The following is a 144179-nucleotide window of genomic DNA, read 5'->3' on the forward strand; positions in this document are numbered from 1 at the left end:
TGCACCTTCAGGGAAAACTGAAGCTAAAAACCAAGTTCAGGTTCTTGTTTTAAGGATAACAGAAGTGTAAAGCTTGCAAAATGTGTATTCCCAACTTATTTCCCATTCAAAGGCAGAGGTCTGATGGGAAAGAACAGGATCATTACACCTGGAATTGGTGACATTTTGGTGGATTAACCTCAGTTAATGACAGTGCATTATCATTTTACATATAATTGTATTCAGTTGAATTAATTTTAAATATTTTTGGACATGTATGTATTTTTCCTTTATGTCTTTATTTTTATACATGAATTTTAAAAATATTATACATATTTAAGGTGTACAAGATGATGTTTTGATGTATGTACACATAGTAAAATGGTGAGCATAATCAAGCAAAGTAACATCACTATCACTTTACATAGTTACTTTCTTTGTTGCAAGAACACTTAAAGTTGATTCCTTAGCAAATTTTCAATACACAATACAATATTATTAACTGAAGTCCTCATGTTGGAGATTACATCTGTAGATTTATTCATTCTACATACCTGTAAGTTTTTACCTGTTATTAGAAAAGGTGTCTTGATCTAGATCTCAAGACAAGATTTTTGGATCTCATGCAGGAAATAATTCAACGTGAGTTGTAGAGTGCAATGAAAAGAAAATAGTTTAAAAGAAATAGTTTATTGAAAACTACTCCATTACAGAGTAGGGCATCCTCAGAAAGGAAGCAGAGGAATGCACCATCATTGTTTTAAATTTTTCTTATATCAGGGTCTTGTCTATGTAAAGACTAAATTAAGCTGTACCTATGTGAGGGTGGGCTGAGAGCGTGACAAAATTATTGTTCTATTGATTGAAGGAAAACCATCTTTGACATTTTACTATGTAAGCATTAAAGCATAACTATAATTATTTTGAAAGCATATATTGTTAAGGGTATTGGGATATCTTGACTTTCTGTTGTTGTAAGAGTTTGTCCTTGCAGGCATTACCAAGCTGCTTCCTTAGCTGTAAACATTTTAGAACCTTGGGTTGTGGCTGGCAAGGAATGTAGCTTGCTAGTTTTAAGATGGAGTTGATTTTAAAATGGTGTCACCCTGACTTTTCTAGGCTCCTACTTCCCTAATGAACCTTGTGACTTTTGTCTCCTCATCCTCCTTAACCCTGGCATCCCTTGCTCCTGGTAACCACCATTCTACTCTCTGTTTACATGTATTTAAATATTTTAGCCTTGACATATACGTGAAATCATACAGCATTTGTCTTTTGTATCTGGCTTAATTCATTCAGCATAATGTCTTCCAGGTTCATGTACATAGTAGACAATGTCTGTCAGGATTTCCTTCTTTTTTATGGCTGAAGAGCATTCCATTGTACGAATATAACAAAGTTTCTTTATCATTTCTTCATTGATAAATACTTAGGTTGATTCCATATCTTAGATGTTGTGAATAGTTCTGCCATAAACGTAAAAGTGCAGATAGCTCTCTGACATACTGATTGCATTTTATTTGGATATATACCTGGTAGTGGAACTGCTGGATCACAGAGTAGTTTTATTTTTTGTTTTTTGAGGAATCTCCATTTAGCTTTTCAATAATGGCTGTAATAATTTACATTCCCACTAGCAATGAACACGGGTTCTGTTTTCTCCACATTCTTCCCAACACTTGTTATCTCTTGTCTATTTGAATATATTCATTCTAACAGGCATAAAGTGATACATTATTGTGGTTTTGATTGGCATTTTCCTGATGATGAGTAATGTTTAACACTTTTACTTATACCCATTGGCTATTTTTATGTCTTTTTGAAAAAAAAATTTATTCAGGTACTTCGCCCTTTTAAATCTCAGGTGATTTGTTATTTTGCCATTGAGTTTTGTGAGTTCATTACATATTTTGTATATCAACTCCTTATGAAGTATATAGTTGGCAAAATTTAAACCCAGTTCATAGGCTGCCTTTTCATTTTGTTGATTATTTCCTTTTCTGTGCAGAAACATGTTAGTATGATGTAGTACTACTTGCTAATTTTAGCTTTTGTTGCCAGGTATTTTGGTGTCATATACTATATATACACACACAAGGCCAATATCAAGGAGCTTATCCCCTATGTTTTCTTCTAGGAGTTGAATGATTTCAGATCTTAAGTTTCTATTTTTAAGCTATTTTGAGTTGATTATTTGTATGGTGTAAAATACAGACCGAGTTTCATTCTTATCCTTTTGGATTCCCAGTTTTCCCAACATTATTTATTGAAGAGACTGTCTTTTACCCATTATGTGTTTTGGCAAACTTACCAAAGGTTAATTGACTATAAATGTGTGAATTTATTTCTGAGCTCTCTATTATATTCCATTGGTCCATATGTTTGTTTTTATGACAGTACCATACTGTTTTGATTACTGTACTTTGGTAATATATTTTGAAATCAGAAAGTGTGATCTTCCAGCTATGGTTTTTTTCTTTTTGTTTATTTTTGCTCCATACTGCTTTGGCTATTTAGTCTTTTGTTGTTCTATATAAATTTTAGGATTATTTCTTTTTATTTCAGTGAAACTGCCATTAACATTTTGATACAGATTGTGTTGGTTCTGTATATCACTTAGGGTAGTATGAATTTGTGTTTTGAGTAATATTTGTCTATAGCTTTGGTGGATTTTTTTTTCTTTTAATAGTTTTATCCCTTTGTTGTGTTAGAATTATGCTGAACTCATAGAAAGAATTGAGAAGCACTCCCTCATCTTCATTTTGTGAAAGAGTTTCTATGCAATTAATATTATAGCTTCCTTAAGGATTTGATAGAATTGACTACTGAAACCATCAGAACTTGCAGTTTTCATTATTGGAAATTTCTTCCTATAAACTCAATTTCTGTCATAGATATGGGACCCTTACTTATATTGATAATGTGGCATATAATATAGTATATCATATAATATAGCATTATATGATAAATTACACCTTCCCTAGGGTAAATGTTTTGTGTGAAATTGTAAGAATGTGTACTCTGATGTTTTTAAATGAAGTGATCTATAGACATCAATTTGGTCAAGCTGGTTAATAGCATTTTACAAGTTTTCTGAATTATAACTGATTTTATATTTATTTGTTCAATCAACTATTAAGAGAAAATTATTTTAAAATGTTTCATGTATTTATAGATTTTTCCAATTCTGCTTAGAGTTCTAACAGTTTTTGCTTCATACATTTTGAAGTTGCATAAACATTTAGCATTGTATGTACTCTTCAAAAATTTAAACTTTTATCGTTATACAATTATCCTCTTTATCCCTGCTAATATAGTTTGCTTTATTTTGTCTAAGAGTATACTGCTATCTCAGCTTTTTGACGTATAAAAAGGTTTGCATGATATACTTTTCTCAATTTTTACATGTATTTTTTTGGTATCTACATATTAAAAGTGGATTCATGCAGACACTATGTAGTTCTTTTATCTAACCCAGCAATTCTTGCCTTCTAATTGGCTTGTATAAACAATTCATATTTAACATTATTATCAATATAATTGAATTTATGTTTCCCTTCTTACTACCTTTTTTCTGCTTGTCCTGTTTGTGTTTTGTTCAATTGGACCTCTTTTCTCTCCTCTTTTAAATTAATTGATTATTTTTGTTTGCTTACCTATGATTATGTATTTTCTTAAAATAGCTGCTTACACTAGTCACAATAGCAAACTCAGGGAATCAACCTAAATACCCAACAATAACAGATTAAATAAAGATAATGTGGGACATATACACCATGGAATACCATGCAGCCTTAAAAAATGAATAAGATCATGTCTTCTGCTGGAACATAGATGGAGCTCGAGTCTGTCATTCTTAGCAAACACAGAAATAGAATACCAAATATATCATGTTCTCACTTATAAGTGAGATCTAAATGATGATAACTCGAGAACACAAAGGGAACAAGAGACATGGGGGCTGCTTGAGAATGAGGGCTATAGGAGAGAGAGGAACAGAAAAGATAACTATTGGGCACTGGGCTTAATACCTGGGTGATGAAATAATCTGTACAATGATCCCCTGTGACATGAGTTTACCTATGTAACAAACCTTCACATGTAGTCCTGAAATAAAAGTTTAAATAAATAAATAAAAATAAAGTAAAATAGGAGCTGCTTTTGGGTTTATATTGTTCATTTTTAATTTGTCACATTCTTCCTCAGTTTATATTATTCTGCTTCCTGTATACTATAAAAGCTTTGTTATAACATACTTTTATTTTTTCTCCCTTTTCCTTTCATTATTGTCCTTTGTATTACTTTTTACACATAGTTTACTTTTACGTTACTATAGTTCCCATTATCTATATTTTTATTTATTAGAGACAAGGTCTTGGTCTGTTGCCCAGGCTGGAGTATAGTGGTGCAATAATGGCTCACAATAGCCTCAAACTCCTGGGCTCAAGCAATCCTCCAAACACAGCTTCCCAAGTAGTGGAACTACAGGCATGCACCACTGCACTTGAGTAATTTATTATCTTTTGCAGAGACAGGGTTTCACTATGCTGCCCAGGCTGGTCTCAAACTGTTGGCTTCAGGTGCCTTGGCCTGGCAAAGTACTGGGATTACAGATGAACCACTGCAACCAGCACACTATATGTATTAATTATTTTTACCTTTAACAATTATCTTGTAAAGAGATTTAAATTATAATAAAATGTATTTTTATATTTTCTCATACTATTTTTTAGTGCTTTTCATTATTTTGTATAGTTCTAGAATTTAACCTTTTACCGTTTTCTTTCTGCCTTAACAGCATCCTATTTTGGGGGAGTTTATATCTGCTGGTAATAGAATGTTTCAGCTGTTTAAATGCTGAAAATATCTGTATTTCACTTTTGACTTGGAAAAGTATTTTTCCTGGGTAATATACTCTAGGTTACAATTTTGTTTTTCATCCGTTTTTAAAGATGTTCCTTTACTATTTTCTGTTTTTGTTTCTGCTAAAAGTCTACTCCCATCCTAATCTGTATGTCTCTGTACATAATGAGCTTCTATTCTTTTAGAATATTTTTATGATGATATCTTTATCACTCATTTCTAAATGTTTGATTTTAGTGTAACTTTATGTTTTATTCTTGCTTCCTGGCCTCAGGATTCAGTTCACTGACCTTGTTACATCTGTGCATGTATAGCTTTCATAACTTTGTATGCATTTTATCAAGTAGTTTTTAAATTTCTTTATTCTATGCTACCTACCATCCTTTGGGCACTCCAATTTTAAGGATATCAGACCAATTGAAATTGTTCTGCAGATCACTGTTGATCCCTTAATGTTTAAAAATTATTCTGACATTTTATTTGATATAATATCTTTTGTTATTTCTTCAAACTGACTATTTATTCTGCAACATCTAATCTGCCATCGATCTCATCCAGTGGCATTTTTTATCTATGATATTGTAATATGTGTGTGTGTATATATATGTGTGTGTATATATATATGTGTGTGTATAGATATATGTGTGTGTGTGTGTATATATATGTGTGTGTATATATATATGTGTGTGTGTATATATATATGTGTGTGTATATATGTGTGTGTGTATATATATATATCACAAATATATGTATGTCCCAGTATTGACTCTATTAACTTATTCAATAGTTCCTCTAGCTTTTTGGATTTATAAAGTATAATTTTAACTATAATTTTAATGTCTTCATGTCTTTATCTACCAGTTGTGTCATCTGTGCAATTTTTCAGTAAGTTTTGATTGATTTTTTTCTTCTCCTTCTTGTGAATCATCTTTTCTTATTTAGTATATCTGGTAATTTTTGGTTGGTTGTTAGAAAATGTAAATTTTATATTGTCAGTTCCTTAATGTATTTAAATTATAATAGATCTCATTGGGCTTCATTCTTGGAAATACTTAAGCTACATGAAAATAGCTTTATGCTTTCAGGTCATGCTTTTAAACTTTGCTGGTCAGGATCAGAGAAGACTTTTGTCTGAGGATAATTTTTTATCCACTATTGAGAAAAAAACATTCTGCATATTCTACTCAATGCCTCTTTAATTGAGAGGTTTTTTTCACTCTGGTAAGTGGATCTATGACCAATTTCCCACCAACTATTTAACAAGAAAGATATAACAATAAAACGAGAAACAAAACCAGACAAGCAACACAAACTTACTATTAATTCAAATATTGTGATTTACAGAGAGCAAACAACTACTTCAGAATGTTCAAGAATATATAGAGAAAAGATATAAAAGTGAATAAACTATAGAGATTTTCAATAGGAAATTGCAATAAAAATGAATGGATTAAATGCACATTATAGCAATTAGAAAGATATCTTAAATTAAGAACTCAAAGATGAGTTTAATCAAGATATTAGATCAAGCGGAGCACTGGTTTAGTGAATTGGAAACAAAATCAATAACCAAAATGAAGAACATATATTACCAATTAAGAACATAAAATACATGAAATAGCATAAGAAACAGATAAAACAATTAGTTGAAGGCATAAATAAGATAAATGAAGTACCCAAAGTAGAATAGAGAACAAATGGGGAAAAAGCAATATTTAAAGTGATAATGCCTAAGGATTTTCCCAAACTAACAATATTAACTAAAAAAATTAAGAACCACTACAAAGCTTAAGTAGTAAAAAATTTAAAAATCCACCTGAATATATGTAATAGTAAAACTTTAATTTCTCCCATAGGAAAACACATACAAATATAACACATAGATTAATTTTGAACAGTAAAGTTAAATATAAACCAAATAAATCAGTAATGCATTAAATTTATTTTGACTAAATACTTTAAATAAAATACTTAAACTGCCAGAGAGGGTAAATAATGAAAAAAATCTGTAAAATTATTCTGTATACTGCTTTTAAGAGACTCGTTTTCTAAAGACTACAGAAAGTAGAAAAAAGATAAAAATTAAATAATATGCAATTATTAACCGTACAATTATTAAGAAAAGAAATCTGGTGTAATATCAATCAAAATAGATGTTAATTGAAGAAAAGCTGTGTTTATGATAAAGCGTATAGTTTTCAAAAGATATGTGAGAAGAAATATTAAAAATCACAATCAGTAATCTTATTCTCAAAAAAAAGAAAGATAGCAGTAAATTAAACCCATAAAGTAGAAAGAAATTATTATAAAACTGAAATAATCAAAATTGAAAATAATCTCTAACATATAAAATCACAAATTTTAAAAGGTAATTATTTGACAAGATTAATAAAAGTGAACAGCTCCTAGCAAAATGAACAATTAAAAATTGTAAAATACATCTTACCAATATTAATAATAAAAAGTTCACACCACCAAAAATATTTTTATTTACAACATTTTATAAATTCATTTAGCAAATTAAATAGACAAATTTTTAGACGTTTTTCTTTTTTTTATAACTTTTATTTTAGGTACATGTGCAGATTTGTTATATAGGTGTTATGTTATGTGTGTTTGTTGTACAAATTTTTTAATCATTCAAGTACTAAACCTAGTATCCAATAGTTGTTTTTTCTGCTTCTTTTCCTCCTACCCTCCACCCTCAGGTAGGCCTCGGTGTCAGTTTTACCCCTGTTTGTGTCTATGTGTTTTCATCATTTAGCTACCACTTATAAGTGAGAACATGCTATATGTTATTTTCTGTTCCTGCATTAGTTTGCTAAGGAAAATGGCCTCCAGCTCCATCTGTGTTCCCTTGAAGGACATGATCTTATTCTTTTTTATGGCTGCATAGTATTCCATGGTATGTATGTGATGCATTATCTTTATCCAGTCTACCATTAATGGACATTTATGTTGATTTCATGTCTTTGCTACTGTGAATACTGCTGCAGTGAATATACACGTGCATGTGTCTTTGTGATAGAACAATTTATATTCCTTTGGTATATACCCAGTAATTGCATTGCTAGGTCAAATAGTAATTCTGTTTTTAGCTCTTTGAGAAGTCTCCATAATGCTTTCCACAATTGTTGAAGTAATTTACACTCCCACAAACTGTGTAAGTGTCCCCTTTTATTTTAAACCTTATCACCATCTTTTTTTTTTTTTTTAACTTTTAGTAATAACCATTTTTACTGGTGTGAGATGACATCCCATTGTTGTTTTGATGTGTATTTCTCTGTCCTTTGCTGGCTTTTTAATGGGGTTGTTTTGTTCTTGTAAATTTGTTTAACTTCCTTGCAGATGTTGGATACTAGAGCTTTGTCAGATGCATAGTTTACAAATATTTCTCATTTTCTCCCATTCTGTGGATTGTCTGTTCATTCTATTGATAGTACTTTTGATATGCAGAAGCTCTTTAGTTTAATTAGATCCCATTTGCCAATTTTTACTTCTGTTGCAACTGCTTTTAGTGTCATCCTCGTGAAATATTGGCCCTTTCTTATGTCCCGAATAATATTGCCTAGGTTGTCAATATGGATTAGTTGTGTTCCCACTCAAACCTCATCTTGAGTTGCAATCCCCATAGTTCCCACCTGTCATGGGAGGAATCCAGTGGGAGGTAATTGAATCATAAGGACAGTTTCCCCCATGCTGTTCTCATGATAGTAAGTTCTCTTAAGATCTGATGGTTTTCTAAACATCTGGCATTTGCTCTGCTGAAACTTCTCTCTCCTGTCACCATGTGAAGAAGAACATGTTTGCTTCACTTTCTACCATGATGGAAAGTTTCCTGAGGCTTCCGTAGCTATGCAGAACTGTGAGTCAATTAAACTTCTTTCCTTTGTAAATTACCCAGTCTCAGGCAGTTCTTTATAGCAGCCTGAGAATGGACTAACATGGTAAATTGGTACTGCAGAGAGTGAGATGCTGGTATAAAGAGAACCAAAAATGTGGAAATGAGTTTGGAACTGGGTAGCAGGCACAAGGTGGAACAGTTTGGAGTGCTCACAAGAACACAGGAAGATTTGGGAAAGTTTGGAACTCTCTGGATACTCGTTAAATGGATTTGACCAAAATGCTGATAGTGATATGGACAATTAAGTCCAGGTTGAGGTGGTCGCAGATGGAGATGAGGAACTACTTGGGAACTGGAGTAAAAGTCACTCACTATGCAAAACAACCGGTGGTGTTTTTCCCTGGCCTAGAGATCTGCAGAACTTTGAACTTGAGAGAGATGATTTAGGGTATCTGGTGAAAAACATTTCTAAGTGTCAAAGCATTCAAGAGGAATCAGAGCATAAAAATTTGAAAAGTTTGCAGGCTGACAATGTAATAGAAAAAGAAAAACTCATTTTCTGGGGAAGAATTCAAGCCCACTGCAGAAATTTGCATACGTAACAAGTTGCTGAATGTAATCACCAAGACAATGAGGAAAATGTCTCCAGGGCATGCCAGAGATCTTCACAGCAGCCCCCCCCTCCACCCCTCATCTAAGGTCTGGAGGCCTAAGAGGGAATGATGGTTTCATGGTCCAGGCCCAGGGCCCCCCTGCTCTATGCAGTCTCAGGACATGGCACCCTGTCTCCCAGCCACTCTAGCCAGGGCTAAAAAGGGCTAAGGTACAGCTCATGCCTTAACTTCAGAGGGTGCAAGCCTCACGCCTTGGTAGCTTCCACATGGTGTTGGTCCTGCAAGTGCACAGAAGATAAGAATTGAGGTTTGGGAACCTCTGCCTAGATTTCACAGGATGTATGGAAATGCCTGGACATACAGGTAGAATTCTGCTGCAGGGAGGGAGCCCTAATGGAAAACATCAGCTAGGGCAGTATGGGAGGAAATGTGGAGTTGGATCCCCGCCACAGAGTCTCCACTGGGGCACTAGCTAGCAGACATGTAAGAAGAGGGCCATTGTCCTCCACACACCGGAATAGTAGATCCACCAACAACTTGAATCTTGCACCTGGAAAAACCACACTCAGCACCAGCCTGTGAAAGCAGCTGGGAGGGAGGCTGTACCCTGCAAAGCCATAGGGTCAAAGCTCATCAAAGCCAGGGGAGCCCACTGCTTGTTTCAGCATAACCTGTATGTGAGACATGGAGTTAAAGGAGACCATTTTAGAACTTTAAGATTCTCTCTCCTGCGGCCTTGTGAAGAAGGACATGTTTGCTTCCCCTTCAACCATGATTTTAAGTTTTCTGAGGTCTTCCTAACCACATGGATCTGTGGGTCAATTAAACTTCTTTTCTTTATAAGTTACTCAATCTTGGGCAATTTTCTATATCAGTGTCAGAAGGGACTAATACAGTTGTCTTCTAGGGATTTTATAGTTTTGGTTTTACATTTAAGTCTCTATTAGTCTTGAGTTGATTTTTCTATATGGTTCAAGGAAGGGGTCCAGTTTAAATCTTCTGCATATGGATAGCCAGTTATCCCAGCACCATTTATTGAGTAGATAATCCTTTGCGCATTGCTTGTTTTTGTCCACTTTTAAGAAGATCATATAGTTGTAGGTGTGTGGCCTTGTTTCTGGACTCTTTGTTCTGTTCCTTTGGTCTATGTGTTTGTTTTTATGCCAATAGCATGCTGTTTTGGTTACTGCATCCTGGTAATATAGGTTGAATTCAGGTAGCATGTTGCCTCCAGCTTTGTTTTCTTTTTGTTTTTGTTTGTTTGTTTGTTTGTTTTTTGCTTAACATTGCTTTTGTTATTTTTGCACTATTTTGATTTTATATGAATTTTTTAAAAGATTTTCTATTTCTGTGACAAATATCATTGGTTATTTGATGGGAGTAGTATTGATTCTGTAAATTGCTTTTTGCTGTGTGGCCATTTTAATAATATTGATTCTTCTGACAAGCGTGGAGGTTTTTTCATTTGTGTCATCTTGGATTTCTTTTTATTTTATTTTATTTTATTCTAATTCCGGGATACATGTGCAGGATGTGCAGGTTTGTTACATAGGTAAACACATACCGTGATGGTTTGTTTCAATTGTCAACCCATCACCTAGGTATTGAGCACAGCATGCATTAGCTATTTTTCCTGATGCTCTCCCACCCTGCCCTTCTCTTACAGGCCCCAGTGTGTGTGGTTTCCCTTCCTGTGTCCATGTGTGTTCATTGTTCAGTTCCCACTTATAAGTGAGAACATGTAGTGTTTGATTTTCTGTTCCTGTGCTAGTTTGCTGAGGATAATAGCTTTTAGCTGCATCCATGTCTCTGCAAAGGACGTGATCTCATTTCTTTTTTATGATTTCATGGTATTCCATGGTGTATATGTAACATACTTTCTTTATCTAGTCTGTCATTAATGGACATTTGGGTAGATCCATGTCTTTGCTATTGTGAATAGTGCTGCAATAAGCATACCTGTGCATGTATCTTTGTAATAGAATAATTTATATTCCTTTGGGTATATACCCAGTAATGAGATTTCTGGGTCAAATGGTATTTCCAGTTCTAGATATTTATGGAATAGCCACACTGTCTTCCACAATGGTCAAATTTATTTACATTCCTGCCAACATTGTGAAAGTATTCCTACTTCTCCACAGTCTCACCAGCATCTGTTGTTTCTTGACTTTTTAATAATCACTATTCTGACTGGCATGAGATGGTAACTCATTGTGGTTTGATTTGTATTTCTCTAATGATCAATGATATTGAGCTGTTTTTCACGTTTGTTGGCCACGTGTATGTCTTCTTTTGCCAAGTGTCTGTTTATGTCCTTTAACCACTTTTTAATGGGGTCTTTTGTTTTGTAAATTTACTTAAGCTTCTTGTAGATTCTGAATATTAGATCTTTGTCACATGGATAGATTGGAATATTTTTCTCTTATTTTGTATGTTTTATGTTCACTCCAATGACAGTTTCTTTTCCTATGCAGAAGCTCTTTAGTTTAACTAGATATGATTTGTCAATTTTTGCTTTGTTGCAATTGCTTTTGGTGTTCTCATCATGAAAGCTTTGCCCATACCTATGTCCTAAATGGTATTACCTAGATTTTCTTCTGATTTTTTTGTAGTTTTGGGTTTTACATTTAAGTATTTAATCTATCTCAAGTTAATTTGTGTATGAGGTGTAAGGAAGGGGTCCAGTTTCACTTTTCTGCATATGGCTAGCCAGTTCTCTTAACAACAATTACTAAATATGGAGTCTGCTCCCCATTGCTTGTTTTCATCAGGTTTGTCGAAAATCAGATGTTTGTAGGTGTGTGGTTTTATTTCTGAGTTATCTATTCTGTTCCATTGGTCTATGTGTCTGTTCTTGTACCTGCATCATGCTATTTTGGTTACCATAGCCTTGTAGTATAATTTGAAGTTGGGTAGCATGATACCTCCTGGATTGTTCTTTTTGCTTGGATTAAATTGGTTTTTGGGCTCTTTTTGGTTCCAAATGAATTTTAAAAGTTTTTTTAATTCTAATTCTGTGAAGAATGTCAATGGTAGTTTAATGGAAACAGCATTGAAACTACAAATTGCTTTGGGCAGTATGACCATTTTCATAATATTAATTCTTTCCATCCATGAGCATGGAAAACTTTTTCATCTGTCTGTGTCCTCTCTGATTTCCTTGAGCGGTGGTATGTAGTTCTCCTTGAAGAGGATACTTTATTCCTAGGTACTTTATTCCTTTGTGGCAATTGTGAATGGGATTTTATTTATGATTTGGCTTTCTGCTTGCCTGTTGTTAGTGTATAGTAATGCTGGTAACTTCTACACATTGATTTTGTCTCCTGAGACTTTGGTGAAGATGCTTATAAGCTTAAGAAACTTTTGGACTGAGCTGATGGGATTTTTCTAGATATAGGATCATGTCATCTGCAAATAAAGATAATATGACCTCTTTTTCTATTTGAATTCACTTTATTCATTTTCTTTTCTTAATGACACAACCAGAACTTCCAATATGGTGTTGAATAAGAGTGGTGAGAAGGGGCATCCTTGTCTTGTGCCAGTTTTAAAGGGGGAATGCTTCCAGCTTTTGCCCATTCAGTATGATACTGGCTGTGGGTTTGTCATAAATGGTTCTTATTATTTGGAGGTATGTTCCTTCAATATCTAGTTTATTGAGAGTTTATAACATGAAGGGATGTTGAATTTTATCAAAGGCCTTTTCTGTGTCTACTGAGATAATCATGTGTTTTTTGTCTTTAGTTCTGTTTATTTGATGAATTATGTTTATTGAATTGTGTACATTGAACCAGCCTTGCATCCCAGGGATTAAGCCAACTTGATCATGGCGGGTAAGCTTTTTGATGTGCTGCTTTGTATTTGGTTTGCCAGTATGTTATTGAGAATTTTTGCGTAGATATTTATCAGGGATATTGGCCTGAAGTTCTCTTTTTTTTGTTTTATCTCTGTCAGGTTTGGATATCAGGATGATGCTGGACTCATAAAATTATTTACAGAGGTGTCCCTCCTTTTCAAGTATTTGGAATAGTTTCAGAAAAATGGTACCAACTCCTCATTGTACTTCTTGTAGAATTCAGCTGTAAATCCATCATGCCCTCAGCTTTTATTGGTTGGTAGGCTGTTTATTACTGCCACAGTTTCAGAACTTGTTATTGATCTATTCATGGATTCAGTTTCTTCCTGGTTCAGTCTTGGAAGGCTGTATGTGTCCAGGAATGTATCATTTTTTTCTAGATTTTCTAGTTTATGTACATAGAGGTATTTATAGTATTCTCTGATGGTTGTTTGCATTTCTGTGGTGTCAGTGGTGGTATTCCACTTATCATTTCTGATGGAGTCTTCTCTCTTTTCTTCTTTATTAGTCTTGTTAGCAGTCTATCTTTTTATTGATTTAAAAAAAATCGCTCCTGGATTTATTTATTTTTTGAAGGGTGCGTGTGTGTGTATGTGTGTCTATCTCCTTCAGTGCCACTCTGAGCTTGGTGATTTTTTTTTTCTTCTGCTGGCTCTGGGGTTTGTTTGCTCTTGGTTCTCTAGTTTTTTTAGTTTTGATGATGGATATCAATTTGAGATCTTTCTGGCTTTTAATGTGGGCATTTAGTACTATAAATTTCTCTCTTAACACTGCTTTAGCTGTATCCCAGAGATTCTAGTATGTTTGCTCTTTGTTCTAATTAGTTCCAAAAAATGTCTTGATTTCTGCCTTAATTTTATTATTAGACCAGAGCTTATTTAGAAGTAGGTTGTTCAATTTCTATGCAGTTGTATGGTTTTGAGGGAGCTTCTTATTCTTGAGTTCTAATTTGATTGTGCTGTGGTCTGAGAGACTATTTTGTGAGTTAAGTTCCTTTGCATTTGCTGAGGAGCGTTTTACTTCCAATTCTATGATCAGTTTTAGAGTAAGTGCCATGTGGCACCAACAAAAATGTACATTCTGTTGTTTTGAGGTGAAGAGTTCTGTAGATATCTGTCAGGTTCACTTGATCCAGAGCTGAGTTCAAGTCCTGAATATCTTTATTAATTTTCTGTCTTGATAATCTAATATTGACAATGGGATATTAACGTCTCCCACTGTTATTGTATGGGGGTCTAAGTCTTGTTGTAGGTCTTTAGGAACTTGTTTATAAATCTGGGTGCTCCAGTATTGGGTGCATATATATTTGAGAAAGTTAGCTCTTGTTGTTGAATTGAACCCCTTTACCACTATGTAATGCCTTTCTTTGTCTTTTTTGACCTTTGTTGGTTAAAAGTCTATTTTATCAGAAACTAGGATTGCAATCCCTGATTTTTTCTGCTTTCAATTTGCTTGGTGAATTTGCCTTAATCCCTTTATTTTGAGCCTGTGTGTGTCCTTGCACATGAGATGTGTCTCATGAATACAACCCACTGATGGGTCTCATCTTTTTGTCAACCTTGCCATTCTGTGTCTTTTAATACAGGAATTTAACCCATTTACATTTAAGGTTAGTATTGTTATGTGTGAATTTAAGCCTGTCAACATGTTTCTGGCTCATTAATTTTACAGACTTCTTTATGTTCTTGCTTCATAGTGTTGTTGGTCTGTGTACTTAAGTGTGTTTTTGTAGTGGCTGGTAATGGGTTTTCCTATCCATATTTAGTGCTTCCTTTGGGAGCTCTTGCAAGGCAAATCTGATGGTGACAAAATCCCTCAGCATTTGCTTGTCTAAAAAAAAATTATTTCTCCTTTGCTTATGAAGCTTAGTTTGGCTGGATATGAAATTCTGGGTTGAAAATTCCTTTTTTTTTAAGAATGTTGAATATTGGCCCCCAATCTCTTCTTGCTTGTAGGTTTTCCACTGAGAGATCTGCTGTTACTCTGATGGGATTCCCTTTGTAGGTGACCTGGCCTTTTTTTCTGACTGTCTTTAACATCTGTTTCTTCATTTTGGTCTTAAAGAATCTGGTGATTATGTATCTTGGGGTTTATCTTCTTGTGGAGTATCTTATTGGGGTTCTCTGGATTTCCTGGATATGAATGTTGGCTTGTTTTCCTAGGCTGGGAAAGTTCTCCTGGATGCTATACTGAAGTGTGTTTTCCAACTTGGTTCCATTCTCCCGGTCTCTTTCAGGAGCTCCAAGAAGTCATCAGTTCAGTCTTTTCACATAGTCCCATAGTTCTTAGAGGTTTTACTCATTCCTTTTTATCATTTTTTTTCTTTCTAATATTGTCTTCCTGCCTTATTTTAGCAAGATAGTGTTCAAGCTCTTATAATCTTTCTTCCATGTGGTTGATTCAACTGTTGATACTTGTGTTGGCATCATGAAGTTCTCATGCTGTGTTTTTAAGCTCCATCAGATCATTTATGTTCCTCTCTAAACAGGTTATTCTAGTTAACAGCTCTTGTAGTCTTTTACCATGATTCTTACCTTCTCTGCATTGGGTTAGAACTCATCCTTTAGCTCGGTGAATTTCATTATTACCACACTTTCTGAAGTCTACTTCTGTCAGCTCATCTATTTCAGCTTCAGCTCAGTTCTGTGCCCTTGCTGGAGAGGTATTGCAGTCATTTGAAGGAGAAGAGGCATTCTGACTTTTTGAAATTTTAGCATTTTTGTTGGTTTTTTCTTCCTCTTCATGGATTTATCTACGTTTGATCTTTGATGCTGTTGACCTTCAGGTGAGGTTTCTGTGTGGTCTATATTTTTACGTTGCTGTTGCTTCTCTCTGTTTGTTTGTTTTTCTTTTAACAGTCATGCCTCTCTTCTGCAGGTCAGCTGCAGTTCACTGGGAGTTCTCTCCAGACCCTGTTCACCAGGTATCACTAGTGGAGGCTGCAGAACAGCATAGATTGTTTAGATTGTTGCCTGCTCCTTCTTCTGGAGTATGCAAAAACTCCTGCAGCTCCGTGTTTGCCTGAAGAGTCACCAAGCCTAGCAGTTGTCATGGGTCTGCACAGCTTTGTGCTGGAAACCTGAGACCCCGGTATTGTGGGAACACGAGTGAATCTCGTGATTCACAAATTGCAAAAATCCGTGGAAAAACCGTAGTTCTATGGACAAGTAGCACAGTCCCTCACTGCTTCCCTTGGCTGGGGAAGGGAAGTCCCTTTGCTCTGTGCAGCTCCTGGGCAAACTACTGCCCCACCCTGCTTTTCCTTGCCCTCGTGTTTCACCAACTGCCTAGTCAGTCTCAATGGGAGAATCTGGGTACCTGAGTAGAAAATGCAGAATTCACTCACTGTTTTTTTGTATTTCAGTGGAAGCTGGAGACTAGAGCTTTCTTTACTTGGCAGTCTTGGCCCCTCATTCATCTCTGATTTTTTTTTTTTTTTTTTTTTTAGCAGTGTTTGGTAATTCTCTTTGTAAAGATTTTTCACCTCCATGATTGACTATATTCCTAGGTATTTTATTGTTTTTGTGGCAATCGTGAATGAGTGTGCACTCCTGATTTTGCTCTCGGCTTGACTGTTGGTGGTGTATAGAAATGCTAGTGATTTTTGTACATTACTTTTATATCCTGAAACTTTGAAAGATGTCAAAAGCTTTTCCCCCGCAATCAAGTAGGCTTCATCCCTGGGTTGCAGGATTGGCTCAATACATGCAAATCAATAAATGTGATTCATCATATAGACAGAACTAAAGAAAACCATGTGATCATCTCAATAAATGCACAAAAATCTTTTGATAAAATTCGACATTCTCTTGTGTTAAAAATTGTCAACAAACTAGGTGTTGAGGAGACATACCTAAAAATACTAAAGTATTGAGGAGACGTACCTCAAAAGAAAGTTAGATGTTGAGGAGGCATACCTCAAAATTGAAGTTGTTTATCCGCTTAAGGAGTTTTGGGGTTGATACTACAGAGTTTTCCAGATAAAGAACCATGTCATCTGCAAACATAAATAGTTTGGCTTTTTATCTCACCATTTGGATGTCTTTCATTTCTTTCTCAGGTCTGATTGCCCTGGCCAGAACTTTCAATACTATGTTGAATAGGAGCTATGAGAGAGCATTCTTGTCTTGTGCCAGTTCAGTATAATGTTAGTTACGGGTTTGTTATAGATGGCTCTCATTATTTTGAGATATGTCTCCTCTACACCTAGTTTGTTGACATTTTTTAACATAAGGAAATGTTGAATTTTATCAAAAGACTTTTGTGCATATATTGAGAATATCACATGGTTGTTGTATTTATTTCTGTTTATGTGGGGAATCACATTTATTGATTTGCATCTGTTGAACCAACCTTGCAACCCAAGGATGAAGCCTGCTTGATTGTGGTGGAAAACTTTTTGACATGCTCCTGTATTTGATTTGCTAGTATTTTGTTGAAGATATTTGCATCAATGTTCATCAAGGATACTGACCTGAAGTTTTTGTTATTGTGTTGTTGTGTCTTTCAGGTTTTGGAATCAGGATAATGCTGACCTCATGGAACGAGTTGGGTAGGGATCCGTCTGCCTTAATTTTTTTGGAATAGCATCCGTAGAAATGGTACCAGCTCCTCTGTGTAAATCTGGTATGATTCAGCTGTGAATCTTTAGGTTCCAGGGTTTCTGTTTAGTACTGATTCAATTTCAGTGCTTGTTATTCGTCTGTTTAGGGATTCAATTTCTTCCTTCTTCAGTCTTGGGAGGGTGTACGTTTCTGGAAATTTATCCATTTTTTTTCTAAGTTTTCTAGTTTGTGTGCATACAGATGTTTATAATAGTCTCTGATAGTTATTTATATTTCTATGGGGTCAATGATAACATCCCATTTGTTGTTTCTGATTGTGTGTTTTTGGGTCTTCTCTTGTTTTTGCTCTAGCTAGTGGTCTATCTGTTTTATTAATTTTTTAAAAAAATCAGCTCCTGGCTTTGTTGATCTTTTGAATGTTTTTTCATGTCTCAATCTCTTTCAGTTCAGCTCTGATTTTTGTTATTTCTTGTCTTTTGCGAGCTTTGAGGTTGGTTTACTATTGCTTCTCTAGTTCGTTTTGTTGTGATGTTAGGTAGTTAATTTGAGATCTTTCTAACTTTTTGATGTGGGTATTCAGTGGTATGAATTTCCCTCTTAGCATTGCCTTAGCTGTGACCCGGAAATTCTGGTATGTTATATGTCTATTCTCATTCATTTCAAATAACTGTTTGATTCCTGCCTCAATTTCATCATTTACCCAAAAGTCATTCAGAAGCAACTTATTTAATTTCTATGTTATAATATGATTTTGAGCTATTTTCTTACTCTTGAATTCTACTTTTATAGAGAATGGTTGCTTTGATTTCAGTTTTACATTTGCTGAGGATATTTTTATGTCCAATCGTGTAGTCAATTTAGAGCATGGTAGATGTGGCAATGACAAGAATGTATAATTTTATTGTTTGGGCTGAAGAGTTCAGCAGATGTCTATCAGTTCCAATTGGACCAATGTTGAGTTGAGGTCCTAAATATCTTTGTTAATTTTCTGCCTTGATGATCCGTCCAATAGTGTTAGTGGGTTGTTGAAGTTTCCCATTGTTATTGTGTGGGAGTCAGAGTCTCTTTGAAGGTCTGTAAGAAGTTGATTTATTGTAATCCCAGCACTTTGGGAGGCCGAGGCGGCTGGATCACGAGGTCAGGAGATCGAGACCCTCCTGGCTAACACGGTGAAACCCCGTCTCTACTAAAAATACAAAAAAAAAAAAAAAAAAAGAAGTTGATTTATGAATCTGAGTGATCCTGGGTTGAGTGTGTTTGTTTGTGTATTTTATATATATATGAATGATAGTTAGTTATCCTTGTTAAATTAAAGCCTTTGCCATTATGTAATGTTCTTCTTTGTCTTTTTTTAATATTTGTTGCTTTAGAGTCTGTTTTGTCTGAAATTAGGATTGTAACTTCCGCTTTTTTCCTGTTTTTCATTTCTTGGCAGATTTTCCTCCATCCCTGCATCTTGAGCTTGTATGTGTCATTGCATGTGAGATGGGTCTCTTGAAGGCAGCATAACAATGAGTCTTGGTTCCTTATCTAGCTTGTTATTTTGTGCCTTTTTATTGGGGCATTTAGTCTGTTTATATTCAAGGGTAGTATTGATATGTGTGATTTGAACATTCTGTCATCCTGATTTTAGCTGGTTATTATGAAGATTTGTTTGTGTGGTCGCTTTATGGTATTTTTTTTTCTTTTTTTTATTATTATTATACTTTAAGTTCTAGGGTACATGTGCACAATGTGCAGGTTTGTTACATATGTATACATGTGTCATGTTGGTGTGCTGTACCCATTAACTCGTCGTTTATATTAGGTATATCTCCTAATACTATTCCTGCCCCCTCCCCACGATAGGCCCCGTTGTGTGATGTTCCCCTTCCTGTGTCCAAGTGATCTCATTGTTCAATTCCCACCTATGAATGAGAACATGCAGTGTTTGGTTTTCTATTCTTGTGATAGTTTGCTGAGAATGATGGTTTCCAGCTGCATCCATGTCCCTAAAAAGGACATGAACTCATCCTTTTTTATGGCTGCATAGTATTCCATGGTGTATATGTGCCACATTTTCTTAATCCAGTCTGTCACTGATGGACATTTGGGTTGATTCCAAGTCTTTGCTACTGTGAATAGCGCTGCAATAAACATACGTGCGCATGTGTCTTTATAACAGCATGATTTATAATCCTTTGGGTATATACCCAGTAATGGGATGGCTGGGTCAAATGGTATTTCTAGTTCTAGATCCTTGAGGAATCACCACACTGTTTTCCATAATGGTTGAACCAGTTTACAGTCCCACCAACAGTGTAAAAGTGTTCCTATTTCTCCACATCCTCTCCAGCACCTGTTGTTTCCTGACTTTTTAATGATTGCCATTCTAACTGGTGTGAGATGGTATCTCATTGTGGTTTTGATTTGCATTTCTCTGATGGCAAGTGATTATGAGCATATTTCATGTGTCTGTTGTCTGTATGAATGTCTTCTTTTGAAAAGAGTCTGTTCATATCCTTTGCCCATTTTTTTATGGGGTTTTGAGCTGCGATGGGCTCCACTCAGTTCAAGCTTCCCAGGGCAGCTTTGTTTAACTACTTAAGCCTCAGCAATGGTGGCACCCCTCCCCCAGCCTGGATGCCGCCTTGCATTTATATCTCAGACTGCTGTGCTAGCAATGAGGGAGGCTCCGTGGGCGTGGGATCCCCTGGGCCAGGTGTGGGATATATTCTCCTGGTGTGCCGTTTGCTAAGACCCTTGGTAAAGTGCAGTATTAGGGTGGAAGTTACCCAATTTTCCAGGTGTTGTGTGTCTCAGTTTCCCTTGGCTAGTAAAAAGAATTCCCTTCCCCCTTGTGCTTCCTGGGTGAGGCGATGCCTCGCCCTGCTTCAGCTCTCACTGATTGGGCTACACCCTCTGACCAGCACCGACTGTCTGACAGGCCCCAGTGAGATGAACCCACTACCTCAGTTGAAGATGCAGAAATCACCTGTCTTCTGTGTCACTCACGCTGGGAGCTGGAGGCTGGAGCTGTTCCTATTCGGCCGTCTTGGGCGCTGCCCCACTTTATGGTATTACTGATGTGTGTATCAAGTTTGATTTGTATAGTGGCTGGTAACAGTGTTTCCTTTTCATATTTAGTGTTTCTTTCAGGATCTTTTGTAAGAAATGTCTAGTGGCAACAAATTTCTTCAGCATTTGCTTGTCTGAAAATGATCATATGTTTCCTTCACTTATGACACTCCTGCACCAAATTGCCCCAGCTCAAGTTCTGCTGCTAATGCTTCTCTTAACAGTTCTCGCTACCAACTCAAGTGTACATGAGGGTCATGAAGTCTCTGCTGTCAGGATGCCAGATACCCATGGCAAGAGCAGGTTGCTCTTTGCCTCTTCAACTCAGCCGTCAACAGGAGTCACTGGGGACCAGGAATGAGTCCTGCATAGCAGCCCCATGCAGTGTTCTCAGCTTCCTCCTGCTTCAGCTCAGCATCTGTGTCTTCCCTCCGTCTGTTCTCAATGCCTCCTCTCTGAAGATCTGCCAGGAGTGCACCAGTCTTCCTAATGTCCCAGTTCCTCAGTAGGAGATTTTCCTCCTGGCTGCACCTAGTTGGCCATTGATACGGTTTGGCTGTGTCTTTACCCAAATCTCATCTTGAATGTAACTCCCACAATCCCCACATGTCATGGGAGGAATCCGGTGGGAGGTAATTGAATCATGGGGGCAGGTCTTGCACGTGCTGTTCTTGTGATAGTGAATAAGTCTCATGAGATCTGATGGTTTTAAAAATGGGAGTTTCCCTGCACAAGCTCTCTCTCTTTGCTTGCCGTCATTTGCATAAGATGTGACTTGCTTCTCCTTGCCTTCCGCCATGATTGTGAGCCTCTTCAGCCATGTGTAACTTCATTAAACCTTTTTCTTCTTAGTCTTGGGTATATTTTCATCAGCAGTATGAAAATGGACTAATACAACCGTCTTGGAGCCACACTTTTTTATTTTTTATTTTTTTTGAGATGGAGTCTCTCCCTGTCACCCAGGCTGGAGTGCAGTGGCATGATCTCAGCTCACTGCAACCTCTGCCTCCCAGGTTCATGCCATTCTCCTGCCTCAGCCTCCCAAGTAGCTGGGATTACAGGCATATGCCACCACCCCCAGCTAATTTTTGTATTTTTAGTAGAGACAGGGTTTCGCCATGTTGGCAAGGCTGGTCTTGCACTTCTGACCTCAGGTGATCCACACTCCTTGGCCTCCAAAAATGCTGGGATTACAGGCATGAGCCACTATACCCAGCCCAAGCCACACTTTTTGATAAACCAAATTTACCAAGAAAATTGCCACAATAATTTAAATACAAGAATATTTCTATAGCAATTTAAGAAATAAAAACTATTTTTAAAAATATTCTTGCAATAAAACTATAGGCCTAGATACCTTAACTGGGGCATTCTTTCAAACATGTTAGGAAAATGTATGTTCACCTATAAACAAACATACAATAAAAGGTGGTGTAGTTTAGGAAACGAGAGGAGAGAAAATAAAATTCTTTAAAAAATTGATTATTTAAATAAAAGCAGAAAATAAGAATCAGAGGAAAAGCAGAAGGGGAAAATGGAAAAGGTGAATGTAGCCTCTAAACCAAACATGTAAATGGATTAAGAACTTGTAATTAAAAGGTGAAGATTATTACACTGGGAATAAAAGACTTTAATCACAGATATTTACTTAAGATGCCCTCTAAATTTAAATACACAATAAGTTAGAGGAAGCATGTCTTAGTCCATTTGTGATGACATAACAAAATACCTGAGACAAAGTACGTTATAAATAATTGACTTTTATTTCTCACAGTCTTGAGGGGTGGAAAGTCCAATATCAAGGTTTAGAATCAGGACTGCTGTCTTTGCTTCAAGAAAGGTGCCTTAAATATTGTGTCCTCACACTATGAAAGAGACAGAATGTACAAAAAAGGGGACCTAGTCACTTTGCTCCAGCCCTTTTATATGGTCGCTAATCCCACTTACAGGCCCCACTTAATATGATCACAATCGTGATTAAAGTTCAACATATGAATGTTAGAGGACTTACTCAGTTCATAGAAAAGCATATGGCAAAATACATTCCATGAAAAGAGGAAGCATAAAAAGGTAATATAGTTACTAAGTAGACATCAAAACAAAAAGTATTATAATAGTTAAAGGAATGATTTATAATGATCATATAATGTATTAGATAATAGAAATAATTAGAAAATGAGGATGACAAAAAATCTATGCATTTAAAGGAAGAGTTTCAAAATAAATGGAATGTAAACTTACAGAACTAAATGGATAAATGGGCAACTAAATAATCATACACTGATATTTTAATAACCATCCATTAGCAACAGAAAAAGTAGGCAAAATTAGTGAATACACAGGCGGTCTGAACAATACCATCAATCAACACGACCCAATTGACATCATTAAGTCCCATTCTCACAATTGCAAAATATGCATTCTTTTCAAATGTATGTAGGATAGACCATATGCTAAGCATACAACAAATCTCAATAACCTTTCAAAGATTGTAATTTAAGAGTTTTCTCTGACTAGGGTAAGCTTAAATTAGAAATCAGTAACAATAAGGTACCCAGATATGTGCCAAATATTAATTGTGTAACACACTTCTAAATATCCCATGGGTCAATAAGAAATCACGAGAAAAACTCATATTTTAAACAAAAATGTTGGTGGGGTAAAGTTAAAGCAGTGCTTAGAGAGAAGTTTATAGTTTTAATTGCCTTTGTAAGAAAATTTTAAAAAATGCTTAAAATCAGTTTTCTAAGTTTTTACCTAGGAAAGCTAGAAAAGCAGGGCAAATTAAACCCAAAGTAAGCAGAAAGCAAGGAATAGTAATTATACCATCAAAGAAACGGAGAACAAACAAGAAACAAACCTTGACAAACTCCTGTGGGCTCTTTTAAACTATTAAAAATCAATAACCTCCTGGCTAGGTTAATTGATTAATAAATAGAAAAAACACAAATTATAAATATCAGAAATGATATTACTACAAATGTCACAGATATTAATAAATGATAGTAAGAGCATATTGTAAAAAAATAAAATGTGTTCTAGAAGTTTGATGGCTTTAATGAAATGGACATATTCCTTGAAAAATACAACTTATCAAAACTCAGGAAGAAATACATCAGAATAGCTCATATCTAGTAAATAAATTGAATTTGTGAATTTGTAATAAAAACATTTTACACACACACACATAGACTACAGGCTTCGTGATTTCTTTTTTGAACTCCATTAAGTATTTAAGAGAGAAATAATACTGGCCTTGCAGAAATAAATGTCCTGCTTTTTGCCAGAGCTGGAGAGAACTGATTGCATAGAACTGGTGAAAGGATATGGGTTCCTAATTGCTTATTCAGATTTCAGCTTTTCCTGTTTTCATCACCTGTGATCACCTCTGCTACTTTTGAGATATTTAACAACCAGGATTCAAGCCCTTAGTGAGGACTTATGTTTCATGTTCCCCACCCTCAAAGGCACTTAAATTTCTGTGTTGCACTCTCTACTAGTACAGATAACAATTTAGTTAAGTATAGAAGTCTTACATAAGTTAATACATTTTATTTAAGAAATTATTCATCTCATATTCTTTCTGTTCTGTCAGTCATCAAAATACCTTCATCTCTTTATAATTTGCATTTTTCGTGACAGTGTTAAATGTGATGTTTACTCTCTCCACTGAGTCTATGACTGCAACTATTTTCATTTTTGCATCTGTATTAATTCTATTTTAGTCTGTTATTTTTGTAAAGTTTTAGGTTTCTTTAATGTATTATGTATCTTAAATATTGTTTTTCTTATACATTTACAAATTGCTATAATATATCAGGATCTTGGAGTGAGTAATCTCCTATTTTATGAGATCTGCTGATACATATTTACGTCAGATTGTTTCTTAGTGTACTGGGTAACTATTATTTTATCTCAGTTCTTCATCACTGGAACTCTTCTTGTGAGAATCCAGTAATGAACAGGTTGTAGGCGCCTCTCTGGAAAGGGTCTCACTTTTGCATCTACCAAGCATTACGAGTTTGTCATAGGTGCAAAACTTTTTTGTAACATTAATAAATGGGCATGGATGTTTACCAACCCTTTTTGGAGTGAATAGTGGTGCAAATTGCAGTTAGGAACCTGTACCTTTTGTGTTTCTCTAGTTTGTAAAAGTTATATTCTGTTAAATGTTTACTGATACATCAATTGCAACACATATATGTTAGGTTGTTGCAATTATGTTTGCAATTATTTTTGCAACAACCTAATAATATCATTACTATTATTGACATCAGTAATTATTCAGATACTGTTAAGTTGTCATTACTCTTGGTAGAAGATTCAGTTGAAGACATAGTCTGTTTCCTAAATAGAACACATATACACTTAACCATATTCACCCATCATTCACACACACACACATACATGCATGCTATAGGTGCCACAATTTCTTAATACCTAAGAAATTATTTCAAATTGAGGATATACCTGAATCACTGAAAAGTAATCAAGATTTAATTATTTGTGACAATAATTAAATTGTCTGAAACCTAGCTATGAGAGACAATGTGTAAACTCTGAGATTAATATGTCTGCTGTCTGCCATTAGACTGTGTTGTTTAATTACTTTTTGAATGAAGATGGATTTATCTTTCACCTACCTAGAGCCCCTATTATCCATTTCATGCACTTTTACATGTTGTTTATGGAGACAGAATTAGACTATGTCTTCATTACCTGGCACATATAAAAATAGAAAGTAAATTTATCTTCAAAATAACTTTTCGTTTACTTTTTGAAGTTTGAGCACAGACACAAGTGACACACTTTATTAACAAGTAACGACAATGTTACTGATTTTCAAAATTGTTCGGAATAAAACATGCAGATTAAAGAGACTTTGTTTTCTTACAATCGAATGTGCTTCTTAATCCCTAACACTACCCAATTCTACCGCCTCTCTCAGGACATCACCCAAACTCTAGAGTACAAATGCAAAGCAATGATGGAATCCTTCCTCAGTTCCAGCCTAGCTGGTGCAGGAGCCCAGGGTCTTGCTCAAGACTCTTCTTTCTGTGACCTCTTAATGTCCTTCACTGAGAAATTAGGATTATGAGGCCATGTGTGTATGTATAGAATTATACAAATTTTACCGAATGTAAAACTTTTTATAAGCTCAGGAAGTCTTGTTAGCATTGGAGGAAGGTGAACTAAAGAAGTCATTAAGACTGGCCATGAATCAGAAATAACAAGTAGTAAGGCAAGAGGACAGAAAGTGAAAAATGTAATTTGGTAATAAATGATGATGAAGCTTGAGAATCCTGAACCTCATTGTTGGAGGAAAAGAAAATACAATGAAGCTGACTCCTCAAGCAGTCAAGTTTCCTAATGGAAACAGCTTATTTGAGACGTCACAAAATTGGTAACCATAAAATTAGTCCTGTCCATCAAAATTAATCAGTTTTATGGAGATATGTACTAATGACTCAATGTTTCTACTCACTGGAGGAGAGACTGGCAAGAATCTGAAATAATGTTCTAAATAATTCTCAAATTGCTGAATTATTTTTCTAATAAGTTCAGTAATTATTGCACATACTTCATATTTTACCTTCACTTAAACCGGTTCTACTCCAAGTATGACATGGGGGAAGATACTGCAGAACATTAGTCATTAATGTGCTATGATTTATGGCACGTGGTGTTTAATATCCCTATCATTACTAATAACATTCTTTTATTTCATTTTTATACTCCCATGGAATATAAATGGAATCCTAATGGAATTGGTTCATACAGCTATTTCCAAATTCAGAAATATATTTTCTCAAATATTAACTCTCTTTAGTTCTATATATTTTATATCTTCAATGTAAAAAAATAACTGAAAGAAAATATTTTTATAGAACTGCCTTTAGTTTAATATCTTTGAAATAACTCTGTTATACACATACTATATTTCCACTTACGAATACTATAAATCCAAATATTAATTTCTGTATGGGTAAAATAGTTCTAGACTGTCACCATATATAAAACTGAATAAGGATTTCTGGATTACAAATGTATACAGAAAAATACATACATGATATTTTGAGGAAGTTGATTTTAACATACACTCTTATTGGCAGTGAATTAAGGACTGTTTATGTTCTCAGACCCTAAGCAGCTTCTAGTAGAAGGATGGGACTTTGGCACTGAGGGAGGTAGACCTCATTTGCAGTCCATCTTCTATGGTGACTCCTGAGATACACAATATTTCTTTCAGTTTCTGATTATCAGTTCACAGATCCCACTCGCGAACCCTTCCTCCTTCTCAATGTGAAGGCTTCCTTAGGTCTGAAATTCTTCCAACATTTGCTTGTGCTCTTTGCCTCAAGGCGTCATCCAGTTTCCCTGTGCAACTGTGTATTTGTCCCAAGAATAACAGTGATTGACAGAACACCAAAATTTCTGTGCAAGAAAAAAAAAATAGTAAAATTTCTTTTAGTGCAATTAAAGGATGCCAAAATCCACAACTGAGCTTAAGATAGCAGAATACATAGTGGTGGACTCCCATGGGTGTACATGCCTCCTGAAGACAGCTTCTGATGGAAGTGAGAGTGCCATTGAGGGAGGATAGTACCGTCTAGGTGTCTCTTCATCCCTAGCCTGGACTGGCTCTTCTGGTGCCTCCAGCTTTCTCACCAGGCGTGATGGTTAATATTAAGTGTCAAGTTGATTGGATTGAAGGATGCAAAGTCTTGTTTCTGGGCATGTCTGTGAGGGTGCTAGAGGAGATTAACATCTGAGTCAGTGGACGGGGAGAGGCAGAACCACCCTTAACCTGGGTGGTCACCATCCCCTCTGCTGCCAGCACAGCCAGAAAAAGCAGGCAGCGGGAATGAGCAGACTTGCTGAGTCTTCCAGCCTTCATCTTTCTCCTTTGCTGGATGCTTCCTGCCTTCAAACATCAGACTCCAAGTTCTTTGGCTTTTGGACTCCTGGACTTACAGTAGTGGTTTCCCAGGGGCTCTAGGGCCTTTGGCTACAGACTGAAAGCTCCACTGTCAACTTCTTTACTTTTAAGGTTTGGAGACTGGAACAGATCCACTACTGGCTTCCTTGCTCCTCAACTTGTAGACAGCCTATCTGGGACTTCACCTTGTGATCCTGTGAGTCAATTCTCCTTAATCAACTCCTTTTCATATATATATTTTATATATATAACATGTATATATACTATTAGTTCTGTCCCTCTAGAGAACCCTGACTAGTACAGATTTTGGTACCAGGAGCGGTTCTAGAGGAACAGAATTTTCATTAGTTGTAGTTGGGGTTTCTAGATTTGGCTACTTAATCTTATTAGACCCCAATACGCTAAGGACTCTACTTCTAATAGTATGGGAAACACTGATAGTCCTTGGCATGAACCATTTAGAGAGTTATGCAAAGTAGATGAATTTGATACTCCTGACTCACCACTCTTGAGAGGCAAAAAGGATAGTGACTCTATACATAATACCTTTGACCATATGTTGAGGATCAAGAAGTATAATGAAGTTGGTTGGTTGCTCCTATGTTTACTGGACAAAGTGATGAAAGAAAATCATGAGCCTAAGGATTCTAACTTCTGGTTCCAGAAGCACACACGGAACCTCAAATTTTTAAAGTTGTCCTGAGTGAGAGTCTTATCTCTTTAGACAACAGGCTGAAATTGTGGCAAATCAGACACAAGCTCTTATCATTCAAGTGGCTGACCTGCAATGAAAGGTGCATGCTCAGCCACTCCAGGTGTCTACTGTTAAAGTAAGAGCATTGACTGAAAAAGAATGGGACGCCCTGAAACTTGGAATGGGGATGTGTGGGAGGACCCTGATGAAGCTGGGGACACTGAGCTTGTAAATTCTGATGAGCCTTTTTCCTAGAGGAAACAGCCTCCCCACCCTCAATGACTGCAATATCCCCTCCCCCACCCACATTGCCATCAGCCTTTCCACCTTTGTCTGAGTTTATTAACCATGCACTGCCTGAGGCAACAGTGATGGCCTCCCCCGAGGCAGTTGCCAGACAGGAAAATACTGATTACCCTCAAGACCCAACCCCAAAACCCCTGTTTGCTTCTAGACCTATAACTAGACTCAAGTCCTGACAGACTCCTGGAAGTGAGGTTTAGAGTGTGACCCACAAGCAGGTGTGCTACACTCCAAAATAACTGCTTGAGTTTTCTAATTTATATAAACTGAAATCTGGAGAATAGGCTTGGGAATGGATATTAAGGGTGTGGGATAATGGTGGAAGGAACATAAAGTTGGGTCAGGCTAAATTTATTGATATGGACCCACTAAGCAGGGATTCTGCATTTAATGTTGCAGCTCAGGGAGTTAAAGAGGTTCTAATAGTTTCTTTGCTTGGTTAGCTGAAACGTGAATCAAAAGATTTCCCAACTGTGAGTGAACTGGAAATGCCTGATTTCCCGTGGTTTAATGTAGAGGAAGGGCTCCAAAGGCTTAGGGAGACTGGAATGCCAGAGTGGATTAGTCACTTTAGACCTATTCATCCCAACTGGGAGTGTCGAGAAGACATAACTTTCACCAAAACCTTGTGAAACAGATGTGTGAGAGGAACACCTACATCCTTGAAGAACTTTGTGATTGCTCTTTTCTGTGTGCCAGGTCTTACAGTGGGATCCACAGTTGTTCAATTAGAAAACTTATATGCAATGGGAATAATTGGATCCTGAGGTGGCCAAGTGGAGGCACTGAACCATCCAAAGCAGGATGGGCATAGTTACTGTAATGGACAGCAGAGGCAAACCAGCAATCAGAATAGCCTGACTCATGTAGAGTTCTGGCATTGGCTAATTAATCATAGTGTTTCTACAAGTGAAATTGATAGAAAGCCTACTGCATTCTTACTTAATTTGTATAAGCAGAAAACTTCCAGGTTGAGTGGACAAAAGGCTAATTTTAACTATAAAAATAGATAATTACATCCCCTTAATCAATTTCCAGACTTAAGCCAGTTTATAGACGCAGAAGCCCTTGAATGAAGGAGAGGCTGGGTCCCTTTGAGGAAGGACCTTATTACTGACAATGTATACTGTTAATCTTTCTCCTATCCTTCCCCAAGGATACCTCCAGCCTTTTATCAGGGAAACTGTGAATTGGGGAAAAGGAAATCATCAGACCTTTCAAGGATTACTGGACACTGGCTCTGAGCTGACATTAATTCCTGGGGACCTAAAAGGTCACTGTGATCCTCCAGTTAAAGTAGGGGTTTGTGGAGTTTTAGCTCAGGTTCAACTTGCAGTGGGTCCAGTGGGTCCCTGGACTCATCCTGTGGTCATTTCCCCAGGGCCAGGATGCATAATTAGCATCACCACATTTGCTTCCTGACTGGCAGGGTGAGGGCTGTTATGGTGGGAAAGGCCAAATGGAAGCCATGAGAGCTACCTCTACCTAGAAAAACAGTAGATCAAGAACAATATTACATCCTGCATGGATTGTGGAGATTAGTGCCACCATCAAGGACTTGAAAGATATAGTGGAGGTGATTCTCAACACATCCCCTTTCAACTGTCCTATCTGGCCTGTGAGGAAGAGAGATGGATCTTGGAGAATGACAGTGGGTTATCTTTCCTAAGCTTAACCAAGTGGTGACTCCAGTTGCAGGTGCTATGCCAGATGTGGTTTCATTGCTTGAACAAATTAACACATCTCCTGGTACATGGTATGCAGCCATTGATTTGGCAAATGCCTTTTTCTTCATTCCTGTCCATAAGGCCCACCAGAAGCAATTTGCTTTCAGCTAGCAAGGCCAGCAATATACCTTCACTGTCCTACCTCAGGGGTATATCAACTCTCTGGCTTTATGCCATATTTATGTCTTGTTTGCAGAGATCTTGATCACTTTTCCCTTCCACAAATGTCACACTGGTTTATTACATTGATGACATTATGCTGGTTGGACCCAGTGAGCAAGAAGTATCAAACACACTGGACTTACTGGTAAGATGTTTGTGTGCCGTGGTATGGAAAATAAATCTGACTGAAATTCAGGGAACTTTCACTTCAGTGAAATTTCTAGGGGTTCAGTGGTGTGAGGACTGTCGAGATATTCCTTCTAAGATGAAGGATAAGATGCGCATTTGGATTATGGAGGCAACACATTCCTCATTTGGGTGTGTTATTCCAGTCCATTTATTGAGTGACCTCAAAGACTGCCAAATTTGAGTGGGGTCCAGAACAAAAGAAGGCTCTGCAAAAGGTCCAGGCTGCTGTGCAAGCTGCTCTGCCACTTGGGCCATATGACCCAGCATATCCAATGATACTTGAAGTGTCAGTGGCAGATAAGAATGCTGTTTGGAGCCTTTTTCAGGCCCACATAGTTAAATCACAGCAGTGGCCTCTAGGATTTTGGAGCAAGGCCCTGCCATCTTCTGCAGATAACTGCTCTCTTTTTGAGAGACAGCTCTTGATTTATTAGTGAACTTTGGTAGAAATGGAATGTTTGACGATGGGTCATCACGTCACCATGCAACCTGAACTGCCTGTCATGAACTGAGTGCTTTCTGACCTATCTAGCCATAAAGTGGGGTGTGGACAGCGGCATTCCATCATCAAATGGAAGTTGTATATACGTGAATAGGCTCAAGCAGGTCCAAAGGCACAAAGAAGTTACATGAGGAAGTGGCTCAAATGCCCGTGGTCTCCACTCCTGCCACCATGCCTTCTCTCCGCCAGCCTGCACTGACTGCCTCATGGGGAGTTCCCCATGATCAGTTAACAGAGTAAGAGAAGACTAGGGCCTGGTTTACAGATCGTTCTGCATGATATGCAGGCACCAGCCAAAAGTGGACAGCTACAGCACTATAGCCTGTTTCTAGAATATCTCTGAAGGATAGTGTTGACAAGAAATCTCCCCAGTGGGCAGAATTTTGATCAGTGCACCTGGTTGTGCATTTTAGATGGAAGAAGAAATGGCCAAGTGTATGATTATATACTGATTCATGGGCTGTAGCCAATGGTTTGACTGGATGGACAAGGACTTGGAAGAAGCATGATTGGAAAATCAGTGACTTTATTAGTCAGTTCCCATACTGCTAATAAAGACATATCTGAGATGGGTAATTTTTAAAGGAAAGAGGTTTAATTGACACACAGTTCAGTATGGTTGGGGAGGCCTTGGAAATTTGATGAAATCAATCAATTATGGTGAAAGGGGAAGCAAACACATCCTTCTTCACATGACGATAGCAAAGAGAAGAATGAGAGGCAAGTAAAGAAGGAAACCCCTTTCTAAAACTATCAGATCTTGTGAGAATGTACTCATTATCACAAGAATAGGAATAGCATGGGGGAACTGCCCCATGATTAATTACCTCCCACCTGGTCCCTCCCATAGCATGTGGGGATTATGGGAGCTACAATTCAAGATGAGATTTGGCTGGGGATACAGGTAAACTATATCAGTGGCAAAGAAATTTGGACAAGAGGTATGTGGATGTGAGTCTTCGTGACTCACATCTCTGAGTGGTCAAAAATTGAATATATTTGATATAGTTTGACTGTGTTACCACCCAGATCTTGAATTGGAGCTCCCATAACTCCCACGTGTCATGGGAGAAACCCAGTGAGAGGTAATTGAATCATGGGGGCAGGTCTTTACTCTGCTGTTCTTATGATAGTGAATAAGTTTCATGAGATCTAATGGTTTTATAAAGGGGGGTTCACCTGCACATGTTATCTTGCCTGCCACCATGTAAGACATGACTTTACTCCTCATTTGCCTTCAGCCATGACTTGAGACCTCCCGAGACATGTGGAACTGGGAGTCAATTGAACCTCTTCTCTTTAGACATTACCCAGTCTCAGCTGGAGAACAGATTAATACAGTAAATTGGTAAGAAGAGTGGGATGCTGTTTTAAAGATTCCCCAAAATCTGAAAGTGACTTTGCAACTGGGTAACAGGCAGAGATTGAAACAGTTTGGAGGGCTCAGAAGAAGACAGAAAGACATGGAAAGGTTTGGAATTTCCTAGAGACTCATTGGCTTTGACCAAAATGCTGACAGCGATATGAACAATGAAATCCAGGCTGTGGTGCTCTCAAATGAAGGTGAAGAACTTGTTGGGAACTGGAAAAAAAGTCACTTTTGCTATGCAAAAAGACTAGTGGCATTTTGATTCCACCCTAGAGGTTTGCGGAAATTTGTGGTGTGAGGGCTGTCGAGATATTCTTCTAAGATGAAGGAGTAATTTAGATGAAGGAGATGATTTAGGTAATCTGGAAGAAGACATTTCTAAGTGGCAAAGCATTCATGAGGAAGTAGAGTATAAAAGTTTGGAAAATGTGCGGCCTGACAATGTGATGGATAACAAAAACTCTTATTTTCAAGCAGGCTGCAGAAATTTGCAGAAGTAATGAGGAGCTGAATGTTAATCACCAAGGCAATGGGGAAAATGTCTCCAGGGCATATCAGAAACTTTCACAAAAGCCCCTCCCATCATAGGCCTGGAGGCCTTGGGGACCTCCCTTGTTGGCCAGGCCCAGGGACTCCCCTGCTCTATTCTTCCTTGGGACATGGTACCCCATTTCCCAGCTCCAGCCATGACTAAAAAGGGCCAACATACACCTTAGGCTGTTGCTACAGAGGGTGTAAGCCCCAAGTCTTGGTGACTTACATGTGATGTTGGCCCTGTGGGTGCACAGAAGTCAAGAACTGGGGTTTGGAAACCTCCACCTAGATTTTAAAAGATATATGGAAACATCTGAATGTCCAGGCAAAGGTGTGCTACAGGGCACAACCCTCATGGAGAACCTCTGCTAGGGCAGTGCAGAAGGGAAATGTGGAGTGCAAACACCCACACAGAGTCCCCACTGGAACACTGCCTAGTGGAATGGTGAGAATAGGGCCACCATCCTCCAGACCCCAGAATAGTCAATCCATCTACAGCTTGCACAATGCACCCTGAAAAGCCACAGACACTCAACACCAGTCCATGAAAGCAGCCAGGAGTTGGGCTGCACCTTGCAAAGTCACAGGGGTGGATCTTCTCAAGACCATGTGAACCCACCTCTGGCATCAGCATGACCTGGAGGTGAGACGTGGAGTCAAAGGAGATCATTTTGGAACTTTGAGATTAATTGCCCCACTAGATTTTGTACTTGCATGGGTCTGTAGCCCCTTCGTTTTGGCCAGTTTCCCCCACTTGGAATGGATGTATTTACCCAATGCCTGTGCCCCCATTGTATCTAGGAAGTGACCAACTTGCTTTTGATTTTGCAGGCTCATAGGTAGAAGGGGCTTGCCTTGTCTCAGATGAGGCCCTGGACTATGGACTTTTGAGCTAATGCTGAAATGAGTTAAAGCTCTGGGGGACTGTTGGGAAGGCATGATTGGTTTTCAAATGTGAGGTCATGAGACTTGGGAGAGGCAGGTGAGGAATAATATGGTTTGGCTGTGTTCCCACCCAAATCTCTCCTTGAATTGTAGCTCCCATAATTCTCATGTGTTGTGGGAGACCCAGTGGGAGGTAATTGAATCATGGGGACTAGTCTTTCCCCTGCTGTTCTCGTAAGTCTCATGAGGTGTGATGGTTTTATAAAGGGGAGTTCCCCTGCACACACTGTGTTGCCTGCGGCCATGTCAGATGTAACTTTGTTCCTCATTTGCCTTCAGCCACGATTATGAGGTCAGTCCTGGGTATATCTTTATTATCAGTGTTAGAATAGACTAATACAATATTTGTATCTCATGTGAATGCTCACTAAAGGGTGACCTCAGTGGAGAAGGATTTTCATAATCAGGTGCATACGATGACTCATTCTGTGGACACCATTCAGCCTCTTTTTCCAGCCACTCCTGTCATTCCCCCATGGGCCCATGAACCAAGTAGCCATGGTGGCAGGGATGAAAGTTTCCACATGGGCTCAGTGACATAGTCTTCCATTCATCAAGTTTGACCTGACTACTTGTTGAGTAGTCAGGTCTACTACTCACCACTGTTGAGTGCTCAATTTGCAAGTGACAGAGACCAACACTGAGCCCTCAATACAGCATTATTCCTTGAAATAATCAGCTACTTGGTGGTAGGTTGATTATATTGGACCACTTCCATCATGGAAAAGAGAGAAGTTTGTCCTCACCAGAATAGACACTTACTGTGTATATTGGTTTGCCTATTCTCCATGCAATGCTTTTGCCCAAGCCTACCATCCATGGACTTATGGAATGCCTTATCCAGCAATCATGGTATTCCACACAACATTGTCTCTGACAAAGGCATTCACTTTATGACCAAAGATGTGTGGCAGTGGGCTCATGCTCAAGGAATTCACTGGTCTTACCGCATTTCCCATCACCCTGAAACAGTTGGATCGATAGAACAGTGGAGTGGCCTTGTGAAGTCACAATTAAAATGCCAACTAGGTGACAGTACTTTGCAGAGCTGGGGCAAAGTTTTCCAGAAGGCTGTGTATGCCCTGACTCAGCGTTCAGTATACGGTACTGTTTCCCCCATAGCCAAGATTCATTGGTCCAGGAATCAAGGGGTAGAAGTAGAAGTGGCACCACTCACCATTACCCTTATTGACCCCCTAGAAAAATTTTTGCTTCCTGTTCCTGTGACCTTATGTTCTGCTGGACTAAAGGTCTTAGTTTCAGAGGGAGGAATACTGCCACCAGGAGACACAACAATAATTTCATGAAACTGGAAATTAAGATTGCCACCTGGCCACTTTGTGCTCTTCCTACCTCTAAGTCAACAGGCTGAAAAAGGAGTTACAGTGTTGGCTCAGGTGACATGGACTATCAAGATGAAATCAGTCTACTACTCCACATTGGAGGTAAGGAAGAGGGTGCATGGAATATAGGAGATCTCTTTGGGCGTCTCTTAATATTACCATGCCCTGTGATTAAGATCAATGGGAAACTACAACAGTCTAATCTTGGCAGAACTACAAATGGCCCAGACCCTTCAGGATCATCCCATCAGATAAAAAACCACATCCAGCTGAAGGATGTTTGCTGAAGACAAAGGGAATGCAGAATGGGTAGTAGAAAAAGGTAGTCATCAATAACAGCTACAATCATGTGACCAGTTGCAGCAACAAGGACTGTAATTGTCATGAGTATTTCCTCCTTTGTTAAATATATGTTTGTGCATGTATACACAACACATGTATACACTAGTACTAAGAAAATGTGTTCATTTTATTTTATTTTATTTTCCTTTATTATGTGACATAAGATTTATTGACTCTGGCCGGGTGCGGTGGCTCACGCCTGTAATCCCAGCACTTTGGGAGACCAAGACAGGCGGATCACGAGGTCAGGAGATCGAGACCATCCTGGTTAACACGGTGAAACCCCATCTCTACTAAAGATACAAAAAAATCAGCTGGGCCTGGCAACGTGCTCCTGTGGTCCCAGCTGTTGGGGAGGCTGAGGCAGGAGAATGGCGTAAACCTGGGAGGCAGAGCTTGCAGTGAGCCGAGACTGCGCCGCTGCACTCCAGCCTGGGTGACAGAGCGATTCCATCTCAAAAAGAAAAAAAGATTTATTGACTCTGCATCATAATTTAAGTGTTGTTATCTTTATGTAATACCATTTAGGGTAAGGATTAGTACACTTCCGGTTGTATAAAGAATGGCTGTTTTTATGTGAGGCATAATTATGACCTTGTTTTCCTTATTTGAAAATTATGTGTTATTTCAGGAGATATGTATAGGTTCAAATTAACAAGGGGTAGACTTGTGATGGTTAATATTGAGTGTCAATTGGATTGAAGGATGCAAAGTATTGTTTCTAAGTGTTTCTGTGAGGGTGTTGCCAAAGGAGATTAACATCTTAGTCAGTGGGCTAGGAGAGGCAGACCTACCCTTAATCTGGGTGGGCACCATTCCTTCAAATGCCAGTGTGGCCAGAAAAAGCAGGCAGAAGGAGGTGAAATTTGCAGACTTGCTGAGTCTTCTGGACTTCATCTTTCTCCTGTGCTGGATGCTTCCTGCCTTCGAACATCAGACTCCCAAGTTCTTTGGCTTTTGGACTCTTGGATTTACAGTAGTGGTTTCTAGGGACTCTAGGGCCTTCGGCCACAGACTGAAGGATGCACTGTCTGCTTTTGAGGTTTAGGGACTGGCTTCCTTGCTCCTCAACTTTCAGACGGCCTATCGTGGGACTTTACTTGTGATTATGTGAGTCAATTCTCCTTAATAAACTCGCTTTCATACATACATATACCCTATTAGTTCTGTTCCTCTAGAGAACCCTAATACAACAGGTATTGGGAATAACTAGTTTTCTAATGAGAGTATACTGCCAGATGAGACAGACGAATTCCTGGGGACAGCAGGGCTAGTACTCGTGCCCACTTAAAACATATTTTGGCAGTCCCCCTGCAAATGGTTACTCTTCTTAATTACTACCTACAGAGAAAGCTCATTTCATCTATGGACCATTCTCTTTTGAAATTGTTTTTATTTCTTTATTTGTAATTTCTCTGGGTGAATAGGTGTATATATTTATGGGATACATGGCTTGCTTTGATACAGGCATATGATGGATAATAATCACATCAGGCATTTATCATTTCTTTGTATTACGAACATTCTAATTATACACTTTTAGTTACTGTTAAATGAACATTAAATTATCATTGACTGTAATTACCATGTACAATGAATAAGATCAAATACTAGATCTTATTCACTCTATATACATCTACAGTCAGATGTAGTATTTGATAGCATGACAGGGTGATTACAGATAACACCTGTAATCCTGTATATGCCTGAAACCTATCTCCATATAACTTTACTACATAGAGCCTGGAACCGGGGCTAGTGAGTATGTACAATTTTACAACACTCCACTTATGATTCTCATAGGTACACAGGTTTCAGAACCATTGATTATAGAACAGTGGTTCTTAACTCTGTCTGCCCACTGAAATTACTTGAGGAATTTTTTTTTTTTTTTAAATAATGGCAACTGGCCACGTGCCAAAAAAATTCTGATTTAATTGACTTGTGATATGATCAGGCCATCTGGATTTTTAAAAATTCCCCAGGCAATTTCAATGTTCAGCTAATGTGGTAAAAACATTGTTCTAGAAGAATAGATGAACACTTTGCCCTTTAGCCTACTGCCTACATACATATACATATATATATATATATTTGGCCAGAGTATTGCTCTTGTTGCCCAGGCTGGAGTGCAGTGGCATGATCTCGGCTCACTGCAACTTCTGCCTTCTTGGTTCAAGAGATTCTCCTGCCTCAGCCTCTGGAGTAGCGGGGATTACAGGTGTGCCCACCATGCCTGGCTAATTTTGTATTTGTAGTAGAGACAGGGTTTCACCATGTTGGCCAGGCTGGTCTTGAACTCCTGACCTCAGGTGATCTGCCCACCTCAGCCTTCCAAAGTGCTGGGATTACAGGCATAAGCCACAGTGCCCGGCCATTTTTTTTTCCAATTGAGGTTTCATTCATTATTTTTCTATCATCATATTTGATCAAGTACCAGATCAAGTGTGCTGGGATTCAAGATAGAAAATTGGGTGCTAATCAAGGATAATAATAAAATTATAATAACCATCTATCTTAATTAACAATGCTGGTATGTAGGCATGATCCACCCCTTAGGTATAAAAAGATACTACAACTTAGAGATTTAATGATTTCCTTAATCATGAGGTAAAGATCTAATTGTTGCCAGATAGAGCTTTCTCCAAAGTTTATGCTTCTTAGAATACACTGCTCAGATTTGGAAGAAGGGAGATAGAAGTTACAATGAGGATGGATTAAAACTTTGGTTTTGAGTGTATGCATTACCCAAGGCTCAAGGTCTCTCATTTGAATTCTCCTCCTGCAAGGCTTGGAGTAGGATTGCTTTTTTCCTGCCTCTCAAGCTGACCATGACCCTGTTATTTGCTTTAGTAAATGGAATAGACTTTAAGTGGCACAAAGTTCTCCTGGCCAGAATACAATTTGCCATATTGATTACCATCCAAAGCCCCCAGAGGTCTTCTAGATTGTTGGTTTTCCAGCCTACATCCATGACTGAAGATACTGTGAATCAGAAACCCCAGCAAACCCACAGTGAGCATATAGCATGAGAGGGGAATTAAACGTGGTTGTTACTGTAGCATAACTTAAATATCCTCACAATTTCATAGATAGAAGAATATCCTCTTTTAGGTTAGAAGAATATACTCCCATTGATGAGCGTCTTTTGTTTATAACCATTGCAACCATGAGTAATCCACCCAACTGATTTTGCCTTCGACTTCACTTATCTACCTTCTTCACAATCATAAGAGTTCTTATTGAATATGTTTCTGAGATCCAGATTTATAATTTCTACAGCTTTCCCTTGTTCAGTGATCCACTGCTACTTTCAGAGAATGAGATACATTTAAGTTGTTTACACGAACTTATATTAAGGTCTTCGATAAGTGACTGAGCTATATGAGAGGCTTCCAAACACCAGCTCTTGAAAACATCCACAGATGGCACTATTATATTATATATTTTACAAATATATAATATAAATATATATTTATATTTAAATATAAAAAATATATATTATACATATTTACATTATATAAATTACCCCAGGAATTTAATGATCTACCTATTTCTAACCTTTTTCCCTAGTAAATTTGTTTAAATAGATGAAGGTTGTATGTACTTGGGGCTCGTTATGTTTCCTAAGCTCTAATGAATGTTTAATGTAAACCAGATTTGGACTACTGACTTAGGTAAGTGGTTCTTAATTATGTTGGAATATCAAAATAAATTATTTAGCTTTTCAAGCTACATAGGACTGGCATATCTGTGAAGGCTCTTATATACCAGGTGGTATAATAGAATGTTGAGGTGAAGTTTGGAAAGGGGATAAAGAAAGGCCATTTGTAAAAGTTTCTCAGGTAACTCTGAAATTATCCCTTGTTCATTACGGGCAAAGATGATGTGCACTCACAAACTGTCAGTTTAATGGGGCAATTATATTGAAATAAGTCTTCAGCTATAAACAAGAAAAGCCTCATTGCTTGATTAAAAGAAAAATATTTATTTTACATCATTTTGTAGCTTAAACAATTTCAAGAGGGTCATGGAACCAAGCTTGAATACTACCTAATGAGGAACAGTGTAGTTGTCAGAAATGATCAAATACAGAGTGGAGCTGCGCTAGTCAAAACACCCCCCACCACTGCCTCTGGGTATGTATGATGCTAGGGGATATGTAAATATTCTACCATAGCTGATACAAAAAGTGAAAAGTCTCTGCCACAGATCTAGTTTCACTGTGAGTGGCACCAACCCAAGCACATAGCAGAATTCATAGAATTTAGATGCAGCAGATTCTAAGAAATGTGGCTGCTGCTCTGTAATCATTATGGCACAGCAATGAAGGCTGAGATATGGCTGGAGAAAGCATTATTTGATCTGGTTTTCAGTATCAGTTCCATCAACCTAGGTCATGGAATCTTGTACTAGACTGAAATCAAACAGAGCACCTTTATCATGCCTTATCTACATTAAAGGGCTTGTCATTTGCCTTTATTTGGGTTTTCAGTATGGTTTCTAAATCTCCAAGGTGCCTTAAGATCTCAGTTTCTAAAGTCTAAAGTCTCATATTCCTTGGCTCATCAAATAATCTCTACAATTAAGGAAGCTTGCATTCACGTTGCAGAAAAAATAAAAAAGAAAGCTATGGTCTTTGTTCTTTCATGATAGGAACATTGGCACATGCTTATTTTTGTTTTGTTTTGATGTATTTTGGTTTGGGATGTTTTCCAGTGTTTTAAATAATTTATTTGTTTAGGGAAGTTTTAGGTTCATAGAAAAATTTAGAGGAAGGTGCAGAGATACCCCATATAGCCCCTGCCTCACACATGCATAGCCCTCTCCACCATCAATATCCCTTGTTACAATGGAACATTGGTTACAACTGACCAGCCTACACTGACACACCATTATCACCTAAAGTCCATAGCTTACCTTAGGGTTCACTCTTGATATTGTACATTTTACATGTTTGGACAAATACATAATGGCATGCATCCTCCATTATAACTTCATACAGGGTAGTTTCACTGACTTAAAACCCTCTGTGTTCTCCCTATTCATCCCTGACTTCCTGCAACACCCTGGCAACAACTGATCTTTTTACAGCCTTCCATAGTTTTGCCTTTTTGCTTGTCTTGTTTTTAAGTGTACACTCACTTATATAAGTCAAATTATATGTATGTATACTGCACATGACTTAGAGCATCAAGCAGAGTCCTAGCAGTTTTTCAGAATTATTATCTCTGAAATTTCACTTTATTTTTATCTGAACTACATGATAGACTTCTCATAGTAGAAGAATGGGTTCTGATGCTTAAGAGTGTCATTGCATTAATAGACTTATGTGTCTTTTTGGGTCAAAATCAACCTACAGCTGAACGAGTCAATACCTTGGTCATCTCAAAGGTCAATTTCAGTAAGTCTTGGATAACCATAGATGAGAGCAAAAATGGTCTTCCTACACAGAATGAAGTAAATACATAGCCACATTAATGTAAACAGAGCCACTGCTTTTTAGTTCTGGTCCAGTGGACATGGTGGCAGGATGACACGACTGAAGGGAGAGGTGTTTTCATGATGATGAACATTCCCTGAAACTATAAAGATCACAGTTGGTTCCAGGGGGTTCCTTTGGTCAATTTGTAATAACTGGCAGCAGAGTCATATTCCTCAAAGGAATGAATGACCCACTGCCCATTTATCAAGGAGACTAATTTGGTTATGAGGAAGAGGTTGAGTCATCTAGAAGGTGTCTCTCATTTGCATTCCAGGAACCTTACCTGTGAAGAACACTTCTCACTTTGCTATCATTTTCCGAATCATTTGATTTATTTTAGTGACTGATTTATTATGCAGAAATTCAAACAGATGTCACTTAGAGATCAGTTAATGTGTCCATGGCAGCCACTTCCTATAGTAAGCAATAATTTTGCATAAGAATTTACAAATAAAGTAGAAAAGATAAATAAGTTAAGGCTATTACATTGGTGGGTGAGGCACAGAAGGAAGTTTCTGTAAAATCACCCTCTCTTTTGATTAAAACCTAAGTGTCTGGGAAAGCAAGATTTGAAGAGCTTAAATGTAGAGGTCTAAATTTAGGAACCTTTATTGGGAGGGCTGCTTTGCCCTCCTAAAGCCTCCTTTTGGATTTGAATGAATCTAAGGAAGTTAACATTCTCAGAATGAAGGGAAAATTACAGAGCATTCAATCTCCCTTCCTTTTCAGGGGCATCATGTTATTCTCACTTGAATGGCACACTAAGCTGGACTGCAATTAGAGAGGCTTCACCAGCTGAGCCCTTTTGGAATGCATGTGCTGTGTGCACTTCCCTCCATCCTCATTCTGGTACCTTCTGGCTGCAGTTTGATATTTAACCCATCAGCAGGATGACAAGCATGGAATGCAGCCTGACCTCTTAAATGACAGAAAATTGCAAAAGATGATACTTATGGTAATTGGGGACACAGAAAAGGTCTGATGTAATGATCTAAAAACAAAAGGAGATAGAGGCAAGGGCAGGAAGATATTGCCAGACAGAGAGAGAGACAGCTATTTGTAGCAACATCTTGTGGGGAGATGTGTGGGTGTGAGGCAGCTGACGCAGTGTGTATGAATGAAAGGTGATTGATTGATGCCAATTGTTTGCATGATTTTTATTATCTTGACATTATTGATAACACACAATGTCCCTGATACTTAATGAACTATTCTTTTGCTTTCTTCAAGTTCATCTCATTGTCAGTATTTAATAACATATGAACTTGACATGCTGCAGAAGATGAGGTGATGTCATAATTGCCTTAGTTGATAAAATGGAACATAAATGGCAAAAGTAAAATTTTAAACATGAAGTTTTTATTTCTTCTTAATTTAAATTTTAATTGGAAACAGTAATTGGAAACAGTTAGCTTTTATTTACTGCAAAAACGTAATAATTTTTGCCAGCGATTAATGTATCCCTTTAATGTCAAGGATGATTCTCTTCCTGTAAGAAAAAATACAGAAAATATTAAATATTGGCTCTAGTAGGGTTGAGATTCTATTTGCTATGTTATTTGAAGTGCTTCTATATACCCATTCTACTCCTAGACATTTAAGTAAACTTCAAGTGTCCATGCTAATTGCATTTGTCAAGTCTTCCTTAAAAAGCAAGTCTGAGACTATTTTCAAGGTTTCAAATTAAGGATGGCTAAATTTTTCTTTGAAAGTTGAGGTATTCTGGCCAGGCACAGTAGCTCATGCCTGTAATCCCACCACTTTTGGAGGCTGTGGTGGGTGGATCACTTGAGGTCAGGAGTTCGTGACCAGCCTGCCAAACATGGTGAAACCCCATCTCTACCAAAAATACAAAAATTAGCTGGGCATTCCTGTAGTCCTAGTTACTCAGGAGGCTGAGGCAGGAGAATGGCTTGAACCCAGGAGGCAGAGCTTGCAGTGAGCAGAGATTCCGCCACTGCATTCTAGCCTAGGCAACAAAGCGAGACTTCATCTCAAAAAAAAAAAAAAAAAAAAAAAAAAGACAGTCAAGGTATTCCCATGTTTCATCTTTGTGCTGCAAGTATGTCCTTGCTGTGTTCTTATGAATCATTGCATATAAATCAGACCTGGATTTTGCAGTACAAATATTAAGTTATCGTGTGCTCTTCTTTCATGGAAGGAGACTGAGTTTGAGAGGCTCACTCTGAGATTTTGAAATATTAGGATCCTTGTTCATGAACATGTACTTAGAATACAAGGATTTCCTAACCTAGTTGGTGTCCACTACTGCCCTAAGCCAGGATCTGATGAACAAAAAGCAATGTTGCATCAGAGCTGCATTGCTGGTGGGTGGATGGTGAGCCCCTTTGGATTCTGAATGTTGTGCCTATGCTGACCTCAGGTGCCTCCCCACTCTTAAACTGAAGGTGCACATACCTAGAATACTGACCTTCCCTCTGTCATTAGGACAACAGGATCAGAGCATGTTAAGGTTAGAGGTCACCAAGTCACCCTGTTATTCCAGATGAGGGGACTGCAGCCTAATGAGGAAGAGTGATTAACCAGGTCACATAGCAACCATGAGTTGTGAACAGGCCTTTAAGTGCTTCAGCTGTATCTCTCTCCTCAAAGTTATGTTCCTTCTAAAATTTATCCTGAACCCAGGAAGCAGAGGTTGCAGTGAGTCAAGATCATGCCACCACACTCCACCCTGGGCAACAAAGTGAGATTCCAACTCAAAAAAAAAAAGAAAGAAAAGAAAAGAAACAAGAAAACTTATGGTCTACTTAACATATGTTTGCCTGGCTTGTGCTATGGTTTAAATATTTGTCCCTTATGGAACACATGTTAAAATAAAAGGCTTAATCTATTTCTGTACAAATGGATTAATGGGTTATTATGAAAGTGGAAGTGGAAATGCTGACTTCATAAGAAGAGGAAGAGACCTGAGCTAGCACACTTGGCCCCCTCACCATGGGATGCCCCATGCCACCTTTGGACTCTGCAGAGAGTCCCACCAGTAAGTAGATCCTCACCAGAGGTGACCACTCAACCTTGGACATCTCGCCCTCTATAAATGTAAAAAAAAAAATCCCTTTTTTAGGTAAATTACCCATTTTCAGATATTCTGTTATAAGCAACAGGAAACGGACTAAGACAGAAAATTGGCACCAAGAAGTGGAACTCTGCTGAGAATGAATACCTGAAAATGTTCAAGCAGCTTTGGAACTGGGTAATGGGCAGAGGCTGGAGGAATTTGGAGGAGCAGGCTAGAAAAATCCTAGACTCTGCTGAGGGCTTAGAAGACTAGGGAAAGCTTGAAATTTCTTAGAGATCAGTGAAGTGGTCATGACCAGAGTACTGATAAAATTATAGACAGTAAAGAACATTCCGACAAGGTTTCAGATGGAACTGTGGAACAAGGTATTGGAACCTGGGATTAAGGCCACCTTTACTATAAATGGGAAAGTAACTTGGCTGAACTGCTGCGTCCATACCCCAGCACTTTATGGAGGGCTGAACTTGAGAGTGATTACATTATCTTGTGGAATAAGTATCTAAGTAGCAAAGCATTCAGGCTACTGCATAGCTACTTTTAATTACTCGCATTAAGGTTTTTTTTTGTTTTTTTGTGCAAAGTCTCTCTCTGTCTTTCAAGCTAGAGTACAGTGGTGCAATCATGACTCACTGGCATCTTGACCTCTTGGGCTCAAGCAATCCTCCCACCTCAGCCTCCCAAGTAACTAGGACCACAGGCAAGTGCCACCATGCCAGGCGAACTTTTAAGTGTTTTGTCCAGACCGGGTTTCCCTATGTTGTTCAGGCTGGTCTTAAACTCCTGGGCTCAAGGGACTCTCCTGCCTTGGCCTCCCAAAATGCTCGGGTTAGAGGCATGAGCCACTGTGCCTGGACTGCATTAAGCTTTTAGAGGGAAAAATGACTTAAACATGAAATTTGTAATCAAAAGGAAAGTAAAGTGAAAAGATTTGGAAAACTCTCAGCCTGCCCCTGTACCCTGTACAGAGTGACAAAAACATGTTAGGAAGAGAAAATCTAGTGTTTGTGGCCCAGCAACCTTTTGCAAAGATTTGTACCTAGAGAGTGGATGACCAAAAGAATGGAAGAAAGACCTGGACACATTTCTGAGATCACTAAGGCAGCCCCTCCCATCACAGGCCCAGAGGCCTAGGAGGGCAGGATAGTTTTGCGGGACAGACCTGGTGTGCCCTCCACGGGTTTGCTGCCCAGGTCCCCCATGGGTCTCTGTTCCCTGCATTTCAGCACAGCACTCCTTGGCTATCCCAGCTAAGACTCTAGTGGCCCGAGGTGTGGCTCAACCTTGCCGCTCCCAAAGGTGTAAGCCATAAAACTTGGAGGCATCCACGTGGTGTGAATTCTGCAGGGCCACTAAATGCAACAGCTAGGGAGGCATGACAGCCTCCATCCATATTTCAAAGGACGTTGCTGAAAGTCTAGGGGCCCAGGCAGAGACTTACTGCAAGGGTGACGTCACTTCAGAGAGCCTTTATTAGAGCGTTGCTGAATGGAAACGTGGGACTGTATCTGCTACAGAGTCCTCGCCCGAGTAATACCTAATGGAGCAGTGGGAGAGGGGCCACCACCAGGAGCCCAGTACTGTGGAATCACTAGCATCATGCAGCGCCCACCTGGGAAAGCTTTAAACACTGGACTCCAAACCATACAGGCAGCTACTGGGCTTTCTCTAGCAAAGCCCTAGGGCAGGACTTCCTGAGGACTCAGGGGCCAATCCCTTGCCTCGGTGTGTCCAAGAAGTAAAGCGTTGAGTCAAACTAGATTATTCTTCAGCCTTGAAAGTAGGGCGCGGTGGCTCAAGCCTGTAATCCCAGCACTTTGGGAGGCCAAGACGGGCGGATCACGAGGTCAGGAGATCGAGACCATCCTGGCTAACATGGTGAAACCCCGTCTCTACTAAAAAAATACAAAAAAAACTAGCTGGGCGAGGTGGCGGGTGCCTGTAATCCCAGCTACTCGGGAGGCTGAGGCAGGAGAATGGCGTAAACCCGGGAGGCGGAGCTTGCAGTGAGCTGAGATCCCGCCACTGCACTCCAGCCTGGGCGACAGAGCGAGACTCCGTCTCAAAAAAAAAAAAAAAAAAAAAAAAAAAAGAAAGTAGATAGCGTGTATTGATTTTGCAGGCTCACAGATGAGACTCTGGATATTGAACTTTTGAGTTGGTGGTGGACTGTGTTAAGACTTTGGGGCTATGGGGATAAAATGAATGTATTTGTATGTTAGAAGGACATCAGTTCGGGAGGCCAAGGGCAGAAGGCTATGGTATGAATATCTCATCTAAACTGTGGTGAAATGTTATCCCCAGTGTGGCCATATTAAGAGGTGGAACTCTGAAGAGATGACTGGACAAATTTCTCATGAATGGGGATTAATGGATTAATAAATTAATGGATCATCACGGGGTGGGGCTGGTGGCTTTATAAGAAGTGGGAGAGACATATGAGCCCCATGCTCAGCCCCCTTGCCATGTCACACCCTGTAGTGCCTCAGGATACCACAGAAAGTTCTCCCCAGCAGCAAGGCCCTCAGCAAATGCAGCTTCTTGACCTTGGATGTCTTAGACTTTATAACTGTAGGAAACAAAAGGATTTATAAATTATCCAGTTTCAGATATCCTGTTAAGAGCAGCAGAAAATGGACCAAGACAGCATGAGGAGGGGAGCTTCTGGAAATGCTTTTTTTTTTTGGAAGAAACATTGATTTGAGAAAAAATATAACCTTCTCATTTAGCACATTTTTATATATGGAGATACTAGTAAAGAAAACAAGAGATATGTGTGTGCAGGGGAAGTTTAATTTAAAAAGACATAAAACATTGCTATTTCAAATGATCCATTCATGTGTTCACTTGAGTTCAAATTGGGTGATTATCTGTAGAACTTTAAAGGAAACCAACCTTCTTTATTTTCTCCAGTTTGTAAAAAGCAGGCAAAAGCTCATGAACATAAGAATTCATCAACACTTTTGCATAACAAAGTATTTTGTTCTGTTTTCTGAGTGTAGGGGCTTCCAGAGTATAAAACACATACAGAAATGACTCATTTAACAAGGAGAAAAATAAAAAAGAAAAAGATCCTTCAGTGTACTAAAAAGCAGGACTTTCCTGTGTCTTGTAATCTGTCAACAGGAATAAGCCATCAGCAAAGCAGACACAGACATTCTCCTCTCCCCTTGCTTAAGTCTTCTGCTGCATGGCTTTTCCTTAGTGCAAGGCACCTGCGTGACTTGCAGTGGAGCCAGAAAGGTAATTTATGGAAGTAGCCCCATGACTTCACTCACATAGTGGCTGACCTACTGCAAGAGCTACGTAAAAGAGCTGCTACTGTTGCTATTATTGTTGTTCACAATTAAGAGTAGACATCGATTTCGATGACAAAAAATGAGTTGAAATAGGCAAACATTATTAAACATTTTTCATAATGGTCTAAATGCATTGTGATAAGAAATACATATTTAATCCTTGTCCCTGGTTCCTGAAACAATTTCCTTAGTGATGAGGGTGAGAGGAGCATCTTTTATTTTTCACAACAAGCCCCTTTCAGTTATACCTGAGTTTATGCCAGTGAGGTGAGACTGGTGGGCCACTGGATGCTTCAGGATGGGGTCTGGTTGCCAGAGGCAACAAGCCCATGATCAGAGAAGTGGAAATTTTAGCCCCACTGTAGACCTCCAGAGAGGTAAGCAGGGTTGGAGATTGAGTTCAGTCATCAATGGTCGGTGACTTAATTAGTCATGCCTTTATGATGAAGGCTCTATAAAAATCCCTAAACAATGAGATTAAAGAGCTTCCAAGTTGTTGAATATGTTGGGTACTGGGAGGGTAGAACATCTGAAACAGGCAGGGAAGGTCCATGCTCCACCCTACCCAGCTATATTCTTTCCTATGCATCCTTGCCATCTGGCTGTTGCTGAGTTGTATCCTTTATAATAAACTAATAAATGTAAGTACCTTGTTTTCATGAGTTCTATGAAGTGTTCTAGCAGATTATTGAAACTGAAAAAGGGGCTGTGGGATCCCTGGCTTCATAGCCCATTGACCAGAAATAGGGGTGATCCAGGTTGGAGTCTGAAGTGAAGCCAATCTTGTGGAACTAAACTTAAGCTCTTAATCCTGTGGGGTCTGCACTAATTCTGAGCAGTGAGTGGTTTTTATGTTGTTGTTGTTGTTGAATTGAGTCGTAGGAGAATTGAATTGAGTTATAGGATAATTGGTTGGTGTGAGAAATTGAAGCTGGAAAATTTGTTGATGTGAGGACAAACCCACACATTTAGTGTCAGAAGCATTAATAGTTACAACAGTTCAGAGCCACACCATAAGTAAAAATCTCATAAAAAGTGTTTGAAACATTTTGTAAACCCTCATGTCTTGATTTTATAAATAGAGAAAAACTGTAAGCCTGTTATGAAATTTAAATTGAATAAATACATTAGCCCGTTCTCACACTGATATAAAGAACTACCTGAGACTGGGTAATGTATGAAGAAAAGAGGTTTAATTGACTTACGGTTCTGCAGGCTGTACAGGAAGCATGGCTGGGATGCCTCAGGAAACTTACAATCATGGCGGAAGGTGAAGGTGAGGCAGGCACATCTTACCATGACAGAGGAAAGAGAGAGAAGGGGGAAGTGCCACACACTTTGAAACAATCAAATCTCATGAGAACTTATTCACTACCATGAGAGCAGCAAGGGGAAAATCTGTCCCCATGATCCAATCAACTCCCACCAGTCCCCTCCTCTAATTCGACATGAGATTTGCGCAGGGACACAAATTCAAACCCTATCAGTAAGTCTATGAATGTATTTTTCTAAAATTATATTATAAAACTCAATGAGTTTTGTTCTATGTAATTTTCTGGGATATTTATTTCATTTTTTATAGCCTCAATCTCTTTTTCTCTATTACTCTGTCTCTGCTTCTGTCTCTATCTCTGTCTCTATTTCTCTCATTCTCTCTGTTCCTCTCCAACATGAAATGAGAAATTACTATGCATTAGTGATTCTTCATGAAACAGAGTCTATGGTAATAAATTCAAATCCTTTAAAGAGGCTCATAGGTATAACGATTAATAAGGAAACAACATATCTCCAATAGAATATAATTAAAACAAACCAAACAGATATTATCCCTACTCCTCTGAGGGAAAATAGAAGGCTTTCCTATATGGGAAGCAGGTTAATATTTGAGATGCACCTTGAAGAATAAATGGCCTTTTTACAGTGTTAACATTTTAACATGAACCAATAATAGAAGTGAGAAAGCGCTCAGGAAAACAGTGAGTTGTTTGGTCTTCTTTGGACTTGGATTCATGAAGGCACATTTACTGTGGTAGCACAGGAAAATATAAGCTGCAATTGGTGAGGCAGTTTGACACCATATTGTGGAAGCTTTTTAGTTCTCTAAGGAATGGCAACTACTGTATACTTTCAGAAAAGATTAATCTGCCTGAGACTTAAGAAGTCATGCTTTCAGTGGCAGAATGAGGGATGAAAATATAAAAGTTCAAGAAAAGAAAAGAAAATGAGGAGGTATTAATCCACATAATTAATGAAGAGAACCCAAAGCAAAGATAGCACAGGGGAGAGAGAGTGTGGAGAAGGAAAATGCAAGCAATGGTTTAGAAAAGTAATTTATTATTCATTGATTTACCTACAAATATCCAAGCTAATTATTGAAGAAAAAGTGCAACCCCCTCATTGTAAAAAGAAGCTAAAATTATACAGACAGAAAGCATGGACATAAACAGGATATTTCTCTATTGCAAGTCACTTATTGTAGCAAGTGTTGGGAATAGGAGGAGGTATTGACAATTACGTAAGGCTTGATTTGAAGGATTAAGTAGGCCATGCTGAATAATTTAAATTTATTCTGAGGTTTATAAGAGATGTAAATGGGTTCTAAGCATGAGACAGCTTTATCATATTCGTGTTCCGGTATGATTACTCTGGGAGCAGCATGGGAGTTAAATTTGAAGTGGTGATGGTATACTTACTGTTTTTTAATAGATATGTTGTTGCTATTTTGACCAGTCTAGTCTTGAAATTCTGACCTCAAGATTTCCTCCTGCCTCAGCCTCCCAAAGTGCTGGGATTACAGGCATGAGCTACCATGCCCAGTGGCATACTTATACTTGGTGTTTATTTTATCCTGGAGGATAACAAAAAAAGAGAATATGTCAGCCTGTATAGAGTGATTTTGTAAAAACATATCATCATAATTGTAATATATCCTTTGAAAAGCAGTCAACCTTGTCCTTCTAAATAGTTCAGGTTTAAATATTGAATCCATTTTGGTAAAAAATATATATATATATATATATATATTATTTTAAACTTGTTCATTATAACCTGGACATAAAAAAATATTTTTTCTAAGTATTGCAAGATATTGTTTTCCTAAGCGAATTTTAAAAACTTGCGTTCGTTACTACTGTGCAGGCTTCCCACTCAGCATAAGTAAAATGTCAATGAAAACGAAACCCCATACATGACATAACTACCCTAGAAGGCGAGAAAACAATAACAAGCAGGACTTTCTCTGATGGACACATCTTTCTTTATTACATTCAGCAGTTTTCACTTTTTAAAAACGCCTTTAAAAATGTGTTGAGTGCTCAGTAGTATAGAACCATCGAGGTTAGTTTGTAAGAGGGAATTTGACAATCTGTTCCTCTATCGTTGATTTGTTTGACTATAATGTATACATTCTTTTAATTTTTGACAATAAGAAAAAGCAAAAATATTTTCAGGTTAACCAGCAATCCTAAAATAACATTAAAAAATAAAAAAAGTTAATGGAATATATACAATATTTCTTTTTACCCTTCTCATGAATTTCTCTTATACCCCAGCCTCTGTTCTCATACTAATTTCCATTACACAATTGACAATTTTTACATGGATCTTGATGAGTTAGTCACACAGGCAAAATCCAAAATAGGACAATACTGTATCTGAAATCTATTACTTTTCAAAAAGTAGTTCTGCTAATAAAATACACTGATTTTATTCCATAAGAAATAAAAAGGTTGTCATTGTATAGACATAAATGAAAAGAGGCAAGCCACACAGATGTAGGTAAGTGATCATATCTGGAGTGTTCATCTCCACCAGCTTACCATCTCTAACATTAATTATGCTTATTATCAACATGATCAGACTGCAAATATAGGGGTTATTATTTTTAAGCAAGTGTTTTTTCTCCCCACATCTAGATGTTGCATTTAACATTAAGAAATTTAACTGATGGCTAAATTTGAGGATAAAGAAAAAGTAAACAATAGCCCATATTTATCTTTGTCTACTAAATCCAGTTGCTAAAAGAATCAGGTACTTTAGGAATAGGTTAGCATAGAAGTAGAAATAAAGTTGCCTTGACAAACGAGTTTATGAAGGAAGTAAATTCAGGAGCTCATCTGAACCTTAGCTCTGTAAATCACACAGACGAAAAGCTGTGAGACTGCCTTTCGAAACACTACCAATGATATGAGTGGGCTAAGCAAAAGAAACTGGACTCCAGATGCTGCATAAGTCAATGACTTTGCCAAGATTTTGGTCAGAAGCAGACAGCTGGCAATTTAATATGAATTAAGTGCAGTTTGCCTGATAAAATTTGAATATTAATGTTAGCATTTGCAGTAAAAAGCAAATAATGAAAACAAAAGGTTTATTATAACTAAATGAATGTAATATATTTTCCATCCAAACTTATGTACTGGAAGAAGCAAATGGATTGGCAAAAGGACCCAAAATATACGAATCTTAATAAATTGTCTCAAACATGTATTACATTTTTTTAACTGTTCTAACTTCCATTTGGATTAATTATGTATAGACTAAATATTTTAGCTCTTATAATAGAAGTTCTTGCTGGATGTTTTGAAGGCAACAAAAATGGAGTCCAAAGATTTTGCATCAGCTCTGCCAAATGTTAGATGTTTAATTTGGAGCAATTTGTTATTTATTTATGTTTTTGCCATATTCCTCTCATCTGTGTAATGGAAATCTGTAAGATATGTTTGAGAAATCACCATGGAGATAAATATCTCTCTTAATAGAGGCAAATTTGTTTAGCTAGAAGAAGTGATTTACTGACTTTGGTGAAAATGCTAATTTTGTTTGTGGACTCAAGCAACTTCTAATGTTCTAAGATTCTCAATCCAAGAACAGTTAAAGTAAATCCCCACCCCAAACACACACACACCTTGACAAAGTAAAAGGTCCACTAAAAGAGAAAACTTCACTTCCCTAAAAGAACATTCAGTGTACCGCTTTATAATTTTGATTCCCCCACATACAACCAGCATAATTACTTCAAAGGCCACATTCATTGTAGTTATAAAACGTTTTTTGGAAAGGATTCCCTGTTTAATAATTGGTGTTGGGAAAACTGGTTAGCCATATGCAGAAAGCTGAAACTGGATCCCTTCCTTACACCTTATACAAAAATTAACTCGAGATAGATTAAAGACTTAAACCTAAGACCCTCGAGGAAAGCATAAAAACCCTCGAAGAAAACTACCAAAAGCCATGGCAACAAAAGCCAAAATTGACAATGGGTTCTAATTAAACTAAAGAGCTTCTGCACAGCAAAAGAAACTATCAGCAGAGTGAACTGGCAACCTATAGAATGGGAGAAAATGTTTGCAATATCTCCATCTGACAAAAAGCTAATATCCAGAATCTACAAACATATGAAAAACAGCTCATCATCACTGGTCATTAGATGAATGCAAATCAAAACCACAATGAGATACCATCTCACACCAGTTAGAATGACGATCATTTAAAAGTCAGGAAACAACAGCTACTGGAGAGGATGTGGAGAAATAGGAACGCTTTTACACTGTTGGTGGGACTGTAAATTAGTTCAACCACTGTGGAAGACAGTGTGGAAATTCCTTAAGGATCTAGAACTAGAAATACCATTTGACCCAGCAATCCCATTACTGGGTATATACCCAAAGGATTTTAAATCTATAAAGACACATGCTCACGTATTTATTGGAGCACTGTTCACAGTAGCAAAGACTTGGAACCAATCCAAATGCCCATCAGTGATAGACTGGATAAAGAAAATGTGGCACATATACATCATGGTATACTGTGCAGCCGTAAAAAGGAATGAGTTCATGTCCTTTGCAGGGACATGGATTAAGTTGGAAACCATCATTCTCAGCAAACTAACACAGGAACAGAAAACCAAACACTGCATGTTCTCACTCATATGTGGGATTTAAAGAATGAGAACACATTGACACAAGGGGGTGGGGTCATCACCACACCGGGGCCTGTTGAGAGGTTGGGGGCTGGGGGAAGAATAGCACTAGGAGAAATACCTAATGTTGATGACGGGTTGATGGGTGCAGCAAAGCACCATGGCACATGTATAACTATGTAACAAACCTGCACATTCTGCCCATGTACCCCAGAACTTGAAGTATAATAATAAAAAGAATGAAAGGAAGATGAGAAGCAGGCAAATGAAAAAAAAAAAAATGAAAAAAAAGAGAAATTTGCCATTAGGTAGCGAGGTGCTATGGTCTCTGAAAGGCAGAAAACAAATGTAGCAAGCCACAGAATTCTGAATGTGCTGATCACAGAGGGTTCCAAGGCTGCAATTCAGGAAAAAGAAGCCCAAGCAGAGCCCAGGAAAACTTCTAAACTGAGGAAATAGAGTCGAGATTCCAGAGAGCCCAAGATGGCTGAAGTTAGCAGGACAGAGGGTTAGATAGAACGGAGCTGCAAAGTAAGACAACTTAGATATCTTAAAAATGGTCAAGTGGCACTCTTCAGCTGAGTACCAATCAGCTCTTGGATGTGAGTTAGCAACCCAAGGGTAGAGAAAGTACCACTTGAACTAGAATGCTCTCAGAAACATCCAAGGAAATGGAAATAATTCCTGATCACCAATCACAATGGAAAATATAATTCAAAATTCCAGTAAAGTAATAATTCAAGTAAAGTATTTAGCAGGGCCCTACCTTAGTAATTGACCAAAACGGACTCTCTTAGCCCCTCTTAACAATGACTAAATGATAAATTAGCTACAATATCAATTATAGGGCAATTGTTTTAATTTTTATTGAAAATAAAACTTAAAAGAATTAGACTCTTCTTAAACTTTTTTTTAATTTAAGAGAAAAAAAGCACAAAACACAATCTCTGACTTCTAATAAAAATGTACTACTCAGGAAAAGAAGCAGGGGAAAAAAAATGAAGGAATCAGAACTGTCTCAGAAATGATCTAGATGGTAGAATTAGTACACTGCGACACAAAAGCAGTTAATCATAGCTGCACTTAATATATTTAAAAATCTAGAAGAAAGTTTAAATACATTTGATAAACATATAGAAGATATGGAAAAACTCAAATCAAAATTCTAGAGACAAAAACAATGCATTGCATCAAATATTCCCTAGGCAGGATGAATGACAGATTTTATGTTGGAGAAAAGACTAGTAAACTTGACAGCATACCAATAAAAACTATATCAATTGAAACACAGAAAAAAAGGAAGAAAAGGAGAAAGAAAGCAGAGAAGGAAAGAGAGACAAACAAACAAAAAACACTGAAAACAATTGAGCAAGCACCAGTGAGAAATGGGATGATTTTAAGCAGCTCAATATATCTGTAACTGGAGATCTAAAGGAAAGTAAACAAGGGGAATTGAAAATACTTAAAGAAATAATGGCTCAAAAATTGTCCAATTTTAAATAAAATTATAAATCTAGAAATCCAAGAAGCTAAAGCAAACAACAAAATCTAAAACACAAGAAACATAAAGAAAACTAAACTAAAGAAGCTCATAATAATAAGAAAAATCTTAAAATCCAAAAGACAAAAAGACATCACACGAAACAAAGGAATGATGAAACATGTTTCTCATCAGTAAGGCAACATTTTTAAAATAATGAAAAAAATACTTTAAACATAGACGTTTATATCTAATAATAATCTCCTCAAAAATATAGGTTTAAGATGGGTAGGATTTCTAGAACATGGTGTGAAGAGGTTGGTGGATCCACTCCCCACAAGACATGAACATTTAACTGGCATTGCTTTAAAATTATTTATTTAACGTCTCTGGGCTTAAGATTTAAAGATAGAAATAGGGTGAACATAAAAGGAAAAATACAACAGATGAACAAAAAAATAAATTTTAAAACAAAACGAAACAGAAAAAGCTACTAGAATAAAGGGGGAGTTTATACTGATAAAAGAGGTAATCCATTAGGATTATTAAACAATTATAAACATGTATGTGCCTAACAACAGAGCTCCAAAATACATAACAGCAAAAACTGGTACAACTGGAAGGATAAATTTAAAACCCAATGAATAATATAGTTAGAACATTATGAAGTAATTATATCTTAGAAATCTCAAGTTGCATTATAAAATAATTTTTAATAAAAGAAAATAACACATCAATACTTAATAAATGCAGTTAAACCAATGCTTAGAAGGAAATCTATAGATGTATGTAACTTGCCAAATAAGAAGGGGCATGTCAAATTAATAATATAACAATAAACCTCTGGGAAACAAAAATACAAATCAAGCAAATGAGAATAAGTAATAAAAATCTGAGAGAAAACTACTTATGAGACAACCAAGGCATAGGATATACGAGATAGAGTCCAAAGCAACTATTTTAAAAATGTTCAAAGAACTAAAGGAAACTGCACTATACCACAAAAAACTAAAGGAAGCTACAATGAGAATGTTTTATTAATTATAGAGCATCAATAAAGTACAGAAACCATACAAAATAATCAAATGAAAATTATGAAGTTAAAAATTACAGTAAAAATGAAAAAAAAAAGTTTACTAGTGGAGCTCAAGGGTCCATTTGAAATGGCAAAAGAAAAATCAGCAAATTTAAAGTTTGATTGATTATGCAATTCAAAAAATAGAGAAAAAAGAATGAATAAAAGAACAAAGCCTCAGAGAAATGAGATGCCATTCAGCATAGCAACAAACATATGGTGAGAGTACTAGAATGAATGGAAAGAGAGAAATTATAAGAAATAAATGTTTGAGAAAATAATGTTAAAAACATCTCAATTTTGATGAAAAAAATTAACCCACACATTCAACAAACTCAATGAACAGGAGAATAATAAAAATACTGAAAGATAAAGATACAAATTTGGAAATAGAAGACAAAAATTATTGGTCAGTACAACAGTTACTAAGCATGTACAAAGCCCCTCAAATTAAGTGTTTATTTCTCATTAGATATATTGGATCAGAAGACTATGGGCTGACATAGTCATGCCAAAGGACAAAAAATTTTCAGCAAGAGTATTATATCCAGCAAAGCTAATGTCAAAAACAAAACTAAAATTAGGGCATTCCACATTCAACAAAATCTGAGAGAATGTACTCTTAGTAGATATAACTTGTAAGAAATACTGAAGGATGTTCTTGAGACTGGAAGCAAGCGATACTGGATGCTAACTAAAACCTGCACAACGTAAGAAAGAGCACTCGTAAAGGTGACTATGAATTAATAAAGTAAAAATGGACATTTATTCTATGAACTAATTTTTTAAAGAATTACATTAATATGTATATAATATTTCTAAGATTAAAATATATAGAAATGCCATCTATTTACCAGTCATAGCACAAAGTAGATGGCTGGGAGCAAAGATGCATGAAGCAAAGAAAAGGTACCAGATGGTAAATCAAATTCACAAGTATAAACAAGGAGAAAAAGAAAGTATAGGTAAGAAATTTAACACAATAAAACTATAGAAATATAGTTGCTCTCTTACTTTTGATGCCACTTGTAGTAGATGTAACATTATACAGTATAGTTTAAAGCTAAAAAAGTGATCCAGCTCCATGTGTTATACAGGAGAAAACATTAGACTCAGAGATACAAACAAGTTAAAAGTAAAAACATGAAAAAAAAGTTATATTATGAAGATGGCAAACATGAAAATGTGGAAGTAACTACATTAATACCAAAATAAACTAAAACAAAAAATATTACTAGAGATGAAATTATGCATTTACAGTGATGAAAGATACAAAGAAAGAGAAAGGCATAATAATTGTAAACATATACGCACCTAAAAACACACCCCAAAATACATGAAGAAAAAACTGAAAGCATTAAAAGAAAAAATAGACAGTTGAGCAATAATGTTTAGAGTCTTCACTACCTCACTTTCGATAATAGATAGAATAACTAGACAGAGGGATCAACAAGGTAATTGAAGATATGGAAAACATCATAAAATCACTAGACCTAAATGACATCTACAGAACACTTTATATAAATGCAGAATACACATTTTTCTCAGGTGCAGATCACACATATACTGGACCATAAAGCAAGTCTCAGTAAGTATAACTGGAATGAAACCACAGAAAGTATTTTTTTTTTTTCAAGCCAAAGGTAGTGAAATTAGAAATTAATAGCAAAATAAATTTGGAAAATTCAGAAATACATGAAAATGAAACCGTCCACTCAAAATATTCAATGGGTCAGAAAAGAAATCAAAGGAAAAACCAAATATACATTTAAATAAATGAAAATTAAGATACAACACACAAAAGCCTTATAAAATGCAGCTAAGTCAGCACTTAGAGAAAGATTTATAACTGTAGACTCGTATATTAAAAAGGAAAAGAAAACATTTCAAATATGTAACCAAACCTTTCAGCACAAGACACTGGAAAAAAGAAGAGCAAACTAATCCTCAAAACATAAAATGAAGAAAATTTTAAATATCAGGGTAGATATTAGTTATATAAACACTATAGAGAAACAAAACCAAATGGTTCTTTCAAATGATTAATAAAGTGAATGATCATTTAGCTAGACTGATCAAGCAAAAAGAGAGGTGTAAAGTTACTAATATTAGAAATGAATAAAAGAGGGACTATTAATGCCAATCACAGAAACAAAAATAACACTAGAAAGGAATACTGCTATCGACAATTATATCCCAAATTCAATGCCTTAGTCGAAATGGACCAATTCCCAGAAAGACACAAACTGTCCAAATTGACTCAATTAATACATCATCTGAATACACATATAAGAAGAAGAAGAAGAAAAATGATTTTGTTAGTAATCATTAAACTACTCATGAAAACCCAGGACAGAAGTCTTCACTAGTGAATTTTACCAAACACTTAATGAAAAAGTAATACAAAGTTTTCACAAAAACTTTATAAAAATAGAAAAGGAAGAAACACTTTCTTTTTTCATTTTTTGAGACAGAGTCTGTCTCTGCCGCCCAGGCTGGAGTGCAATGGCACGATCACAGCTCACTGCAACCTTCGCCTCCCCGGTTCAAGTGATTCTCCTGCCTTAGCCTCCCTAGTAGTTGAGATTACAGGCGTACACTACCACGCCCCACTAATTTTTGTATTTTTACTAGAGACAAGTTTCACGTGTTGGTCAGGCTGGTCTCAAACTCCTGACCTCGTGATCTACCCGCCTCAGCCTCCCAAAGTGCTGGGATTACAAGTGTGAGCCACCGCACCTGGCAGGAAGAAACGCTTTCAAAGTTATTTTATAATACTGATGCAGTAATCAAATAGACTTCACAAGAAAGTAAATTACAAATAAAAATCCTCAACAAGATAATATAAGCTGAATCTAGAAACATAATTATTGCATGCCATGAGACACTGAGATCTAGCCCAATAATGCAAAGTTGATTTAATATCCAAAAATCAGTTAATATATTGAAATCAATGTTAATTAAAATCATATCAATAGACAAAAACCCAAAAGCCTTCTCTAATGTTAATAAAAGTAGAAAAGGCAATTGCAAAACTCCATGCCCTTTTCATGATAAAAACATTCAGTAAACTTGGAATAAAATAATTTTCTCAACCTGACAAAAGCTATTTATGAAATACCCACATTAAAAGAAAATATCATACTTATTTGTGAAAGAATGAAATATTTTTTCTAAGATCAGGAGCAAAATTACAATATTGCTTTTGCCACTTCTCTTCAGCATTGTACTGCAAGTTCTAGCAAGGGCAATTAGACAAACAAGTGAAGTGAAAGACAGTTTGAATAGAAGGAAAAATGTAAATCTTTCTCCATGTGTGATGGCATCATATTGTATACATCCACTTAACAAACTTTTCAAGTTAATGAGTGAGTTCACTAAAATTTCAGTATAAAATATCAATATATAAAAATCTAGGTGTGGTTGCTTGTTTCTGTAGTCCCAGGTAAAAGGATCACTTGAGCCCAGGAGTTCAAGATAAGCTCAGGCAACATACCAAAATCCCATCTCAATCTAAAATATAGTCCCACAAGCACAAGAATCAATTATATTTCTATCCACCTTGAATGAACAATCTGAAAATTATATTACAAAACTAATTCTATTTACAATAGCATAAAAGAATAAAACAGGAACAAATTAGCTAAAGACTACTACAAAATTTACAAAATATTATTGAAAAAATTAAAGATCTAAATAACTGGCAAGGAATCCTGTGTTTACGGATTAGAAGACTTACTATTGATCTCACATGGCAGTACTCCTCAGAATTAGCTACAGATTAACTGAAAACCTGTAAAATCCCAGCTGTTTTTCTTGTAGAAATACAGAACATAATATAAAATTTATGTGGAAAGTAAGGCATCAGAACAGACAAAACAATCCTGAAAAAGAAAGGCTTAGTTGGAGGAAACACATTTCCCAGTTTTAAACTCATTACAGAGCCACAATAATCAATAAAGTGTGGAACTTGCATAAGAATAGACACACACACACCAACATGGCACAAGTATACATATGTAACAAACCTGCACGTTATGCACATGTACCCTAGAACTTAAAGTATAATAATAATAAAAAAAAGAATACATACATAGATCCATGAAACAGTACCGATAGTACAGAAATAAACCACTAACATTTACGTTCATTTGAATTTTGACAAGAGTCCTAAGAAAAGTCAATAGGTAAAGAGTTATTTCAAAAACTGGTACTGGGACAGCTAGGTATCCACCTGCAAAAGAATAATGTTAAACTCAACTTACGTCCTATAGAAAATGAATACATAATAGCTGAAATAAATATTTGTGAGAACTAAACTGATAATGGTTTGTCTGTGTCCTCACTCAACTTTCACCTTGAATTGTAATAATCTCCATGTGTCAAGGGTGGCGCCAGGTGGAGATAATTCAATCATGGGGATGGTTTCTCCCATACTGTTCTTGTGGTAGTGAATAAGTCTCACAAGATCTGATGGTTGGTTTGTTTGTTTTGTTTTTGGGACAGAGTTTTGCTCTGTCACACAGGCTGGAGTGCAGTGGCATGATCTCGGCTCACTGCAACCTCTGCTTCCTGTGTTCAAGTGATTCTCCTGCCTCAGCTTCCCGAGTAGCTGGGATTACAGGTGCATGCCACCACAGCTGGCTACTTTTTGTATTTTTAGTAGAGATGGGATTTCACCATGTCAACCAGGCTGGTGGCACACTCCTGACCTCAGGTGACCCACCCACTTCCGTCTCAAAGGGATGGGATTACAGGCATGAGCCACCACACCTGACTGAGAGCTGATGGTTTTAAAAATGGGAGTTCTCCCGGACAAGCTCTCTCTCTCTTGCCTGCTGCCATGTAAGATGTGACTGTGCTCCTCCTTTGCCTCCTGCCATGATAGTGAGGCTTCCCCAGACATGTAGAACTGCGAGTCAGTTAAACTTCTTTTCTTTATAAATTACCCAGTCTCAGGTATGTCTTTATTAGCAGCCTCAGAAGAGACTGGTACAGTAAATCTATAAAACTCTTACAGGAAAAGAGTAGAAAAAACAGCTTTGTAACCTGGAGATAAGCAAAGGAAACCTTTGTACATCAAAACATAATCAACAAAGGAACATAAAAGAAACGTTGGACTTTATCAAAATTATAAAGAAATAATTTTTTGTTTCAAAAGACACCATAAAGTTAACAAAAAACCCAAAGAACAGAAAAAAAATTTGCATATCATATATCTGAAATCGGATTTGGATGTACATATAAAAAGTACTTATAATTCAATAATAAAAGGACAAATAGCCTAATTTAAAAATTGGCAAAGGATCTGAATAGAAGATCCCCAGAAGATATATATATATACATATACATATGGCCAATAAATGAATGAAATTTTGCTCAAAAGGCATCGATTACTAGGGAAATGTAAATAAAAAATCTAAGAGACCACTTCACACTCACCAAGTTGCTTATAATAAACCAAAAGAGAGATAATAGCAAGTGCTTCAAAATATGTGAATAAATTGGAACACGTAAACTATTGGTGGGAATGTAAAATGGTATTGATGCTTTGGAATACAGTTTTGAGTTCCTCTGAATGTTTAACATAGACTTGCCATGTGATCCCAATGTTTCATTCTTAGGAATATACCTAAGCTATATGAAAACATATGTTTACAGAAAAACTTGTGAACCAATTTTCATAGTGCTATAATTTTTGCTAGCCAAAAAGCATGAATGAGACAAATGTCCATCAACTGATAAAGTGTTTTATGTGTATGTAATGGAATAATACTTGGCATTAAACAGGATGAAGCACTGATGAGATACAGAATATACAAACTTATGCTAAATAAACTAAGGCAGTCCCAAAACACATATTGTATATTTCCTTTTATAATAAATTTCCAGAACAGGTAAATATTTTCCTCAGGATGGGGATGAGGACTAGAAAATGAGAATTGACAGCTATTGCTTGGGGGACAATCTTCCCTCCCTCCCTCCTTCCCTCCCTCCCTCCCTCCCTTCCTTCCTTCTTCTTCCTTTCTCTTTCCTTTCCTTCCTTCCTTCCTTCCTTCCTTCCTCCCTCCCTTCCTCCCTCCCTCCCTCTCTCCCTCCCTTCCTTCTTTCTCTCTCTCTTTGTTTTTTCTCTTTATTTCTTCTTTCGTTCCTTCTTTTTTTTTTTTTCCAGACAGTGTCTCATTTTGTCACCTAGGCCACAATGCCACCAGTGGCATGATGTTGGCTCCCTGCAACCTCTGCCTCTCGGGCTCAAGCAATTCTCCTGCCTCAGCCTCCTGATTAGCTGAGACTACAGGTGCATGACATCATGCCCAGCTAAGTTTTGTATTTTTAGTAGAGACGGGGTTTCACCATGTTGGTCAGGCTGGTCTCGAACTCCTGGCCTCAAGCGTTCCACCTGCCTTGGGCTCCCAAAGTTCTGGGATTACAGGCGTGAGCCACCTGGCCTGGCCAATATTTTTGGAAATTAGATTCCCTTATAGGATAATAAATTTGTGTTTCAAATCCACATGTGGTTTTGAAGGTAACCAGAAAATCAACCAACCAATATTTCTACCTCCCTAAGTAGAGTTAAGCTATGGGTGCTTGAGTAGACAAGCAACAAAGTTTCAAATTCTCTTGAGTGTGTCACTAGTCATTCTTCTGATGCTGCCATTTTGTTGTACAGGGACAGTCCTGAGACATGGCTGAGTCAGGTTTATCCTGGAACAAGGAAGGACTACCTTATATGGACATGATGATTCTACTTGCATGGTAGAACTTAATGCATAAACAATTCCTGAAGTAAATTCAGCTCAAAGTGAAGTTATTACTTAAAGGTTATCCCACCACTTCCTGTTCACATGCATATTTTGTGCAATGCTCTTTATTTTCAAAGGAGAGTAATAAGCAATGTTTGCTTATGAGTAATGGGAAAAAATTTTGATGACACCTGATACATTTACAATAAACCAACATAGTGTGTGTTCACTTAAGCCAGATACTTGCAAAGTTTCTCTGGTGGCATTAGAGAGGCTGTCACAGACCTATTGCAGAGCTGGTAACCTGAGGTGAAGCTGCTGAACTTTCATACCTTTTTGTAATTCACGTAAAATCGGACTCAGCTGTGCCTCATTTATTTATATATACAAATATGTAATTTATATATATTTACATATAACATATATAACTATATATACAAATACATATAATTTGTATATTAATATATATGTACACACACACACATATATTTGACTCAGTCCAACTAGAAACCTTTTTCAAGTTAAAAGAACATGTATTTTTTAAAAAATCATGTCTGTACATCCTTGAGAAAATATTTTGCACAAATTAAATCCTCCCCTTCTTTCATTTTCTTTTAAGCCAGGCAACACTGGATTCGTTGTTTTCTGTGTGTATGTGTGTGTTTTAATGACCTCATAAGACAGGTCAAATGGTATGAGGGACCAATTCTCTAATTTTACTGAGGGAGAAATGTGCTAAAACAATTTAATTGCCAAGCGGAGAAAAATGGTCTAATTATATTTAATTACTAAAATATCATAAGATAGACCCCATAACTTGAAGAAATGTGGACAGGTAATTTTTCCTCTTAACAGTAGATGAAAGAAAATAGGTTATTGAATGGTGAATTATAGATTTTAATACTTATAAATATTCAATTTTGGGAGAGCTAGGTCTATATATTAAACCCTCTCTTTTAACTTCCTACTCTAGGCAGTTTTGGTGGTGGCAATTGTCAAGGAGAATAATTATCAAGGCAGCAGGCTGACATGATCACTCTATAATCTCTTTTTTTTTTTTTTTTTTTTAAAGAGCCAGACTGACTCTGGAGTGCAGTGGGAGTGCAGTGGCCTTCTCATAGCTCTCTGCAGCCTGAAACCCCTGGGCTCAAGAGTTCCTCCCACCTCAGCTTCCCCAGTAGCTGGGACTACAGGCATGAGCCACACACTCCATGATCTTGGTGTGCAGGGATGCAGCTCCATTCAGTAATACTCACAGCCTGAACTACAGACGCAAAATAATTCCACACGGCCTTGTTTTGTTTTGTTTTCTACTTATGCCCTCACCAGTCAAAGGAAGGGCAATTATATGCGAAGTCTAGATGACCTCAAAACAAAGGCTAAATATAGCCCATTACCCATGACTGAAGGAGTATCCCAGGTACATTCTCTCATTGTCATAGCCCCAGTGAAACACTACAGTAGTTCTTGTCTTTACTCTTCCTATCTCAAGTGTCTTGCTGACTCTGAAGTTCCACAAGATAAATAAAATATATATATATACAATTCTATAAATAAATTCCACTTCATTTTTGTGAATAAAATATAGTTTATGAGATAGTCCCGTATAATACTGGATGTACAGAACAACATTTCAGATACAGTCCCCATACATATAACTTAACCAAATAAATTATCTGTATTTTAGGTATATGTTGTCCATAAAAATCAAGTCAATTGCCCAAAATTTTACTTAAAAAACTTTTTAAACAGATTACTGATTAAACAGAAAAATTATAGCTTTTTTTCTTAAGTGAATTATTTAGATATTGGCCCAACTTGCCATTTCAGATAATAAAATATGTAAGAAATAATCACTAAACTGTGAACCAAAGACATTGGTATTAATTTCAGTTCTGTTAGCAAGGGACTTTTTCTCTCTGGACTTCAGATCCTTAACTCAAAAATAAAGCAATAACAATAATAATAACTTAACATATGGGTCAAACACTGTTCTAGGGACTTTCGATCATCTTATTTAACATTGGCAACTTCTCTATGAGATAAGGTTATTACTGTACATTTTATACAGGAAACTGAGGCTTGCATATGTGTAGAAATTTCTCCATTCTTCATAGTAGTGAGCAGCATAGACAGGCTTCATGCCAGCGTCCATGATCTTACTCATTACACTGTAAACAGATTAATACAATTCCATCTACCCTCAGGGAACCCAGAGACTTGTAGAAATGACATCTTATGGTGGCACTTAAGAGACTGTGGTAAATGGTGCAGGAAGAGGATGACATTTTGGGAGAAGTCCCCTCAGTTATTCTGCATTCGTGATGCATCCTGCTCCATACGCTCAGACCAGCTTTCTCAAGCACTCAGACCTGGGTCTTGTCTTCCTTTCTGTGAACTCTGTGAGCCGAAAGGAAGTAAGTGGATGAGAAGAGGCAGAAGCAAAGAACACCTGTCAGCAAACACTGCTAATTCTATTCTCTCATAACGAGAAGTTACCAAGAAATCTCATTTTTACATAATGTGGTGAATCCTCGCTCTACCTGTTAATTTGATACACTAAATTCATGGTAAAGCAATATCACTGGATCCCCAGTGGTTGATGCAATAGTGTGTAAGATGACACTGGAGAATGAAGCAGTGATTTAATGGAAGCCATATTATTACAAAGTTTATAACGGATATTCAGATAGTTTAAAGAATGCAAGGAGGCCAATGCAGGTGGATCACGAGGTCAGGCGTTCGAGGCCTTGCCAACATAGTGAAACCCCCTCTCTAATAAAAAAATACAAAACATTAGCTGGGCGTTATGGCAGGCACCTCTTATCCCAGCTACTCGACAGGCTGTGGTAGGAGAATCGGTTGACCTGGGAGGCGGAGGTTGCAGTGAGCCTAGATCCAGCCCGGGAGACAGTGCAAGACCCAGTCTCAAAAAAAAAAAAAAAAAAAAAAAAAAAAAAAAAAAAAAAAAAAAAATGCAAGTCATTTCAAAACTGAGGTTTCAGCTTTGCTTGGTCACATGCTAGTGGCATTATCATAGGAAAGTACGTCTGAGCATCAGTTTCCTCCTCTGTAAAATGAGAATAATGATGCCTACATATAGCCTTGTTTGGATTATGTGACTTCATGAAAGCGTAGTTTCCATTACAGTGTATGAACCAGATATTTTGCTCATAGTAGTTTTATTCTATTTCATTGTCCTACAATTTGCATGAATTTGCTAATTTCCTTTGGAGAGCAGGGTTGAAGCATAAGTAATGAGATCCATCATTACAAAGAGAGGTATAAATAATAGGCAGTGAGGTGAAAGCCATGGGCTTTGATGGCTGATGGGCCTCCAGTGGAATATCTGAGTCATGCCTCTTATTTGCTACAAGGTCCCTAATTCACTGTAACAAATTCTGTGAGTCTTTGTAAGTGTATTATTGTTGTCAGAGAAGTATTTTTATAGGAATTCAAAATTATGAATTTGAATGACCTAAGAGTGTTGAAGTAGGTCCTCAGCAAATGATAGTGTGGAAGGAATATATCCCAGACCCCCAGAATCACTAAGCTGAAGGGAAAACTCAAGCCGGGGAACTGCTTACAGCAAATCTGCTTCCCATTTTATTCAGTCATCCCTCTGCACACTGAGATAAATGCATATTTGATTGCCTCCTTTGCAAAGCCTCATCAGCAACTCAAAAGAATGCAACCCTTTGTCTCTCACCTACCTGTGACCTGGAAGCCCCCTCCCTGCTTCAAGTTGCCCTGCTTTTCCTTTGAGTTGTCCCCGCTTTCTGGACCCAACCAATGTTCATTTTACGTATGTTGATTGATTTTTCATATCTCCCTAAAATGTATAAAACCAAGCAAGCTGTGCTCTGACCACCTTGGGCACATGTTGTCAGGACTTCCTGAGGCTGTGTCACGGGCACGCATCCTCAGCCTGGGCAAAATTAACTTTCTAATTTAACTGAGACTGGTCTCAAATTTTGGGAGTTCACAATGGTTATTTTTATTATATATAAACAATTTAGAAAATAGGAGAATTATTGTAGGCTGAGAAAGACAGAAATAGATTTTGCCAGAAGCAAGACTTAATCTAAGCCATGAGGATTTTAAGCATTTTGGTACAGTTCAGGTAGAAATGGTTATATTAGTGTTTCCTAGTGGAATGGAGCCAATGGGAGATATGATGGATGGATGGATGGATGGATGGATGGATGGATGGATGGATGGATGGATAGATAGATAGATAGATAGATAGATAGATAGATAGATAGATAGATAGATATAGTGGCAGTAGTAGCTCATGCTAGAGGCTAAGAAGTCCCAAGAACTGAGTTTGCAAACTGGAGGCCTGAGAGAATCAGTGGTGTCATTCCAGTCCAAGTTTGAAGACCTGGTATTTGGGAGAACCAATGATGTAAATTTCATTCGAAAAGCCAGCAGGCAGAAGACCCAAGAAGAACCAGTTCTTCAGTTTAAGTACAAAGGCCAGAGAGGACTAATGTTCCAGATCAAGGCAGTCAAGCAGAAAGTGATCCCTCCTATTCAGGCTTTCTGTTCTGTTTAGGTCTTCAGTTGACTGGATGAGGCCTCCCTACATTAGAGAGGCCAAATCATTGTATGCAGCCTGCAAATTTAAGTGTTAATCTCACTCCAGGATACCTTCACAGACACACTCAGAATCATGTTTGACCAATCTCTGACCATCCTGTGTCCTGGTCAAGCTGACACATAAAACTAACCATCTAGCCCTCATTTGAACCACTGCTTCCCTCTGAAAACTTAATGCTAAATTTGGTTTTATTTTCAAATACGTGTGCTTCCATTGTGCAATGATATTCAGTGGGTGTGCTGGGGCTGACTTGCCAGCTATGAAACTCTATTGTTAACATTTCGGGAATTTGGTCAGCTGGTTTTTAATTCATTTGTAGAACTTGACCATAGAGTATTTATACTCAAAGTTGGGCAAAAGCTACAAATCAGAGCATTTTGTATTAAACCCAGAGAGTCAATTGTTAAACATTATACAACTACTATGATATCTCAAGAGCAGTGAGAGATGAAGATTTTTATGAAATTTAAGATTTATTAAAGTTTCTAAATATTCCTTTTTTGTTCAGTCTGTGATTTTATAATACACGACCTACCCATTTATATTTTTTATGAACACATATATCATTATTATTGCTATTATTGGAAAAATTACAGAAAAGATTCATTTTACCCTGGAGGCCTAAGTTAAATAAATATATTACCTAGGCAGATATGGATCTCAATCAGCAGACGTCACTATGTAGGCTCATCTTGATAAGATGATTTAGTTTCCCTGCTCACAATCACGTATCTTCTTCCAAAAGTAATTTAAATCAAAGTCAATCTTTAGCTACAACTTTAAATGAAGCAGATACCCACTAATGTAAATTTTTAAAGATAATTTTTTGTAAGCATGTGCTTTGAAATCATTGTTAATGAATGGCTTTCCTACTTTTCTGAGGTCTAGAATGAATTGTTCTAAAATTAGGATGGCAGTTTGCCATTACTTACAAATCTGATGGCAGGGGCTCTAGATCTAAATTCTGACACTTCCACTAACTTACTTATCTTAAACAAGTTGGCTTTTTACAAAATGATAAACTACACTGTATTAATAGATTCCAAATGGGGCCATATTTCAGAATTATCTAAAACTTTTTTTAGGGCAAAAGAAGTTATATCATAAAATTAAGTCTCTCTCCTCCTCTGCCCTACCTCTGACAGTAGTTCTTCCCAGACACAGCTGCTGCTGAATGTTTCTTGTGTATCTTCAAGAAATTATTGTCTGGAACTAAACACACACACACACACACACACACACACACACAAATAACAACAACCATAAAACATATGTGTTGGAAAGAGAGAGGCAGAAAATAATTTAATAAAATTGATTCATTTTTTGCTGCGTTTTAATATATACAAATCTGTTTTATCTGAGTTGCCAAGCACTTCCCTAGAATCTTTTGAATTAAATTCCAAGTACGATATTACTACTTCTCTTAATAATTTTTGTGTGTGTTTTTGTAAGAACAAGGCTTATATGGAGAGCAACTTCTGGTACAACAGTGGTGGTGTACCTTATCACTGACCCTCTTTCCACTGAAACTGCTAAAAACTGTAAAGCAAAACAAAAACTAACAACCACTTAAAGCCTCTGGAAAAGGTCTTAGGAACAAAGAGCTAACCAAGAAATATATATTCAAGATCGCAAAAAAAAAAAAAAAACGTTGTTTAAACAGTGTAAAGTTTGTGGTATTTGAAAACAAAATATCAAAACAAAACAAAAAAAACCTACTCCCTCTCAGCTCACAGCAAAGAACACAGGGGGTACTTATTTCCCCCATCTCTCAGAGTACTTTATTCCTGGAAGGAGCAGAACATCAGCCCGGCTTATCCATCTCCCACCTAGCTATTGCTGCTATTAAGTCACAAACCAGTGCAGGCAAGAGGTAGGAGAACCCTTCAGCTGGCCAGCTTCCACTCGTGAAATGCAGACTTACCTTATGCATGGCACGTTAAGCAAATTGGGGTCCTGACCATCCTTGTCCTGGATCATGAGTCAGTGTTTCCATGCCAAGTGAGCCCAGCCAAAGGACCTCTGGTGAACTCTTCCTCCTCCAGCTGGGGTGTCACTCAAAGAGAAGCTTGCCATTCTCCCAGCTCCAGAGGTGACAGTAGTGGATTTGAAGTAGTAGAAGATGCAAAGCAAACTGGAAGATAGAGTACTAGAGATTTCACATGAAGATCAAGGAGAAAAAAGAATAAAATGCAAAGAGAGAGCACCCACCAAAAGCACAGAACCAGATGGATTCACAGCTGAATTCTACCAGAGGTACAAACAAGAGCTAGCACCACTCCTACTGAAACTATTACAAAAAATCGAAAAGGAGGGACTCCTCCCTATCTCATTCTATGAGGCCACCGTTATTCTGATGGCAAAACCTGGCAGAGATACAACTAACAACAAAAAAGAGAAAACTTCAGGCCAATATCCTTGATAAATATCAACGCAAAAATTCTCGATAAAATACAGGCAAACCAAATCCAGTAGTACATCAAGAAGCCTATCTACCATGAGCCAGTATGCTACATCCCTGGTATGCAAGATTGGTGCAACATATGCAAATCAATAAATGTGATTCATCACATAAACAGAATTGAAGCCAAAAACCACATGATTATCTCAATAGATACAGAAAAGGCCTTCAGTAAAATTCAACATCCCTTCAAGTTAAAAACTCTCAATAAACTAGGTATTGATGGAACATATCTCAAAATAATAAGAGCCGTTCATATCAAACCCACAGCCAATATCATACTGAATGGGCAAAAGCTGCAAGCCTTCCCCTTGAAAACTGGCACAAGACAAAGATGCCCTCTCTCACCACTCCTATTCAACATAGTATTGGAAGTTCTGGCCAGGGTAATTAGGCAAGAGAAAGAAATAAGGAGAATCCAAATAGGAAGTGAGGAAGTCAAATTATCTTTGTTTGCAGATGTCATGATGCTGTTAGAAAACCCCACTGACTCAGCCCAAAAGCTTCTTAAGCTGATCAGCAACTTTAGAAGTCTCAAGATACAAAATCAATGTGCAAAAATCGCTAGCATTCCTATACACCAACAACAGTCCAGCAGAGAGTCAAATTATGAATGAACTCCCATTCACAATTGCTACAAAGAGAATAAAGTACATAAGAATACAGCTAACAAGGAGAGTGAAGGACTTCTTTACAAACCACTACTGAAAAAAAATCAGAGGACACAAACAAATGGAAAAACATTCCATGCTCATGGATAGGAAGAATCAACATCATTAAAATGACCACACTGCCGAAAGTAATTTATAGATTCAGTGCTATTCCTATTAAATTACCTATGACATTCTTCACATAATTTAGAAAAAATTTTAAAAATTTAGAAAAATTTTAAAAACTTCTAAAATTCTTAGAAAAAAACTTTTAAAAAAATTAGAAAAAAATTCTAATCAAAAACAAAAGGCTCTATACCTCCACGCATCTGCAAGTAGTCCTTGAGCTGGAGTGTCTGGAGTGTGTGTGTAGGGGGGGATGGGGGTGGGGTGGGGATGGCGACTGGGTGGAGCAGCATCGTCCTGCCCCCTCTTGGGCATTTTCTGGAATTGCTGTTCTGGGGACAATTTCCTCCACAAAGTTAACAGCACCTCATTGGATTGCCTATCGATTTTCTCTCAGGCAACCCCAACCCAAATCAAGTCAATCCACATCTGCATGTGAGTCACCCATTGGGGCCCCTTTTTGTCCAGTGAGGTGGCCGGCATCCCACATATGGAGTGAGGACAGTGGCCAGGGGCCCGAAGGCCCCCAGGGGCACAGAGCCCAACACAAGGTCATAAGGTAGGAGGTAAAGCATTCTTTATCTGGCCCTCGGGTATTCAGATCGAACATAGCCTGCCACATACCTATTTCCCAAATTACTTGCACCAAATCTGCATATGACTGCCATGTACTCACAGTTTCTGATATGTCTCTGGCATCATTTCATACTGTTTGTATGGCTGCCATCATGCATTCAATTAGGGTTTGGTCACTTGCCTCTGTGCTAACCGCCTGCTCACTTGCCGTTGCTGATGGAGGAAGGGATGGGTCATAATGGAGGCCAATGTTTCCATTTCAGAGGTGGAGCAGATGATACTGTCAGCTCCCCCATCCCAAAGGCGAACTCAGTTGAGGTATAGACAGTGTATGATGTGTGCTCCATCACAATAGGGGGTTCCTGAGCCTGCTTCTGGGGCCCCAATGTCTGTTCCTCCTCTATTTTCTGACGGACCACTGAGTGAGCAGAGGTTCTTTCTCCTCGGTATCAGACTGAATGGGAGCCTCTGGCCAGGATGGTGGGCCCAGGCCTGCTTTAACAGCAGTCCCTATTCTTCTTCCAACCTGTATATCAGGGCCTCCAGGGACTCTGCTTGCACATGGAGGTTCTTTACCTGCATTACATCCTGTAGGGACTGAACGTGTACTTCGCGTAGCACAGTGAAAAATGCCCATTCAACTCTTCTAGCAAAGGTGCGCTCCTTCCAGTGCTCTGTGCTTCCAGGTGCTTCAGTACCTTCTCCATACTTACAGGGGACCTCTCCACCACTGCCCATGTTTCCATTAGGGCCTTTCCAACAGCACGGCTGCCACCAGGGACCCATGTTGGGGCCACATGGCTGACCTGGCATCATTGGGGACCAAGGATTCACTCACCTTGGGATCCTGCTGACTAAGCCAATTGTCAGACTCCAACCTGAGCTGGGGTCCAAGGGTATCTGGTGGACCGGTGACTGGTAGCTAAAAGAACACTCCAGGGACTGTAAGCAGTTGGGACATGGCTTTATTCTCTCCCTCTCTCTGCTACTGAGTCAGCAGTGTGGTTATATTTGTCACAGACAAGAGTGGCTCAAAGCCAGATATGAGCTCACACAAATAGGTAACATTAAAGGCTACATAAATATAATTACATTGTGCGTGGGACTGTGCACCTGTGCTCCAAACCTGCTGTGTCATGGGGTACCAGATGTCTGCCTTGGATTACTCCTGACTGAAACACAGCCATTTTCTTTACAACTATTTGTATAATTCTACATATTGTTTTGTTTTTTTCTTCCTGGGCATGCCTTTAACCCCGGCAAGATAAACTTCTAAATTGGTTGAGATCTGTCTTAGATACCTTTTGGTTTACAAACTAATACTCTACAGTTTACTGTGTTATCAGCATTTTTTTGATATTGTGTTTTCTGTTTTCACATCTCATTATGTCTATAAACATCTATTTGTGTACAGCATTCAGTATTTTATTATAAAATAGAATTTGTGTTAAATTATTTTGTTCAACTGAACCCTTCAAACAATCAACAAATGAAGGAGCTGGTTTTTGAAAATAATCAATAAAATAGACTGCTAGCAAGACTAATAAAGAAAAGATTCAAATAAACACAATCAGAAATGAAAAGGGGGATACCACCACTGACTCCACAGAAATACAAACAACCCTCAGAGAATACTATAAACACATTTTTGTAAATAAACTCATAAATCAAGAAGTAATGGATACATTCCTGGACACCTACACCCCCTCCCAAACTGAACCAGGAAGAAGTTTAATCCCTGAATAGACAAATAATAAGTTCTGAAATTGAGACAATAATAAATGCCTACTAAAAAAAAAAAAAAAAAAAAAAAAAAAAAGTCCAGGTCCAGATGGATTTAGAGCTGAATTCTAACAGAGGTACAAAGATGATCAGGTACCATTTCTTCTGAAACTATTCCAAACACTTGAAAAGGAGAAACTCCTCCCTAGTTCATTTCATGAGGTCACCATCATTCAACCAAAATTTGGAGATAAAACAAAAAAGGAAACTTCAGGCTGATATCCCTGAAGAACATCAATGCAAAAATCCACAATACAATACTGGCAGAGCAAATCCAGCAGCACATCAAAAAGCTTATCCACCATGATCAAGTCAGCTTCATCCTCGGGATGCAATGCTGACTCAACATACACAAATCAATAAACATAATTCATCACATAAACAGAACTAAAGACAAACACATGATTATCTCAGTAGATGCAAAAAAAGGCCTTCGATAAAATCCAACATTCTTTCATGTAAAAACTCTCAATAAACTAGGTATTAAAGGAACATACCTCAAAATAATAAGAGCCATTTATGACAAACCCACAACCAATATCATACTGAAGGGGCAAAAGCTGGAATCATTCCCCTTGAAAACTGGCACAAGACAAGGATGCCCTCTCTCACCACTCTTATTTAACATAGTGTTGGAAGTTCTGGCCAGGGATATCAGGCAAGAGAAAGAAATGGGCCAGGCACGGGGGCTCATGCCTGTAATTCCAGCACTTTGGGAGGCCGAGGCGGGTGGATCACCTAAGGTTGAGAGTTCGAGATCAACCTGACCAACATGGAGAAACCCCATCTCTACTAAAAATACAAAAAAAAAAAAATAAAAATAAAAAAATAGCCAGGGATGGTGGGGCATGCCTGTAATCCCAGCTACTCAGGAGGTTGAGGCAGGAGAATCGCTTGAACCTGGGAGGCGGAGGTTGCAGTGAGCCGAGATCATGCCATTGCACTCCAGCCTGGGCAATAAGAGCAAAACTCTGCCAAAAAAAAAAAAAAAAAAAGAAAGAAAGAAAGAAAGAAAAGAAAAGAAAAAAAAGAAATACAACATATTCAAAATAGGAAGAGAGGAGGTCAAATGATCTTTATTTGCAGATTACGTAATCCTGTATCTAGAAAAACCCATCACAAAAACTTCTTAAGCTGATAAGTAACTTCAACAATGTCTCAGGATACAAAATTAATGTACAGAAATCACAAGCATTCCTATACACCAACAACAAACAAGCAGAGAGCCAAATCATGAATGAACTCCTATTCACAATTGCTGCAAAGAGAGTAAAATATACAGCTAACAAATGAAGTGAAGGACCTTCTCAAAGAGAACTACAAACCACTGCTCAAGGAAAACAAAGAGGACATAAGCAGATGAAGAAAAGTTTCCATGCTCATGGATAGAAAGAATCAATATATTGTAAAAATGACCATACTGCCCAAAGCAACTTACAGATTCAGTGCTACCCCATTAAACTACCATTGACATTCTTCACATAATTAGAAAAAACTATTTTAAAATTCAGATGGAACCAAAACTGAGTTCACATAAACAAGACAATCCTAAGCAAAAAGAACAAAGCTGGAGGCATCATGCTTCCTAACTGAAACAGCATCGTGCTGGTACAAAAACTGGCACACAGGCCAGTGGAACAGAATAGAGAACTCAGAGATAAAACTACACAACTACAACCATCTGATCTTTAACGAACCTGACAGAAACAAGCAATGGGAGAAGGACTCCTTATTTAATAAATGGTGCTGGGAGAACTGACTAGCCACATGCAGAAAATTGAAACTGGATCCCTTTCTTCACCTTATACAAAAATTAACTTAAGATAAATACTTAAATGTAAAACCTCAAACTATAAAACCCTAGAAGAAAATCTAGGAAATACCATTAAGGACATAGGCATGGGCAAAGATTTCATAATAAGGATGCCAAATGTAATTGCAACAAAAGCAAAAATTGACGAAGAGAATCTAATTAAAGAGCTTCCGCACAGAAAACAAACAAACAAAAAACTATCATCAGAGCTAACAGACATTCTACAGAATGGGAGAAAATGTTTGCAATCTACCCATCTGACAAAGATCTAATATCCAGAATGTGCAAGGCACAAGCAAATTTACAAGATAAAAACAACTCCATGAAAAAGTGGGCAAAAAATATGAACAGACACTTCTCAAAAATGACATATATGCAACCAACAAACATGAAGAAAAGCTCAACATCACTGATCTTTAAAGAGAAATGCAAATCAAAACCACAATGAGATCATGCCAGTAAGAAAGACGATTATTAAAAAGTCAAGAAAAACAAGCTGGCGTGGTTGCTGAGAAGTAAGAACGCTTTTATACTGTTGGTGGGAATGTAAACTAGTTCCACCATTGTTGAAGACAGTGTGGTGATGCCTCAAAGATTTAGAACCAGAAATACTATTTGACCCAGCAATGCCATTACTGGGTATATACTCAAAGGAATATAAATCATTCTATTATAAAGATACATTATATTATAAAGATACATGCATATTCATTGCAGCACTATTCACAATAGCAAAGACATGGAATCAACCCAAATGCCCATCGATAGACTGGATAAAGAAAATGTGGTACATATATACCATGGAATACCATGCAGCCATAAAAAGGAATGAGACAATGTCCTGTGGGAACATGGATGAAACTGGAAGCCATTATCCTTGGCAAACTAATCCAGGAACAGAAAGCCAAACACTGCATCTTCTCACTTACAAATGGGAGGTGAACAATGAGAATACATGGACACAGGGAGCGAAACAACACTCACTGGTGCCTGTTAGGGAAGGGTAGGTGGGGAAAGCATTAGGGAAGAAAGCTAATATATGTTCAGCTTAATACCCAGGTGATGGGTGGTTGGTTACAGCAAACCACCATGACACACGTTTACCTGTGTAACAAACCTGCACATCCTGTACATGTACCCCAGAACTTAATACAATAAAATAAAAATAAAAACATAAAAATAAAAAAAAAAATCATTGCTTGCCAAGGTTTGAAGAAAAATAGGCAGAGTGCAAAAGACTTTTAGGGTAGTTAAACTACTGTGTCTGGCAATGGTGAATACATGCCATTATACATTTGTCCAACCCCATAGAGATAAAACACTAAGTGAACCCTCAGGTAAATTGTGAAATGTATGGGAAATCTCTGTACCTAACTCTCAGTTTTGCTGTTGTGCTAAAACTGCTCTAAAAATCCATCTTTAAAGGAAAAAGACAGGAGAAATCCAAAACAAAAAAACAACAACTACCCACCAAGAAAAGGCCAGTTCGAGATGGTTTCAATGCATTCTACAAAATATTTGGAGAAGTAATAATTTTTTACAGATCTTCTTAAAAGTAAGAGAGAACACTTTAAAACTGTTTTTTGGCTGGTATTTTCCTGACACCAAAACCAACCAAACATGTAACAAGTAAAACAAACAAACAAACAAAGAACTACAGACCAATTAATATCTATTAAGAATATGGATACAAGATACTAGCAACCAGAGTCTAGTAGTATATTTGAAAAATCATACACCATAACCAAGTTGTATTTATCCGAAGAACACCAAGTTGGTTTAACATCTGAAAATCAATTAGTGTAATACATCATATTAATGGAAAAATACCACATGATCATTTCAGTATATTCAGGAAAAGGATTTAACAAAATTCAGTATATTTTAATGATAAAATTACTCAACATACCAGGAAGAGAAGAAACATTTCAACATGGCAAAAGGCAGCAGTGACTCCAACCTCAGACATTATGGTGAAAGATTGAATGCTTTTCTCCCTAAAATCAGGGGCAAGACAAAGATGTCTTCTTCCACTAATCTTACTCTGGAAGTACTAGTCTGGGCAATTAGACAAGAGAAATAAATTGCAAATACATATAGGAAGGAAAAATAAAATTATCTCTCCTTGCAGATAACATTATCATGTATGCAAAAAAATTTTAAAGAATCCACTAGAATACTATAGGAGCTAGTAAATGAGTTTAGTAAGATTGCAGGATATAAGACCAATATACGAAAATTAACTTTATTTCAACAAAAAAGTAATAAACATCCAAATATAAAATTAAAAATCAGTAACATTTACTTAAATATCAAAATAAAGAAAACATTAGAAATAAATTTAACAAAAAAGGGCAAAACTTATATTTTGAAACTTCAAAAGATTGTTGAAAGATCTATATAATTGGGGAAACATCCTATTTTCATGAGTTGGCGAAATTATCATTGACAAGATGGCAAGAATCCCAGCGAACATTTTGTAAAATTTGGCAAGCTGATTGTAAAAATCACATGGAATTACAATAAACTTAGAACAGACAAAAAAAAAAAAAAAAAAAGGAAAATGAGACCAAATTAGAAGGACTCACCCTTTCTGATTTCAAAAGCTAGTACAGAACAATGGCAATCATGACATCTTGATAATGGCACAAAGAAAGACATGTTCTCAATGGAATATAAATGAAAGTCCAAAAATAAACCCATACATCTGTAGCCAGCTGGTTTTTGACAGGGTAATAAGACTATCTAGTTGGGAGAAAAAAATGCCTTTTTAACAAATGATGCTGGGACAACGGATAGCCATATAGAGAAGAATGAAGTTGAAAAATTATTTCATTCTGCATACAAAAACATACTTGCATGATCACATTTAGGCATGTTTGAACAAATAACTGGGTACTGTGGCCTATCCAAGTTGGCACATAAAACTAGTCATCACACAGACCTTCTATTAAGTATGGAGATGAGAAGACTATAAGGAAGAGAAATAAAAAATAAGAGAGAAATAAGATACAATGAAAATAGGACACAGAAGAAAAGAAGCAGCTTAAAATCAGATCTATAATTACCTCCTTTGTCCTTGGAGATCATCAGGAGGAGAGCAGGGAATGACAAGAGGATGATCATCCCAGGTAAGCTAGGAATTTGGGTTCATGGCCACAGAAGAACAGGACATGATTCCAAAGCACGTAAGCAGAGAATCAAAACTGAGTTCCTTGATTTATGCTGTGGTCTGATAAAGACTATACTACGAACGAAGAGTGTACAAGAAAAAAAAAAAAAAAAAAAGTCTATCCAGTGGCCCAGGGCCAAACACAAAAGCTTAAGGGTTTCACTCCACTGTCAAAGTAAAAAACAGCCCAATGATGACACCATCCTTGCTCCCCGTGCCCCCCAGGGGCTATGGGCGACACCATGGCTGTCCCTGGGCTGGGCCAGTGGGGCCAATGCCCAGGGGCTGAGGGTACGGGGTGCTGGGGGGATCCCAGGCCCGAGGGCAACATCCTTCGAGACCGGTTCAAGAGCTTCCAGAGGAGGAATATGATGGAGCCTCAAGAGAGAGCCAAGTTCAAATGCAAGTACAAGGTGAAGCTGGTGGAGAAGCGGGCGTTCTGTGAGATCCAGTTGTAGCTGCCATCGGATGCTGGAGCCCTGCCCTTCAATAAAAGTCCCTTTTAGCCAATCAGTGAAAAAAAAAAAAAAAAAAAGTAAAAAACAAAACAAAACAAAAATTTGAAGAATCTGTATGCTTTATGTGAGCTGGAATTCAAATATCAAATACACATAGGGCTTGGATATATCCCAAGCTAATAAATTAACAAAAATTACTCCCATTTACTCCTATTTTGTGGTATCTCTGAATGATACAAAGAAAAAAAACCAAACCTCAATCCAAATGACAAAAGATAAATGTAAATAATGCCTGCTCAAAAACACCATAGACAAATACATTGGTCACTAGGTTGCTGTGGACAGTCAAGGATTTAGTACACACAATTTGTGTAAAAGAATCCTTGACACATAGTGCTGGTTAGGAATTATTGGGGTATTCTTTTCTTTAAAAGCATGGCAATTACTCTGAGAGTAGAAATTTCAAAAGTCACCGTAAAAGTCAGGAGACAATGGAATATATCTTCCCATGCATCAGAGAAAACACCTATTAATACAATATTCTATATCAGCTAAGCAGTTTATTCAAGAATAATGACAAAATAAAGTAATTGGAAATGAAAACAGACAGGTCACCAACAGATTCCTTGTTTCTGTACTTCCTATCAAATATTACATTTCCATATGTAGGAAACTTATCCAGATGGAACAAATGAGATACAGGAAGCAATGATGAGCAAAGGAATAGTTAAAATCATGCGTAAATATAAATATTCATTAACTGTCTGAACAATTATTCATTGGAAGGTTATAAAGGAAGTTGAAACTCAAATTTTTAATAATTTAATGTAAGAGGAGAAAAAATAAATCAAAAGTCAAGGGACCTAACTGTTGTATAAGGTTTAGAAGAATAGTAAGGAATAGTAAAGGTGCTAAATAAGTATGGGATTTTATGTCAAATATTCGTGTTAAAAAAGTTAGACAGTATACATTGATTTTAAATGTCACTAAACAAAATAAACCTGAACAGCCTACATTTTATAGTTAAGAGGCAAAGATTCTCAGATTTGGCTTTTTAAATGCCAGCTATATGCTCTTTAACAGGGACAAAGGATAATGGAAGGTTGAAAGTAAAGGGACAGTTATAGGTATAACAAAAGGGTATATCAGGTGAATATTATAAAAAGAAAGTTGTTGCAAAATATTAATATTTAATATATATATTTACATATAAAAGATATATTTTTAAAAGATGATAGAATAAAAAGTCATTATAAACTGAAAAAAGAACAGTGCTCTTGAAATCGCAGTAAATGTAAAATGTGTATAGCATATATCATTGCCTTAAAATTAAAATGGTAAAATTGCTGAGAAAATTTAAATTTTATAATTGTAGTGTTCAGATTTTAAAGCCAGTTTCTCAATAAATAATACATCAAGCAGATGAATACCATTCAGTAAGAAGATATACATATATATATATATATAGTTAGTTCAATTAATACAGTTCAATTAATACTTTGACTCTAGGTCACCCAACCATTGGAGATCAAAAGTTTTTTTTTGAACACACATTAATAATTTACAAATAATCTACTGTTCCACAAATTCAAAGCCTACAAACCGTTAATAATCAATAGCAAGCAGAATACATTATCTTAAGGAAATACATTTAAACTAGATGCCAATGGCAGAATAAAAATCCAGAAGTCACTACATCTCATTGTATGTTTGAGAAAAAAAAGGAAGATCATATATAATTCATGAATCCAAGAAAACCTAATAGTAAATTATAAAATATTTAGAACTAAATGAAAATCAAGTTAACTTAGAGACAACTTAAGGGATTCAACTTTAATTGTTCTTAGGAGATGTATAGACTTACATGTTTATAAAAAAGTAAGGACTGAAAATGAGCTAAGAATTTAACTCAAGATGTTAGAAAAAAGAACAAGAGCATATGCTCAAGGAAAGCAAAAAATAAAAAATCAAAACCTATACAGAATACAATAAAATAATAAGTCCAAAATTAACTTGAGATACCGAGTTTCAACTGGCCTAAATCTAATAAAAATTAAATCGGGAACAGAAAATCCAGTTATGCATATTTTCCCAGAGGACAGGTGTAAAGAACTTGGACAGTAACACATATTCTCATAAAGTGCTGAAGGGAGTGAAAATTGTTACAATCATTTTAGATCATTATTTATCAACATAAGAAAAAACATGTATACATTTTGAATCACCAATATTCTTTATTAATTATATGCAATTTAGATAAACTAATGTGTATGTGAATGGGGGATACGTATAGAAGATCAGTGAAGAATTATTTGTAATAGTAAAATATTAGAGAAAAAAAATGTTCATTAGGAGAATGGATAACGTATGTATATGATGAAATACTACATTGCAGTTAAAGTGAATAGAATTTAACTGCAGATATCAGTAGGGATAATTTCAGAACAGACGGAGTAAGCAGAACCGAAGAATAATATGACTGTCATTAAATTTGGAAAAGTATTTAGCCATTTATTAAAAAATGATTTTTGCACCATTGTCTTTCTTCTCATCTTCACTCTCAAGTCTCAGAGTCTTTGTTCATATTTTTTCAATATATTTTGAAATATATTGAAACACAATCTATTCTTTGTTCTTTAGATTCAGTCATTTCTTTTCACATAGCTTTGAGTTCACTGACTCCTCCCTTTTCCATCTCCATTTTACCATTGAGTCCATTCTGTCATTTCACATGTTATATTCCATTTAAAAAATAGTGGATATGTTCTTGCTGAAAACTTCTATATTTTTACTTGCTTCAGATCTAGTCACCTTAACTTATGAAACTGGTTATAAAATCTGCTTTAAAGTCTTGTCTTATAATTGAAACACCCGGATAATCTCAGGGTCAGCATTTGTTAGTTGTCTTTTCCTTGCAAGATTTTGGTATTTCCCTTGAATTTTGCATGTACAGTAATTTTGGATTGTATTCCAGACATTTTAAATAATTTATTGTGGAACTCTGGTTTCTGTTAAAATCTTGAGACTATTGATTTTAGTTTTGTTTAAGCAGGTAATCAATGCAATTAAGTTCAGATTGCAAGTTCTTCCTCACATTTTGTGAACTGTGGGTATAGTATCATTTGAGTTTTTAGAGCATTTGCTTTATTATTTGATCTCTCCCATGTATGTGCCCCTCAGAACATGCTCTGGCACTTGTGCAGATGTGTACATGAAAGTTCAATTCTCGAAGCCCTTGATACGGATGTGGAAAGAGGGAAATGTTCCACACATGTGCAGCTTGAGGGTTACCCCAGGGCTTATGTCACATCATGCACAGAGTTAGGAATCTGCTTCTCCTGGTCTGTTTTCTCAGGAAGCAATAAGAGGCTCCCTTTATCCATTTTCATGTCCATCAAGGTGACATTATCTCATCGTTTTAGCCTGCCACGCTGTCACACAGTTTCACATGATTGGGCCTGCCCTGTGCAATGTGACGAGGGAAGAGAGAAAAAATAGTAGTGATTCTAGTCGTATTTTTTTTTCTGATGTCTCTACACAGAGGGGCAGGTTTTCTGGTGGTGTCCTAACACCTCTGCTGCATAGACACGCTCCTGTGATATAGTTCTGTGTGTGGAGTTGATCTTGGAACAGAACTTAAAAAGAAAAAAAAATCGCTTCTGGTTTTGACTTTTTATTAAGAGGATTATTTTTTCACATTCTGCGGGGCCTTTTTCTTCGTCCTCTTGTTATAAAGATAACTGCTCTTGGAGATTTTGTAGTCCCCACCCCATATGTTTCTGACTTGGCCTGCTCATCTGGGAGATAAATGGAAGGGAAACAAGAAGTTCACCAGTACCCTGTGGATAATTCTTCACATTTCGCCTCTCTCCCCAATTGTTTTGTTATTTTTCAGTTTCCTGAGAGTCTTCAGGTAGTTGCTATGGTATTTATCCACAGGTTTTGCTGTAATCACTAAGAGAAATGCTATGCTTTTCTTGCTTGCTCCATCTTGGCTGTTCCCCAAGGCTATCATTAATTTTTTAAATAAACTTTATTTCAAAATAATTCTAGATTTATATAAAAGTTGCAAAGGTAGTACAGGTGGTACCTAAATACCTCTTACTCAGCTTCTTTTAATATTAATATTTTCCATTTCTGTAATAACATTTTTCCAAACGACTTTATTGTTGATAGTACAGTAATATCAGGTAAAACTCCAGGCTTTACTTGGATTTTGCATATTTTTTCACTAATCTCTACTGCTTTTTTGTCTTAGGATTCACTCTAAGGGATCATGTTGCATTGAAAATAATATATTTTGAATACAGAAACTTAGAAAAAAAACATGGCTAATATTCTAAGCACTTTTGGACACTTGAGATCACCATTAGCAGATGCTGGGGAATGCACTGCTTCCTGTAGCTCTAAAATGTCTCTAGCACAGGAAATCTGTTTAGATTATTTCAGTTGGCTAACCTTGCTGTCAGTGATTCTGTGATGGCTAGAGAGTTCTAGGTATACGGTTTCATGACCACACTCACATGGCCACTGCTGCCTGCTTGGTCACTCCCTCTTCTTACTCCATGAATTAAGCTCAGAATGACATTGCTAGGCCCCTTCCTCCAACACCTGGGTTTAGACACCAAACTGCAAAAGATATTTGTAGTAATCAGAGGGCTCTAGTGCGAGGCCATTGCTTACAGAAAGATTAATTCTGGCCGGGCACGGCGGCTCACGCCTGTAATCCCAGCACTTCGGGAGGCCGAGGTGGGCGGATCTCGAGGTCACGAGATTGAGACTATCCTGGCTAACATGGTGAAATCCCATCTCTACTAAAAAAAAAAAAAAAAAAAATACAAAAAATTAACCGGTCGTGGTGGGCGGGCGCCTGTAGTCCCAGCTGCTCGGGAGGTCGAGACGGGAGAATGGCGTGAAGTGGGAGGCGGAGCTTGCAGTGAGCCAAGTTCGCGCCACTGCACTCCAGCCTGGGCCACAGAGAGAGACTCCATCTCAAAAGAAAAAAAAGAAAAGAAAAGAAAAGAAAAGAAAAGAAAGATTAAGTGTGATTTCCAGGATACCCAAGGAAAATGTCAAGAAACCAGGATCTTTGGGGAGTGGATAAAGTCAGGAGGTGGACAAATTATCTTATATCAGAGAAGTAAACTAAAAACCAGGACAGGACATCTGAACAGGTTACACAGTAAAGGATCAGTATCCACTGGTCCAGGACAGGTCAAAAGACACAAGTAGGAGGGTGAAATTCACCTATTTAAAAATAAATACAATTTTAACTATATAAAAGGAATAACACCATAGATAATAAATTAGAATGAAAAATAGTATGAACATTTTCATAGGAATGAGATGATTCTCACAAAAGCCTCACTGGGTTCTGACTTCTGCAAAAGGACCATAAGGTCGGGGTACTGAGGTCCTCTAATCCACACAGTGAGCCATGGCTCTAGCTCCTTTAGAGAAGCTCCCAAGATTCTGATTTGAGGTGGACATTTGGTGCTCATCTCATTGTCTGATTTGCACCTCCCCTTTCCTTAGCAGGTCTCGAATTTTTATTTCATTTCCTTTTACTCTCTTCAACATTATTTCCCAAACTCTGCTTTGCTTTTCTCTTTTCTGATATGGCAGATAAACTGAAATAGATATTTTCAAGAAAGTTTTCAGGGTTCTCTCCCACCCCCCCATTACATTTGCTGGCAAGCCTGGCCCATATTGAAGATTAAACAGCTACTGTTTACTGAAGGTTTACCATGGCCAGGGTACTGTTTTCTCATTAAAAGTAAGAGAGCTCTAAAAGTATCACTACCTAACTTTTAGAATAGAAAGCTGAGACACAAAGAGGTCAAGTAACTCCTCAGGTCACAGCTAGAAAATAGGAAGCAACTCTCTACCTATTGTCATTACATTGCTTCTTCCAGAAGCTTCTAAACCACATGGGAGTCTCTTCCAGTAGCTCAGATGTAGAAATGTCAACCACGTCAGCTAGGAGTTTTTCTTTTATAAAGGACTAAAGATTATACAGTTTCTCAAATAGAAAATCATCATAAATTAATCATTGTCCATATGACTGTTAAAGGAATATCTACCAGTCTTTCACAGGCATGCGTACACACTTGGTTTGGTAAGGCTTCCTGGAATACAATGGAATAGACATGGCATGGGGCACGTATTACATGCTTCAGGTGCTGTGACTAAGCACAGTGTAGACTCAGGAATTTTAACTACTGAAAAGGTGTCATAATTTGAAAACTTCCCTGATTCTCATGTTTTACTGAAATTTTAAAGTATAATTTGTAAATTAAAAATAAAGCACACAATATATAGTTTCTCTCTCATGGATGTGGGCATGACTTCCATGGCAGCCTATTAGAAGCTCCCACTGGGCAACACCCAGAGTTCCAAAGTCAGTGTCCCTAAGAGTGCTGAATACTCTGCTGAGTTTTACACACACACACACACACACACACACACACACACAGACACACACACAGAGACACACACACAGAGACACACACACACACACAGAGACACACACACACAGACACACAGACACAGACACACACACACAGACACACACACACACACACAGACACACACACACAGACACACACACACACACAGACACAGACACACAGACACAGACAGACACACACAGACACACAGACACACAGACACAGACACACACACAGACACACACACATACACACACACAGACACACACACATACACACACACAGACACACACACAGACACACACAGAGACACAGACACACACAGAGACACACACAGACACACACACAGACACACACACACAGACACACACACACAGACACACACACACACAGTTTTTAGATATAAAAGGAAATTACTGGGCCTGAAACATGCTTACTCTTGGGCCATATAACTACGAATTTGCACAGTGACTATTTAAAAAGACAGATAACTCTTAGGCCATGCCCATTTTGCCATTTTGTCAAAGGTACACTGTTATTTTATTCAAATATGGGTATGACAGAAAAGTGCATGATTTGGATCTAGATTTTGTAGTCAATTGTGTTTTTTTACAAATGGGTTTTACAAGCATTGTCAATCCCCAAGTCATCAGATGTATGATTCTTAGCTTGTGTGAGCTTCCTCCTCTAGTTTCCCTACATGATCCTTCCCCATTGTTGAATAAAAATCCTCCACTATGTTCAGGCCATTCGTGTCAATGATTTGAAAATATTAAGTTCCCATTCCCACTTCAGTATCCTCATCTTGGCTTTTTTTTCTGCTTGAGATGTTAATTCATACTTTTAAGTAAATAATGAGTAAATGAATGAATGAATGAATGAGATCCTTATTCAAGCACTGCCTATCCCCTCTCTGCATATCTAAAACAGTCAGTCTCTGCTTTTCAACTTCTAAGGCAATGTCTTCATAATTTATTCCTGAAACACATGTTCATTGATCTCCATTATAAACAAAGCTCTGTGGAAGGCAAAAAATAGAAATAAAAAAATAACAATACCTTTACCTATAAAGATATTGCAATCCAGTAGTTAAAATTCCATCTTCAGATATTTTGAATGTAATCAAGCTTTAGAAAAGATATTTGGAGGATACAAGAAGGGCTCAGAATTGTTTTGTTTACTTTAGTATTTAAGTGCACGTCTTCCAACTGGTATGTAATCCCTCTCCCCTTGAAAGCACAAATCACATAATGGTTGCCTCTGCACTCATGTGTCTACACACACTGAATCGTGAGGAGTAACTACGCTATAAATATTAGCCAAGGAAAGGCACTGATTAAATTAGAAGCAGAGTGGCATAACTGGAGACCTGAGTTTTAAAGAAATGGAAATAAGGAGTGAGAGGCAGAGCCAGAGATGTCTGAATAGAAGCCTCCATCAGTTGTCCTCACCACAGAAACACCTAATTTAACAACCATCTACACAACACAAGCACCTTCTTAGGGACCGAAAATCAGATGAGCAATCCTAGTACCTGGTTTCAACTTTGTATCACTGAAAGAAACACTGAAAGGGATACGAAAGACAGTCTTGAATCACCAACACCACTCCTCCACCATGCCCCAGCAGTGACCACATGTCATGGAGAGAGAATCTGTGCACTCGAAGTGGGGAGAGTGCAGTGATTGTGAAACTTTGCATTGAACTCAGTGCTGCCCCATTACAGCAGAAAGCAAAACCTGGCAGAACTCAGCCAGCGTCCACCCATGGAGGTAGCATTTGGACCAACCCTAACGAGAAGGGAATCACCCTTCCCAGTAGTCAGAACTTGAGTGCTGACAAGCCTCAACACTGTGATCTAAAGTGCTCTGGGGTCCTAAATAATCTTGAAAGCTAATCATGGGCACAAGGCCTGTAATTCCTACGCAAGTCCTAGTGCTATACTGGGCTTGCAGCATGTGGACTTGGAAGATATGTGACCTAGTAAGAAACCAGATAGAGTGGCTAAGAGAGTGCTTGCACTACTCCTCCTTCAGCCTAAGGCAGTGCCACTTGCAGCAATGGAAGTAACGCCTTCCTTCTGCTTGAGGACAGGAGAGGAAAGGAGTAAAGACTACTTTGTCTTGAATCTTGGATAACAGCTCAACCCTAGTAGCATAGGGCACCAAGCAGAGTTCTTGAGGCCCCAATTCCAGGCCCTACCTGCAAGATAACATTTCTAGACACACTCTGGGCCAGAAGGGAACTTGTTGCCTTAAAGGAAAGGATTCATTCTCGGCAGAATTTATTACCTGCTGACTAAAAAGTCCTTGGGCTCTGAATAACCAGTTGCAAAACCCAGGCAACGTACAATGGGCCTTGGGTGAGACTCAGATTTGCTAGCTTTAGGTGAGACCCAGCATATTCTGAGCTGTGGTGGCTCTGGTGATGACTCCTTCTGCTTGGGAGAAGTGGAAGAAAGGAGATGTAAAGGGGACTTAATCTTGTATCTTAGGGACCAACTGGTCACAGTGGTGTACAGCACTAAGCAGGCTCTTGGGGTGCTTGATTCTAGGTCTTGGCTTCTGGATGGTATTGCTGGACCTGCCCTGGACCAGAGATAAGCTCATTACCCTGATAAGTGACTCCCAGACCTGGCAGCATTCACCACAAGCTGCCTGAAGAGCTCGTGGGCCTTAAATAAACACTGGCAGTAGCCTGTCAGTACTCCCCATGGGACTATGAGGGTGGTGAAGATGGGGAGAGGTTCCTCTTCTTGCAGAAAATAGAGGAAAAGATGATAAAAATTTTGTCTCCTGGTTTCAGGGTCAGCTTAACTGCTGCAATACAATAGAGCACAAGACAGATTTCTAAATTTTTTTACTCCAATCCGTGGCTCCTGAAGGGCATCTCTGAACATGCCCAGTGCCTAATGGAACTCTGCCCTGAAAGGAAAAACACACTTCTGGCTAGCTTTACCAATGCTGACTGTGGTTCCAAAGGTCCTTGAGTGAATATGGGCAGTGTATTAGTCTGTGCTCAAGGTTGCTAATAAAGACATACATGGACTGGGTAATTTATAAAGGAAAGAAGTTTAACTGACTCACAGTTCAGCATGGCTGGGGAGACCTCAGGAAACTTACAATCATGGTGGGAGGGGAAGCAAAAGGGTCCTTCTTCACATGGCAGCAGCAGGAAGTGCCCAGCAAAAAGTGGGGAACGTGCCTTATAAAACCATCTGATCTCGTGAGAATTCACTCACTATCATGAGAACAACATGAGGGTAACAACCCCATGATTACATTACCTCCCACCAGGTGCCTCCCATGACATATGGGAATTATGGAAACTACAATTCAAGATGAGATTTGGGTGGGCACACAGCCAAACCATATCAGACAATACCCAGGTAGTGGTTACAGCAAGCCTTGGGTGAGACCTAGAGCTGTGCTGGCTTCCAGTCTGACCAAATGCAGTCCAAATGATTGTGTATGTTGGGGAGATGCACAGGGTAGCTATGTTTATATAAAAAAAGTCAAGAAAAAGCTATAAAGTGAGAGAACATCATTATAAAATGATAACAGGGCCAATACAGCAAGATAATATAAGAATTGTAAATATATATGTACTCCACCATGGAGCACAAAGATATATTAAGCAAATATTATTAGAGCAAAAGAGAGAGATAGACCAAAAACAATAATAAGTGGACACTGGAACACTCACTTTCAGCATTTTTCTTCCAGACAAAAAGTCAACAAACATTAGACTTAATCAACATTACACATCAAATGGACTTAATCTACTTTTACAGAAAATTGTATCTAACAGCTACAGAATACACATTCTTCTCCTTAGCACATGGAGCATTCTCAAGGAAAGGATAGATCGTATGCTAGATCACAAATCAAATCTTAAAACATTCACAAAAATTGAAATCATATCAAGCATATTGTCTGACTCCAACTGAATAAAACTAGAAATCAATAACAACAGGAATTCTGGAAACTATACGAACACATGAAATTAAAAATTATGTTCATGAATAAATGGATCAATGAAAAAATTAATAAATTAGTATTTTTTGATACAGATGATAATGGAAACACAACATATCAAAGCTTATGGGATATAGTGAAAGCAGTATTAAGAGGAAATGTTATAGCTGTAAGAGTCTACATCAAAAAAGAAGAAAAACTTCAAATAAATAACCTAATGATGCATTTTAAAGAAATAAAAAAGCAAGAACAAACCAAGTCCAAATTTAGTAGAAGAAAATAAATAATAAAAATTAGAACATAAATAAATACAATTGAAATGAAGAAAATAATACAAAAGAACAGTAAAATTAAAAAGCTGTTTTTGAAAATATAAATAAAACTTACAAACCTTTAGCCAGACTGAGTAAGAAAAAAAACAGAGAAAACCCGATTAAATAAAATTGGAGATGAAAAAGGAGACATTACAACTGACACCACAGGAATTTAAAGAACCATTAGTGGCTACTATGAGCAACTATCTGCCAATAATTTCAAAATCTAGAAAAAAATAAATTCCTGGACACATAGAACCTACAAAGATTGAGCCATGAAGAAATCCAAAACCTAAACAGATCAATAACAATTAACAAGGTCAAAACTATACAAAAAAGTCTGCCAGCAAAGAAAAGCCTGGACCCAGTGGTTTCAGAGCTGAGTTATGCTAAACTCTTAAAGAACTAATACCAATCCCACTCAAACTATTTCAAGAAATAGAGGAGGAATGTACACTTCCAAATTTATTCTACAAGGATGGTATTAGCCTGATACCAAAACCAGATGAAGAAACTTTTAAGAAAGAAAATTATAGGTCAGTATTCCTGATATATATTGATGCATAAATCTTCAACAAAATACTAGCAAACTGAGTTCAACAACACATTAAAAAGATTATTCATCATGACCAAGTAAGATTTATCTCAAGAATGCAAGGATGTTTCAACAAATGCTGATCAATTAATGTGATATATTTTATTAACAGAATGGACAAAATCCATATAATCATTTCAACTAATGCTGAAAAAGCATTTGATAGAATTCAACATTTCTTCTTAAGTTAAAAACCCCTGAAAACTTGGGTACAGAAGAAACGTAACATAATAAGAGCCATATACAACAAACCCAAATGTAGTATTATAATGAAGGGAAATTCTGAAATATTTCATCTAAGATCTGTAACATGACAAGGAGCTACTTCCACTACTGTTATTCAACATAGTACTGGAAGTTCTAGCTAGAGCAGTCAGACAAGAGAAAGAAATAAAGGGCATCCAAATTGAAAAAAAAAGAAGTCAGATTTTCCTTTTGCAGATGATATGACCTTATATTTGGAAAACTTTTAAGATTCCACAAGAAAACTATCAGAACTAATTAACAAGTTCTGTAAAGTTGTAGGAAACAAAATCAGCATACAAAAACCAGTAGCATTTCTATATTTAACAGCAAACAATTTGAAAAAGAAATCAAGGATGTAATCTAATCATGTATCGACAATTAAAACACCTAAAAATTAAGTAAATGAAAATAGTGAAATATGTCTACAATAAACACTATAGTGGAAGTTAGTTCAACCATTGTGGAAGACAGTGTGGCAATTTCTCAAGGACCTAGAACCAGAAATACCATTTGAGCCAGCAATCCCATTACTGGGTATATACCCAAAGGATTATAAATCATTCTACTATAAAGACACATGCACACGTATGTTTATTGCAGCACTGTTCTCAATAGCAAAGGCTTGCAGCCAACCCAAATGCCCATTGATGATAGACTGGATAAAGAAAATGTGGCACATATACACTATGGAATACCATGCAGCCATAAAAAAGGATGAGTTCATGTCCTTTGCAGGGGCATGGATGAAGCTGGAAACCATCATTCTCACCAAACTAACACAGGAATAGAAAACCAAACACCACATGTTCTCACTCATAAGTGGGAGTTGAACAGTGAGAACGCATGGACACAGGGAGGTGAACATCACACACTGGGGCGTGCTGGAGGGTTGGGGGGCTAGGGGAGGGATAGCACTGGGAGAAATACCTAATGTAGATGACGGGTTGATGGGTGCAGCAAACCACCATGGCACGTATATAACTATGCAACAAACCTGCAGGTTCTGCACATGTATCCCAGAACTTAAAGTACAATAACAATAAAACTATAAAATATTGATACAATAAATTGAGGAGGATGCAACATAATGAGAAGATATTCTATGTTCATGGATTGGAAGAGTCAATAGTGCTAAAAGGTTTCTACTACTCAAAGCAATCTACAGACTTAATGCTACTCCTATCAAAATACCAATGACATTCCTCACAGAAATTAAAAAAGAATCTAGAATTTATATGGAACCACAAAAGATGTAGAATAGCCAGAACTTTCTTAGGCAAAAAGTACAAAGCTAGAGGAATCACATTACCTGATTTTAAATTAAACTACAGAGGTATAGTAACCGAAACATCATGATACTAGCATACGAACAGACATATAGACCAATTATCCAGCACATTGAGTTGAGCAAAGTTGCTTTAGTGATACTCCAGAAGCACAGGTAGACAAAGCAAAACTGGACAAATGAGATCACAGTATATTAATAAATGTGATGGTTAATACTGAGTGTCAGCTTCACTGGATTGAAAAATACAAAGTATTGATCCTGGGTATGTTTGTGAGGGTGATGCCAGAGGAGATTAACATTTGAGTCAGTGGGCTTGGAAAGGAAGACTCACCCTTATCTAGGTGGGCACAATCTAATCAACTGCCAGCGTGGCTAGAAAATAAGCAGGCAGAAAAATGAGAAAAGAGAGACTGGCCTAGCCTCCCAACCAACATCTTTCTCCCATGCTGAATGTTTCTTGCCCTTAAATATCAGACTCTTTGAGTTCTTCAGTTTTGGAATTTGGACTGGCTCTCCTTGCTCCTCAGTCTGCAGATGGCCTATTATGGGACCTTGTGATCATGTGAGTTAATACTACTTAATAAACTTCCATATATGTGTATAAATATATATATATATATAGTCTCCAGAGGGACAGAACTAATGATGTGCATATACATATTTCTGTCCCTCTAGAGAACCAGGACTGATACAGATTTTGGTACCAGGAGTGAGGTCTAGAGAAACAGAATATTAAATATTAAATATTCTTTTGTTGGTTTTGAGGTTTCTGCAGTTGGCTGCTTAATATGGTTAGACCCAAAAATGCTAAGAATTCTACTTCTAATAGTATGGAGAACACTGATCATCTTTGGCATGAAGTGTTTAGAGATTTATGCAAAATAAATGCATTTGACACTCTTGATTCATTGCTCATGAGAGGCAAGGAGTTTAGTGACTCCAAACATAACACCTTTGACCCTATGTGGAGAACCAAGGAATATATTGAAGCTGGTTGGTTGCTCCTAAGTTCAGTAGAAAAAGTGATGAAATAAAATGATGAACTCAGGGATTCTGTCTCCTGGCTTCAGAAGCAGATACTAAGCCTCAAATCTACTAAGGTTGCCCTGAGTGAGAGTCTTATCTCCTGTGGAGAAAAAGCTGAAATTGTGGAAAAACAGACATAAGCTCTTACCCTGCAAGTGGCTGACCTGCAACAAAAGGTGTATGCACAGCCTTGCCAGTTGTCTACGGTTAAAGTGAGGGCATTGATTGAAAAAGAAGGGAGCCCTGCAACTTTCAGTGGGGATGTGTGGGAGGACTCTGATGAAGGTGGGGACACTGAGATTGTGAACTCTGATAAGCCTTTTTGCCAGAAGAAACAGCTTCCCCATCCCCAGTAGTGGCAACATCGCCTCCGAGACCCATGCAGCCACCAGCCCATCAGCCTTTCCACCGTTGTTGGAGGAGATAAGCCCTGTGCCGTCTGAGGCAACAGTGATGGCCGTTTGAAGTCACAACTGCTATGCCAACTCGATGACAATAGTTTGCAGGGCTAGGGTAAAGTTCTCCAGAAAGCCATGTGTGCTCTAAATCAGCATCCAATGTATGGTACTGTTTCTCCCATAGCCAGGATTCATGGGTCCAGAAATCAAGGGGTGGAAGTGGGAATGGCACCACTCACCATCACCCCTAGTGACCCACTAGCAAAATTGTTTCTACCTGTTCCCACGACATTACCTTCTGCTGGCCTAAAAGTCTTTTTTCCTGAGGGAGGAATGCTGCCACCAGAAGACAAAATGACAATTTCATTAAACTGGAAATGAAGATAGCTACATGGACATTTTGGCCTCCTCCTACCTTTAAGTCAACAGGCTAAAATGGGAGATATAGTGTTGGCTGGGGTGATTGACCTGGAATATCAAGATGAAATCAGTCTGCCACTCCACAATGCAGGTAAGGAAGAGTAAGCATGGAATACAGGAGATCTACTGGGGAGTCTCTTGGTATTACCATGCCCTGTTATTAAGGTCAATGGGAAACTACAACAGCCAAATCCAGGGAGGACTACAAATGACCCAGATGTGTTAGGAATAAAGTTTTGGGTCACTCCACCAGGAAAAAAACAAAAACAAAAACAAAAGCAAACCAAAAAAAACATGACCTGCTGAGGTGCTTGCTGAAGGCAAAGGTAATTCAGAGTGGGTAATAGAAGGTAGTCAACAGCAGCTATGACCATGTGACCTGCTGCAGAAATAAGGATTGTATTTGTCATGAGTATTTTCTCCTTTTGTTAAAAACATGTTTGTGAATGCATACACTTGTACTAAGAAAATATCTTGGTTTTATTTCCTTTCTCTTTTATCATGTGACATAAGATTTATTGACTTCACGTCAGCAGTTAAGTAATGTTAATTTTATGTAATAGTATTTAGTTTGGCGATTTGTGCATTTCTGGTTGTATGAAGGATAGTTGTGTTATGTTAGAGATAATTATGACCTTTTTATTGTCTTTATTTGAAGATTATATATGATCTCAGAAGATGTGTGTGAGTTAAAGTTGAAAAGAGGTGGACTCGTAATGAGTAATACTGAGTGTCAACTTGATTAGATTGAAAAATACAAAGTATTAATCCTGAGTGTACCTGTGAGGCTGTTGCCAAAGGAGGTTAACATTTGAGTCATCACATGTTAATCGGGGTGGGCACAATTTAATTAGCTGCCAGCATGGCTAGAATAAAAAACAGGCAGAAAAATGTGAAAAGAGAGATTTGCCTAGCCTCCCAGCCGACATGTTTCTCCTGTGCTGAATGCTTCTTGCCCTCGAACACTGGACTCCCAGTTCTTCAGTTTTAGAACTCAGACTGGCTCTCCTTGCTCCTCAGCCTGCAGACAGCCTATTGTGGGACCATGTGACCCTGTGAGTTAATACCCCCTTTTATATATGTATATATCTATTCCATTAGTTCTGTCCCTCTAGAGAACCCTGACTAATACAATAAGCTTCCACACAGCAAAGGAAGCAATCAACAAGGTGAAGAGACAACCCACAGAATTGGAGAAAATATTTACAAGCTACCCATGTGACAAGGTATTAATAACCATAATATAAAAGGAGCTCAAACAACTCAATAGAAAAAAAACCTAATAATCTGATTTAAAAATGGGCAAAATATCTGAATAGACATTTCTCAAAAGAAGACATACAAATGGTAAGCAGCTATATGAAAAGGTGATCAACATTATTGATCATCAGAGAAATGTAGATAAAAACTATGATGAGATATCATCTCACCCCAGTTAAAATGGCTTATATTCAAAAGACAGACAGTAACAAATGTGGAGAAAAGGGAACCTTCACACTCTGTGGAATGTAAATTAGTACAACCACCATGGGAAACAGTGTGGAGGTTCCTCAAAGATCTAGACTAGAACCATTATATTATCCAGCAATCTCACTTCTAGGTATATACCCAAAAGAAATAAAGTGCATCAAAGAGACATCTGCACTCCTATGTTTACTGCAGCACTATTCACAATAACTGAGATTTTGGAGAAACCTAAGTGTCCATCAATAGATGAAAAGATAAAGAAAATGTGGTACATATGCACAAGAGAGTAGTATTCAGCAGTAAACAAAATGTGATATCCTGTCATTTGCAACAACATAGACTGATTGAACTCGAGGTCATTATGCTAAGTGAAATAAGCCTAGCTCAGAATGACAGATTTTGTGTGCTCTCACTTATTTGTAGGAGCCAAAAATTAAAACAATTGAATTCATTGAGATAGAGGGTAAGAAGGATGGTTACCAGAGGCCAGAGTGTACTGAGAGATGTGGGGAGGAATTGGGAATGACTAATGGGTATACACACAAAAAATAGAAAATGTGAATAAGACCTAGTATTTGATAGCACAACAGGGTGGCTATAGTCAGTAATAATTTAATTGTACATTTTACAATAACTAAAAATGTATAATTGGATTGTGTGTACTACAAAGGACTACAAAGGATAAATGCTAGAAGTGATGGATGCCCCATTTACTCTAATGTGATTATTATGCATTGCATGCCTATATTAAAATATCTCATGTACCTCATAAATATATATACCAACTATATACTCACAGAAATTAAAGAGAAAAGAAATATGGGATGTGTTTCTGGAACTTTGAGAAATGCCTCACGCTTTGTGAGGAAGAGCCTCAAAGGTCATCTGTCTTAGTGTGAAAAACATTTGCAAAAGTTGTAGATATTTGAAAAGGCCTTGCATGTTTTAGGGACACTCTGGAGCATTATTGTGGTTTGCCTGAAGTACCCTATTTCTTGTAATGCTCTATATTTTTATTATGAAGATATTTCATTGATGTCTTAACCTTAATAGCTTCTGAAACAAACATATCAACCCCCTACCAAAACATATTAACACATAGTCATCCATCTAATTATTCATCCAGCCAGTACTAGATGGTACTCCTTGGCTCAGTGTTACAAAACTTCAGTTCTATTTGGCTTGACCCTTGACTTTGAGTTCCAAATTTAATCCGTTACGTAAACCTATGATTCCACCTCCAAAATAATAACATCCTGCTTCTTCAGTTTTATTAACGTTGCCCTGTAGATCAATAACAATCTTCTCCTTGGTATTTATAATTAATTTTGGAAGAACGAGTTGCATGGGTGAATGAATTAATGCACAAATTGGTTGCTGGTTCCAGACATCTCTCTCAGGGGGTAAGCGTAGGAGAAAGGAGTTAGCATCTGGCTCATCTTAGTGCTGCACATATCATTTAATAGAATGCCTTGTAGATATGGTCATTCGTGGTTTGCTTTCCTTCTATGATTAGCTGAGAATGGTGATCTGCTAGATTGATTTCTTTGGCCCTGCTGAATCTCAGCTTGAAATTTGATCTCCAGTATCAGAGGTGAGATCTACTGAGAGGTGTTTGGGTCATGAAGGTGAATCCTTCATGAGTTGCTTGGTGATATCTTCATGGTGATCAGTGAATTCTTGCTCTATTGGTTCCCACAAAAACTTGTTGTTTAAAGAGCCTAACACTTCTTTCTCTCTTGCTTCATCTCTTGCCATGTGATCTGCACACACGGGCTTCCTCTTCCCCTTCCACCATGAGTGGAAGCAGCCAGAGCCCCTCACCAGAAGCAGATGCTGGCACCATGTTTTTTGCACAGCCTTCAGAACCATGAGCCAAATAGATCTCTCTTCTTTATAAATTACCAGATGTTCCTTTATAGCAACACAAATGGACTAAGATATCATCATAAGTACATTATGGAAGTACATAAATTTGAATATTTATCAGTGCTCTTTAAATGTCCTTGAACAAACAGGTGTGGGAAAAATGTATTTAATATGGTAGCAGTCTGAAAGGAACAGAAACAAATTGTATCCCATAAAAGTGGCTTTAAGTAGGCATTTGTTTGCTGAAATTGTTATTACAATTGAAACAAAAATCGGCAATCTGTCTGGATTCTTTTAATAAACAAAAGGTATTGAACAAAACTATAAATTATATTGCTGTGGCAAGAAAATAGGATCATCCATGCTGAAATGATCCAGCTGTTTTCGGCTGTGTCATTTTAAAATATTTTGTTTCTATTTCTTTCCACATATATTTGTATTTGTTTAAATAGAGCTTTGTGTGGTACTGATTGAAAGAACATATTCCATTTTTTCCAACCCTGTGATTATGCAGCTTCTGTGTAGGGTTCTATTTGATTGTCAAGCTAGGCAAGACTTTTTGTGTTGAGCTGTCTTTGTACTGGCAGGCTTCAAAAGGATAACATGGATTTCATCAGCTCTGACAAAATGCTATGCATTTCATATCCCAGACCTCGTCAAGTCCTACTGTGTAGCACACCTTAATTTCCTATAGATGTGTGCATTACATTTTCTCATTTGTGTTTTCCCAAAGTACTTACATCTTTTTTTCTAGCATAATGCATATTGCTGGCTTTAACATTGACTTTTTTTTTCAGAATGCAGATGTGCTTTGAAGATGATTAATTCATTCTGCTTGTCAGGGAAGAGGGAATCTGATCAGGAAAGATTGCAACGGAAATTATTTGGGCTTATCTGATTTAGAGCAGTTTATACATAAATAACTAGAGTGTTGGTGAGAATGGACAGGAAATATAGGTGTACTTGGGAGGTGGGAGGTTAAGCCAGATGTTGAGTGGGAATCAGGGCTGGAAGGGAAGGTGATAGAGAAGCAGGAGTCAGGAAAAAGATACAAAACATGGAAAATAGTGAAATAAAAGTTATATAATATATATAATATACCTCCCTTCTGAGAATGATAAAATCTCAGGAGACAGGTATAAACGTGGAACTTCAAACATAATATTGTGTTTATCCAGTTTTAGGCGCACTCTTTATAAGAAGTTGAGATGAGGCTGTAGAGGTAAAAGGAGAGTGCCCTTGGAGTTTCTGTGCTAAGCTGATATAAAAAGAAGTGGGGCCAATTCAAAAATCTTAGAATCAAATTAGGGTTTTTAGAATGCTTTTTCTTACTCTTTCCAAAACCAAAGTCACCTCAGAGACATTCTATACCTTTTGGTGGGCTTCTAGCACCTACTTATTATTTCTTATTATGGAGAAGTTCACCGGCTTGAGCCACCACGCCCGGCCCTGATTTAGTTTTAACAACAGTTAATATTTCATCTCTTTATTTTAAATCTTCCTCTTTAAGAGCCATCCACCTTACCTTTCTTAAAAATAATTCATTAAAGTGGTCTTACTAAGAATATTAGAAAAAAATTAATGCTTGGTCTACAATTGTGAAAGCCATAAATGAGTTTACCAGCAGGAGTACAGCAAATAAAATGTTACCTCCCGTCTACTTAACTGAACATTTCCCCCACTTTATGTTAGTGATGCCACAAGTTACTTCTTTATATACTGTGTACTTATTAACATAGATTTATAATTATTTTTTTAAAAATATTATAAACAAAAGTGGAGTTGTCAATCAAAATTAAAATAATACGGGTTTTTATATTTGTCCACGTATTTAATTCGTAGTGTTTCAAGTTGCTACCTAGTATGAGTTTATTTCAACTTCAGGGAGTTCCTTTATCATTTCTTCTAGGGTAGTTCTAGCGGTAATAAACTCCCTCAGCTTTTGTTTACATGGAAATGTCTTAATTTATTTCTTGTTTTTGAAAGATTATTTTGCAAGGTATAATACTCTTGGTGAACAGTTTTTGTCTGTATTTCTGTTTCTTTCACCACTTTAAGTATATCATTCCACTGCTCGCCAGCCTGCAAGGTTTCTTGTGGAGAAATCCATTAATAATCTTACTGAGGAAGTCTGAGATGTGATGAGTCACTTTTCTCTTACTATTTTCAAGTTTCTCTCTTTGTCTTTAACTTTTAACAGTTTGAATATAAAGTGTCATGGTTTGGGTCTCCTTGAATTTATTCTATAAGTAGTTGGTTAAACTTCTTGTGTTTGTACGTCTATGTCTTTGCTCAAATTGGGAATATTTTTGACCATTATTTCTTCCACTAAACTACCTACCCTTTACTCTCGTCTCTTTCTGGAACCTATATAATGTATATATTTGTCCAATTTATGGCATTTCACATGTCCCTTGGGCTCTGCTTGCTTTTCTACAGTTTTTTTTCCTCCATAGATTCAGTAACTTCAAACGATTTGTCTTCAAGTTTGCTAATTTTGTATCATACCTATTCAAATCTGTTGTTGAACTCCAGTAGTTAACATTTAAATTCAGTTATTGTATTTTGTATGTCCAAAATTGCTGTTTGGTAATTCTTAAATAATTTATATTTCTTTTTTTTTTACATTCACATTTTGTCGCATATCATTATCCAGATTTACTTTAGTTCTTTATATTTCTCTTTAGCCCTTTTGGTATATTCAGGACAGTTGTTTTAATTTTTTAATTTTTTTGTACAGTAAATCTGAATTGTATGTTTCTTCAGGGTGGGTTTCTGGAGAGTTATTTTCTTTCTTTGAATGGACTTGTTCCCCTGATTCTTTGTATGCCTTGTGATCTTTTGTAGAAAATTGGGCATTTGTAAAATCAGCCACCTCTCCCAGTCTTTGTAGACTGACTCCATGAAGGGAAAGACTTTCACCAATTGACTCAACAGGAAAACTTAAGTTCTTTTAGGTCTTTCTGGGCTTGTATATTTCCTGAGCTTATGTGTATGCTGTTTACTCAATTTATCCATACCCATGGCTGTTTTTAAATGTCTAACGTTCCCAAGAATCTAACCTCTGCTTCTCTCAAGGCCTTGGCTTTTCTATGTCGTTTTCTGCTTGTAATCTCTTGCTGTCAGACACCCCATAGGTCTCCAGTTCCTCTGCACTTTTTACATGCTACAGCATCAACTACTGCTTTCTGTCACCTTCAACATGATCTCCAAACCATGCCTCCATTCCTGCATTAGTTCCAAGTCAGGTGAGACTGAAATCAATTCCTTGGGAAGCCCCCAGACAAGCCAAACATTGCGAGTTAATTTTACTCATTCTCTTCCATCATGAAGGAGGAACTGGCAACTAGGCAGCTTCCTCCTGACTGCATGAAGCCACATTGCATTGCACAAAGAATGTGGTAGGGTGAACAAAAAACACGACACAATTTCTCACTGTTTTGAATGTGTGTGTGTGTGTGTGTTGTGTATGTGTGTGTTGTGTGTATGTTGTGTGTGCATGTTTGTGTGTGCACATGTGTGTCGTGTGTGTGTTGTGTGTGAGTGGGTGTGTTTGTGTTGTGTGTGTGTGTTCTCTCTCTTTATGAAGTCTTCACTTAGCTGCTATAGACCCTTGCCTGGTTTCTAGAGCTCCCACAAAGCAATTCTAGTTAGTCTGTTGTGGACTTGACATTTAAAAAAAATTATTAAATTAATTTCATTAAATTTGTTGAAAAAGAAATAAAGGATACAATAAGATAATATATTAGGATTGAGGGGTTTGTTGGAAACCATAACTCACAATTTAAAATGTACCTTTGCAAAACCTAAAATATCCTTACAAATTTGTATATTTAAATGTTGTCTCTAAGATTTAAAAAAATCTTGTTTTTACTACATAATGTGAAATTCTGGTCCCATTGTTAACATGTTTATTTTCAGTTGTCTGGTGTTTTTACAGCTATTACTCCATGATAGCACCTTTATGTAGGAACAATGACCTAGAGCTTCCTAGTGTACCATATTACTAATGTCCCTTTCTTAGCACAAATTAGTTTTGCAAGTATATGCAATCTCGGGAAATGAAAGACCATTCTCCAAATTAGAGAAGGATAGATTCAACTGGTTTCCATTTTTGTTGAGAGACTATCAATAGTGAAGTAAAATTAAAAATGCAAATTCTCTTGGACTGAGAAAAACTAGAATAATTAGAACGTCCTATTTTTTACAAACTTCAAGAAAAATGTAGAGGTATATTTCTCTGTACTGCTTATGTAGAATGTGAGTATAAGTTGTTGCATCCATGAAAATACTTACCACAAAAGAGCTGAGACAACTTAATAGAAATGGCCTGAATCTCAATGGAAAGTAAAATTAACGTTCATATTCGTGATAGTATGTGATGAGTCTCTAGTCGTTGAAGACGACTTTCCTGTGAAATATTTTGCAGTAAGAAAAAATAAGCCTTTGACTCATGTATTCATTAATCTATTGACTCATTCAATAAATAGTTACTGAGGTCCTGCTGTGAGACAGGCCCTGTGCATAACATGTGGAAATTAATGGTATTTATTCTATTCTGCATATCTTCTTACTACATGTGGAAGAGATAGAGATATTTCAATTAACCACACAGTTACATGCAAAATTAGAACTGTGGTATGTAAAATAAAGAAGAACGCGCCACATTGAGAAAGTGTAGAATAGGAAGATCTTCTCTTAAACTGTGAGATCAAAGAAGAATCAACTGAGAAAGCAATATTTGAGATCTAATCTAAAGAAAAAATATATAAATGATGTAGTAAGGGATAGGCAAACAACTTTTGGAGAAGGGAATACTACAGTCCAATATTATTAGATAGAAAACAAAACAGCACGTTGAAAGTTTATCAAAGTATAGGGTAACTGGGGGACATATGATAGGGGGTTGGAGATGCTCCAATAAGGTCAGATTGTTCAACTTGTTGTGTGATGCCTTAAAAATTATAAATATATCATCTATCTTAAGGCACATGATTAAAGGGTTTAAAACTGGGGAGGAAGATGAATATGAAACTAAAAATGTTCCAATTATAAAGAGGTTGCCAATTATTTAGTTAGGAGCATTGGAAGAATATTGGAAGATAGGAGGAACATTGGAAGAACTGGAAGGAATGGGTTTTCCTTTTTTTCCATTTGGGGAACAGGAGCTGAGAGAATGTATTCATCATATTTTGGTTTCCTTTTGAGCAGCTAAGAAAACTGCATTTTTCCAGCACATTAGGATCTAGGCATTGACACTTCTGGCCAACAAAATGTGAGTAGATAAGCCATTTCTATTTCTAGTGCCTATGAGGTCCTTTGGGATCTCCCACTCTAATTTGTTTCCACTCACTGAAGCCTAGATCTTCAAAATAGCTGAGTAGGTCACATTTTGGAAGGAGACAGAATCCCTGGGACACCAGTTGGAGAATAGCTACTCAATCTACCCAACTTCACCCGGGCCATGAATAGGCATTTACAGTGTAAAATGACTGATATGCATAGGTGTTCAGGTTACCTCACCACAGACATAGAAAGCGTTTGAGACGTTCTTGTCCTACATGCGTAGAACGTACATCTAAATGGAGAAATTAAGACAAAAATAATATTTGGGAGTTGTCAGTAGGTAAGTGATAATTAAAATTATGAGTCGAGATGGAATATTCTGATAAGGGAATATAAAGTGAAAAGACAGGTAGATATGTTTAATACTGTTGAAAACTATTGGAAAGCAAGTGAATTAGAGTCCAAAAGGTCTGAATTAGGTTAAAGGTCAAGGGAGAGATGACCTTTGAAAAGCTATTATTACATGGTTATTTGGACAAAAGCAGGTTGAACAACATTGAGGAATGGAAGTTGATAAATTGGAGACAGAATAAATAATACCCAAATAATTTTGACTGAAAAAGAAGAGAGAGTGTATTCTGTTTGTCAGATAGGAAGAGAACTAAGAATATTTCAATATTAAACATTTAACGTAAATATAAATAATATAGAAAGGATAGTTAATATTTAAGGGTCTTGAAAAGATAGGAAGTTAGGAGATGCAAAGATCTCATGAAGAGATTGGATAGGAGGAAGGGTAGCTCCACTATTGTAACCAGAAGGAAAGAGAAAAATGGGAAAAATGTGAATCTGTTCATAGAATGGTTAGCAGAAAATCTAAGATGTACCTTCTTTCTCCTCTGTGATGTAGTAGGTACAAATGCTATTTGCTGAGAGGGAGTAGGGGGAGAAAAATGATTGAGGAGACTGAAAAGGCAGAGAAATGATTGATCGACTGGAGAGGCATGACATATATTCAGAGGAAATAAAAATATTTACATAACCTCACCTAGAAATTTTTCACTTAAGAACTAATTCTAGGGAAATAATAAATGCATGTGAAATTTATCCACAATTGTGTTTTTATTATAGTGTTACGTATAAGTGCATAATATTACATAAATAATGAAAAAGGGGAGAGTGATTCAATGAATTATAATATATTTGAAGTATAGACCATTATATTTTAATAGAAATGTGTAAGAATATTTTAAACCTAGGAAAATGTGCTTTTATTAACAAATGAAAGTTAAGTATTGAAATTGTGTGTTGGTGTGTGTATGTGTTCCTGTGGAGAATATAAGACTGAAATGTAATTACTAGTTTTAACAATGAGTATATTTTAGTGGTGAGATAATGGACATTTATTTGTTTTTTACATACACTTTTATATTTCAAAAGTTTACAATAAGCAGGAACTATACAAGTCATAAAAACCTATCTCGTGTTTTTTTTCTTTTAAATGTCCTTTTGATATAATTTCCGATTTGTAGAAAAATAGTAAGAATAGCACACATAATGCTTACTGTTCTCATTTTCCAAGAGCTAACAGTTTATACCATTTTCTTTTTTCTTCATATATGTATGTATTTTTTCAATATATATTCTCTTCATCACAAAACACTTTAGTTTATATTTTCTAAAATAGAAATTTCACATGATTAGAGTAAAATAATTAAAATCAAAACTTAATACTGATACAATGCTATTGTACATAGACATTATCACAATTTTTGCTAGTTGTTCAATGTGTTTTATAAAAATATTGAATCTTAATTTGTTGCATTTAGATGCAATGTCTTTTTACTTTTCTATAATCTAACGGTCCTCCAAGTCCTTAATTAACAGTTCTTTTTTATATTTCATTTATTTGATCATTTTAAAGAGCTCTTACAAATTATTTCATAAAATGTCCTCAGTTTGAAAGTGGTTGTTTCATCATCATAAAACTATTGTTAGGTGTTTTTGGCAAGGATGCTGCAGAAGTCATACTGTATCTCTCTTCGTGCCTTGTATTTAGAAACACACGATATTGGCTTGACTGGTTCTGGCAGTGTCTGTCAGAATTCTTTGCTCTGACGTTTCTACTTTTTATTTTTTATTATAAACATCTTGTGGGAAGAGGCTTTGAGACCATGAAATATCTTGTTAGTGCTTAAACTTTCACCCGTTAGAATGATCCACTGATGATTCTTGACTCAAGCAATTATTACCATGATGGTGGCCAAATAGTGATTTTCTAATTCCATTTCTTTTCTTTTTTTTTTTTTTTTTTTGAGACGGAGTCTCGCTCTGTCGCCCAGGCTGGAGTGCAGTGGCCGGATCTCAGCTCACTGCAAGCTCCGCCTCCTGGGTTTATGCCATTCTCCTACCTCAGCCTCCCCAGTAGCTGGGACTACAGGCGCCCGCCACCTCACCCAGCTAGTTTTTTGTATTTTTTAGTAGAGACGGGGTTTCACCGTGTTAGCCAGGATGGTCTCGATCTCCTGACCTCGTGGTCCTCCCGCCTCGGCCTCCCAAAGTGCTGGGATAACAGGCTTTAGCAACCGCGCCCGGCTCCATTTCTTCTTCTACGTTTATTAATTGCCATTCTCCTATAAGGAAGAACTGTATTATCTTATATATTTATGTATGTACATATATATGTATATGTATGTCAGTATTAGACTAATAAATTATTTTATTCAATAGATTATGATTCATTACTACTATTACTTATTTTATGATGAGTTTCTCCCATACAAGACCACTAAAAGTCATTTAAATAGGTTCTTTTGTCCTTCTAATAAGTTCCCACCATTCTTTAAGCAATCTTATACTTCCTGGAACAAGAAGATATTCGAGACTCATATACACTTCCCAGGCACAGTCTGGAATGTGCTGTTTCTCAAAAAGATCAGTTGTTCCCTTTAGTGGAGAATATTAGGAAACTAAAATCTCGGTGCCGCATGTGTTCATTGATACAGGGATTTCATTGCTTCTAGGCCCTCTAAACTGACAGCATTAGAAAATCTACCATCTATCTTTCTCCTCTCTCGCGTGCGCGCTCTCTCTCTTTCTCTCTCTCTACCCGTCTACTTATCTATCATCTATCTATCATCTATCTTCTATCTGAAGTCTGAGCTAATACTGATATTTTCAACTTCACTCTAACGTCACAGAATACATTTTTTTCACCTTACCTGTTTTTATATTTGTTACTCTCTTCTCTGATGGAGAGAGCCTTATTTCCTTCCTAACTTGGGTATGGGGCAGGGGAAAACAAGGACAGGGATTCTGGCCAAGTAACTGCCAGGGGTCTGAGCCCCAGACACTGTTGCTCACTCCCCTGGTATCTCGCTTTCTTTGTTTTGTACTTTTTGGGAATTTCTCAAGAAGAAGAAACATGACTCCCATTATTGTAAATAATATATTTTTCTCATATGAACTTCATATGTATTCAAATATTTTAATTTGATGATATGATGGTGAATTCCAGGATGGCATGAGAGGGGCAGTTCTTGGAATTAGCCTTGCACACGAAGAAAAAGAGTTCTTTACTTACTAAGTATGTTGTTTGGGCAAGGTCAAGGGCAGGTGTTAGCAAGAGTTATCTCATGTTCAATTTAAGTTATCTGGATTGAGTGGAGTTGGTTGGGCTAAGGTATACCTAATTTATTGTATTTGCCAATTTAGTCTTCTCTACTGGATTGATAAATGTATAAGCACTTCTCAAGTTTTTTAGTTTAAAGATATTCTTCCCTTCCTGCCATATATGTACTAATGGTATCATTTTTCCTCCTGATGGCTCAAATTTCTATCTTATAGTTCCCACATTTGTATCCCTAATTCAGACTTGCTTTCTTAGTTCTATACTTCAAAATTCTACTCAATACATCTATCTGGACTTTTCATATAGGTAATCAAAGTCTCAAGGCTGAAACCTCAACTCATGACCTTTATCCCTAACCTTATATTCTCTAGCTATCTGTGTTCTATCCGCCATAGCCACACAAACCAATGATGAGATTAGATGCTTTTCAGTCACCTCTTGTTTATTCTCATATTCCATCAAAGAATATTTACTGCTAATTTTATTGTTTAATATGTTTAATTCTATCAATTTATCTCCATCTCCAGTGTAACATGCTAGCCTAGAATAATATTTTTTCTCTTGCCTTACAGAAATATTCTCTTTTCTGGTCTTGTGACATCAACATTTCAATTCATATTTACCCCCATAAACAAGTATATGTCTATAAAATATAAATGTGTTTAAAATCATCGATAAATTTCAGTAAGTACACTTAAAGTCTTAATATTGATCAACAAGATCATGTACAACTTTGCGTCTGCCTTATTTAGGTATAACCTGGAGTCAGCCACAAGCACCATCATCTCCTTTCTGTGATTTGGCAGCAATAGCTTTCGATGAGTTCCTCCAAGGGACTCACCTGCCCCTGGGACCTTATCACATATTGTTTCTCTTAATTCAGTTAATCTAAATTTATATTTCAGAGCGCTGTTCAAATACTATTTTTATGGCATCTGTCCCTAATTCTCAATTATATATTAGCACCCTCTCATTATACCCTCACCTTCTCCACAGCACTTACCATAGTTGTAATCAGATAACTGTGAAATAAGTGCCATGTTTAAATCCACCAAAAAAATAAATTCTCTGAGGAACAGGACCAACCATCTTACTTGCCTTTCTAATTCAAGCATCTACTGAAGTACTTGGCACATTACCTAATTGCCCAATATTAGTTGATTGTTAAAACTAAGCCTTTATGGGTTGGGGACATTTAGATAAACATAGAGAAAGGTTTCCAAGCAGGAGATGAAGCATAAGAAAAACTGTTATGATTAAAAAAATTAACTTTCATCCTCTTGTCAAAAGAATGTAGTTGCATATGGAAAGTGCACCAAAGACAAAGTTAGGGGAAAGTTTTACTTAGAGTCAATGTGGAATTTTCCTGACTGAGTCATTTTAAAAGGCATATGTCAGCAATGGGATTTGGCATAAAAATACTCCTGTGCATTTCCCCTTTCCTGTGCTATCTTGCTTGGCACCAACAGCCCAATGTCCAGCCATACATTCACAATACAAAGTCTTTCTTCTTTCAAGTTACAGAATAAGCCCTATCACCCATTCCGTGATCTTCATTTTCAGAAAACTTAGACTAACGCAGGTTTCTATTCAGTGATTTAGTTTTAAATGTAATTTATGCCAAGATTTATCCTTTTGTGAGGCTCACTTTGTTTTGTTTGCTTAATTTAGTTTGTGAGTTAAGCAGTCTTTAAAGAAGTCAACATTGATATTAAGAGTTTTTCCTTTTCTCTCTTATGCATTCTCACAAGCACCTGTGCTTACCTTTAGCATAGCCCTCATCACAGTGGCTCTCACACTTGATTCACTTGTCCATACCTCCCTTGACTGTGCTGCCTTTAAGAATAGACTTTACTTCTCTGTTCTTTTTATCTAGCGTCCGACATGGTATCTTGCTCATAATAGATGTTCAGGAAATGCTTATAGGAAGGATGGACAAATCAATGAATGACTCTTGTATAGCAAATCATTCTGACTGATTTTATCAAGGGCATAACTGGAGCTGTGTGACACAAAAAGAGAGAAAATATAAAAGGCTGTGATAAGATATACCAAGCAATAGATTATAAGACTTTAGCTTCTCATTCATGTTGCATAATTGAAGGTTACATAATATTATGGTACATTAAAGGGAACATAAAATTGTGCCACAGAGATTAAAATTCAGCGTTGTCACCTTATTTCTTTGTGGCTAAGCACTCAAATTTCCTGAACCTATGCTCACTCATTTACATAACACATTAGAAACGATAATATTAATTTACATTGTCAAGGTCAAACAGGAGTGAAGGTGGTACATCATGACATAATATACAAATAATAGTGTTTTAATTTAATAAATTATTTCTAATGAATATTGGCTGTTCAAATAACTGATTAAACTCATTATAAAATACACAATGAATTAAGTCCTCTTTGAAAGAAAATTCGAGAGTAAAGAATCTCTAGTGTAATTGCTGTAAATGTGAAATAAGAATGTGTTTAACGTCACCCTGAAAGGTCAAAGGTCTGACTCAGAAAACAGCAGCACCCTCACTTCATCTCATGAAATGACAGCAATCTAAACACTGTCCATTTATGGGGGGTGGGAGAAACCAGGAGGACGCTAAGAGCAAATGTTCTATGAACATAAAATTCTAGTTCTGAATTTAACCCAACACAAGATCTACTACATGTCACTTAAATTCTCTGTTTCATCTTTACCTATAACAGTTTCATTGAATTATGAACCATTTTCCAGGAATGCACAGAACTTAGATCAGAATTCATTCAGTATGAGCAAACTTCAGAAGCCAAAAGGTGGTGGTCATACCTTCACCAGGTGTAGCACATTCTTCCAGGCAAAGATTTTGTCATTTGAATGGATGACAGAAAGTCAAGGCCCAGATGCAATTTGGGAATTATTCTTAAATTCCTCGTGAGACTAAACAAAATGACAATTCTTTCACATCCATCCATGCATGTGACTTATTATACAAAACTTCATAACAAATGTTTGAAAATGAGTAGCTCCCATCATAAAACAGCGCATATTATGAATGCAGCCACACGGAGTATGTGTGTGAAATATAGGCTATCCCAGGATATGGTGTCCAAACAATGAAAGCATGCCACATACATTCTCATTTATTCTCAATAACCCATAAGGCTGGCATTATACTTATTGCATGAATGTCTAGAATTAGGAAAGTGGGGATTAGAAAAGAATCTTTGGGTTCTTTTCTCAAAGTCACTGAACTTCTTATAACTAAGTAGAAGAACTGAGATAAAAAGCCAATTTTCCCGACTCTAGAACTGAGGGGATGTGATAATACATAAATTGTTCTGCTTTTCTATTTTCCCAAATATATTAAATAGTGTAATATTTTCCATATAAATTGAGAAAAACCACAAGAGTTACCCATTTATTTCAAAATGCCTCTATAACTGAAATTATTTTTGGAATTCCTGTTTATAACTGCATTCAGAATCAGTAGCATGCCTGCTTAAACAGATAAATGTTATGAAAGAATTTGATTTGAGAAATAGATGACATTTAGAAAGAAGACTAGAGAAAAAGACCAGTTAGAAAGTTGATGAAACATATTTTGTAAAAATGAAATGTGACTATAAAGTAATAACTATTTTGGTTTTTGTGTTTCTGTTCCTGCTGCTGGCATACTGGCTCTAAAATCCTGTTAAAAGAGGGGCTCGATGTTTGAAAATGTTTCAAATGTATGAACAAATGCATTTTCCCAAAGTAACATTTTTTAAAAGAAAAATACTGTAGATGTGTAATTAATGACTTTTTTTCTTTTTTTTTTTCTTTTCTTTTTTTTTTTTTTGTTGGTGAAGGGGTCGTGGAGTCTGCACAATGACAGAGCTTGGGTTTTTACTCAAATGTCTTAATTCAAATTCTGACTCTTCTAACTTCTACGTTAAGCTCCAGTTTCATCTGTAAAATGGAATAAATAATACCTGCCAATAAGCTGTGGTAGTACTTAATGACGGCACATGTAAATAATGGAGCACAGAGCCACACCTAAAACACCAGCAAATATTTTTCATATTTTTAAAAGTCTCATTATAATGTTATAAAGGAAAGAAGAGTACATTATCCTTGAAAGGTGACACCGCTGCAGAAACAATTAGTAAATTACATTTAACAAAACTTGGAAGTCATTTAATATTACATTTGGCTAAAAAATACAACAGTAGTCGATTGCTATGACAGAAGTGATTATATTATTTTTAATTCTCTCTTTGGTCAGCTTGGGAGCATAATAGACACAGGGTACAAAAACTGATGTGGCTAAATGATCACTGCAGCTGTACAATAGGCATTGATACTGAATGAGTGATTCCTCCCACTATATTCTTTTGTAATTTTAGCTATTGTAGGGCCTACATCTTTTCATATAAACTTTAGAAAAAACTCGGCCATCTCAAGCAAGTGGGACTCCCACTGGTCCTTGATGGCAGCTGAGGCCTTACGCTGGAGGGCAGCAGGCTTTCCCACATTTGAGCTGCCTGTTGCTGCTAGGCAGGGAAGGGGAGTCTCCAGACTGCAGGGGACAAAGAATATTTAGTGGGCTAGGGGCTTGCTTATTTTGGTAGGATCCTCCCTGCCAGTGTGGAATAGAGGGCACATCATAAGACGGGTTTTTTTTTGTTTTGTTTTTTTGTTTGTTTGTTTGTTTGTTTTTGAGACAGAGTCTCGCTGTGTCGCTCCCAGCACTTCAGGAGGCCGAGACGGGCGGATCACGAGATCAGGAGATCGAGACCATCCTGCACACAGTGAAACCCCATCTCTACTAAAAAAAATACAAAAAAAAAAAATCAGCTGGGTATTGTGGCGGGCACCTGTAGCCCAAGATAGATTTTTTTGTGTATGTGGTAAAATCCTTCTCCCGGTGTTCCCTGACCTTCTATCTCTGTGTAGAAGAGTAGAGTCTTAGGCCTGGTGGAGAAAGATGTGATGGCTTTTATAATGTGTAAGTTTGGCTCTGCTACGCATCTAGTCATCCAGTCAAACAATAACGTGGGTGCTGCTGTGAATGGATTATGCAGATGTAATGAAGGCCCCGATCAGCTGCCTTTAAGTCATGGTGACTATCCTGGATAACTGCGTAGCTGGGACTGAATCCACTGAAAGGTGCTAAGGCAAGACTGTGGCTTCCCTGGGAGGGAAAAGAGATTCCAGCTGTGGATAGCAGGCTGCTCCATCCCCATGGGGTTCCGGTCCTGCTCCTGAGCTTCTCTTCCTGACTGTGTGAATGACAGCTTCAACCTGTGCTTGTGGCTTTGAGCTTGCCTGTGACCCTCCCTTCCTGACTACCTGTCTGACTTTTCTGCTCCTCTGGTTGAACCCTGAATGATATAATCAGTGACCCTTTAATTGAACATTTCAAGCCAAAATAAATCTTAACATAATCAAACGTCTGTCGAATGGCTTCAAAAGAAATCTATCCCAATTAAATAAATAAAAAGCAATTGATAAACAATGGATTTAATGACTACCTTCCTGTCAATTTAGCTTACAAAAACCACTCAATAATCAAGGGTTATTTTGGTGCAAATTTAGCTCACTACACCATCAATCTGATTGGAACTGTGATAGGCAGGCAGCCATTAGAAATCAGCAAAATTGTTACATTGATGAATTCATTATCATCCTGTGCCATTGTCCAGCGTTGATGCTTTTCTTTTAAATCTAAGTATCCACTCAGTCAATCAATAACTGGCTTCCCACTGTGGGTCTGTACTTCAGTAGATTCTTCCCAGAAAATAGAAGCTACAAAATAGATTTCTGGCTTCATGGAGATTTTCTTCTAATGGGAGAGGACTTAAAAAGTGTACACATACAATGGCAAATTATTTTATTCCCTAAATAAAAACATTCATTGAGTATCTGCTCTGCAGCATAAATGCCATCCTAAATGTTGGCACATAATGAAAGAGGTAGAAATAAAATTTATCATGTGTATCCACAGTTAATTACTCTTTTTTTTTTTTTTTTTTTTTTTTTTTTTTTTTTTTTTTTTGTGTTTTATTTTATTTTTTTTTTTTTTTTATTATACTTTAAGTTCTAGGGTACATGTGCATAACGTGCAGGTTTGTTACATATGTATACTTATGCCATGTTGGTGTGCTGCACCCATCAACTCGTCAGCACCCATCAATTCATCATTTATATCATGTATAACTCCCCAATGCAATCCCTCCCTCCTCCCCCCTCCCCCCTCCCCATGATAGACCCCAGTGTGTGATGTTCCCCTTCCCGAGTCCAAGTGATCTCATTGTTCAGTTCCCACCTATGAGTGAGAACATGCGGTGTTTGGTTTTCTGTTCTTGTGATAGTTTGCTAAGAATGATGGTTTCCAGCTGCATCCATGTCCCTACAAAGGACGCAAACTCATCCTTTTTTATGGCTGCATAGTATTCCATGGTGTATATGTGCCACATTTTCTTAATCCAGTCTGTCACAGATGGACATTTGGGTTGATTCCAAGTCTTTGCTATTGTGAATAGTGCCGCAATAAACATACGTGTACATGTGTCTTTGTAGTAGACTAATTTATAATCCTTTGGGTATATACCCAGTAGTGGGATGGCTGGGTCATATGGTACATCTAGTTCTAGATCCTTGAGTAATTGCCATACTCTTTTCCATAATGGTTGAACTAGTTTACAATCCCACCAACAGTGTAAAAGTGTTCCTATTTCTCCACATCCTCTCCAACACCTGTTGTTTCCTGACTTCTTAATGATTGCCATTCTAACTGGTGTGAGATGGTATCTCATTGTGGTTTTGATTTGCATTTCTCTGATGGCCAGTGATGATGAGCATTTTTTCATGTGTCTGTTGGCTGTATGAATATCTTCTTTTGAGAAATGTCTGTTCATATCCTTTCCCCACTTTTTGATGGGGTTGTTTGTTTTTTTCTCGTATATTTGTTTGAGTTCTTTGTAGATTCTGGATATTAGCCCTTTGTCAGATGAGTAGGTTGCAAAAATTTTCTCCCATTCTGTAGGTTGCCTGTTCACTCTGATGGTAGTTTCTTTTGCTGTGCAAAAGCTCTTTAGTTTAATTAGATCCCATTTGTCAATTATGGCTTTTGCTGCCGTTGCTTTTGGTGTTTTAGACATGAAGTCCTTGCCCATGCCTATGTCCTGAATGGTACTACCTAGATTTTCTTCTAGGGTTTTTATGGTATTAGGTCTAACATTTAAGTCTCTAATCCATCTTGAATTAATCTTCGTATAAGGGGTAAGGAAAGGATCCAGTTTCAGCTTTCTACTTATGGCTAGCCAATTGGAAAAATTCCCTTTGAAAACTGGCACAAGACAGGGATGCCCTCTCTCACCACTCCTATTCAACATAGTGTTGGAAGTTCTGGCTAGGGCAATCAGGCAAGAGAAAGAAATCAAGGGTATCCAGTTAGGAAAAGAAGAAGTCAAATTGTCCCTGTTTGCAGATGACATGATTGTATATTTAGAAAACCCCATCGTCTCAGCCCAAAATCTCCTTAAGCTGATAAGCAACTTCAGCAAAGTCTCAGGATACAAAATTAATGTGCAAAAATCACAAGCATTCTTATACACCAGCAACAGACAAGCAGAGAGCCAAATCAGGAATGAACTTCCATTCACAATTGCTTCAAAGAGAATAAAATACCTAGGAATCCAGCTTACAAGGGATGTAAAGGACCTCTTCAAGGAGAACTACAAACCACTGCTCAGTGAAATCAAAGAGGACACAAACAAATGGAAGAACATACCATGCTCATGGATAGGAAGAATCAATATCGTGAAAATGGCCATACTCCCCAAGGTTATTTATAGATTCAATGCCATCCCCATCAAGCTACCAATGACTTTCTTCACAGAATTGGAAAAAACTGCTTTAAAGTTCATATGGAACCAAAAAAGAGCCCGCATTGCCAAGACAATCCTAAGTCAAAAGGACAAAGCTGGAGGCGTCACGCTACCTGACTTCAAACTATACTACAAGGCTACAGTAACCAAAACAGCATGGTACTGGTACCAAAACAGAGATATAGACCAATGGATTTTAGTAGTGCAGTAATTTACTAGATCACTCATTCATTCAACAAACTATTATCTCTCCCAGGACAATATCTGCATTGCTATTGCACCTGGGATTTTGTGTAGTATAAAGTAAAAAGGACGATTCTGGGTTTCTAATAGCACAGGAGTTTTAATTAGTAACATGATCTCCAGGGGAATCATGAAAACTGTGTTTGCATCAGGCCTAACTAAAAAGAAAATATAGACCAATTTAATTTAGAAATTGTTCTCCAATTGCAACATTTTGTAATACTATTCTATTTCAGCATATTTCTACCACTTCCCCTAAACCCTCTCACCATGATCAAACAATTTACATCATATGGTATTTGACAAAGATCTTAGCAGACACAGGGGCATCAACATTGCCAATGAAGTCTTTGACTTCAGCTTACAAAAAAGATCTTATATTACTCTTTTCCTTTGGGTTCTCAGTATACCCACCAGCATCCACTCTTGAATGGTAAAAAAAATCTCCATATGACTCTGGACTACACTTAATATGCACTTTCAGACAAGTGCAAAAATAACACAAATCCACCTAATGACCTGTGGGATACAGTGGACATAACAGCAGGAGAATATGCCAATTTGCCTTGATGGGCCCTAGAAGGGAAGAGCACCATAAGAGTCCATAATCTTAGAGAATGCAGTTGAGGAAACGTTGACCAGAGGACACTGGGCTTCACACATGGTCACTTGGAGAGATCAATATAGGTTCCTTAAGACGAAGCCATGTTAATATTTACAAAGCACTTTTTTAAAGCCAAACTTTGATCTGGTAGTCTAATGAGACAATTACTGACCTCAAGAATCTGGCAGGATAATATGGGAAATGAGAATCTAAATTAATTCCAAAACCACACAGATACTATGATAGGTATGTGCTGAGTGGCAGTACACAGTGTGCCTATATACCCTGAGAGGAGAGGCTCACAGGACTTGCCCAGAGAAGGAGTTGTCAGAGGTATGTTTTAAAGGATGGGCAGGATTTTGTTGGGAGGACAGTTCAGGCAGAGGAAATGGCATGGATGAATTCACAGAAGTGGAAAGGAGAATGATATTATCACAATAATTTTAAAAGTCAACAGATACCGTAAAAATAGAAGTCTTTTTCCTTTAAAATCTAACGTATTTAAGAACCAACTCCCCCTTATTGTAGTGTTTTGTCATAACATAATTTTAGCCATGGAATTTGATCAAACTGTGTTATGAGTCATTTGACAAGTAAGCTTAATTATTTGTTAAGTAAATTTAGCAATTTATGATGCCCTTCATAAACATACCTCTGCCAGCCCAGCACAGATAAATAGTATAAGTAAGCAAGAAGAAATATTACTACATTTATTTTGTTCACCTGTAAGAAAATTTTTAAAATTCAAAAAGTATTGATTAGGTAGTATTTATAAATAAATCATGTAAATGTGAAATGATGATTGACCTTCAAATGGAATATTTTGTATTAAAAATAAAGATATTTGATATTTAACATTTCAAAAATGTGTAATATATAGTTAATAACTATAATTAAGAAATATATAATTAACAAGCAAAATTATATAATATATAATTAATATATAATTAATAAATAAAATTAGAAAACATTGAATTAGAATAACAAAAAATTACTGTTTTCAATGATGAAGTATTGCTTTGAAAGAAATAAATACAAAACTATGTCTTTGAAAATATATTTAAGAGATATACATGCTCATATGTTGTTGACATAAAAGATTGATAAATTCCTAATGAAAGCAAAATTCATATGTATCAAGAACAATTAAAAAGAGAATAACTGCTAGCACAGCAGTCTTACTTCTGGGAAACTATCCTAAAGAAATAATAATTAAAAATACAAGTCTAATGATCCATAATATCTTGACAGTTTTTAAAAGTAAAGATTTGCTATAATTCAAAAGTCTAACAATAGCTATTTGGTTAACTAAATTATTAGACAGTCACAGAATAAACTAAAATAGGAGTATCAAATCATGTTATTTTTAGCTAATTTTTATTGACTACTATGTACCATAAATTGTCATAAACATATTATCTATATTTTATTATTTGATCATCTCCACAATCCTATAAGGAATGTATTACTCAAGCTACCATTTTAAAGTGAGAAAAATGAAACTAATTTAATTAGAATTTTGCCTAAATCAGATAAAATGTACACGTGACAGGCTCAGACTTAAAATCATATTCCTTGTTCCCATGTACTCCACTATAACAAGAACTTGTGATGGTGTAGAGGAAGTGTTTGGCTTTAATAAATAGGAAACATGGCTGTAAAACAGAATTATTGTAATTACACAGGATGTATATGCAGTATAGAGAAGCTCTGTAAGGAAACAGCCTTACATGTTAACACATTGTTTTCGATGATGGAATTAAGAATATGTTTTCTCCCTACCTTTTCTCAACATTAAAAAGGTGTTAATTTGTTTTAGTGGGAGAACATTTGAATGAATTTCTGCGAAATCTTGAAACTGTACAATGTCTTCTACACATTCCAAATAGGTACCTTTGTTCATGCTGAGCCATTAACACCAATGGACACATTTTCCATTTTTCTACTCTATCTTTCTGAGATTTTGAAGCATTCTCCCATCCACTTACCCCAATATTTCTTTCTTTTCTTATTGCCAATCACTAACGTAAAGACCCAGGCTTTGCCCTTGTCAAAGAAACTCATGTCTGAGCATCTTTGGGTAGTCAAGGACCTTTTGCCTCTTCAGTGAGTGAAAAGATTAATTCGCTTTCAGAACTCTGGCTCGAAATGGGAGCTCTGACTCAAAAATAGGAGAATCTTTCCACTTGCAAGATCAAACCCCACATTCCTCCTCCCTTCATTCTATTATGACTGAAGCCTTTCAAGGTCATGGGATTAAACACAGCTGGAGAAAAGTTGATACTGTCACAGAAAGGAAAATGTATTATGTTTTTAATTATGTGTGGAACAGGAAAGGATTGCCTTGCTGTTGCTGTGTGTATGTATGTTTGTGTCTTTCTCCCCTTTGCAACAAGGCCATCTCCAGAAAGCAATCGAAGTTAGATGAAATAGATTTTACTTGAGAAAACTGTACTAGAAATAAACAATTTTTTTTTTTTTTACCATGGAAAGGATTTACTTCATTTGCCTTCAGAATCTGAAACTTCTAAAAGATATATATATATGTATATACACACACACATATATGTGTGTGTATGTGTATGAACATATGTGTTTATATAGATGGAGATATAGAAAGAAAAATAGTAATAGATGAAGATACATGTGTATATATTAGGGGAACACACACACACACACACACACACACACACACACACACAGACCTAAGCACATAGTTGTCTTTTAAATGAGTTTTGTATAATGCACTTGTGCAATTAAATTTGAGTCTCAGTGGGAAACGAGTAGCAACTTCAATGGCAGATTTTCCTGAATCTAGAAGACAACTGTGAACTTGGGTGTAATTAATTTGCTGTAGAAGTCACTTCAGGATCAGGACTATCACAAAGAGTGTAGGCCCCACTAGGTCAGCAAGGCTGACAGAGTGAGTGGTTACATGGTATTCCCAGAGAAAGCTTATATCCAGGCTAGGGCACCCAACTCCAAAAAGGATGACCTTGACCTAGGTTATACTTTTACAAAAGTGTAAGAGACCATGTGGACCTGTATATGGGGTAAGTGAACAGTCACTAGTGGAGCAAGACTAGAGAGGTCATCCTGAATGTCACGTGCAGCCTGAGACCATGGAGATCTTCCCACTGACTTTGGACTTCCCAACTGTTCAATAATCTTAGACATGGACAATATATTTGATACTGTGTAGTGCGGTGGTTTTCAAACCATGACTCATAAAATTGCAGGGACTCTGCAAGGTACACCAGCAGCAGGAGCTGGTTATGCAGGAGGCGGAAAACCCAAACAGAAGGTGGCCACCTTCTATGCAAGCCCCTACACTTGCTTGCACACACTCAGACTTAGTAAAAACATGATTTATTTTATGTGTTATAAACTCTAGGATTTTTTCTCCAAAAATATGATTTTTCATATTTTTCTTAATCACAAAACTATGGATGTTTATTGTAATATTTCAACCAATACAAAAATATTTAAAGAAAAATAGTGGTCCTTTCCTTAGTAAGTTTATCCCTGAGGAAACCAGTGTCAATAGTCTGGGGTGTATCCTCTTATACAAACATGTACACATACAATTTTCTGTTTTCTGTCTTTTTCTTTATATCAGAAATTGAGTCTCATTATTTGTATTACTTTGCAAGTTACTTCTTTTATTTATTAATGTATCACAGATATTTTCCAGATGTATAGAAATGTATTTCAATTGTTCTTTACTTTTTACTCCAATAAAATTTTAAAACTACATTGTTATTAACTATAGTTACCATGTTGTACAGTAGAGCTGTTAAACTTATGTCTCCAATTTAACTGCAATTTTGTATGCTTTGACTATCTCTGGGATCTCACCCCACCACCATTCTACTCTTTGTTTCTATGAGAAATTATTATTTTAATTGAATGCTTTATTTTGATAGAATTGTCAATTCACATGCAGGTAGAAAAATAATGGAAGCATCCCATTAGCCCTTTATCCTGTTTTCTCAATGTTAACATCTTGCAAAACTATAGTACACCATCATGCTCCCAATGGTAACGTTGACAGAGTCAACAAACAGAATATTTTCAGCACCACAAGGATTCCTCATGTTGCTCTTCTATATCTTCATCACTTCCTTCTTGCTTAAACATGCCCCTCAATCTTAACTTCTAGTGACCACTGATCTCCATTTCTATAATTTTGCCATTTTAAGAACATTATACAAGTGCAATAATATGGTTTGTAATCTTTTTGGCTTTTTTTTTGTAAACTCAGCATAATTCTCTTGAGAATCCTGCAGGCTGTTGCTTGTATCAGTAATTCACTTCCTTTTATTTCTGAGTAATTTTCCTTGTTATGAACGTGTCCATTTGTTAGCCATTTACCTATTAAAGGTATCAGTGTTGTTTCCCATTTTTTTGCTAAGGTGAATAAAGATGCTATAAATAGTTTTTTGTGTAAGCTTTTATGTCTCTGGTAATAATTCCCAAGAATACAATTGTTGGATTTTATGAAGTTGCATGTTGATTTTTATGAGATACCTTTGAACTGCCTTCTAGAGTTGCTCTGCCATTTCACATTTTCACCAGCAATAGATGAAGCATCGATCATCCCTGGATGCTTGGTGCTACCGTTAATTTTCAACTTAACCATTCTTATAGGTGTGTCATGATATCTCATTGTGGTTTTAATTTTTTTTTTTTTCCTGATGACTGATGATCATTCCATGGGATTATTTTCCATCTACACATTCTCTTTAGTGAAGTGACTCTTCATGTCTTTTTCGTATTTTCTAATTGGATTGCTTTTTTAATGTTGAATTTTGTGAGTTATTTATTGATTCTACACACTAGTCTTTTGTTAGATAAACACTTATTGTACTTTTTAAAAATTTTATTTATTTTTTTAGACAGAGTCTCGCTCTGTTGCCCAGGCTGGAGTGCAGGGGAGTCATCTCGGCTTACCATAACCTCTGCCTCCCGAATTCAAGCGATTCTCCTGTCTCAGCCTTTCGAGTAGCTGGGATTACAGGCGTGTGCTACCACACCCAGCTAATTTTTGTATTTTTAGCAGAGACAGGGTTTCACCATGTTGGTTAGGCTGGTCTTGAACTCCTGACCTCGTGATTCACCCAACTCGGCTTCCCAAAGTGCTGGGATTACAGGCATGAGCCACTGTGCCTGGCCACACTATTGTATTCTAATCTGTAGGTTTATTTCATCCCTTTAACAGGAACTTGCATAATACAAAACTTTTGATTTTAATGAAGTCAAATTTCTCGATTCCTCATTTTATGGTCACTCCTTTGGTGTGAAATCTGAGAACTTTTTACCTAGTACTAAATTTCAAAAACTTTCTTCCATATTTTTTCCTAAAAGTGTTATGGTTTTATGATTTACAGTTAAGTCCATGATCAATTTTGAGTTAATGTTTGTATAAGCTATGAAACTTATGCTATGACTACCATTGTGTCCTCATATTCTCCCCAGTGATTTTTTTCCCCCAATCCACTGGGTTCATTGACTGAGGTGAGCCCCAGTGGACATTTAGTGACGATCTCAGATACTACTTATCCTAACTAATAGGAGTATGTTAATCACATTTGGGAAGGAAATTGCTAATACCTAGAAATAACAGAGTTCACATAAAGCATATTCTTTTAAGAATTTTCCCTTTATCTTCACTAGTGGCCCTCTACTTCTATAGTTACGGACATTATTTCTTCTTGCTCAGGGCATGGTAATTTCCCGTTTCTTTTTGGTAGTTCCCCATATATTTTCTTCATTCCTATTCTCCTCCCCTGCCCAAATTATCTATCCTTTATTTTTTATTAGCCTTAGTCAACTTTTTGAAACACTGGTGTATTATTGGTTTTTTATTTTCTTAAGATAAAATAAAATATTTACCCTGGGAACAATACAATGAAATGATATTTTTAAAAGGAACCTCAGAAGGCTCTCATACTCAGCTTCATCTTTCTTTCTTTCTTTTTTTTTTTTTTTTTTGAGATGGTGTCTGGCTCTGTCGCCCAGGCTGGAGTGCGGTGGCCGGATCTCAGCTCACTGCAAGCTCCACCTCCCAGGTTTACGCCCTTCTCCTGCCTCCGCCTCCCAAGTAGCTGGGACTACAGGCGCCCCGTCACCTTGTCGTCCGGCTAGTTTTTTGTATTCTTTAGTAGAGACGAGGTTTCACCGTATTAGCCAGGATGGTCTCGATCCCCTGACCTTGTGATCCGCCCGTCTCGGCCTCCCAAAGTGCTGGGATTACAGGCTCGAGCCACCGCGCCCGGCCTCAGCTTCATCTTTCACTCCTGCCTTAGGTCTTTGTGCTTCCGTCTCCTTGTCCTGCTTCTGTATCCCAATAATCCACCCACCTGGGTAATTGGTCTCTTCATGTACAATTCAGTCATCTTGACTACTTCTCAGGCCCTCACACATTCATCCATTTTTCTAGGTCATTTACTCATTTTCTACAAGGCATTTAAAGTATATTTCCTAAGGATGACTTCTTTAACTGCACATTCCTTTTTGCTGTAGAATCATATTCCTTCTTTCACGGCACTTCTCTTAGGTGTCATTTCGCCTTCATGGGTATAAGAGTTTATGCTCATTTCCCCCACTTTAGGTCCAGCTCCACTGAAGTAGTCCAGAGAAGGTTTCGCTCCCCATTCAATCTTTATCAAGTCATCCAGTGTCCAGTGTGTACTACATGTTCAGTAAATGTTGGTTGAATTATTTGGCGAAGGTGGGAATCAAAAAAGAAAGAAGGAAGGAAAAACAGACGGTCCAAGAGGATAGGTGGGAAAAACAAAAAGGATAAGGACGACATGTTGTAGTGACCTGTTTTTCAAACACAGTTCTGTTACTCTTTACCTGTGAATAAATTAGCTCTGATAGGTCTGTTGTGAGGATGATATGAAGTTGCCATTTAAAACACCTGTGACAGAGCTTGGACCATTAAAGAGTGATATTTAGTCAATGTTAGGTTACTTGCCTCTGTAACTAACATTAGCTGGTAGATTTTCTCTTTGATGATCTTGAATTCAGTGGGAGTCTTTTGTTTAACTTGGGGCCTCATGCATCACACTGATTATTAAATTATTATACCTTGATAATTTACAACTGCTAAAGCCATTTGATTTTTCACTGACAACAGGCAATACAGTAACATAACTCAGGGGTGAGCATAAAATTTTTTAGAGGCCCTCAGAGTCTTTAATTATAAAATGATGTGCAATTTTCAGCTCACTTTCAAAAGCTGAGAAAACATAACCTCCATTTTGGAGGCATTGCACTAAATCTCATGAAATACTCCATTGGTTTTATAATCATTGCCATTAGCAGTTAAGTGTTTATATTATTTTGCTCCCTGATAGTTAGAAAACTTGTTAAATCATTATTTTCTGTGGCTGTATTCTGCCCCAAGATTTGTTGTCCCTTAAGCATCTCTAAGTTTTAGCAGGTATACTTACTTCTTAGTATTGACATTTTACTCCGAAAGATTTTTTGGAGTAGTGCACCTGTCATTGCAGATTTGCTTTTCCAGGCTTATAGTTGCATAGACATAATCATTTCACTGGACACAGATAGTGTTTTGTTAAATTAGAGATGCCCAGGCTTTAAGTCCAGACCATCAGGCTTTGAATGCCAGACGCATCTCCTATTGGAGGTATAATCTGGGGAAAAATGGTTTTACCTACCAAACCTTCATTTATTTATTATAGTTTCTGTTACCCAGGATTATTTTAAGAATCAAGCAAGACATATATCTAATTTACATTATTTGTGAGATATTTTTCTAGGTGCTAGAATCTCATTAGATCATTTAATCTTTGTCAAAAGCCTGAAAGGTTGAAACTACTATTATTCTCATTGTACAGATGGGACAGTTGTGTGTAGAAGTAACTTGCCACACAATTAGAAAGTGATCACACAGGACTTGAACTCAGACAGTGGGACTCCAGAGGCTGCAGTGCTATTGGCTGTGCTATTCTACCTTTCAGAGTATGGACCCCTTATGCACTCACATGGCCCAGGGCTGCCATAAAATCCTTATGGCCTCCTAGTCCTGCTCTTAGCTGACAGTGGTACGAGTAATGTGTGAATGGTGCTTTCTGTCCCTGCACGTGTCTCTGATTTGGTAGGAGCCAGTACCCAAGGGTGCATCTTTGCATTCTGGCTGAACTTCTGTCTGAATAGTGGTGGATATACTTGTACATGCTACAATAATGCACTTTTGTTTGGGTTAGGATGAAGTAAGCACTTACGGAATCAGACAACAATAAAAGGATCAAATAGAGGGATCACAATCAAGATAGAATCATGAAGTCTAAGAACTGGATGAGACTATGCAGATAGTAATGGCAATTATTTCCGTTTTAAGATGAATAACCTGTATTTCAAAGACATTTCAAGTGTCATGGTCCTCATTGCACTTTCCAGGTAATGAAAGTGGTTTTATTCACCTTTTATGATCACAACAGCCCTTTCAGGCAGGCACTGCTAGACTCATTTTAGAGTTGAAAACATTGAGGTCCTTAGAGGTTACAAAATTTGACTGAGGATACAGGTAGTAATGGCAAAACTTGGGTTTGAGATCTGGAATTTTCTTGTTCTTCACTAGAGATATATTGTCTTAATAATGCATCCATTTCTCATTATGCCTTTTTTCCTGTGTGTATTCAGGGTGATACAGTGGAGCAGAAAGAGATGACACTTTGGTGCAAAAGAGAGCTGGGGTGAAATACAGAGATATTTCACAGACTTGTCGCTTGGCTTAATACCTTCATTTCTCTAGGCCTTAGGATCTTCAGTTCATGAAGTAGAGCCTAACTCAGAGAAATGTGCAGAGCATCTGTGGAACCTCCGCAATGCAGTTCAGCAAGCAGTACTTTCATTTTTATTTGCATATATTTCCTTTACTTTGAAATTTATCCATTACCTTATCTCTCAGAAACTCTGGATGTGACTCTAGACCTCAGAGCTACAGGTCACAGAGATAGTGTCTAGAAAGAGCCCCAACCAAGGATGAGCCACAACAAACAGCACATTCGAATAACACACAGAGAGAAAGAAACGTGTCTTCTACCAAGGCACGGATAAGTAATGTCTTCCTCAAGATGGGAAGCTATGAGGCAAAATAAATGATAATGTAATAATGGGACTTACACACAGGTTTAATGAAAGCTACAGACCTTCTTCAGAGGCCCATGCTAGCCAAGAAAAGAATCTGAGTACACGCGAGTGGGTTGTGAAGGCAGAAGGATGGGCATGCTCTTTTCATGAGAGGTCGTCAAAGGTTTGTTTCCAAGTGTTTATTTGTTTGCTTATCTTTCCAAAGTAGATAAGATTATCTAATCACTGCCAGACACCTGGGCAGGAAACACATCCCCCATTCCACCAGCTTTCCAAGCGGAAGAAAGGATGGAAGGAAACTCGGGAGCCTAAAGAATCAGAGGCAGGGGCTGATAGAAGATGAGACCATAAGGAAGGCAGTACACCCTTGTGCAAAATACCCACGCATTTGCTTAAAGCCATTATCTTCCAAGTTCAGATGAGAAACTAAAGGGTTCTCTATTTTTATATGCCAAATAAGGTGACTTTTTTTCTCTTCTAAATAGGTAAAATATTGGCAAAGTAGGTGACCAGAAGGGAAAATTAGCAAAATCTTTCCAAAGCTAAGAAAGACACAGCCATTTTGGAAAATAGGCTAGAAAGACAATCTTAATTTTTGAAGGGAGCAAAGGAAATACTGTGTTCTTTAAAAGCTATCTTTCAGGAAATGTCTATATGTGCGCTTTAACCCAAAACCTTCTAGGGCTGAATTTGCTGTAGGTGGCACTTAAATACTTTGATTCTTACAGTGGGAAAACAAAAATAAAATGAAGTCTCTAATCAATGAGGAAAACCAATTCAAAGGTTTGGAGACCTCATTCCATCCCTGGCACAAAATAGGTACATAACTATTGACCCAATGGATAAATATCCTCAGCTAAGCACTAGACCTTGTTTATAAATTATTGATTATAATACTGTCTTTTCTACCTCACAGAGCTATTGAAAAGATCAAATTATATCCGAATACAGCTGTGTAATAATAATGATAATAACAATGGTAATAACAATGCCTGCCATTAGTTTTAATTGTATTTTCAATAACTTCTCAATTAACATGCACATGGAATTGTCATGATACAATATCCAATTTCAGAAAATGACTGAGATGAAACCACCTTAATGTATTATGAGAAGGGTTGGAAACAAAAGCCTTTAATAAATATTCATAATACAAGCTGAATAAAAAATAACATGATAATGCAGTTTTGGATTTAAATACAGAATACTGAGTATCTTTTTTCTGGCTTCAAAAAGTAATTCAGTTCATAACAACTGACTTGTTAACATAAATTCTCAGAGGTCCGTGCTCTTTCTCTCTCTTTGAAACATAGCCCATGCGATTATTTTAAGTTAATTAGAACTGACTATGTTGGGGCTGAGTAGAAAGTTCCCAGAGACCAATACGGGCATAATTGACGTCTTGTTTATGTATGATTCTTCAATTCTGGGTCTAAATGTCATCAATGAGCAAATAAAAAGTGGATCAGTCAGTCAAATATCTGGTATTTTTAAACCACTTTGTTTATATGTGGTTCAGATGAGTGTATAGTCATCCCGTTATCCATATGCACCTATGAAGACACACACACAGAATAACATTGGGTAGTTTCTATGCACAGAGCTCAGGATGTGTGTTAACGTGTAGGTGGGTAGATGATACTAAGGTTATGAAGGAAGGGTAGGCAGCTCATCAAGAAAGACTCTTGTACACCAGTCTGAGGACTTTCTCTCTCCCCGTGCCTCTTTTCAAACAATCATGCCCCAAAGACACCAAATATTTTTTGATGCTGCGACCAAAAGGAAAAGTATCCCTCTCGTGAAGGATAAGACACTGGCTGGGTTGTGGGTAATAAGGAGGACTATAACACATAACTATTTGAAGGCTGTTGACTGCCATCCTCACCTCTATGACTTTATTGTTCTATTGTTATCTGATTAATCAATTGACCTGCAAGTTCTGGGACAGTAGTGTCTTCACAGTTGCTGTTTCTTGTAATGGTTTCAGCAAGCTGCCAGGAGCGTGCCTGGTATACAGCAGGCACTCACAACATATGTGTGGAGAAAAGGATGAAGGCAGTATCAGGGAAGAAGCATGTTGACTATCAAGTTGTGTTCGAAACACCAAATACACTTTCTGATTAGCCACAGACCCAGTCCACACTAGACACTAAGTGCAGCGGGGAATGAAGTGTTTTAGGGAAGAATATATAATGCCTGCTCTCAAGAAAGAAAAGCAGGAAAGAAAGGAAGACTCATGGAATTCATACATTCTGCCAGGAACTCAGCTAATGAGTTTTCATATAGTGTGTCATTTAATCCTTGTAACCATTCCATTTGAGGGACATCTTTAACTCCATCTCACAGATGAGGAAAATGAAAGTAGAAAGATGAAACTTGCCCAAGATCTAACAGTTAAGAAGTATTAGAGGGAAAATTCTATTTTTGGTCCTTCTGAGTTTAAATCCAACACTCCTTTTTTATAATACCATTTAAACTTTTGAAAGATGTCAAAATAATTTGGGTAACAAGAGCAACAGGAAATAATTAGAAAACTTCATTATAGAATATAATACAGGACCATGTATTTTAGACTAAGAATTGATTCTTGAGGCAGTGAGAAGCAGAGAGGAACAAGCATTTATACTGACATGTTTTATTTTACAACACACCATCAGGTGATAATTCCTGAGGAACAGAAAACTTAAGAAATCTCCACAGTCAAAAGAGTCAAACTCGAGACTGGCGCTACAAAATTCCTGCCACTTTCACTCCATTGTGAAGTTCCTGTGTAAACTATGATAAATGTTAGAAATACCAAAACTTTTAGAAATAGATAATGGGTGCTGCAAAAAAAAAGTCAGCACAGAGAAAAAAGATCTCTCAGCAAGGCCATCTTTACTTTCAGCAGAATGGAAAAATGGTGAGAGCATACCTGAACAACGGAAAAGCAGATGTATTTATCCATTACGCATTTTGGTAGTCCTTACTGCTGTGTCCTGCGTCCATTGGCTGGAGCGGGACCTCACACTCTTAAACGGATACCCAATTTGCTGATATCCTAAAACTTCCCTAAATAGGTAAATGCAAGGAAGAGCAAAGAAGTTGCTTATGAAAGGTTTAAGGAAGCAATAACATTTCCAAATAAGGAAGGGGCATAGGCTGTGAGCTGGAACCTGCCTGTGAACATGTCCACAGGCATGCTCACTGTGAAACAATTGAAAACTTTACAGAAATTAAAATGAACAAACCAGAACTGTTCATTGTATTTCATTGTATTACATAGGATAGGGCTTAATGAAGAGTTATTAGCACAGAGCAAGGAGGCTTGAAGAAAGTTTGTCTTTAAAAGAAGCTATTATTTCTAACACTTATGATTTATTCTTTAACAAGAAGGGGAACTTTGAAGAGGAAACTTTTTACTTTCTACAATAAAGAAGGTAACACTGTGATAAATCAGCACATCTGTTAAATAAATCCTTATGCAGATGATTCAACGAATAGCATAAAATTAAACACCATGATAAAGCCTTCATTGTTGCTTAGTGAGAGTAAAGAAGTAATTCACCAGATACCACAAAAGAGGTATAGTAAGCATGGTTCAATATTACAACATGGAAATATATTACTATATACAATGAATGAATGAATAAGTAAACACACATACAAACAAAAAAAGCAGGATAAGGATTGCATTAAGATTTTTAAAATGTCTTTACATTATGCTTTCAATTGATTTCTGTTCTTTCAAACTCCCTATCAGATGTTTCATTTTATCTGTGAGCCAATAACAGCAACAAATTACATTGTATTCTGGTTACTACAGCAGACCTTAAAATCCCTAATTAAACTTATTTTTTAAATGGAGCATCTCTTCATAATTAGAATGCCAAATCATCCTCCTTTCAAATAAACAGATTTAAATAGTTCCTTATCTTTGGTGCTTTCTTTCTCTCTGAAATGTATTCAGTCTTATTTATTTATGCATGGATTCTTATATCTTTGGGCTAGATGCATAAATTTTTAACAGCTCATATACTCATGAAAAAACTACATACAAAAATATGAATAAACATGCACACAAAACTATCAAGTTCTATGACATTTCTACTCATCTTCTAAATGTCCTTACCATTTTTTTGGTTTATCTGCTCATTATTGCCAATGAAAACTTGTCAAAAGAAATATACTTTTCAAAAATAAAATCATGAGCTAAAGACTTTAAATTACTCAGCACGTATAAATTTTAACTTCACTGTTTTTTCCAAATTAATTAATAGTATTCTAGCACATGTAAGACAGTTCTAAAGTAGTTTCTGTTTTCTGACTGATTACCTTATTAATTAATGATAGGGTGGAACTTTAGATCTTGTTTTAATTAAGAGTCAGAAATCATCTGAAATACAGTTGTTACAAAGGTAATTTACTGGTTTTCGTGAACCAAATCTTTTCAGTTTAACGTTGAAGACCAGATAGGCAGTTCACTAATTTAGTTAACAAATGGTCTGTCAGATGCCTCTGGTAGCTTACTACAAAAACTCACCCAAAACTTGTGATGAGCACACTTGGAAAAACTATACTGAGTAAATAATTAAGTAAATAAATATATAAATATAAAGAAATATTACTGCATAGAATTCAAGAAAAAAGAAATGGAGAGATACACCATTATTTGGAATCTCTTTAAGTTTGGAGGCATCGGTTAAATCTGAAAAAGGCTACTGAGAGTGAGATGATGTTGCAAGTTAAATAGAACTTTCAAGAAAAACTCATGAGAAAGGTACATATAATCCAGGAACTCCACTACTGGTAAATTTCTAATACAAAAGTTAACACATGTGAAACAAAATGGAAAATAATGGAAAATTAATTAAACTGTACATTTATGATTTGTGCACTTTGCTTATATAGTTTAATAAGAAAATATTTACTTAAAATTACTGCAGTATATATCACATAATAAAATAAAATAAAGGATAAACTGTTAATAGATGCAAAGACATTTAATACATACAAAATAAATTGAGAAGAATTTTTTAGAAAACTAAGGACACAATTTTCTTAAATCTGATACTGGGTGACGCTTAGAGTAAACACCTTACTTCAAGGTGAAATACTGTGGTTTTCTCTCTGAGTTTGGAAGACTGTAAAATAATTACACTCTCAGATTCTAGTCACTATTATACTGAGAGTGTTCTAATGAGTGCAATCAGGCATTAAATAATAAAACTATCACAACATTTTGAGTACTAGGTTGTTAAAAAAAAGATAGACATATTAGTTGACATAACAAGTGAATTTTTAAACGTTACCTGATTAAAAGTCAACTACATATCTGTATTTCAGCAACAATTAGAAGCTGAGATATGGAAAATAAAAATATTTAAAATGAAAAGCACTAAATACCTAAGAATAAATAAAAGTTGTGCTAATCCTCTACATTAAAAAATCAAAAGTTATTATCAAGATACATTGAAAAACACTGAAATACGTGGTTTTTTTTTTTCAATAAATGTTGCGGAGTCCATTGCAAATCTGTATTAAAAATACAGCCATTGACAATCTACTTTATGCCATATATATAAATAAATTCCAGAGGGACTGTAGATTTAATTATGAAATTAAAAAATACAATAAATTATTTACAAAATAACAGGATAATAGCTTCATGCCTTGGAGGCAACAGACTTCTTTAACATGATATAAAGAACACTCATGCTAAAAGGAAGTAATTGATACATTTTACTACATTAAAATAAGAGACTTTTAATGAAAGCACAATTAGGAAAGTGCAAAGGCAAGTCATAGAGTATGTATTTAAAACATATAATTAATACATAGTACATACATTGAATATATAATTAATCACCATTAAAAAATAAAAAACAACAACAAACCACGAGGGAAAGGAACAGTTTCAACAGATATTTCCCAAAAGCAGATACCAAAATGATCAATAAATATACAAAAGAATGTTTTCTATTATTAAAAATCTAGGAGGCAAAAATTAATTCCACAGTGAGATGTAATAAAAACTCAGCAGAATTGCTAACACTGAAGAATTATGTAATATGAAAATTTAATGAAGATATGGAGCTATAAAAACTATCTTTTACTGATGACAGAAATAAAGACTCCTATCTTAGAAAATCTATTTGTTAAAGTCTACCAACAATGAACACCAACCCTTCAATTTTATTCTTAGGTATACACCCAACATATATTTGCATTTATGCCCCAAGTCTACAAAAATCTACATAACTGTATCCTAATAGTTTAAACTATCCTTTTAAACTACATGTTATATTATGTTTAAACAACTATGTTTAAAACTTTTACATTTAAAACGATTAGGTTTTAAAACTTTAAAGTTTAAAACTAAATATCAAAACTATTAAGTTTTAAAACTTGAAACAACCCAAATGGCACATCAGCATTATAATGAAAACATAAAACAATGTGAGACAATTGAAAACTTTATAATGAAAACATAAAACAATGTGAGACAATTGAAAACTTTACAGACATTACAATGAGCAAACCAGAGCTGTTCCTTGTATTTCCTTTGCTCCTTCATCATAAATCAGTTTGCTACATATATGTAAGTCTATTTCTAAACTATCCATTATATTACATTCATCTACTTGCCTTTTCTTTCACCCATATTACACAGTTTTGATTACTGAAGCTTTATAGTAAGTCTTGATGTCAAATAGTGTCACTCCTCTGACTTTGTTCTTCTCCTACAATATTGTGTTGGCTATTCTGGCTCCTCTGCCTCTTCAGATAAATTTTAGAATCAGTTTCTCACTCTCCAGAAAATGAAAGTTTGAGATTTTGATTGGAGCTGCCATGACTTAATAAAGAAATTGGGAAAGAGCTACATTTTGTTGATATTAAATTTTTCTATCCATGAACATGGGATACCTCTCCATTTACTTAGTTTTTCTATGATTCCTTCCATCCAAGTTTAGTTTTCCTCATACAGATATGCCACATATTTTATTAAACATACCTAAGTATTAAATTGTCAGAGTGCTAATGTAAATAGTATTGTGCTTTTAATGTCACATTCTACTTGTTCATTGCTGGCATTAGGAAAGTGATTGACTTTTGTAGTTTAATTTTGTATCTGACAACCTTACTATAATCACTTACTACTTTCAAGAATATTTTATTGATGTTTTCAGACTTTCTACATAAACAATTAAGTCACCTACTATCAAAGGTAGTTTTATTTCCTCTTCCTAATCTGGATATATTATATTTCATTTTTCTTCTCTTACTGCATATTTAGGACTTCCAGTATGATGTTGAAAGGGTTTGGTGAGATGACAAAACATTTTTGAAAGAAATGATATTTTTCAAGGCAAGTTGTTGTAAAATTAAAAATTTATCTTAACTTACAGATTAAATGAAATCCTAATCAGTACCCCAGGCCTTACTTTTATGTGTACAAAAGTGTGGTATTTAAAAAGCTGACCACATATGTATATTTTAATGCAAAAAAAGGAGCACTATATTAAGACTTATTATACAGTTATAGTAATTAAGACAGTATAATATTGGGAGTACAGTAGATAGAGACATATGCAATAGAACAAAAAGAATGAGCTAGAAACAATTACAAATATATATATGGGCATTTGATTTATGACACTGTTGATTCTATAAAAATAGTAAATAAAAGACAATATTTTCAATGGATGGTATAATTTTTGTATGAATACAAAAAAAATTTGACATTCACACCACAATATACATGAAACAGTTGCAGAGGTATTGTAGATTAAATTATAAAAGCCTAAACAATAAAATGTTTGTAAAATAAAGTAGAAAAAATACATTCAAGAATTTGGTATGTGGAAGGATTTTTTAAAATAAGACAAAAATAGTAAATAAATATATTGTTACATTTGGCAAAAAAAGTTAGAAAGGTCCTAACTTTTTATCAAAAAAGAGGGAGAAAAAATAACATAGAATAGAAAACATATTTGAAACACATAAGTTGAAAGTGATGTACACAAAAAATATAGAAATACTCTTTTTTTAAATTTTTTTTATTATTATACTTTAAGTTCTAGGGTACATGTGCATAACATGTAGGTTTGTTACATATGTATACTTGTGCCATGTTGGTGTGCTGCACCCATCAACTCGTCAGCACCCATCAATTCATCATTTATATCAGGTATAACTCCCAATGCAATCCCTCCCCCCTCCCCCCTCCCCATGATAGGCCCCGGTGTGTGATGTTCCCCTTCCCGAATCCAAGTGATCTCATTGTTCAGTTCCCACCTATGAGTTATAAAAACAGGTAACCTAACTTAAAAATGGGCAAGAAACTTGAATGGTCATCTTTCAAAAAGAACATGGGCACTTGGCAGTTCAACCTATAAAAAAGTCCTTATTTTATTAGCAACCAGGGAAATAAGAATTATCTACCATGAAATACTGATAGGCACACACTTCCCTGGGTAGTCATAAAAAGACTGACAGTAAAAACGTGTGAGTGAGGAAAGGGAGCAATGAGCAACTCTTCTTTTGCTGGTAAGACATAAACTAGTCAATCCATTTTGGAACATGATTTACTAAATATAAGCAATCATATACTAAATAATTCTGTAATTTCTCTGCTGTGAAATATTCAACAATAGCACAGGTACAAGTATACAATAAAGGTACAAGAATGTTCATTATTTGTAATATAAACACTGGAAAAAGTGTACCATTGTTAGGATAGATTATCAATAGTAAATTTACTCTTTCTTAACTATAGTTTTTAAAAAATAATGTGATTAAATTTTATAAAAATACTACTAAGGGAAAGAAGATAGATATCCGTGAGTAAATCTAGTCAAATCTCACTTATATAAGATTTCAAAAACAGCCACATCTACTTTACTCTGCTATATTAGAAGTAAGGATGGGCAGCATCTTTGGGAATATGGAAAGAAATAGCAATTGGATTAGAAAATAGGTGTCCTCTAGAGTGCTATTTATTGATCTCTATGGTGGTTATACTGTACAATTATGTTTTATATGCTCCTCTTCATGTGTTTTCCTTCAATTGAAGAATTCAAAAAATGAATTAGTCTAATTGAGCTAATATGTTTGTTGAAATTTTCTCTCTAGTTCATGGATTACAATCTGATTGGTTATTATAGGAAATGATTTTTTAATTAAAATTAAAATGCAATCTCTAATGTATAGTAAGATAAAGGAAACTTGATCTCTGGGCCTCACTCTTCTGAAGTAAGGAAGAAAGGAGTTGTATTAAAGAAACTTCCAAGTTCTTCCTTATCTAAGTGTCTATGAGAGGACTCATCACTTTGAAATATGTTTCAAAGTCTTGGATCTCAATGATCTAATTTCTTCTTTATTCATAATATGGAAGTATCTGCTTTATGTTATTTATTTTAAAATTGAGGTCAGATTTAAATACAGTGAAAGAGTCACACCAATCAAAATATAGAACATTTTTATTACCCCAGAATATTTTATTATTTGTTGTCCAGGCAATCCCTACTCACTGGAGCAACCACTGTTGCAATTGTTATAGTAATCATTTGTTTTGCCTCATTATGAATCTGTTATTAACAGAATTAAACAATATGTATACTTTTGTGTCTGACTCATTTCACTGAACATAAAGTTTTTGAGATGCATCCATGCTATGTATTATACCAGTATTTTATTTTACTTCATTGATAAGTAGTATCTCATTGTTCAAATATAGCACATAGTGTTTTTCAGTCCACCTAATGATAGACATTTGGGTTGCTTCCCGTTTGGAGCTGTTATGAATAAGGTTATTTCATATTTCTCTTGAGCAAATACCTAAGAGTAGAATTTCTATAACAAAAAGGTAAGAATGTTTAATTTTATAAGAAAAAATTTCAAAGAGATTTTCAAAGTATTTTTACAATTCACATTCTTGCCAGGAATATATGATTTCTTTTACTAATATATGAAATAATCAGAATAGGTAAATCCATAGAGACAGAAAGCAGATTAGTGATTAGGGCTAACAAACGGATGGAATATACCTTAATGGCTACACAGTCTCCTTTGGGGTTGAGGAAATGCTTCTGAACTAGATGGAGGAAATGGTTGCACAACATTGTGACTGTATTAAATGACACTGAATTTCACATTAAAATGGTAAATTTTCTGTTGTGTGAGTTTTTTTGTCAATAAAGGAGAACTGGAGACAAAAATTAATAATAATGAAAAAAGAAAAACAATCATGCTGAAACATCTTGTGTATTTCATTCATTTCCCTATTGCCTCTTAGCTTATACTTCTTTGTATTTTTATGTCAGTTGCCATAGGAATTACAATAAGCATCTTTATCAAAGTTTACTTACAGTTACTATTGTATCACTTCATTTAACATATTTGTACTGATCGACAGTAAATTTCCACATTCCATCTAGATATTTTTGTATTTTGCATATTTTATTTTCACTGATAAATCTCATAATACAGTATTGTTATTTTATCTTAAACAGTCAGTTGCTTTTAAAGTGGTAGAGAGTACAAGCTCACAAATCCTAGTTACCCACATATTTACCACTTCTGGTGCTCTTTCTTTCTTTTTGTAGATACAATTTTCCACATGATAGTATCCTCTGCATTTTGAAGGACAAGGTTTGTTGTTACTTAGAAATCTAAGTGCAATCTTACTGTCACATTTCTATATTTAGAATGGCTGTGATGTTAGGTTCGAAATCAAGTAGAAAGAGGTAGATGATGAGAAACGATGCTGGAGGAGGAGGAGAGGAATGAAAATATTAAGGTTTCAGATCATGCTAAGGCATGTAAAGTCTCTCGTGAGTTCTACAATAACAAGGAGCCCTAAAGGTTGATAGCTTTGTACTACCTCAAGAGACCATCAAAGGGTTAGAATTCTGACTCCCTCTACTCTGAAATATGTGACTGTTAGTAAGTATAGACTTTCTCTAAACCTCAATCCCTTTTGTGATAAAATAGAGGTAAAATATAATGTGTGTTGTTCGGATTAGTAAACCATTGACATATTATACATGTTTTATATACACTGGTTCTTTTCCTGCTAAGACCAAAAACAAAGGACTTGGTGTATCCCCTTTCTAGGAAATGAGTTTGTATTAGGAGCATTCTGATATAATCTGAAGGGAAGCCTGATATCAATGGTGGAATTTCAAGTATCATATTTGGCCAGAAAGCACAGACAGAAGAGAAAAAACTGTGTGAAGACCAAAACAATATTAATTGTCATTATCTTCATAATGATTAGGGACTATCAAGTCTTTCTTTAACTGCCCCAAACTTGGAGATATAAAGAAGCTATATTAAATAGAAAGTTTATGCTTTAATTTAGAGTCATAGATTAGAATCACTGCAGTGACACCATTTAGCTTCAAAAGAAGAAGCATTTCCACATTATGAAAAGCATTTATTTTACTAATATATGTAAAAACCTAGTCCAAATACATGACATATTTTAGGCACTTTATAATTGAAAAAGAACAGAAAACTAGAAGCCAAAGTACAAAGAGCTTCCAAAATAGAACTTCTATTCATAATTTATTTGGGTATGTGTGGAGGCTGGAGGAAAGGGGGTTCTATTTTCAAATCACCCAGTTGAATATGACAGACTCCATATATCAGAGGATGTGTTATTAAATAAATTGCAATAAAAAAGATAAAATTAATTTTACACTACAGCAATCCTTCTAAAAACATGTGTGTTTGGTGAAATAATTTGATGCTGCTTTCTGAATAAAAGGTGACTTTTTATTTTTGGTATTCTACCAAGTTTGCATCCTGAGGGAAATTAAGCCGACTGTTCATATTTTGTTCATATGTAAATTCATGTCACCATACACCCCTGTTATCCACAATAATTTAGCAAACTTACTAGCCTCTGGTCAGTTGCATCCTCCGAGGTCAGTAGAGTCAGCTTTAGAAGACTGACTTTGGGTTTGACTGGAGTCTTACGAATATTCTTAAAGGTTAACTTTAAAATAGTTAAACGTCCTTTTCTTCTTCCATGTAGTTTTATGTTTCCAGATAGTCTCTCTCTCTCTGTCGAATAAATAAACAAATAAATAAAATTCTAAATATAAATTATAATTGTAAATATAGCATTATCTGTTTCGTTGTTATACTTAGGGAACAGGTAGATAAGTCAGTGGTTTTGTTTATATCAAAGGACAGAGACTATTATTACAGATTTTCTGGAAATGTGCGCTATATTACTGCAATGATAAATATTCCTAGTGGATATCTTCCTTTTTCCTCTGGCACAGGCTGGCTTGGTGAGTTACTTATTATATTATTTATTGTCATAATATAAACTGTGATATTTTATATTAAATAATATTGCAAAGTGTAAAGCAAAATGCAGATACTTGCTAAAATTAATATTGCACAATTTTCCTTATAAAAATAAACTGATGGCAGTATTTCAAATTCTCAAAAACATTACAGATTCTTACTCCAGAAGGCTTCATTCCTGTCCTTCCTTAATTCTCTTTTTTCCTTTTTTCTTTGCTTCCTGAATTCCTACTTTCTTCCCTTTATTCCTTCCTTCTTTCCTTCCATCTATTCCTTCATCTCTTACCCTTTTTTAAAGTTTTTCTATCTCTCCCTCTTATGTTCTTCTCTTTCTGTCTTTTCTTCTACTGTACAGAGTCTAAGTCTACAGTGACAAATAAAACACAGTCCATCCTCAACAATTTCAGGAAATAAAACACTTTCTCTCTTCTCTCTGACGGCTTGAAAATTAGGCCTATGAAATAAAGTGACAGCAGGCAAATTAACAGGAAAAAATATATACACATTTATCAAGTGCATTTAGGACATCACAGGAAAGAAAAGAATACTTCAAAACCCAGGATGATCTAGAAGGCTGACTAACCTCTTCATAAGGGAAAGGAAGGAGTGACGTAGGCAACTTTGAAGATGGTAAATGATTTTGGAAAAGATGAATGGGCTTCTAGAAGAATAGGTAATAACCCGTACCAAAGACTATCTGGGTGTAGTGTCCATCTCCAGTCTCTTCTGTCAGCTAATCTTCTTTGGTTGATGACATTCCTGGGGAGGGAGTTTGTAATAATTATATTATCACAGTTCAGAGAAAGTCCCTTTTTATATTTGCTTTCCCCAAAGGCCCTCAGTTTGAAGTAATTATCATATCAAAGTGGCATACTGAGGGATGGCTTGTTCTGAGCTTTTCATTCCCCCTGACTAAAACTTTCCTAAAACTTTTACACAGTGAAAGCTGAGCTGATGTCGGTGGAGAGAAAAAAATTGGTTAGTACGTAGCTGAGTAGTAAGAGATCTGAAAATAGGTCAGTCCAATTAAAGAGTTGTGTCTTAGATGGTGACATCGCATGTAGGTTTGTATCAAAGTTAGGCCTCTGTCAGGAAGGAAGTTCTGGCCAGTATCTCAAATACTTGGAAGGCTGAGGCAGAAGAATTGCTTGAACCCGGGAGGCGGAGGTTTAAGTGAGCTGAGATCACAGCACTACACTCCAGCCTGGGAGACAGAGCAAGACTCCATCTCAAATAAATAAATAAATAAATAAATAAAAATACATACATACATACATAAAGTGAGTAAGGTGATGTGATTCCTCCAGTTTTGTTCTTTCTGCTTGGGATAGCTGTGGCTATTCTGGGTCTTTTGTGGTTCCATATCAATTTTAGGATTTTTGTTTTCTATTTCTATTTCTATGTCATTGTTAACTCAATAAGGATTTTATTGAATCTGTAGATTGTTTTAGGTAGATTGCTTTAGGACATTTAAAAAATATTGGTTCTTCCAATCTATGAATATAGAATACCTTTCCCTTTTTTGTGTCCTTTTCAATTTCTTAAATTTATTATAGTTTTCACTATAGAGGTCTTTCATTTCTTTGGTTAATCCCTAGGTATTTTATTTTATTTATAGCTATTGTAAATAGGACTGTTTCTTGACTTCTTTTTCAGATTGTTAGATGTTGGCACATAGAAATGCTACTGATTTTTCTATGTTGATTTTGTATTCTGCAACTTTACTGAATTGTTTATCTGTTCTAACAGTCTTTAGTTTTTTTCAAATATAAGATCATATCATCTGTAAACAAAGATAATCTGACATCTTTCTTTCCAATTTGAATGCCTTTTATTTCCTTCTTCTTTCTTGTCTGATTTCTCTAGCTAGGACTTCTAGTACTATGTTGAATACCAGTTGTGAAAGTAGGGCATCCTTGTCATGTTCCAGATTTTAAAGAAAAGGTGTTCAGCTTTTCTCCATTCAGTATGATACTAGCTGAGGAACTATCATATATGCTTTCATATCCAGTTTTTAAGGATTATTATCATGAAGAGATGTTGAATTTTATCAAATGCTTTTGTAGCATCAATTCAAATAATCCTATAGATTTTATCCTTCATTCTGTTGACATAAGCTATCACACTGATTGATTTGCATATGGTGAACCATTCTTGCATTCCTGGGATATATCCCACTTAGTCATGATAAATGAGTTTTTTAATGTATTGTTGAATGCACTTTGCTAGTATTTTGTTGATGATTTTTGCATGAATGTTCACCTGAGATACTGCTCTGTCATTTTCCTTCCTTTTTTTCTTTTTTTTTTTAAGGACTTTTTATGGTTTGGGTATCTGGGTAGTACTGGCCTCATTGAATGGGTTTGTAAGTATTTCCTCCTTCCCTATTTTTTGAAATAGTTTGAGTGAGTAAGATTGGTATTATTTCTTCTTTAAATGTTTGGTAAAATTCAACAGTGAAACCATTGAGCCTCAGGCTTTTCTTTTCTGGGAGACTTTTTTTATAGCTTTAATCTTGTTACTTGTTATTAGTTTGTCCAGGTTTTGGATTTCTTCATGATTGAATCTTGGTAGGTTGGATGTGTCTACAAAATGTGTCCATTTTATAAATGTTTTCCAATGTATTGGCATATAGTTGTTCATAGTGACCTCTAATGATCTTTTGAATTTCTGTAGTATTTGTTGTAATGTCTCATTGTTCACGTCTGATTGTATTCATTTGTACTGTTTTTTTTCTAGTCAGTTTGGCTGCTTGTTGGTATTGTTTGTCTTCTCAAAACACCAACTTTTTGTTTTGTTGATCTTTCATATTGCTTTGTTTGAATGTCATTTATTTCTGCTTTGATATTTATTATTTATATTATTCTACTAATTTTGGGTTTGGTTTGCTCTTGCTTTCCTACTTCCTTAAGATGTAATATTAGGTTATTTATTTGAAGTTTTTCTACTATTCCATTGTAGGCAATGATAGCTATAAACTTTCCTCTTAGCGCTGCTTTTCCTGTACCTCACAGGTTTTGGTAGGTTTCCACTATCATTTGTTTCAAGAAATTTATATATATATATTTGTTTATTATACTTTAAGTTCTAGGGTACATGTGCAAAACGTGCAGGCTTGTTACATATGTATACATGTGCCATGTTGGTGTGCTGCACCCACTAACTCGTCATTTACATGAGGTATATCTCCTAATGCTACCCCTCCCCCATCCCCAATCCCCACAATAGGACCCAGTGTGTAATGATCCCCTTCCTGTGTCCAAGTGATCTCATTGTTCAGTTCCCACCTATGAGTGAGAACATGCGGTATTTGGTTTTCTGTTCTTGCGATAGTTTGCTGAGAATGATGGTTTCCAGCTGCATCCATTAATTTACTTTTTAATTTCTTCATTGACTCACTGGTCATTCAGGAATATATAGTTTAATTTCCATGAAAGTGAACAATATTCCAAAATTCCTCTTATTATTGATTTCTGATTTTATGCCATTGTTGTCAAAGAAGATGCTTTATATAATTTCAATTCTTTGTAATCTTTTAAGACGTGTTTTGTGGCTTGATGTATGGTCTATTTTTGGGAATGATCCATGTTTTGAAGAGAAGAATGTGTATTCCGCAGCCGTTGGGTGAAATGGTCTGTAAATATCTTTTAGGTCCACTTGATTTATAGTGCAGATTAAGTCCAATATTTCTTTGTTGATTTTTTGGTCAGGATGATCTGTCCAATGCTGAAAGTGGTGTGTTGAAGTCTCCAGCTATTATTGTAATGGAATGGGTTCCATCTCTCTCTTTAGCGCTAATAACATTTGCCATATATATATAGTGCTGAGTGCATATATAATTGTTATAGTCTCTTGCTTAATTACAAATTTATCATTATGTACTAACTTTCTTTTTCTCTTTTTATAGTTTTCTTGAAATCTATTTTATCTGATTTAAATATAGCTACTCTGGCTCTTTTTTGTTTGCCTTCTCATGAAATATCTTTTTCATTCCTTTTATTTTCAGTATATGTGTATCTTTTTAGAAGTGTGTTTCTTATAAGCAACAGGTCATTGGGTCTTGTTTCTTTCATTATTTAGTCACTCTATGTCTTTTGTTGAGGAAGTTAGTCCATTTCCATTCAATGTTGTTATTGATAAGTAAATACTCTACTTTGTTATTTGTTTTCTGGTTATTTTGTAATTTTACTTTCTTTCTTTCCTTCCTTCTTTTTTTCATTTTAGTAAAGATGACTTTTTCAGGTGATATATTTTAATTTCTTGCTTTTCACTTTTTGTGTATCTGTTCTATGTTTTTTGACTTGATGTTACCATAAGGCTTACCAGTAATATCTTATAACTCATTATTTTAAACTGATGACAATGTAACACTGATTGCATAAACAAATAGACAAGCAAAGAAAAAACTAATAAAAATTATATACTTTAACTTCATCTCCATGCTTTTTAACCTTTTGTTATTTCTATCTATGTCTTATTGTATTGTCTATGTTTTAAAAAATTATTATAGCTATTTTTATCACTTCATCTTGTAGTCTTTCTATTAAAGATAAGAGTGGTCTCTACACCACAATTACAATGTTATTATATTCTGTGTTTTTCTCCGTACCTGTTATTACCAGTGAGATTTGTACCTTCAGATGATTTCTTCTTGCTTATTCACATCCTTTTCTTTCATATTAAAGAACTCCCTTTAGCATGTCTTTCGAGACAGGTCTGGTGTTGCTAAAATACCTCAGCTTTTGTGTTTCTAGGAAAGCCTTTATTTCTTATTTATATTTGAAGAACATTGCATCATATGACTGCAATATATAATAGCTTTTAATCCATCCCTTTCCACCCTATTAAAATATGCTCTAACAAAATTATTTTATATTAGTAGCTTAGTGGAAAATCTAGTTCAGTTGATGACAAGGAGCTCATTATCTTATTCTTCAAATGGCCTTTTTTGCTGTTTGAATATACTATTCTAGGATTTTTTTTTTTTTCTTCAGCACTTTAAATGTGTCATGCCACTCACTCTGGCATATGTTTCCACTGAACAGTCTGCTATCAGGTGTATTGTTGCTTCATTGCATATTAGTTGTTTCTTTTCTCTTGCTGCTTTAAGGATCCTTTTATTTTCCTTGGCCTTTGAGAATTTGTATAAAAAAGATCCTCAGGTAGTCTTATTTGGGTTAAACCTGCTTGGTGTTTTATAATCTTCTTGTACTTAAATATTGATATCTTTCTATCTTTCCCTAGGTTTAGGAAGTTCTCTATTATTATATCTTTGAATAAACTTTCTACCCATCTCTCTCTCTCTACCTACCTTTAAGTCCAGGTAGTTAGTCTCTATCTACCTGTAAGTTCAGTGACTCTTAGGTTTGCTTTGTGCGGCTATTTTCTAGATATTACAGGCACGCTTTATTCTTTTCTTTTTTCTTTTGTCTCATTTGACTGCGTATTTTCAAATAGCCTGTTTCAAGCTCACTAATTCTTTCTTACGCTTGATCAATTCTGCTGTTAAGAGACTCTGATACATTCTTCAGTATGTCAAAGTACCATTATTTTTTAACAGAGGAAGACTAAGGAAGAGAGCAAGATGATATGTTATTCTAGTGAAAATTTCTTTGATAAAATGTAGATAATTTTGGAAATTGAATGATGGCTACCATGTGTATTTATTGTACGGTTTTTGCTATGTTTAAGTTTGCTTAAAATTTTTCATTCAAACCCTTAAACATATATGTTCTCACACACACACACATCACCTGAAGTTCAGTGGCTAAAAAAACTTGGCATCATTTAGCCTAGAGTAGTTAATAGTTGTAGTGGCATTCAGTGTGTTTTCAAATAGGTAATGGGATCATTAAAAAGTAAGAATGTTTGTCCAAACAAATAAAAGTTTTAAAATTGAATGCTATAGCTAAATAAGGTGATTAAATTTCTAATAGATACATTCAAAGCAAAAAATGAGCTGTTTGAAGAATAAGATAACGAGCTTATCATCAGCTCAGCAACTAGATTTTCCATCAAGTTACTGATGGAAAATAACTTTATTAGAGCATATTTTAATGGACAAGAGAAGGATAGATTAAAAACTGTTGTATGGTGCAGTGATACTATGGGGCGCAGAGGAAAAAACATAGTAAGCCAGATAGAGACGCAAATGATCTTTCCTTTCTTAAGAGGTGGGGATCAACTCAATATGCTATGTTCTCTTGTAGACCTTTTTAGACAAATAATATTATTCTTTTTTTGTTTGCTTTTTGTTTGTTTGTTTTATTATTATTATACTTTAAGTTCTAGGGTACATGTGCATAACGTGCAAGTTTGTTACATATGTATATTTGTGCCATGTTGGTGTGCTGCACCCATCAACTCGTCAGCACCCATCAACTCGTCATTTACATCAGGTATAACTCCCAATGCAATCCCTCCCCCCTCCCCTCCCCCCATGATAGGCCCCAGTGTGTGATGTTCCCCTTCCCGAGTCCAAGTGATCTCATTGTTCAGTTCCCACCTATGAGTGAGAACATGCGGTGTTTGGTTTTCTGTTCTTGTGATAGTTTGCTAAGAATGATGGTTTCCAGCTGCATCCATGTCCCTACAAAGGACACAAACTCATCCTTTTTTATGGCTGCATAGTATTCCATGGTGTATATGTGCCACATTTTCTTAATCCAGCCTGTCACTGATGGACATTTGGGTTGATTCCAAGTCTTTGCTATTGTGAATAGTGCCGCAATAAACATACGTGTGCATGTGTCTTTATAGCAGCATGATTTATGATCCTCTGAGTATATACCATTATGGAAAACAGTATGGCAATTCCTCAAGGATCTAGAACTAGATGTACCATATGACCCAGCCATCCCATTACTGGGTATATACCCAAAGGATCATAAATAATATTATTCTATGGTATTGACTAAGAAAGTTAGGCTACAGTAAGTGGCAAGGTCTACATATGAAATCAAGGATAGCTTATTGAAAAATCAGTGCATTTCACTCTACACACACTGTTCAAAAGTCCATGAGACGTCCTGATTTAATGGAAGGAAGGATAAAAGCAAGCAAGTCATGGGAGGATGGCAGGGACCCAGGGTGAGCCCAGTGCTTCTACTCAAAGGTCAAGATCCTGCTTGAATGTGCAGGTGCTCCACTTAGAAGACCTGTTTACAAACTCCAGCTCCGTATGGATTAATCTAGGTTAATTTTTATTTTTCTAAGTTTTCATTTACAAATTAAAAACTGAGTTTTTATCGGAATAATTTATAATAATTAGGCACTAAACTTTAGCTGTTATTTTTTTTTTATTAAAAATATACCTGGCTTTGATATTTCTGATAAGTTGGGCATGTGAGTAACCATGGCTCTAACCAGTGTGTTCTATCCTGGGCTTTGATCATGAGCTCTTTCTAAAAGCTCTGATCCATTCAGTCCCTTAATAGTAATTGTTTTTGACATAATAAGATCAATGAGATTTTCTTGACATGTGTTTTTTGTCACTAAAGAAGCTTACAGGGAGGTGACAGAAGCAAGTTTTGCTTTTTCAACCACAAAGGAAAGCTATAATTATCTGGGCTGATAATGATTGATTTCTTGATGTATAGATTTATTGGTTTTGTAAGACAGTGGCAAGGGCCTCTTTATGTGCACTAGCTGGTTTTGTTAGAGGAAGACAGCCCAATGTTCCTGATCAAATTTGACTGGAGGCTGTTGTTAATGAGCTGCTGATTTTCACATACTGGTGGTCACCTCCCATGGTAGGTGCTGGCATTTCTTCCTTGGATAATTACTGAAAATACATTGATGGGAATTAACCAAACTCAAGGCACTCAGCAGCCCACAGGCCCACACTGGCACCGCAGGCTGAGCATGGTCAGAGCAGAGCCCATTAGGAAATGACAAAGGAAGGGAGGTGAGGTAGAAACTAGGAAAATGTCATTTATGCATGAAAATCAAGAAAGGCTGAGTACTCAAGCCTGAGACCCCAAATAAATTAGAGTGAACGTAATAAAAATCAGGCAGAGGAACTCAAGGAAATTGAATCCTCAGCTTTCTGCTGCATGCCTCTGTTTATGTGCCCCTCCTGTAATTGAACATTCAGAAGCTGATTTGAGTTTTTCCACTGGCATAACAGTCAATTGCGTGGTAATCCATCATCCCATTTCTGACAAAGTCAGTCTGATTCACGTTGGATGCTCTTGATTTCAGGCTGTACAGCATAGTTTGCAGTGTCTGCTCTGTCTCTTCTACTGAGCTTCCCTAATCTGTGACCCAGGCAAGGTATTTGCCTAAAAAGATCACAGTTCCTTGTTGGAAACAAAAGGTGACGGAATCCCAGAGGAGTTCAAGACCATTAGCAACTAACATCTAGGTTGTGTGTGTCTCCGTGTGTGTGATCGGAAAGAATGAAAGAGCCTAGATGAAAAAACAGCTTTAGCCTGACTGTGCAGCTCTATATTTTATACTGGGAGAGACTACTTCAATATGTCTTTTTCTCCTACCTCTCTGGTACCCAGGGAACTCACCTGAGGAGGATGTTTATTTTCTCAGTTTTTCTCCGAGAATTCACAAACTATAGGGT

At 36.6% G+C, this 144179-nt stretch overlaps 1 non-coding gene across 1 annotated transcript; it reads left to right on the forward strand.

Annotated features, from left to right (window-relative positions):
- Window positions 1–78234: 78234 nt before the first annotated feature.
- LOC115893380 lies at window positions 78235–78344 on the forward strand. Its single transcript, XR_004053392.1, has one exon. It is a non-coding gene; the product is annotated as a small nucleolar RNA SNORD23 (small nucleolar RNA).
- Window positions 78345–144179: the final 65835 nt, after the last annotated feature.

This window comes from Rhinopithecus roxellana, chromosome 14, assembly GCF_007565055.1.
Source record: "Rhinopithecus roxellana isolate Shanxi Qingling chromosome 14, ASM756505v1, whole genome shotgun sequence".
NCBI classification, from domain to species: domain Eukaryota; kingdom Metazoa; phylum Chordata; class Mammalia; order Primates; family Cercopithecidae; genus Rhinopithecus; species Rhinopithecus roxellana.